The sequence below is a fragment of the Staurois parvus genome, unplaced genomic scaffold (genome assembly GCF_062004578.1).
Source record: "Staurois parvus isolate SC_StPar_1 unplaced genomic scaffold, SC_StPar_1.0 ptg000147l, whole genome shotgun sequence".
In the NCBI taxonomy this organism is placed as follows: Eukaryota; Metazoa; Chordata; class Amphibia; order Anura; family Ranidae; genus Staurois; species Staurois parvus.
In genome coordinates this window covers 23,339,162-23,483,340 of record NW_028317943.1, presented here as the reverse complement: position 1 = coordinate 23,483,340, position 144,179 = coordinate 23,339,162, and the positions used below count along the sequence as shown (strand labels likewise).

Sequence of the window (144,179 nt, the reverse complement as noted above, 5' to 3'; positions counted from 1 at the left end):
CACCCCCTCTCTCTCCTCATTGGCTAACTGGCTGTGATTGACAGCAGCGGGGGCCAATGGCTCCCGCTTGCTGCCTCAACCAATGAGGAGGCAGAGACCCAGGACAGCCGAGGCTGTTGTTCACATCACTGGATCATGATGAGGCTCAGGTAAGTATTGAGCACACAAAGTTTTTTACCTTCATGCATAGAATGCATGAAAGTAAAAAACCTTGAGCCTTCACAACCACTTTAACCACATGCTGCCCAGCCACTGTATAAATACGGCGGCACGGCTGGGCAAAAGCACATTTTAAAACGTGTGTTTTGTAAACAGGTAGGGGGCACGTGTGAGGCGTGCCGCCGCACTACCTGTCCCGCCGATCACAGCCGCGGATGCCAGTTCCTTGACAGCTCCAGGACAAGCTGATCGGGACACAAGAGTTTCTCCCAATCAGCGGTGTTCCCTGCAGTACACACCCCCGCCCCCTAGTAAAACACTCCCCCTCACACAGTTAACCCTTTCCCTGAAAAATAAACTTAACCCCTTCCTCCCCAGTGCCATTAGTACAGTGTCAGTGTTTTTTTTTTTTCCCCTGATCACTGTATTGCTGTCACTGGGGATGTCAGTGACCCCAAGTCAGTACCCCCCAATGTCAGAATGTCCGCCGCAGTCCCGCCATAAGTCACTGATTGGCGCCATAAATCACTGATCGCCGCCATTATTAGTATAAAAAAAACAAAAAACTAAAAATCCCAGTATCTTTCCCGCCATTTGTAAACGCTATAACTTTCACGTAAACCAATTAATTTACACGTATTGGGTTTTTTTTTAGCAAAGACATGTCGTAGAATGCATTTTGGCAGAAATTTATGACTAAATTTGATTTTAAAATTTTTTTTACTGGATATGTTTTATAGCAAAAAGTCCAAAATATTGTTTTTTTTCCTCAAAATTTTCAGCCTTTTTTTTTATAGCGCAAAAAATAAAAACCGCACAGGCGATCAAATACCACCGAAAGAAAGCTCAATTTATGGGGAAAAAAAGAATGTAAATTTCATTTATGTACCATATTGCATGACCGCGCAATTGTCCGTTAAACTAGCGCAGCGCTGTATAGCAAAAAAATGGCGTAAATTGCAGTATCTATACCATAGTTTGTAGGCGCTATAACTTTCACACAAAGCAATCAATATACACTTATTGGGATTTTTTTTACCAAAAACATGTAGCAGAATACATTTTGGCCTAAATTTATAACCAACTTTGAGTTTACTATATATTTTTTATAGCTGAAAATAAAAAATATTGTTTTTCTTCAAAATTTTTGGCCTTTTTTTGTTTATAGCGTGAAAAATAAAAAGCGCACAGGTGATCAAATACCACCGAAAGAAAGCTCTATTTGTGTGAAAAAAAGGACATTAATTTTGTTTGGGTGCAGCATTGCATGACCGCGCAATTATCAGTTGAATTAGTGCAGCACTGAGTAGCAAAAAGAGGCCTGGTCATTAACCTCCCTGGCGGTTTTCCCGAGTGTAGCTCGGGGTAAAATTTCTATAACACAAGCGGTAACCCCGAGCTACACTCGGGCTTACCATGCGGCGCTACTCTGGGGGTCCCTGCAGCACTTACCTTGTCCTTCGTTCCCACGATGTGTCCCCTGCAGCGTCCCCGGCCATCTCCTCCGGCCGATGCCGGCATCCGGCTTCTGTGTTCCGGTCCCCGTGACGTCGGGACGTACCGCCGCCGGCGGCGGGAAATTTAAAAAATTTAAAAAATGTCATTTTTTTTTTTTCAATTTTAAATAGTAAAACATTGCTGTTTCATCCCATTTCACATACATATTGTCCCTAGTGCTTTGTCCTGTGCCCTGCCTGCATTTTGTCTGTTCTTTCTGCCTGGAAACTTAGAAAAGTCCATGGCGTCCAAAAAGCGTCCCTTTACGTCAAAAGCGGTTTTAGACCGGCTAGAGAACAGCGATAGTAAATCAGAACCACTTGCAGAATTGAGTGATAATGATTTGTGGGGAAATTTTCCTAAAAATTACAGCCTACAATAAAAAACTATTTCCATGCGAAAAAATGGTACCGCTTTCAGCACAAAAAATCAGAAGGAATCATACCGCCAAGGAGGTTAAGGGGGGTAAATCCTCTGGAGGTCAAGTGGTTAAGGCTCTATTCACACTATGGCATTTCAAATTGCGGACAGAATAGCCTTACTATGAAAATGTGCATCTGAAAACGTGAGGAATTTTTGGTGCGATCGCAGTTGCTTAGTGGAGAACTTTGGAAGTGCAACAAACGCGCCACATTGCAAGGGAAGATTTTATTTGTTTTCCCTGGAGATAGGATTTAACAGTCTTGTCTCACAGCATTGGAATATTGGGTTTGGTTTCCACCAGAAACACTATTTACATGGAGTTTGTATCATCTGTATGTTTTGGTCTCAGGATTGTCACTTCCCAGTGTATTTCAATCTCTGTTTCAGTTACTAGTTTACTGATGCATACTTGCTATGCTATTACTGATTACATTAAAAAGGAGGGTTGGCCCATATTAACATATACATGACATATGGGAAAATGGCGGCCACACTGGATTATAGGCTCTCCACATTTTACAAGAGGGAGCCCTGCACTACACACTACTTGCGAGTAGACTTTGACAGTACCCTTCTTACTATCTAAGCCTGCTTGATGACGACCTCAAATCGAGAACTCATTGCAATGAACACTAGCTACCCATTCCCTCTCCTACCTCTTCCTATTCAGTTCCAGGATGAAATATCCTTGGAATTTTTATCTCTAGTGCACATTCCAAATGCTGTGACAGAATAACAACTTGCCTTGTGACTTCTATATGTAATATTACTTTGAGCACAACACAAATATTGCACATTTTTCTTGTTACAATGTTTTCTTATCTGTAAAATGCTGAAAATCCAATAAAAACTTATGAAACTGAAATATAGAGTTGGGGGAGCTAAAAAAAACCTTTAGTATTAAAATAGGATCACATATGACATTTGGAGGTTCTCATTTTCCTAGAATTCCCACACATATTTGTTGGTGAAAGGTCAACCACTGCTGCAACGTGTTTTTTTTCCTTAAATCAAACCAGTTGACCTAGAAGTGCCTGCATACATGGTCAGATATCCTGTGGAGCTTGTGCACCCTGCAATGTGGAAGTAAACTTCAAAGGACCACCTTCAGAGTTCAATGGCAAATTGGGTTGCTTAGTGGAGAACTTTGGAAGTCTGATGCATGAATCCAATTAGTTCAAGTTGCTACAAGTTCAGATGCCCAACACTAACCACAACATACCTCCCAACTTTTTGAGATGGGAACAAGGGACACTTATTAGCAAATCTATTTAGACATAGGACACCTTCCTATTGGTAATCCTGAGCCACACTCGTGATTACACTATAGTGCTTCTCCTGCGATCCCCCTATCCTCACCTTGTCCTGCGATGTCCTCTGGCCGATGCCAGCATCCGTCTTCTGGGTTCCTTTCCCTGTGAGCATCGGTACGCAGGTGGGCAGAACCGACGGGAGATTCAAAAAAGTAAAAATATGACATACACACAATACATTGTAATCTGTTAGTATTAAATTACTGTATCAAACCATTTCACCTAAATTTTGTCCCTAGTGCTTTGTCCTGTGCCCTGCCATTATTTCATTACCATTTATCATTCTTTCTGCCTGGAAACTTGAGAAAGTTCATGGCATCCAAAAAGCGTCCCTTTAGGTCAAAAGCGGTTTTAGACCAGCTAGAGAACAGCGATAGTGAATTAGAATCACTTGCAGAATTGAGTGATAATGATTCGTGGGGAAATTCGTCATCAGACACTGAAAATGACAACAGCGACGATTCTGCGACTGAGCTCAGTGATGTGCGAACTTGGTGCTCTATTTCAAATTTCAGTGTTATATTATTTGATTACATTATTGAATTAAATTTATTTTTAATATATTATTTTTTATAATTATTTATATTATAATTTATGATTTCAGGTTTTAAACTTTATCATACCTGGGATGTTTACTAGACTCTTGTTTGGATAGATTTAAGTGAGTTATTTCTAAGAATTACAGGCCTACAATATAAAACAATTTCCATGCAAAATAATGTACCGTTTTGACATTCAAAAATATTGATTAGTTAGACCGCCAGGGAGGTTAAAGGAGAATTATACAAGAAAAAAAAAATTAGTTAAATCCACAAGTGGTTTTTTTCTTAACAGTACAATTCTTTAATACTGGCTTTTGAAATTTACAAATGCAACAATTTTGAAATTGGATGAAAGGTTTAGCACTGTGAAACACTTTTTTAAAGATAAATAGTGCATTTTATATACAACTATATAGATCAGACCAAAATGAGAGACAAAAGGAGGAAAGAGGGACAGAAGGACTTTGTTCCAAATCAGGGATAGTCCCTCAAAATCAGGAACAGTTGGGAGGTATGCCGCAATGTTTACCTGAAACGAATTATGAAATACAATGGATTAAAATCTATAATTGCCTACTGTTCCATATGTATACTTTGTGATGGTATTTTATGTACACCCTCACAATGGAGGCTCTCTACAAATCAGACAAGATGATGATTGTTGGGATAACAGCTGGGAGAGTGGGAAACTTGTATTCATAGAAAGTCAAGCACAATCACTATGCAGGGCTTCCAAAAAGGAAGCAAATACTTCAATGTAATTTAGGAGTGCAAGCTTAAATACTGTACATTAAAGAAAAACAAATCTATAAAACCTCTGACTTGCTCCATTAACAGATTTAGATTGTTGGTACATATTTTAGTGCTGCGTAAAAAATAATCTGAAGGGCATGGAAGTCCCTGACACACAGGGGCGGACTGACAACTCATGGGGCCCCCGGGCAATAGGGGATCATGGGGCCCCTGTGTTCTTGCCCAAACTCAAAAAAGCCTATGAAAAAGGTACCAGGGGCATCTCATGGGGCCCCCTACTGACCCCGGGCCCTCCCCCAGTTTCCAAATGGTCAGTCCGCCCCTGCTGACACATTCCTGGATTGAAAAATGTGATATCCCAAACCATGTTCTTTGAGAAAATATTGGCTGTGCAAAATGATTCCATTGAAAAATTCTGTTCATTATAGAATTCATGAATTGTGAACCACCTTATGTTCACTTTTAGCTATCAGTGCTTAAGATTTTAACCACACCTGATTTACAAGCCCTCAGAAAATGCAGAGGCAAGCAGTGGCATATCCAGGGTATGACATGTACCTTTGGTACAGTTTGAAGGGGGGGCACCGTGCAAGCGGAGCACCAGGTGGGTTTCTGGGTGTGCTATAGCCCCTCAAAATTCTGCAAGCACTTCCCAAGCACCCTCATCATATTAGTAGATCAAAGCACCCTTATTTCATTGTGAAATCCAGGATTCCCATGAGTCCTTTATTTAATAGATCTGCACAGTATCATGTGTTTCCATGGTGCAGGCAACTCGGCCCACCCACACCAATCAAATGCATGATGCTGATTCAGGACAGGCAGCAACCAGCGTTGCGCTCAGCTTTCAGAACAGGATGAAGGTCCACCTCTGTCCAGACCTGCTCTGACTGCCATCCTCTGCAATGCAGCTACTGTACTAGGGGGCTCTGAGGACTCTGATGTGTGAGGGCTCTGGTGTGTGAGGGCTCTGGTGTGTGAGGGCTCTGGTGTGTGAGGGCTCTGGTGTGGGGGGGAGAATCTGAAGACACTGATGTGAAAGGGGGGAAATGTGCATACATCTATGCAGACGCATGTGGCGGGTGTGTGCTAGTGTGCATTGGTGCCATGTGGGCTATTTACCCGCTTCCCGACCACCCTATAGCAGAAGTACTGCTACAGGATAGCAAGATTGCACAAAATCACATATATACATATATATATATATATATATATATATATATATATATATATATATACACACGTGATTTTGTATTTCCGGGTAGGGGGCGCACGTGCCGCCCTACCTGACCCACCATTGGCAGCTACAACTGTCGATCACCAGGTCCCAGCCAGAGTCCTCGCCGGCACCCAGCGACCACCGAGGAACACTGACAGGGGATAGGTCTGTATGTAAACAATACAGATCTCTCCCTTGTCAGCACCAGCATACAGCTTTGTATTGCTCTGCATAGCAGAGCAATACAAAGCAGCATGCTTACACAGTAAAGCACACACAGACAAAATAGTAAAACAGCACACAGTTAACCCTTTGATCGCCCCAGACGTTAACCCCTTCCTGCCCAGTGTTATTAGTACAGTGCCAATGCTTTTTATTAGCACTGATCACTGTATTTGTGTCACTGGGGATGTCAGTGGCAGTTAATCAGTTCCCCCCTCAGTGTCAGAATGCCCACTGCAGTCCCGCTATAAGTCGCTGATCGCCGCCATTACTAGTATAAAAATTTTTTTTTCAATTCCAGTATACTGTATATACAGTGAAAGAAATAAGTATTTGATCCCCTGCTGATTTTGAATGTTTGCCCACTCACAAAGAAATGATCAGTCTAAAAATATAATAGTAGGTGTATTGTAACACTGATAGACAGAATAGCAACAAAAAATTCAAAAGAAATGCATGTCTAACAAATTATGCACTGATTTGCATGTTAATGAGGGAAATAAGTATTTGATCCCCTATCATTCAGCAGGATTTATGGCTACCAGGTGTCTTTCATACAGATAACAAGCTGAGATTAGAAGCAGTCTCTTAAAGGGAGTGCTGCTAATCTAATTTTGTTACCAGTATAAAAAGACACCTGTCCAAAGGAGCAATCAAACAATCAGATTCCAAACTCTCCATCATGGCAAAGACCAAAGAGCTGTCCAAGGATGTCAGGGACAAGATTGTAGACCTACACAAGGCTGGACTGGGTTACAAAACTATCACCAAGCAGCTTGGTGAGAAGGTGACAACAGTTGGTGCAATCATTCGCAAATGGAAGAAACACAAAACAACTGTCAGTCTCCCTAGGTCTGGTGCACCATGCAAGATCTCACCTTGTGGAGTGTCAATGATCATGAGCTAGCACCACAGCCACCAAGAAAACAATTGGTAACACACTACGCCAAAAAGGATTGAAATCCTGCAGTGCCCGCAAGGTCCCTCTGCTGAAGAAAGCACATGTCCAGGCCCATCTGAAGTTTGCCACTGAACATCTGACTGATGCAGAGGAGGACTGGTTGAAAGTGTTGTGGTCAGATGAGACCAAAATCGAGCTCTTTGGCATCAACTCAACTCGCCGTGTTTGGAGGAGGAGGAATGCTGGCTATGACACCAAGAACACCATCCTAACTGTCAAACATGGTGCTGGAAACATTCTGCTTTGGGGGTGTTTTTCTGCTAAGGGGACAGGAAAACTGCACCGCATCAAAAGGACGATGGACGGGCAATGTACCATCAAATCTTGGGTGAGAACCTTTTTCCCTCAGCCAGGGCATTGAAAATGGGTTGTGGATGGGTGTTCCAGCATGACAATGACCCAAAACACATGGCCAAGGAAACAAAGGAGTGGCTCAAGAAGAAGCACATTAAGGTCCTGGAGTGGCCTAGCCAGTCTCCAGACCTTTAATCTAATTGAAAATCTGTGGAGGGAGCTGAAAGTTAGAGTTGCCAAACATCAGTCACCAAACCTTAATGACTTGGAGAGGATCTGCCAAGAGGAGTGGGCCAAAATCCCTCCTGAGATGTGTGCAAACCTGGTGGCCAACTACAGGAAACTTCTGACCTCTGTGATTGCCAGCAAGGGATTTGCCACCAAGTACTAAGTCATGTTTTGTGAAGGGGATCAAATACTTATTTCCCTCATGAACAAGCAAATCAGTGCATAATTTGTTAGACATGCATTTCTTTTGAAATTCTGTCTCTCAGTGTTACAATACACCTACCATTCGATTTTTAGACCGTTCATTTCTTTGGGAGTGGGCAAACATTCAAAATCAGTAAGGGATCAAATACTTATTTCCTTCACTGTACCACCATTTGTAGATGCTATAACTTTCATGTAAACCAATTAATTTACATGTAATGGGATTTTTGTTTTTAGCAAAGACATGTAGCAAAATATATTTTGGCCTAAATTTATGACGAAAAATTTTTTTTTACTGGATATGTTTTATAGCAAAAAGTGAAAAATATTGTGTTTTTATTGCACAATTGTTGGTCTTTTTTTGTTTACAGCGCAAAAAATTAAAACCGCAGAGGCGATCAAATACCACCAAAAGCTCCATTTGTGAGAAAAAAAAAGGGCATACATTTAATTTGGGTGCAGCGTTGCATGACCGCGCGCAATTGTCAGTTAAAATAATGCAGCGCCGTATCACAAACAATGGCCTAGTCAGGAGGGGGGGGGGGGGGGGGGTAAATCCTCTGGAGGCCAAGTGGTTAAACTACACTAGTTCCCGGTGTCAGTGCCGTTTGGTCTACTATGTGCCTGAGCATCTGTGCATCCTTTCCTGTATTGATTTTCTATTGATGACCTCATCTGCTCCTGACTCTGCCTGAACACTGCCTGTACCAACCCCTGGCTTGCCTCTGCCTGATCATTCTGCTTAGCTGTCTTGCTGTTATTGACCCTGGCCTGACTCCCGATTACTCTTCTGCCTGCTGTCTGTAACTGATCTGCTGATAGTTGATGACCTGGACTGTCTGACCTTTCCTTGGTTCTTCTTCCTGCACCAGCTGACCAGTGCCAGTCACCAGCTCCTGTCCATCTGCTAGCGTGCATCCAGCCAGCTATTCCTGCATACCATAACGCACACCAGCATCTGTCAGCGAAAGACTCTGTGCTCTGGTGTTCTGTTACAATACCAGGGCTCCGGAACCAAAGCTGTAAGAGAGGCCTACCTCTGCGCTTCAGGCTCCATCACCAGGTACATTACAGGCTCTGTTGCTGCTGATGTGGGGAAGGCTCTGATGCGAAAGGGCTCAAAGGACTTCAATTTGAGAAAGCTGTGATGTGAAGAGGAGACTCTGATATAAAGGGGGGCTCATGTTGTGAAAGAGGAAACTCTGATGTGAAGGGGGCTTTTAATGTAAAGAAGGCTCCTGATGTGAAAGTTAACTGACTCATGGAGACTGAAGAGCCAGAGAGGAGCGCCACAGTGATACTCAACACAGCATGAGCCATACTAAGGCAACTGTCTGGAGCCTGGAGCGACTGCACTGTGATTTACACTGCCCTTACAGCAAGCTGGGTTACTGAATCAACCACTCTCTTTTATTGTTAAATAAAAGAGTCCAATTATCATTTTTTAGTTGATTATGTTAAAGTTATCTAAAATATCAGTGTCAGATGTTTGCACATTGGTGCAATTTCAGTGCTTGCCATAGACACTATTTTTCGTAGGGACGCCCCTGGAGCTGGGGTGTCTGCGCAGGTTGAATAAACACACCCTATATCTTTTTCTGTAAAATGTAAAAACTGTACAACCTGTTATATGTGGTTTCTTATTGTTTTACTGTTAAATTGTTTGGACTGCAACTGTTCTTTGTGATTGGAAAAAATGGATATAAATTTAACAAAATTAATTGAATGAAAAAAATGAAAAAGCAATAAATTTTGTAAAACAGTAATACAGATAGATAGATAGATAGATAGATAGATAGAAGTGGATTTTCCTTAAGAAATAAACAATAAACTAAGATGCTATTGCCACCTAGTGGTCATTAGCTATAATGCAGCTAGAGGTAGCTCTTTATCAATACAGGATAGTTGATTTAAAAATTAAAAATCTCCATTATTATTATTATACAGGATTTATATAGCGCCAACAATTTGCACAGCACTTTACAAAATGAAGGTAGACATTACAATTACAATACAATTTGGTACAAGAGGAAACAGAGGGCCCTGTTCATTAGAGCTTACAATCTAGGAGGAAGGGTTGAGTGACACAAAAGGTAATAGCTGTGGTGGATGAGCTGATGGAGGAAATCAAAGGCAGTTTACTAGTTAGAAGCAGGGTAGACTTCTTTAAAGAGAGGTTTTCAGGCATCATCTAAAGGTGGATAGATTAGGAGATAGCCAGACAGATTGGGGTAGGGAGTTCCATAGGATGGCTTGGGAGAAGTCCTGGAGGCGAGCATGGGAGGAGATGACACAGGAACTAGAGAGCAGAAGGTCTATGGAGGATCGAATAGAGCGGTTTGGTTGATATTTTGAGACCAGGTTGGTGATGTAGCTGGGGGCAGAGTTGTGGATGGCTTTGTAAGTTTTTGTTGGTATTTTGAATTTTATTTGTTGGGCGAATGGAAGCCAGTGGAGAGATTGGCAGCGAGGAGTAGCAGACACAGAATGGTTGGAAAGGTGGATGAGCCTGGCAGCAGTATCATGATGGACTGGAGGGGGGATAGCCTATGTAAAGGTAAGCCAATGAGGAGGGAGTTGCAGTAATCGAGGCGGGAGATAACCAGGGAGTGAATTAGGAGCTTTGTGGTATCATTGATTAAAAAGGGGTATATTCTGGAGATGTTGCAGAGGTTGAAGTGGCATGATTTGGCCAGGGATTGGATGTGGGCCTGAAAGGATAGTTCAGAATCCAGGTTACCCCTAGCACCTGGGCATGTGTTGATAGTGGTGCTATTTATCCTGACCAAGAAATCAAGGGAAGAGGTACGTGAGGGAGGAAATATTATGAGCTCAGTTTTGAATAGATTGAGTTTTAGGAAGTGGTGTGACATCCAGTCTGATATGGCTGTTAGTAAATTGGAGATACGTGAAGAAACTGATGGGGTGAGCTGAGGAGTAGAGAGCTAGATTTGTGTGTTATCACCATAGAAATGGTATTGGAAACTATTACAAGCTATCAGCTGACCCAAGGAAGAAGTGTAGATCGAGAATAGGAGAGGTCCAAGGACAGAACGTTGCGGGACCCCGACAGTAAGAGGAGTAGGAAAGAAGGAAGTAGAGTTGTAAGTGACACTGAAGGTGCAATGAGATAGGCAAGATTCAAACCAATGGAGAGTACAGTCACAGAGAGTAGAGTTTTGAGGAGGAGGGGGTGGTCAACTGTGTCAAAGGCAGCGGAGAGGCCCAAGAGTGAAAGTACACAATAGTGACCATTGGTTTTTGCGGTTAGTAAGTTGTTTGGGAGTTTTAGGAGAGCAGTTTCTGTGGAGTGTTGTGGGTGAAATTCAGACTGAAGGGGATCGAGAAGGTTATTCTCAATAAGGTGGCAGCTCATCCAGTTGTAGACTAGACGTTCAAGGAGTTTGGAAGCAAAAGGGAGTAAGGAGATGGGTCTTAGGTTGCCAAGATTGGTGGGGTTCAGTGAGACCATTTTAAGTATGGGGGTGACTAGCGCATGTTTTAGAGAGCTGGGGATGATTCCAGTAGAAAGGGAGAGATTGAAGATATGAGTTAAAGAGTGAAGGATAGAGCCAGAGGGTGACCGTAATATTTGCGAGGGAACAGGGTCCAGGGGACAGGTGGTTAGGTGGGCTTTAGAAAAAAGTTTACCCACCTCCTCTATAGTAGCTGGGTTAAACAAGGGAAGTATAGATTATGCAGGTGAATAAGGAGTGTAGGATGAGTCATACCATAAGTCAAGCCAAACGTATCCACCAAAGTCTAGGTCAGGGGTGTCCGACCTGCGGCCCAACACAAAGTCGTAAACTTACTTAAAAATGTTGCTTTTTTGCATTTACACTTAGCAAATACATGCGGCCTAAGAAAAATTTGACAGTGTCTCTATGCTGGACATATATTTATACCTATATTTCTAAGAAACTATTTTCAAGGATGAAACACACAAATGGCAAAATTAGAACCAAAATATCTGATGAGAACCTTGAGAATTCATTGAGAACTGCTACTACATCCATCAAACCAGATATTAATGCATTAGTTTATCAAAAATGGTGTCAAATATCGCACCAGTTTTATGTTGCCCTCTTTTATAATAAAAAAAATTACAAAAAAAGTTTTATTACTCAGGTACATTATCTATGTTAGAATTGTTAACTTGTGTTCTGCCTGACTTTTTCTGCTCATCAGCTGTCCTTACTGTTAATGTATTTTATGTGTGGCACAAAAAATTGCTCTTATTCCAATGTGGCCCAGGAACGTCACAAGGTTGGATACTTAAATAAAGGAATGCGCTAAAACCACAAACTATTCCTAATTTAGTGTAAAAACATTAGTGCAAAAGATATATATATCTATTCTCAATTAATATCAAAAAATATCAAAATTATGTGCAAAACTATTTTTTTTTTTTTTAGTGCATAAGTAATTTAAATAATTAAATTTGTGAATATAAAAATTGTCCAATTTTGAATTTCTTCAAATGTCCAAAAAAATCCTTTTCAAATTCAAGTGCTCTCAAAGAAATTGTGCCAAAATCCACCACCAAAGTAAAGTTGGGTAACTCACCAGAGCTCCATGCTGATCAATCTCTAGATCAGCAAAAAACGCTTTTTGCTCTGGGAGCAGATGCAATAAATCAACTTTTCAGGTGTGATGATCAATAGCTACACAATCATCCATAAGGTAGGTATCCACCACTCAATATAACAGTTCCAGGAGCATTATATCACTCTCTCTTTTTATATCTCTCCACCGAGGTCATGTTTGGGAATGAAAGAAGAAATCATGGTGCAGCCAGTTTTTTTTATAAAAGTATCCAACAATTTAATAAAGATTTACACTCAATAAAGATTTACAGCATAAAACAGCAAATGGTATAACAGTCTCCTGTTCCCGGTGAAGACACCCTTTTTGTGAGTGTAAATCTTTATTAAATTGTTGGATACTTTTATAAAAAAAACTGGCTGCACCATGATTTTTTCTTTCATTCCCAAACATGATCTCGGTGAAGAGATATAACAAGAGAGAGTGATATAATGCTCCTGGAACCATTATATTGAGTGGTGGATACCTACCTTATGGATGATTGTGTAGCTATTGATCACACCTGAGAAGTTGATTTATTGCATCTGCTCCCAGAGCAAAAAGCGTTTTTTGCTGATCTAGAGATTGATCAGCATGGAGCTCTGGTGAGTTACCCAACTTTACTTTGGTGGTGGATTTTGGCACAATTTCTTTGAGAGCACTTGAATTTGAAAAGGATTTGTTTGGACATTTGAAGAAATTCAAAATTGGACAATTTTTATATTCACAAATTTAATTATTTAAATTACTTATGCACATAATTTTGATATTTTTTTATATTAATTGAGAATAGATATATATATCTTTTGCACTAATGTTTTTACACTAAATTAGGAATAGTTTGTGGTTTTAGCGCATTCCTTTATTTAAGTTATAGCACAAAGAAATTTATTTGGTTTCTTTGAGGTGGAATTGCTGCTTTAAAGTATTAAGGGTGTGGCGCTTTTATTACAGTTGTGATATTACAAGGTTGGATACCCCTGGTCAAGGTTATCAGTTCTGGATATCCATATGGGTATTTAAATAAATCCACTTTTTTACATTTGAAATATCCTATGCATGGAAGACCTAAATTCTAAGTACATTAATATATTTCAGCCTCTCTCTACCTTTAACATGAGGGAACTTTTAAAATAACCTTTCGGTCTCAGGAACCCCTGAAATTAACTACTGTATCCAGGGGAAGACTGACAACTCATGAAGCCCCCGGGCAATAGAGGATCATGGGTCCTAGGTCCTCGCCCACACTTAAACCACACCCAAAAAAGTCCCACCTACATATTGCACTGCCTACATTACAAGTGTTCATGGCAACCATCCTCCACATACTGAAGCACAGCTGCACAGAAGTGCCCATTAGCAAACCAATGTGCAATTCTTGTCTGCAGATTAGGCTCATGGAGATAGATACCCATTGGCATTGCTGGGAAGCTACTGAACACCTTCAAATGTGGCGTGCGTGCCATCCGATAACCTGTCAGGTGTCTGACAGTTTCCTAACCATGCCTTCAGGAACCTTCTTGGGCCTGATCATTTGGTTATTGCAGCCCAGCTGACAAGAGGGGGCATTTAAATATCTTCCGCAGCATAGCTTGCATGGAAGTTCGTGACATCTTTAGAAACTACTGGGCATGAGAGAGAGGAGGGTGAGGGGGCAGAGAGAGTAAAAGAGAGGGTGGGTGAGAGAGAGGGAGTGGAGAGAGAGGAGGGGTGAGGCAAAGAGAGAAGGGGGGGTAAAAGACAGGATGGGTTAGAGAGAGGGAGGGGAGAGAAAGGGAAGGGTAAAAGAGTGGGGTGAGAGTGAGAGAGGTGAGGGGCGAGGTGGGGTGGGAAGTGAGATATAGAGGGTGGGGGTGAGAGAGGGGTGAAATAGAGGGGGGTAAGAGAGAGAGGGAAGGTAAGAGAGAGAGGGGGATGAAAGAAAGAGATGGGTGAAAGAGGGGAGTTGCGGTGGGGGTGAGAGGGAAAGGGGAGTGAAACAGAGGAGGGGAGGGAGGGGTGAGATAGAAAGGGGGGTTAAAAAAGAGAATGGGTGGGAGAGGGAGGCAGTGAGGATTTGAGAGAGAGAGAGGGGGGGAGGTGAAAAAAGGGTGTGAGAGAGAGGTGGGGGGAGAGAGGGGGGGAGTGAAAGAGGGCACTGGAGTGAGGGAGAGGTGGGGGTGAGAAAGAGGGTGAAAAAGTGGGGGTAGGGGTGGAGGTGAAAGAGAGGGGGATGAGAGAGAGGAGGGTGGAGAGAGGGGGTAAGAAAGAGGTGGGGATGAAAGAGAGGGGGGGTTCAGAGAGAGGGGGTGAGACCCTCCTTTCCCCTCCTCACTTTCCCCCAGCTCCTTGCCTGTCAGCTGCTTCCTGCATATCCTGTCTGGGCCCACGGCCAGCTCTGCCATCCTGAGACCGCACAGCTTGAGGAGATGGAAGTGGGGACATGACTGGGTTTCCGCTGGGCTTCCCAGCATGTGCTGTGTGTGTGTGCCCGGACCGAGCCGTGTACAGTTTTGGGTATCGCAAGGATGGAGGATTACTCACTCATCATTGGCTCCTCCTCTCTGGTCTCTTCCCTTATCCTGGGCTCCCAATCAGCTTCCTCCATGGTTGTCTGTCTATATTATGATGTGAGTGCCTATGAAAGGTACCAGGGGAATCTCATGGGGCCCTCTACTGATCCCGGGCCCTGGGGCAGTGCCCGAATGGTCAGTCTGCCCCTGCCTGTATCTACAGCTCTAAGTATATTAGAATGGTGGTCAGTGGGAAGATTTCCTTCAAGTAGATAGCCAAAAACATCAGTGTTGTCAATGGTTACTGAGAAGCAGAAAGTGCTCATAAAGGAACCCCTATCAACCTCTGGAGGAACCCTAGGCAGTGGCGGAACTACCAGGGTCTCAAAGGTCGCACTTGCAACCGAGCCCAGAAGTACTGTCACTGTGGGCAGGCTCCCAAGAACCCAGAGTGTGGCTCCAGGGTTTCTGGCTGCAGTTGTGAGCAGACAGTGTCTATTACACTCTCTGAAACTGCCCAGAGCCAGCACCGACAGCCCGCACCCCCTCCCTCCTCCCATAAACAGGAAGAGAGAAAGAGTAGGGTGAGCTCCTCCTCCTCCTGCTCCTCTTCTCTTGCATGTGCCCATAGCCCCACCCACATTGCAACCCCCACAGCACTGTGGTTCACAAAGGGGATGAGTGGGTGGAATTGAGAAAGCCAAGCAGCCGGCAACTAGGTTGTGGAGGAGTGAGTTGTGTAGTGAGATGACAAAACTGCCCCTGATTCAATTACATACTAAACAGTCAGCCCTGCCTGAGCTCTCTTTTGGACTACAGAACATCCCCCTCTTCTCATTTCCTTAACACAAATATGTTTTTTTTAGTCCAACAGAGAACTCAGGAAGGGCTGACAACACTGCTTGGGATTTAACTGCAGCAGAAGCAGAGTTGTCAGTTCACTACAGTAACTTAGAAAATCGTTGGGTTACTGGCAGTGTTTTTAGGTGTTGATCCTCAAATCAGAGTTTTTGATCTGTGCAGCTACCAAAAGGCTGGCCATACACAGGCTAGTTTTTTCTAGAAGGTTTATTGAAAAAGCAATGTCTTAAAATTCTTGCAACAATCATAAGTGGACAATCAATAGTTTTTTCATACGACATTTAATATTTTAGGCTGCACTGTGAGCAAGAGAGATAATGCTTGGACTGCAATTCCCTTCTATGTTGAATGATTATTTATATTGGTAACGAGTTCCAACAATCGTCGTCTTAAGAGAAAAAGGTTCCAAGAAGCTGGAAAATTATTTGATCAGTTTCATCATTTTGTCACATAGATTGATGAACATTTTCATATATTCTGGCTAACATTTAGCACTTTGTTGGACTATTATCTCTGCACCATAGCATCATATTGCTTATCTGATTAGATGGGAACTTGTACTCCTTATCTACAAATTCCTCAATAAAAGCAATATCTTTCTTCCATCTCTTGTTCTTCTTTCACTACAAAGAATGATCTTAGACTTGTAATTGATCTGCTCTGTCATCTCATCTTACCACCTCATACTCTCACTTTCAGCCCTGGTTCACACGGACGTGGTGTGGAATTCGCAGCATTTTCAGTGGGAATTCTGCACCGCATCAGAATCACACCCTGTTCATTCGAACTGCTGTGGGTGTGAATGTTAACAACACCCCGAAATCGGTCCGCAAAACGCAGTGCGATGTGCAGAATCTGAGCGCATAGGTGTGAATATCTATGTGATCCGATTCTAGTGCGGACCCAAAAAGGGTCCTGCACTTTTTTGGTGCGGGTGCGAATAGAGCCGTACAAAATGTATGGCTCCAATCGCACCGCACACAAATTGCATGTGATTTGCACAGGAATGCGGTGCGGTTCCTGTGCAAATCACATGCGATATACCGCACCGCACATATGTGAACCCAGGCTCAAGGTTTCTCTCATTACACCTTAAGGCTTGGTTCACACTGGATGCAATTTAAAATCGTGCATTTTGTTTGCGATTTCACCATGTTTTTTTATCATTTTTTTTCACACCAATAGAGCTCTTTTCGCCACTGGGGTTTTCTATTTTTTGCATTATGAATAAAAAAAAAATGAAGTTTTTCTTTGTTTCTATTATAAAATTTAGCAAACAGGTAATTTTTTTCCGTCACTGATATGCATTGATGAGGCTGCACTGATAGGCAGCACTGATGGGCATTGATGAGGAGGCATGGATAGGCAGCACTGTTGAGGTAGCACTGATAGGCATTGATGATGCTGTATCGATGATGCTGCACTGATATGCAGCAATGATGAGCATTGACTGGCAGCACTGATGGGTGCAACTGCTGGGCGGCACCGCTGGACACTGATGAACAGGGCCCTGATTATCAATGCAGATCTACTCTGTGACATTTTCCGGTTATCAGCAGTACTTTCCTCACGCTGTCACAGCATGAGGAAAGTGCTGCCGATAACTGGCAACTGTATTTACTTTGTGATCTGCTGTGTCATTGGACACAGCTGATCACATGGTAAAAGGCTGCTGTGATTGGCCTTTTACCTAGTCATGTGATCAGCTCTCCCCGTAGGACACAGCAATAACTAACAGCGCAGGGGGCGCGTTCTGGGAGGACGTCATATGAAGCCCTCCCAGAACTGGAAAACTGCGCTGTAGCCGTCATTCGGCTATAGCACAGTTGTAAAGTGGTTAACCAAAAGCCTCGCGACAGCTGCTGGCTGCCCCAAAATCTACATAAAACATTATGTAGGGAGGTGAAGGGAGGGATGGAGGAGCAGGTCCAGCACAGACCTGACGTGGGACTGTGGCTTATGCATACATTTGCAAATGTGTGCAAACAAAACCCTCTATTTTTAACACAAACTGTTACGCTTAGTACAGACGATTAGAAAAATCATACAAAAATACTGCTTTGAAGTCATTGGACGATAATCTGATTGTTAGTACACAGCTTTCGTCTGAAATCATTAGAAGGGACAAGAACAACATTTTTTTTGTATGATACCAGATCATATGATTTTCATTTAATTAGTACAGTTTATCTAAAAATACAATATAATACATTACATCACTTCCAATTTTTGTTTTGTGCTGTACAAGAATTTTCATAACTTTAGTAGCTCTTCACTTTTGATATGAGACTAGCATGCAAAAAAAAGAAAAAAAAAACAGACGATAATTCATCCAATATTTTTATTGTTTGTATGGGGCATTATACAGGGCCAAATTGGTTGTTTTGCAGGCTGGCTGATAAGTGTTGTTGGGAAATCCTTTTGTTTATTTGTGATGTGCATTGCTCTTCCATATGCATCTTACTGCTAAGGCTGGTTATAGGTTAGGACGGTTGCCATTTTTTTTTGTGGCGGTGGCTAATTTGGATGCAAAAAAAATTTCAACTTCAAAAAAAGTCATCGTGACACTTACTAAATACCCCAGACTGTCTACTTTAAAAAAAAAATTTGGGGGGGGTATTTGTACTGTCCTGGCATTTTATGTTCTCAAGAAGTGTAATAGTACATCAGGACTGGTGTGTGTGTGCGCATAATAAAAAATAAAAATACCCAGTGGTGATTAAATACCACCAAAAGAAAGCTCTATTTGTGTGAAAAAAATTATGTAAATGTCATTTGTGTACAGTGGTACATAACAGAGCAATTGCCAGTTAAATTAGCGCAGTAGTGAATACCAAAAAATGCCCTGGTCATGAAGAAGGTAAAACCACTGGAGCTCCAGTGGTTAAAAGAACTTCATTAAAATAATCAGGGGCTGCTTAGCAACTATTAAGACAATGAACAGTTTGGTAAGACATATGTAATGTACAATATAATGTATATAATTCACAGAGAGCAGGGCAAGAAGTATGAAATGCACAGTAGGGTTCAGGAGTACAAAAGAAAAAAGTGTAGTCAAGGTTTGTGTAACACAGTTTAGGGTGCAGGAGAGTGCAAAATGTCCCTTGCAAGCAACACTGTCCCCCACTTTACCCTTGCATGGAAAATCTCCACTCCCCGCTTCCAAAAAAAAAAAAAAAAAACCCTGCACACTCCCCCCCTCCCAGATCAAGTCTTTGTTCCCCACCCAAATCCCCCAGCACAAATCCTCTTTCTCCCCCTTCCAGGAAAAATCATATTCCACCCCCCAAATCCCCCTTCATGGACAAGTTCTCCTTCTCCTTAATCCCTGCTCCCCCCCTCCCAGCACAAATACTCCCTGCCCCTCAAATTCCACCACCCAGCATAAATCATCTTTCACTTCCCCAAATTCCCCCTCCCAGCACAACAGCCTCCCATCCTGGCATGAAACCTCACCCTACCCCCCTGTCTCCCCCACCAAATCCCCACAGTTCAACTCTCTTTCCCCAAATTTTCCATCCCAGCACTAATCCCCACTCCCACAATTTCTCCTTCCAGCACAGATTCTCTCCCCCATTTTTAGCACAAATTCCACTTTCCCAAATCTCCTTCCAGCACAAATCCTCTTCCTCTAGCACAATCCCCTTGTCCCCCAAATCTTCCTTCTAGTACAAATGTTATTCTCTCTCCAAATCCTCCCTCCCAGCACAAATCTCCCTCCCAACAGAAAGCCTGTCTCCCTTCTAACACAAATCCCCTTCCCCCCTAATCCTCCCCTTCTAGCACAAATCCTCCCAAATTGTCCCTCAGCACAAATCCTCCATTCCCACTCCCACCAAATCACTCCTCAAAGCACAAATATTTGATATCTGCCCTCCACAAGCAACTGTGTAATTCTCCATCACAGACAGATTGCAATCCCCCCCCCCCCCCCATTTAAATCTCTCACCTCCATTACAGACCTCAGATAAGCATGGCTCCATCCAAAGGGACGTCCCTCCTCCTGAGCTCCTCCCCCTGTTGTGGATGACAATGCCAGAGCCGAGGAGGAGCTTAAAGAAAGCTTCTCCTCAGCTCTAGCATGTATTAATATGACAGGCAGTTTGCATCTTTACATACCAGTTGCCTGTCACAATAATAGAGTGGGCAATTGACACTGGGGACTCAGGTCACCTTGCAGCGTGCCCCAGTAAGTTGAACTAATACAGCCATGTTTAACTTGTTCCAGCACCCAGTGCATCCAGCACTGGGTCTCTGGGACTACAGCCTGGATTTGCAGGACGCTGGGATTTAGTTGAAATTGGTCCCACAAAATCCTGGATGGCTGGGAGGTATGCATGTGCGTCATACATACTCATTTCCATTCTGCAGCATCTATGTGACGCTGCAGCTGTCCCACGCTGACTCTAATACCAAGAACTGAGCGTCCATGGGACGGTTGATCACTCAGCTGTTGGCTGCTCTGAGCAGAGAGCAGTGACTGTCAGCCACCACTCCCCACTCTGCTTCTTCAGTGCTCACTGGGGTGCGAAGCAGGGTAGGAGTAGGGCACAGCTGGTTATGGGCTCTCAGCTGAATGCTGACAGATGGAGCCAGTTGTCAGCTATGTGGGTGGATATCAAAAATATTGTCAAAATGCTTCCCGAGCCTGGCACACCTCTACCTTATCATCTGGTAGCAGGCAAAATCCTGCTATAAGCTGCCTCTAGGTAACAGGAGGACAAAAGTAAATGTACTTCTGTGACACACTTCTATAAGGGTAGGATTACTTCTGCTATCACTGCTTATGTACATACATCATCAGTATTTGTACTACACCCGCACAGAGATATAGGGTGGGCAGATCCACAAAGTTGATGTAGCTGCAAAGGTCCCAGTGCCCTAAGGTAGTAACAGGGTAACTTGGTGGGCAGAGCAGTGTCAAGGGTGGCTGTAACGGAACCGACCCAGACAGCGTTTGAGTACTTCCGTTAGAATACCGCTTCCCCTTCCGAACACCAATAACAGACACCACAGCCGACCATACAAGACTAGACGACGCCAGTCTTGAAGTAAACCCACCAAGTTACCCTGTTACTGCCCTAAGGTAGTAACAGGGTAACTTGGTGGGCAGAGCAGTGTCAAGGGTGGCTGTAACGGAACCGACCCAGACAGCGTTTGAGTACTTCCGTTAGAATACCGCTTCCCCTTCCGAACACCAATAACAGACACCACAGCCGACCATACAAGACTAGACGACGCCAGTCTTGAAGTAAACCAGGAGGTAGACTATTTGAACACAGATACAGGATATATACACTTAGGGGACAATCCCCCCTCCCTGCATAATGACACAGGGCGGGGCAATCAACATTTAGTAACAAGAGACACACACAGGTATTCAAACTTCACACCAGCAGACAGTCCCATCAGTAGGAAGGGCTGCTGGAGACCCCCCCCCCCACTAAGCTAATACACATAAACACATACATCCCATAATAGTTTGCTCCCAAGCAAGACACACAATAGAACAATGGGATGCAACCACATGACATGAAACAATCAACCCCACCCCAATATTAGGACAGATCACCCTGTACCCCTAACAGGCACAGGGTTATTTACACATAAGAGGGATATGGGGAGCTGAGAAAGGGGTCTCCCCACCTCTCCAAAGTGAGCTGGGTTCCATGGGCCCCCCAACCCAAAGTGACTCACGTCACAATGGTGCTTTGGCAGCCATATTTCCAGTTGCTCCCGAAAGACAATTTCTAGTACAATTACACTGTAAATATGTTGCCTGGAGTTTAGCTTTAAATCACTCAGCTCCCTAAGGATACAATTATCTGTGAAAAGCTCAGTCTTTAATATTAATACAAACATGTTCTCTCAGAAATGGTAACAACCAATGTTACAATGTAATTTTTAATGCTTCTTTAATATGCACTATTGACAGGATTATTCTACAGAGCTTACTAAAGCTGGTCATAGACACAAGATGACACATGCCTGATCTGGCTATTTTCAGACAAACATCTCATGTCAATGACAGGTGCCCACCTGCTGACAACTCCCAGTCTGAAAAAGAATATAGGAAACATAAAGCTATAGTATAAAAGTATAAAACAAGCCTCACTGCTAGGGAAATTAAACAAATTTGCTTCTACTCTGCTCTCATCTCTAGTCACTTACACCTCCATTATCTAGCATAGTGTTTCTCAATTGAAGAAAAAGGGCCAGAAACTGTCCCAACCCTATACAGTCCAATCTGAGTGATCCTGCGTTAGCTCCTGTATACAGAGAGGATAGATCACAGCCTTCATCTCCTCCTGGTTCTCTCCTCCTCCCTACTGTGATCTGTACTAAAGTCAGCAACCCAGAAAGCTGTGCAGACCACCTACTCACTTCCCACCAACCAATGACGTCATCAGTTGCTAAGGACGTTGCGCTGCCCGCACAGCTTTCTGTTTTGCCGGCAAGAGTACAGATAGGAGACAAGGAGAAAGCTGGGAGGAGATGTGGGCTGTGCTCTCTCCCTCCTCTTTGTATACAGGAGTTAACAAAAGATCACTCTTAGAACCAATCTACAGAGCTTGATTAACTCCCCCCATTTGCTCCCCACAGTGCTCCTGTTTCAGCAGCAGAAATTGCGGGTGGAGGGTGGTAATCAAATCCTGTATCTTGTCGGATCGGAGAACAATCCTATGTTAACTCCTGTATACAGACTGGGGGGGGGGGGGAAGGGGAGGAAAGAGCACAGCCCACCCCTCTTCCTGGCCCTCTCCTCCGCTCTACTCCTGTAATGAGGGACAGGATTTGTGGTAGGAGGGGGTTCTTGTGGGGGAAAAGAGCATTGTTCTAGCAGGCAGGATTGGGGGGGGGGGGGTGGATTTACAACCTACAGACCATCGAATTCTGCCTCACATACTACATTTTAGGGTTTGTTTACACCAGGTGCAGTGAGGCAACACAATCAATATTGCACTGTTTCCCGCACTGCACAATGCTGTTTGCAGATGCGTGTTGGTGCCATTAATTCTTCATAGCTCCCCCATGCATCTAGCAAATGAGCCTATGCTTTCACATATTAAAACGCATAGTACCATAGTAACATGCATTGTGATGCGGTGCAAATGTAAAAATCATGCCAGCACCTTTTTGTGCGTTTCACACGCATAGAGCTGCCCATTAAAAATTGCAAAGTGCTCGGACACACCTCCTGGGGTGAATGAGCCTGTAGACTGGTGTGCCCTGAGATTGTGCATAGTTCTGAAGGGTGCCTTGACTGAAAATATGGTTGAGAAACACGAATCTAGCAATGGACCACATGCGAACAATATACAGTTGTATGTTTGCATACCCTTGGAGAATTGGTAATAGTGTGTAACCTTTTTAAAGAAAACATGAGTGAGCAGGTAAAACACATTCATTTTACTTCTTATGGGATTCTTATTCAACTGTAGGTCATAACAGAATGGCACAATCATAAAACAAAACATTATTATTATTATACAGTATTTATAAAGCGCCAATAGCTGTACATTACAAAGGGGGACAGAACATGTGACAGAACAATACCAATACAATGCAAAACATGAGGGGATTGAGGGCCCTGCTCTTTCGAGCTTACAATCTAGGAGGGAGGGGATAGGGGCACAGGAGGAGATAGCTGTGGGGGATGGAGTGGTAGGAAGAGTGTAGGAGGTCGGCAAGTTAGCAGGGGGTGGGGTAGGCTACCCTGAAGAGATGGGTTTTCAGGGTGAGCCTAAAGGAGAGGAGAGTAGGTGATAATCTGATGGGTTGGGGCAGGGAGTTCCAGAGGATGGGTGACACCATGGAGAAGTCCTGGAGGCGGGCATGGGAGGAGGAGACCAGGGAACTAGAGAGAAGGAGGTCTTGTGAGGAGCGGAGTGTGCGTGCTGGGTGGTACTTGGATATTAGGTCGATGATGTAATTTGGGGCAGTATGGTGGACAGCTTTGTACATCAGTGTTAGGATTTTGAATTTGATCCGTTGTGCAATCGGAAGCCAGTGGAGGGTTTGGCAGAGGGGGGTGGTAGAGATGGAGTGGTTGGAAAGGTGACTGAGTCTGGCAGCCGTATTCAGGATCGACTGAAGCGGGGATAGCCAGCGGCAAAGCAGGCCAGTGAGGAGGGAGTTGCAGTAGTCGAGTCGTGATATGATGAGGGAGTGGATGAGCTGTTCAGTGGTTTCTGGGGTTAGGAACGTGCGGATTTTGGCGATGTTGCGGAGGTGGAGTCTGCACGAGTTTGTTAAAGATTGGACTTGGGGCTGGAAGGATAGGTTGGAGTCCAGAATGACACCAAGTACTCTGGCCTGCGGGGCGGGTTTGATGGTGGTGTTGTTCGATGTGATAGAGAAGTCAATGGAGGGTGGTGTCCGGGCTGGGGGGGAAGACAAGAAACTCGGTTTTGGAGAGGTTCAGTAACAAAGTAAGCAAATGAAATGACTCCTATTCAAAAGTCTGCATACCCTTAATTCTTAATACTGTGTATTGTCCCCTTTAGCATCAATGACAGTTTGGTAACACTCATAGTGGTTTGATCCAAGTTTAGGGTAATAAAGCCACTTTAACAGCAATTTAAGTTTTACTTTACTTAAAGTGACAGGGATGTTAATTTTTTTCTTGTTGTGGATTGGTTGTTAAAACTGTAATGACTTTGACTGTGCCTATTGCTGGCTCTCTCTTTGAGACCTTGATGTATTCTTGCATGCATATCCATTTACTAAATCTGCTATTTTATTCGTATGTCCAGAAAGCTCAAAGTGGTTGTAAAGACAGAAGGTTTGTTTTTACCTTAAAAGCTTTACTAAACCCCGGACCCTGCATTCAGTATATCTGGTCTCCCACAGTACTCAGAACATGAAAATGCAATTATTTTTGTGAATATAAACTGCCAAATACTTTTTCTAATCAGCAGTTAGAGCAGTCTTGCGACTTCTGTCAGTGTTCAGCAGAGCACTGGTTAAAGCTTGTAGGAGGAGTTTTCTTTCCGCTCTAGGAAGATGCAAAACCCCTGATCTCTGTCTGGACAGTGCTGATTGGCCCTGTGCTGATCTTATGAACTTTCCCAAGAAAAAAAAAAAAAAGCCTCTAGCAATACACACTAAACTGAGCATGTGCAGAATGGTTACGGTTCAGTCTGTCTTATCAGGAGATAAGACATGGACATTTGAACAAGAGGAGGAGCAGAGAAGTCAGGATCAAACTGCCTTTTTACACAATGCAGAGGATTAACCTTTTAGGTTCCACTGTGAGTATAACAATGCACTGCATATACAGACTGATTTTACTGCTTTGGGTTTAGTAACACTTTAATGCACTCTCTGTATCAAGATAAAAAAAATATTCAATCCAGCGATGTGCACTAGAGCAGTGGCTCTCTCAGCCATTGATTCCCACTGTTGTCAATCATAGCCAGTGAGGAGGGAGCAGGGGCTGGAGCGGAGACATGCTCTGCTTGTTAATGGACGCAGCCTGCACAAATGTCTCCATGGCAAGCAGCTTGTTACAGTGGGCACTTGGCAGAAGGGAGGAACCAGGAGCATCGGCGGGTGATCTATTTGGAAAGTTAAATCCCAATGTGGCTCTCCTGCTGGACCCATCCGAAGCCAGCGGGAGGGGAGAGAAGGAGAGGCTGGCAGCTGCAGGAAAGCCACAGGAGATCATTGGGAGTATTGGTGCTGCAGGGCATATAAGAACGGATGGGGGCATTTTAGAGGACAGGTGGAGGGGAGGCAGCTCCTCCATCTGTGCATTTTCTGTTAGAGCACAGTGGGCCCCCCAAGGGCCCATGTGCACCACAAATATTGCACACATGGATGGTACACCACTGTGCATGATTGAGTATGGTAGAAGGACTAGGCCCTGCTGTTGCAGCTAAAACATTGGTTAAACTGCCTTTATTCTATGCTAAAAAAAAATCATTATTCTAAATTGGAAAAAAGGAAACTGTAGGGCTATGGTTGGGCGTGAAGCTCCACCTTAAACTCAGCATCAACAAGGTGTATAATCATCACACCAGTGAAAGTAGAGGGCAGGAATGTGTTTACTGAAATCTTTTGGGTTAGAGTCGTCAACTTTTGTTCAGTATAATGAGAATTGTTACACCTGTTCAAGGTCAGGACCACCAAAAACTGCTAGACAAATTTAGGGGCTTATACTTATCTACATATGAAGCAAGGCAAAGCATAAACAATATTGTAACTAAAAGCTTTGCTGAGGGTCAAATCCCAGAGAAGGTAGTCTGACAAGAGCAGGGGTCTGAACCACGTGAACTGTATGAGCCTACCCAACTAATATACACAGAAACAGAGACTAGAGGTTGGAAACAAAGCATGAGAGAGGCACATGGCACTTTGGTAGCTGAAAGGACTGAGGCTTGAGTCAATGGGTGCAGAGGAGGTGTAGCTGATGCTTGAGGCTGCATGTGCAGAGATGGTGCGGTGGAGGTTCAGACATTGGATGCAGTGGCAGACTGCTGGTGCAGAGATGGTGCGGTGGTCACAAACAAGCAAAAAATTTCCCAGCACACTTACCAGCCAACCTGCAAAACAACCAAATTCACCCTAACAATTCACGTTAAGGGTTTTCTTTGCACACATTTGCAAATACATTATATTGCCAAAAGTTTTGTGACATCTGCCTTTACATGCTCATGAATTTTAATGACATCCCAGTTTTTGTCTGTATGCCTCTTTAAAGAAACTCCAGGCAGGAAAAATATTTTTGGGCAGCACAATGGCTAAGTGGTTAGCACTTCCTCCTTGCAGCACTTGGGTCATCGGTTTGAATCCCAACAATGGCAGCACCTGCTTGGACTTTGCATGTTCTCTTTGTGGGCTTCCTCCCACACTCCAAAGATATGCTGGCAGGTTAATTGGCTTCTTTCCAAACACTGGCTATAATATACACTATATTGCCAAAAGTATTGGGTCACCTGCCTTTACATGCACATGAACTTTAATGGCTTCCCAGTCTTAGTCTGTAGGGTGAATATTGAGTTGGCCCACCCTTTACAGCTATAACAGCTTCAGCTCTTCTGGGAAGGCTGTCCACAAGGTTTAGGAGTGTGTCTATGGGAATGTTTGACCATTTTTCCAGAAGTGCATTTGTGAGGTCAAGCTCTGATGTTGGACGAGAAGGCCTGGCTCTAAGTCTCCGCACTAATTCATTTCAAAAGGTATTCAATTAGGTTGATGTCAAGCAAGTCAAGTTCCTCCACCTCAAACTTGCTCATTCATGTCTTTATGGACCTTGCTTTGTGCACTGGTGTGCAGTCATGTTGGAACAGGAAGGGGCCATCCCCAAACTGTTCCCACAAAGTTGAGAGCATGAAATTGTCCAAAATGTCTTGGTATGTTGATGCCATAAGAGTTCCCTTCACTGGAACTAAGGGGCCAAGCTCAACCCCTGGTAAACAGCCCCACACCATAATCCCCCTCCACCAAACTTTACACGTGTCACAATGGCAACCGCCAAACTCAGACATGTCCATCGGATTGCCAGACAGAGAAATGTGATTCATCACTCCAGAGAACATGTCTCCACTGCTCTAGAGTCCAGTGGCGGTGTGCTTTACACCACTGCAGCCGACTTTTTGCATTGCACTTGGTGATGTAAGGCTTGGAAGCAGCTGCTCGGCCATGGAAATCCATTCCATGAAGCTCTCTACACACTGTTGTTGTGCTAATCTGAATGCCACACGAAGATTGAGGGTCTTTAGCTATTGACTTTGCAGACAGTTGGTGACTTCTGCGCACTGTGCGCTTCAGCAAGGGCTGACCCCGCGTTCTGACATTTTACGTGGCCTACCACTTCGTGGCTGAGTTGCTGTTCCCAATTTCTTCCACTTTGTTATAATACCATATAACAGTTGACCGTGGAATATTTAGTAGCAAGGAAATTTCACGGATGGACTTATTGCACAGGTGGCAACCTATCATGGTACCACACTTGAATTCAATTAGCTCCTGAGAGCGACCCATTCTTTCCCAAAATGTTGGTAGAAGTAGTCTGCATGCCTAGGTGCTTGATTTTATACATCTGTGGCCATGGAGGTGATTGGAACATCTGAATCCAATGATTTGGAGGGGTGTCGCAATACTTTTGACAATATAGTGTATAAATGTAAGCCACATCAAGGATCCTCTGTATACTGCGGTCCTAACCCTATAATTTTCACAGTCTTCCAAGTAGGAGCACATATAGCAGTGAATAGATTAAAGCGGAGTTCCACTCAACCTATCAAAAAATAAAAGTCAGCAGCTACAAAAACTATAGCTGCTGACTTTTAAAAAACAGCCACTTACCTGTCCCTCGCAGCTCGTTTCACCGGCTGTTCTGTATTCCAGGAGGTCGGCATCTTCAGTGTGGGCACCCGACTGTGATAGCTTGTGGCTTCACACTGCACATGCGCGAGTAGCGCTGCGCTTTGTGAATGGTCCTGTAGTCTTCTGGAACCTGTCACGCGTCCCAAAAGACTACAGGGAGTGAGGAAGGGAGGACACCTTCCGCTCCCGATCGCCTAGGCGATCGGACCGGAAGTGGGAGTGGGTACCTGTCAAATTCGGGTACCCACTCCCCCAAGGTTCCAATCTTTAATGGGGCTTGGGGGAGCTGTCCTTAAAGCAGAACTTCCCCTTTTGGGTGGAGCTCCGCTTTAAGGGCAGGTGTACCTGGAGGGAGCCCACGCCTCCTTACAAACACAGTGACACTCTTGATGCCCAGCAAAAGCACAATGGCAGCTGAAGGCACTCAGTGCGTCCCCGCACCCAATTCAACCAACCAACCAAATTTTTCAGCATGACCGATAAAAGAAATGAGGAGGAACCGTGAAAATCAGCCGATGCCATTGCTCCACTCACAGTGTAAAAATCAGCTGATTATTCTTTCGGACGAAAAATTGGCCGATAAACGAACCATCTATGGCCTGCATTAGGGCTTGTTCACACGACTTTATTGCTAACTCTTGCCAAACGCCCCTATAGCGTTTGACAGGCGTTAGACAGGCATCTGGGAAGTGTTTTTAATGTGCCTGAAACGCTCCCCAAACGCCCTAAGTGCGGTTTTGAAGCGTTTGATAGGCTTTTGCCAAGCGTTAAAACCGCACCACAAATGCCTATAATGAAGTTAAATGGTATTAACTCTCCGCAAACACCTTGCAACCGCATCGCAAATGCCTGCCAGGCATTTGAGGAGCGGCATCATAGGCTTGAATGGGAGGCTTCAACTACTCCTGACTCGACATGAGGCATCAGTTTTGCCACGAAGCTGACGCTTCAGTGTGAACAGCACGGTGTGCTGCCATGTGCAGAATTTTCAAAGGCGTTTAAAAAGTGTTAAAAAACACTTCCCAAACGCCTGTCTGACGCCTGCTGACAAAGCTAGTGCGAACGTAGCCTTAGGACCACAGTATACAGAGGAGCCTTCACTGCGGCTTACGTATATATTTGCAAATATGTTCAACAGATACCCTCTGCTTTTAATGTGGATGGTTAGACAAAGACAATTTGGATGTTTTACAGGCTAGATGGTAAATGTGCTGGTAAATCCTTGGTTTGTGATGTGCATTGCCCTTCCGTGTGCACCTTACTGCAAGGGCTAGTTATAGGTTGGGGTGGTTGCCTTTTTTTTTTTTTTTGCAGTGAAGTCTCACAACTGTGAATGCAGCAAATGCTGAAGCTGTGAAGATTGTGACTGTGGATACAGAGATAGCACAACAAAGGCTCAGAATTTGAATAAAGCAGAGGTTGAAGGTGCAGTGGAGGCTGGGGTTCTGGGTGCATCAGGTTCAGAGGTGCTGTGAAAAGTATGGATTTAGTTGAGGTGCAGCGGTGGCTGCAGGTACATTGCAGACTGTGGATGTTGCAAAGAGCAGCAGGGGCTAGGACTGTAGGGGCTACTGATGCTGCAGGTACAGCGGGGTCTGTGGATGCAGCTGAGACTGTGGTTGTAGCCAGGGACGGATTGACAACTCATGGGGCCCCCGAACAATAGGGAATCATGGGGCCCCTGTGTCCTTGCCGAAACTCAAAAAAGCCTATGAAAAAGGTACCAGGGGCATCTCATGGGACCCCTACTGACCCCGGGCCCTCAGGCAGTGCCTGAGTTTCCAAATGGTCAGTCTGCCCCTGCTTGTAGCAGAGGTTGCTATACTAGCTTCTATAGCCCAGTAGAGGATTTTGACTCCATGTAGTGACAGAGTATGCCGTTTGCGTTTAAATGGGAGATCCAATCATGTGACGTGTCGTGATATGGCTGTGACATTCTGAGAAAAATTCGGAAGTGCCTGGGCTGCGCAACAGTCAAGAGGAGTTGTCGGTGGATCGCAGGAGGTGGTAACCATTACACTGCATATAGTTGTGACAACGGATACCAAAAAAAGAATTGAGTGTTAAGTACCACTGTCATGAGAGAAGTATGTAGCCTGTGGTGTCTGACCTTTGCTTCTGAAAGCACTGGTTGCGCGGCACAGAGTACACGCCATAAAAAAAAAAATTTGGTGACAGGCAGGGAGAAGCATTTATAACAGGAGAGCCATACGCATTATCTTATGTCATAAAAGTCTACCTGTCAATGGTTTTACAAAATTTACTTTACTTCCCCTTTAATATCTGCCCTCAGTTCAGCTTTAGCCTTGTGCACAAGGTTGATTTTGCCCATCAGCATCAAAACCCAGCATTTTTGAGCACCTAGGAGGCACAGGTGTAGCGTCCAGCCGCCTGTCAAAATCTATACCAGGCTGTAATATGAGGGCTGTATGTGTTCAACTACGTATGTCCTGAAAACAGGATTCCTGAATTCAGTTATTACATCCCTGAACACAGAGTACCACTCAGTGCAGCAGCCAGCTGCCACATATTTCAGCCTGCCATAGATTCTGACAGGCTGCTGGCAGCAGAGTTGGATGCTGCACCTATATCTACTGGATGCTCCTTCATCCAGAGTGGAGACACCCTAAACCAGGGGTCTTCAAACTTTATATACAAAGGGCCAGTTTACTGTCCTTCAGACTTTAGGGGGGCCAGACTGTGGACATTGGGAGTAGAAAATGTCCCAGTATCAGTGGGAGCAAACAATGCCCCATTTTTGGTGCTAATGAGAGGAACTCTGCCCCATCGTTGTGTCACTGGGGAATCGTGCTCCATCATTGGGAGGAATTGTGCCCCATCATTGGTGTATTGGGCCCAATTGTTGGTGTCAATGAGTAGAACTATGCCCCATAGTTTGTGTCATTGGGTAGAACTGTGCCCCATCATTGGGAGGAATTGTGCCCCATCATTGGTGTCATTGGGAGGAATTGCGCCCCATCATAGGTGTTATTATGCCCAATGTCACGGTCACCCGATCGCCACCCTCAACATGCAACAATCGCACGACCGCAACCAACAATAATACGTCACGCCCGCGGCGTCAGACCCCAGACCTTCTCACCAAACTTGTGACCAAAGGACCGGCCGATCTAAAACCACGATGTGACGTGCGTAACAATGCCACACTCAGCTGTGCCCTGCACAATGATTATCCAGCTAATGGAACGCAATCGACGCACCGGGAGCAGCCTGAATGCGCTTGGTACCGGGTCGGGTTAATCACGCAACTAGCCCTTCACTGCCACCACCCCTTTTTGTACAGAGAAAGGGGAAACTCTCTTTATCCAATATACACTGTAATGGTTGAAAAGTCTCCTGTCCAATACGGTCACCGCAGGCCGATTGGGCAGAGGTTTAAACAAACACAGTAGTGTCTCTTCAAAAGGCAGGAATTCGTGAACTGCAAGTAAACGCTTAGAAACAGTTTGACTCTTTTAGTAATAAATCTTTCTTTCTGAAAGTGTTAAACAGGTGCAATAAAATATTTACAAAGAAAATGTAACTAAGGTATATATTTATATATACATAGAAAACAGCCAGCACAGCAAAGAGATAACAGGGAGAAGTTAAAAGGTTAAGTTACTTGCCATGTTCAGCCTTAAGGTAAGCAGATCCAAGTTGCAGAGGAAAGGGTCTTTGATCTCCTGCTGTTACGATGTTAAAATTAGGAGATGTCTTTTGCTTAGCTCTTTAGGCCTGTTACCTCAGTTTTTAAAAGTCCCTTAGCAGGGGGAATGGCGCTGAGTAACTGACCAATACGCTGTTTAGGGAGGGGTCAGTCGGGCGAACTCTGAATTAGAACCAACATCTGTCATAATCCAGGACATGAAACATAGGGGAAAACCTGACTTGAGGAATGTTCATTTCATTCTTTCACCTTTAACTGTTAGGTTTTATGAGGTTACAATCTCTTTCAATTCCTGGGAGAAGATGCCTTATCTGTTTTATGATGTGTGAGCCTACACAGGTTCTTGGGTCAGTGCTTCCCAATTCTCTGAGGAACACTGGCCTTATCATGATTTAGTGAGGAAGGCTACACTTTCGCAGACTGCTCGGCACCGAACTAAGGATGCCTTAACCTGCTGTTGAACCATAACCAGCCCACCATCTGTCACTGTGCCTCTCAGGAAGGGAGGGGGAAGGAGAATAAAGGATTGAGGCATACTCCTAATAAAAAAGGGGAACTCCGCGTCAAACTCTGATGAGCAAGTTTGCTACACCCAATTGTTGATATCATTGGGTCGGAACTGTGCCCCATCGTTGGTGTCATTGGGAGGAATTGTGCCCCATCATAGGTGTTATTGGGCACAATTGTTGGTGTCATTGGGCGGAACTGTGCCCCATCGTTGGTGTCATTGGGCGGAACTGTGCCCCATCGTTGGTGTCATTGGGCGGAACTGTGCCCCATCGTTGGTGTCATTGGGCGGAACTGTGCCCCATCGTTGGTGTCATTGGGCGGAACTGTGCCCCATCGTTGGTGTCATTGGGCGGAACTGTGCCCCATCGTTGGTGTCATTGGGCGGAACTGTGCCCCATCGTTGGGAGGAATTGCACCCCTTCACTGGTGTCATTGGGAGGAATTGTGCCCCTTCATTGGTGTCAGTTGGGGGGGAATTATGCCCCATTGTTGGTGTCAGTGCCCCAAGGGCCAGATAAAAGCAAGCCCTGGGCCACAGTTTGGAGACCATTGCCCTAAACAGTAAGCAGTTGATTTACTAAAATTGGAGAGTGCAAAATCTGGTGCAGCTCTGCATAGAAACCAATCAGATTCCACGTATTATTGCAAAACTTAACTGAACAAGGTGAAGTTAAAAGATGATTGATTACCACGCACAGATGCACCAGATTTTGCACTCTTCCAGTTTTTGGCCTGGTTCACACCAATGCATTTTTTAATGCTTTTTGCAGAAACACTACAGTCCATTTAACATGGTTTTCCTAGGGGACATGTTCACATCTATGCTTTTCTGTGAGCTGCTGCATTTTTGGAAAGGGTCAGGGACTTTTTTAAAATGCAAAAAGCAATTTTTTTGCTACAACAAAGTTCAATGGAAAAGCTGCTGAAACACATGTACTGTGTTTTGCTGCACTTTGCATTTTTTTTTCTGCCAGCAACAAAAAAAAATTCCACTTTAACCAAAAAAAAGCTGAAGAAAATGCAAAATGCGATAAAAATGCAGCAAAACCATGCAGGCAAAAAAACACTGCAAAAAGGACAAAAAGTACAAGGCATTGGTGTGAACCAGGCCTTAGTAAATCAACCCCTAAGTGTGTTACTGACCAGATCACCAGGTGAAAAGGCTAAAGTATGAAAATGAATACAGCCACATTTAAAGGTGAACTCCAGGAATCCTAAAAATTCACTTTGGGGCTGCGTCTGCACTGCAAGGGTTAACTGCTCATTTTTAGGGGATTTGGAAAAGCGCTTTTTACTTACCTTATCCTCTGCTCCTGCAGGCTCCTCTGTGCTGCTACGCCGGTCCCTGCAGCCGCCTCTTCCACATGCTCCAGAGGTCTAAGGTTCTCCGACATCATCGCTGATGTACAGCCCATAGCCAGGCACTGGATGTGAGGATGCTGAGGAACAGTCTACTGTCAAGCATGGGGGAGTGCTGTCTGTTGGGAGAGCAGGAGATCGGGTAACTAAAGCTGCTTTCACTCTCCCCTAGAATAAGCGAGCAGTGACATGACTGGCCTCAGGTGATACACAGAGCCAAAACGAAGCCTCCTATATACTGTAAGTTGTACCTGTTTATCTGTAGCCATGTCTACAACTATTCAAAGTCCAGAATTCACGCAGCATCTTAGTTCAGAAAAGCAAGGCGTTGGGATCTGAAGTCTCATGGTGCAGAGATCAGAGAGGAGAGCTCTGAGCCCTGACTGGTGGGAGGGGACACACATCCTCCTCACATTACACAGAGAACATGCAGAGCTGAGGAAATCAGTCAGTCACAGGCTGTGTGCTGTAGCTCTCCTCCTCTGTCACCTTTTTATCTCTTGGTGTGGGGAAAATCTGTCAGATTACAGATAACAGAGGAACAAGGCAGCAGAGAGAAATTACAATTTTGATAGAGCCAGGTACACAATATAGAAGGATGTGCTTTGTTCATATTTCATGTCTGAGGGTTACAACCACTTTAAGCTTTTCAGTACAGGTGCAGCCCCAAAGCAGGGGAGAATTACCAGATTTTCTGGAGTTTGGCATTAAAGCGGTGTTAACCTCCAAATTCCAAATGTAATATATTGCAGCTTACCAATCCTTAGACATGGTGTCTGTATTAGTTTTCTTTTCTTAGGCCTTTTTCCCGTTTTCACCTGATGATCTGGCCAGAAACACACTGCCTGTATTAGAGTATCCCAGCTCTGGATAAAGGAGCAAAAGAGACACTTTTGGACAGCAGCACAGCCAGTCTGGGGGGAGTTGAGCATTAGATGGACTAGCAGATTTAGATACACTAACAAATTGAAGCCAAACTCCAACTGACAATTTAAACTGATTTTTTATGTTATTAAAATGATAAACAAGTCATACTTACTTGCTCTGTGCAATGGTTTTACATAGAGCAGCCTCGATCCTACTCTTCTCCGGTGTCTGCACAGCATTCCTGCCAAGCGCCTTTAGAGCAAGCTGCTTGCTCTGGGGGTACTCATGCATTTTATCTCCATAAGACACATGGAGCGGAGCTTGGCCCCACCGTCCTTGTCACTGGCTCTGATTGACAGAAGCGGGAGCCAATAAGGAGCAAGAGACCCAAGAGAGCCTAAGCTCTCAATCACATTGCTGGATTGAGATCAGACTCAGGTATTCCGGGGGGGGGGGCTGTGGGGTAAGCTGCATGAGGAAGTTTTTTTTTTTTTTTTTTTTTTTAATGCTGCAGGGTAAAAAAAACCTTCTGTCTGTACAACCATTTTAAAATCAGTTACAGCTGTTTTTTTTTTCTTTTAGGGTTAAAAGTTTTACATGATCATTGTAAGCACCCCTGTGCCTGGTAAATGGTTTGTCTCAACCCTCTAACAGCTACATCTGCAGGACAGCTTGTACTCCTGGATGGTCAGAAACACAAAACAACTGAGGATGGGAGAAGGGAGGGGCTTTTTAATCTCTTTCCTGCGGTTTGTGTTCCCTGTTAAAGGCAGGGCAAATTGTAGCCACGCAGTGGATCCTTTTACCCCCCCCCCCCCCCCCCCGTGTAACTCCATCAGTGACACCTGTCAGTGCCCATCAATGCCACATACCAGTGAACATCAGAGTTGCCATTCAGTTCCAGTCAATCCTGCCTATCAGTGCCATATACATGTTCTGCCTTTCAGTGCCCATCAGTGCAGCCTATCAGTGCCCATTAGTGCAGCCTCATTAACACACATCAGTGAAGGAGAAAAATTACTTATTTACAAAATTTTAACAGAAACTAAGAATTTTTTTTTAATTTCAGTCTTTTTTAGTTTGCTTAGCAAAAAACCCAGTGGTGATTAAATACCACCAAAAGAAAGCTCTATTTGTCTAAAAAAATGATTAAAATGTTGTTTTGGGTACAGTATTGCATGATCACGCAATTGTCATTCAAAGTGCGACAGCACTGACAGCTGAAAATTGGTCTGGGCAGGAAGGGGGGAAAAGTGGTTAAGGATTGTAAGAGAAATGTGCAGCCCATGAAGGTGAAGGAACAGAAGCACAGGTAGGTAGGTGGGTGCACACTAGGATGTTCCTGTCCCTGCCAGAACCTGGTGGTGGAGGTCAGGGAGAAGCCATGATTGTACACACGGCACTATAATACACAGGGCACTTCTCCTGTCAGGACACAGGACTGGGATAAGACATGGCAGTGTATGGCCCTGGGCTTCGAGCTAAATTGACTGATCTAGTAGTCTGGCAAGAAACAGAACACACCTGCCAACCAATCAGAAACCGGCAAGGACAGCCAGTGCAGGTATGTGATTGGTTGCTAGGGAAATACCTCCATTTTGTGCCAGTGCTCAGCACTGAGCCCCATTGTCTGTGGCAGGCATTTAGCTGCGGACGTCTCGCACACCAATATCGTCAGGACTAAGCTAGAGCCGTCTGGCGGATTGCTAGATTTGCTTTCGTAGTAAACCTATCATGACGACAGCGCAGCATATGGAAGACTTTCCTCCTTAAACCTAATTTTTTTTTTAATTCTTTTATTTAAAATGTCATAAAAATATTTACAAACATAAATGAAAGTAATTCTTTCCATCAGAAGTATAATTTTTTCAAATAACAAAAAATTCCATAGCAAAAACACACATTATATTACAAAGAAATCACACACAAACCCCCCTCCCTCAATCACATAAACAAAACTCTCCCTCAATTCCTTTCCCTTCTTCTAAACAAGTTTTCATCCTGTTCTTTCCCTTCACCGCTGTCCCTTTCACCATTCCGGTCTGAAAAATAAAGAAAAACAAATCAAAATCATGCACAATCACATCTATCCTTATAGTACTATCCCTCCCACCTCCCCCACAACCCACAAAAACCAAAAGGTTTTTACCACCCTCCTCCCTTCAAACACAGCAAGCCCAATTCAAAAACCTCCCAATCCTACTCATAGCAACCATTTTACCACCATCAAACCAGTTAAACCTCCCACCTCCCACTATTATAACAAAACAGACATCATCACAAAATATTTTAGCCGCCCACCACCCTTCATCAAAGAAACAAAACCTCCCTCCTCCCCATTTAGCCAAAAAGGCCCCAAAAAACCACAATTCCCCAACCACCACCACTTCCACTTAATATACATATTCCCTCCCCTTCATTATATATGCATCCCATCACCCACTCCATTCCCTCCACTTACTTAATTTCCAAATCTTCTGTGCCTCCTCCAAACCAAAAGTTTTACAATCGCAATATGCGTACAGGTAAAGCCTTCCACGGATCATGGACACACACTCCCTCACACTCAACTCTTCCTTCCTAAAAATTAATATATTCCGTACATCCCATAAACTCTCTTTCACGCAATTTACCAACATCCATAGCACTCGTTCCTCCACTTTTCCCACATTACACAACCCAAACTTCACAATCTCGACCGACATTCTACCCACCCCAGACAAACCCTCCACCATTTTCAACAAAGACTTCCACACTTCCTTTGCGTACCCACACTCCCAAAACACATGCTCCACATTCTCAACACATCTACACCCTTCCCTCGGACATATCTCACTATCAACCATCCTTCTTCTCCTCTGAAATTCTCTCGTCGGCATACATCTATGAACCACCATCCACGCCACATCCTTCTGCCTATTAACAAGTTCCTTACAACTCACATTCTTCCATACCTTCCTACTTTGCGTTTCAGTCAATCCCCCTATCCACTCCAACTCCTCTCTCTCTTCCAACACTTTCATAACTTTCTTACTTTCACACCATACTTCTTTCACCACCTCTTGCAATTCATACCTCCTCATACACCTTTCAATCCTCACGTAGAACCACGGGGCTCCAAAACTTACAGGCTTCCTCAGATCAATCTCACACAACTTATACTTTCTCAACACACTCCCACTTGCATATCTCAACATACAACCTGCCAAACTCTCTTTCCCACTTATCCTTACACACATACTTACGTATTTTACAACCAAAAATCTTTCAATATTTACCACACCTTTCCCTCCATTCGCTTTTACTTTCATCACCTTCTCTCTCTTCAGCTTCTCCATTCTCGACGACCATACAAAAGAAAAACACTCTTTTATTATCTTTTTTAGAATTCTATCGGGAGCAGGAAACACCGCATACAAGTACAGTAACATTGGTAATATCACTGCCTTTATGATCAAGGACTTCCCCTCCATTGTCAGGCTCCTTAACGACCAGAACCCAATTTTTTGCCTTACTTTCCCATACACATCTTCCCAACTTTCTCTACCATACAATTCCCCATCAAATTTTACACCCAAAACCTTCACACTCCCCCTACATATCTTCCATCCACACTCCTCCTTATCACTCCACTCCCCAAAAAACTTACACTCACTCTTCTGCACGTTAATTCCAAATCCACTCACCGAACAAAAAATACCCATCAACAACTTCACCCTTCTTAACCCAGCTATACTTCTACACACCACCGTAACATCATCCATATAACCTATCACATTTAAACTCCTTCCACCACTCCCAGGTATCTCCACCCCCCTCACAAACTTATCCTTCATCAGCATTCGCAACAGTGGTTCAATCACACACACAAACAGGACAGGGGACAGAGGGCACCCCTGCCGCACACCAGCTTTTATATCTACCTCCTCCGTCAACCAACCATTCACCTGTACTCTACTTACCATATCCTTATACAAACACTTCAGCCAACCTATCATCCCTTCAGGCACCCCCATTCTACTCAAAACGTTAAACATAAACTCATGCGATACCCTGTCATACGCTTTCTCAAAATCCACAGCCAACACAGCCACCGCCTGCTTTCTCTCTTTACAATACCACAACCCATCTCTCAGACCAATCAAACTCTCAGCAATCGTTCTACCAGGCACAGCACATGCTTGCTCATCACCCACCATCTTTGCCACCACTTCCTTCAATCTATCCGCAATCAACCTAGCAATCAACTTATAGTCAACATTCAACAGTGAAATAGGAAATTTTTTTTTTTTAATGCTGCAGGGTAAAAAAAACCTTCTGTCTGTACAACCATTTTAAAATCAGTTACAGCTGTTTTTTTTTTTCTTTTAGGGTTAAAAGTTTTACATGATCATTGTAAGCACCCCTGTGCCTGGTAAATGGTTTGTCTCAACCCTCTAACAGCTACATCTGCAGGACAGCTTGTACTCCTGGATGGTCAGAAACACAAAACAACTGAGGATGGGAGAAGGGAGGGGCTTTTTAATCTCTTTCCTGCGGTTTGTGTTCCCTGTTAAAGGCAGGGCAAATTGTAGCCACGCAGTGGATCCTTTTACCCCCCCCCCCCCCCCCGTGTAACTCCATCAGTGACACCTGTCAGTGCCCATCAATGCCACATACCAGTGAACATCAGAGTTGCCATTCAGTTCCAGTCAATCCTGCCTATCAGTGCCATATACATGTTCTGCCTTTCAGTGCCCATCAGTGCAGCCTATCAGTGCCCATTAGTGCAGCCTCATTAACACACATCAGTGAAGGAGAAAAATTACTTATTTACAAAATTTTAACAGAAACTAAGAATTTTTTTTTAATTTCAGTCTTTTTTAGTTTGCTTAGCAAAAAACCCAGTGGTGATTAAATACCACCAAAAGAAAGCTCTATTTGTCTAAAAAAATGATTAAAATGTTGTTTTGGGTACAGTATTGCATGATCACGCAATTGTCATTCAAAGTGCGACAGCACTGACAGCTGAAAATTGGTCTGGGCAGGAAGGGGGGAAAAGTGGTTAAGGATTGTAAGAGAAATGTGCAGCCCATGAAGGTGAAGGAACAGAAGCACAGGTAGGTAGGTGGGTGCACACTAGGATGTTCCTGTCCCTGCCAGAACCTGGTGGTGGAGGTCAGGGAGAAGCCATGATTGTACACACGGCACTATAATACACAGGGCACTTCTCCTGTCAGGACACAGGACTGGGATAAGACATGGCAGTGTATGGCCCTGGGCTTCGAGCTAAATTGACTGATCTAGTAGTCTGGCAAGAAACAGAACACACCTGCCAACCAATCAGAAACCGGCAAGGACAGCCAGTGCAGGTATGTGATTGGTTGCTAGGGAAATACCTCCATTTTGTGCCAGTGCTCAGCACTGAGCCCCATTGTCTGTGGCAGGCATTTAGCTGCGGACGTCTCGCACACCAATATCGTCAGGACTAAGCTAGAGCCGTCTGGCGGATTGCTAGATTTGCTTTCGTAGTAAACCTATCATGACGACAGCGCAGCATATGGAAGACTTTCCTCCTTAAACCTAATTGACCCGTACGCCGCCTCCTCCTCCTCGCCCAGCTCGTACGTGTGTGGACTGGGTGTCACACATACTAATCAGCTAAAGCGTTCTGTGGCAGCACATGGAATCCCTTACCCACAGCTAACATGGCGGCCGCTCTCTCTGCACGCCGCGCCCCTCCTGGCTCCGTGCTCCAATCAGGGACAGCAGCTGTTGTGCTCAGCGGCAGACCCCGCCCACCCCCGGAGGCAGAGCTGCTGTGTGCCCGGATTCCCCCTCCTCCCTCCCCCCTCTCCTTAGCCGTCCCCAGACGTCATCCTCTTCGTCACCGTCGTGAGAGAGAGCCGAGCGGCGGGCTGAGTGAAAAAGCCCACTTTGTTATTGTTGGCCCCGCTCCGCTTCTCCCTCCCCGGGGAGCAGCAACACGTTCGCACGGTGAGTGCCTGCTTGTGGTCGGACAATAGGGGAGACGTCTGCTCGCTGTGTGAGGGAGGGAGGCCGGGCTGTGTGTGCCGCCTGCTCTGTGCACATGTCACCCCGCTACCGGCCCAGCCTGGAGGGGGCGCTCTGGTGTCTGGGCTTCTTACCGGCCTGAACACCCCCATGTCAGGGAGAGCTGGGGGGGCTACACAATGGGGAGCCCCAGTCTGCTATACACGGGACACTCTACACTGACCTCACAAGCAACTTCACTACTGACAACACCCCGTATGTCCCTCCGACAGGCAGGAGTCCGCCCGCATCCCTCACCGCCTAGGACAAGGCTCTGTGTATCTATATCCATCTATATCATACACACAGGGATAGGGAGCGCGGCACAGCTGGACACTGATGGGACACATGCTGAGGCTTTGATTTCCTTACTCCTGTGTGCTATCACAATGTTTGTATTCATTACAGAGTAGTTTTCTGAATTGCTGTTTACAGGACTGATAGTGGATCCGAGGGCTGACACTAGCGACAGTGGATCCGAGGTCTGACGCTGGCGACAGTGGATCCGAGGGCTGACACTAGCGACAGTGGATCCGAGGTCTGACGCTGGCGACAGTGGATCCGAGGTCTGCCGCGGGCGACAGTGGATCCGAGGTCTGCCGCGGGCGACAGTGGATCCGAGGTCTGCCGCGGGCGACAGTGGATCCGAGGTCTGCCGCGGGCGACAGTGGATCCGAGGTCTGCCGCGGGCGACAGTGGATCCGAGGTCTGCCGCGGGCGACAGTGGATCCGAGGTCTGCCGCGGGCGACAGTGGATCCGAGGTCTGCCGCGGGCGACAGTGGATCCGAGGTCTGCCGCGGGCGACAGTGGATCCGAGGTCTGCCGCGGGCGACAGTGGATCCGAGGTCTGCCGCGGGCGACAGTGGATCCGAGGTCTGCCGCGGGCGACAGTGGATCCGAGGTCTGCCGCGGGCGACAGTGGATCCGAGGTCTGCCGCGGGCGACAGTGGATCCGAGGTCTGCCGCGGGCGACAGTGGATCCGAGGTCTGCCGGTGGCGACAGTGGATCCGAGGTCTGCCGGTGGCGACAGTGGATCCGAGGTCTGCCGGTGGCGGCCGTGGACCCGAGGTCTGCCGGTGGCGGCCGTGGACCCGAGGTCTGCCGGTGGCGGCCGTGGACCCGAGGTCTGCCGGTGGCGGCCGTGGACCCGAGGTCTGCCGGTGGCGGCCGTGGACCCGAGGTCTGCCGGTGGCGGCCGTGGACCCGAGGTCTGCCGGTGGCGGCCGTGGACCCGAGGTCTGCCGGTGGCGGCCGTGGACCCGAGGTCTGCCGGTGGCGGCCGTGGACCCGAGGTCTGCCGGTGGCGGCCGTGGACCCAGTTCCTGATGCTATTCATAGTGGATCCCATCTCTGACGCTAGTGATAGTGGGTCTGACTGCTGACGCTAGTGATAGTGGGTCTGACTGCTGACACTAGTGATAGGTAACCTAATTCTTGACACTATTGATAGTGGATCTAACCTCCCACACTAGTGGTAGTGGGTCTCATCCCTGACACTAGTGAAAATGGATCCAATTCCTGACACTGTATATAGTGGATCCGACCGCCGACACTGGCGTTGATGGATCTGACCCCTGGCACTAGTAATGGCAGATCTGTTCACTGACACTAGAGAGAGTGGGTCAGACCCTCAATGCTAGTGACAGTGGATTGGACCCCCAGCACTTTTTTTTCTTTTCTTCCTGTTTAGCGCATAGAGGCATCTAAGCACATGTGCAGACACATGAGTTTCTGCCAGATCCCATAGACCTCTGAGCCTCATAGCATGTCCGCACGTGTGCAGCATCTCTGTGCGCATGTACAGACTTGCTTTGTTGCTTAGACTCTACAAGCGTTGGATCCAGTACACAGCCTCCTGAGATGTGCGACATAGACATCCCAGGAGGCAGCAGTCCCCCTATACCTAATTGCCTAGACAAGGATTAAGGAAGCAACACTGAAAACATAAATTATTTACAGTTTAACATTTTAGTGGGTAAGTGGGTGGGGGAGGCAGGTTAGAACATGTTTTGGGGATGGCTGGAGGTCTGCTTTAATACATGGCTGTCATGTAAAAAATACATCTGAATTTGCAGACTACCTATATAATTGTTATAGTTTTTATATGTTCATCCTCTTCATAATAATTGAAAGGTAATCAGTCCTCCTTTTTCAGAATATTTTAAGGACATCTGTAGTTCAGGAATGGTTTTGCTAGGTGTCCTCATTTTTTTTTCCACTTTCTGTCTTGTGCTCTAAAATACCCCACTACTGTATGTCTAATTAACATGAAGATGCATTTTGTTTGCATGTCACCCAAATGAATGTTGGGACTGGTGCCTGTATTGTAGATGTCAAGCTCTTAGCAGGTCCTGTAGTTCAGTATAGTGTGGCATGTTTTTACATCTTTTTGATGGTATTATATTGAGGTTGTAGTGTGTCAATTGTGTGAGATTTCACTGAGAGTAGGGAGAGCTGATTAAATTCACCTAGTATTAGTGCTGTACTTTGAAGGGTTAAAGCAGTATTAAGCCCAAAAGCAAACATTTTATTATATTGCAGCTTACCAGTTTTTAGATGTGATGGCTGCTTTAATTCTCTTAGGCAATTCATCTATTTTCATCTTTTATTCAGCCGGCAACTCTTCTGTTTTTCAGAAGTTCACTATCTCCAGCAGAATGTATCAGCTTACATGGATGAGACAATCCATTTACCACTGAGAGGGGTGATTAAAATGATCATCTTTTATCCAAAAATGATTATAAAGTGTGCTGGAGTCTGGCTTCAGTTTGTTATTGCATTCAAATCTGCTAATGCATTTAACACTCCCCTCCTCCTCCCCAGGCTGACAATGCTGCTGTCAACTGTGCTCATTTCTCCAAAGCGGTGTCTCACTAATACAGGAGGTGTGTTACTGGCCAGATAACCAGGTGAAAACAGAAAGAACAGGCCGCACATTGGCTAAGTGGTTAGCACTTCCGCCTAGCAGCACTAGGGTCGTTAGTTGGAATCCCAGCCACGGCACTACTTGCACAGAGTTTGCATGTTCTCCCTGTGCCTGCATGGGTTTCCTACAGGTACTCCCGTTTCCTCCCATACTCCAGAGACATGCTGATAGGCTGATTTCCTCTTTTTTTGTATTGGCCCTAGTATCTATATGTAAGAATGCGAGTTAGGGACCTTAGATTGCAAGCTCCTTGAGGGCAGGGACTGATGTGAGTGTACAATATACTTTTATATGAAGCGCTGCATAAATTGACAGTGCTATATAAGTACCTGTAATAAATAAATTGAAAAAAAAGTCTAAAAAAGAAAACTGATGTACCCTCCGCATCTAGGGATTAGAAGGCTGCAATATAATAAATTTTTTGTTTTGGACTTAATACTGCTTTAACCACTTCAAGTCCGGACACTTTCACCCCCTTCCTGTCCAGGCCAATTTTCAGCTTTCAGTGCTATCACACTTTGAATGACAATTGTGCGGTCATGCAACACTACCCATATGAATTTTTTAGCATTTTTTTGAGACAGATAAAACTTTATTTTGGTGGTATTTATTCACCACTGGGATTTTATTTTCTTTGCTATATAAATGAAAAAGTCCAAAAATTTTGAAAAGTTTTTTCCTTATAACATTTTGCAAATAATGTTTCTTCATAAATCTTGGCCAACATTTATTCAGTTGTTATCTTTTTAGTAAAAAAAAAAAAACACAAATTGGTTTATAACCAACAATTATAATTTTTCTAAATTTTTATTTTTTAACATACTGTCACCCTAGCAGTACAGTGTCACCATAGTGACACTGTACTACTTGTGGGGGGTGACGAAGACTTTTTTTTTTTTACACCCAAGGCTGTAAAAGCAATCATTCTCCTTCTCTCTGGCTGCATTCTTGCAGCCATTGAGAAATACTGTGTGAGCTGTAATTGGTTACAGCTTGTCACATGGTACAAGGCTGTTGTGAATAGCCTTGCACCATGTGATCTCTGTGATCATTCACAGATTTCACACGTAGTAAGCAATGATGTCAGAAGTCACATCTTGCTTACTGCTCTTCATGTGAGCACTGATTGGCCAATCAGTGATGACATGATCGGACCTCACACAGAGGTCCCGTACAACGATTGGTGTTGGACACAGCGGGCACCGGATTGCGGTGCTGCTCACTCCTAGGGAGCACGCATAAGTGGGGAGGACGTTTATAAACGGCCACCTGCCCCTGCACTGCTCCCGTCCAGCCGTTTATGTACATGGGTCGGACGGGAAGTGGTTAAGCTGGCCATACACTGATGGTTTTATTTATTTATTTTTTTCAGCCTGTGGGCATGAGCAACAGAAATCTGACATATTTCTCCATTAACACTATACAGCATGTATGGATGAACCTCCCACTGTGGGAATTGTATTTTGACAGCTGACACCATGGACTGTCAGAATACCCGGACACTGCCTGTATGTGATTGGATGTAGGTGCTGTTCAGCCAAAATGTGCTCAGTGTATGGCAAGCTTTGGCACAATTGTGAGAAAAAAATTAGTTTTTTTTGTGTTTTTATCTGTGTTCTAGTAGCTTGTCCATTGTTGTGAAAGATTTGGTTTTTGTATTTGCAGAGATTCATAATTTAAAGGCTATGTAAACCCAAGAACAATAATGTACAATATTGCAGCTTAGCCATCATTAGATGTCACAGCTGCATTGTTTTTTTTTTTTTTCAGCTGAAGAATGTTTTCACCATGTACAGCAAATTACCTGTTGATCTTGTCAGACTTCCAGTGTCCTTGTTGCTTACCTGACCTGCACGGACCTGCCATCTCAAACAATATTTTCAGTTTTTCCAGCTATAATATGTGACTTGTGGAACAGCTTTCCCCTTAGTAATGAAGATGAGGCAAGAAATTAGTCAAAATCAAAGGAGCAACCTAGGGTGACAGCACTGCCCTTTCATAGATACTATACCGTGACTGTTGTCATACTAGCACAGAAAGTGTGTTACTGTTGGATGACCATTGAATTTTTTTTGATGTGGTGAGACAAATAGAAGCATTTCTCAGTTCTTGTGTGTCTGACTGAAACTGCATAAAAAGCCAAAACCTTTGTTTTAGTTTTGAATAGTCTTGCCTGTCATTTTTTTTTTATTTTTGTTTTGGATAGTCTTGCCTGTCATTTTTTTTTTATTTTTGTTTGTGCCTCTACTGGGGAGATTCACCCTCCCATCTGTCCAGGTGACCAATGTCTCTGTACAGCAAGTAATGAGAAATTCAACATTTTTGGCCCCGATCACACCTATGCAGTATAGGTGTAGTACCTTGTTGTACCCTGTTTGCTACGTCTTTGGCCAGTGAAACGTCCCTCTCCTGAACGCAGAAGAATCACGTTCAGGAGAGGAATGCTAAACACAGCAAAAACGATTGTAAACATGACTAAACTCGCCTAAGCGCTGCCCACGCACTTGGGCGTTTATTAATTGGTACTTTGGCCAATAGAATGAATAAACGTCTAAGCACTAAACACTAACACATGTACAGTCAGGTCCATAAATATTGGGACATGGACACAATTCTAACATTTTTGGCTCTATACACCACCACAATAGATTTGAAATTAAACGAACAAGATGTGCTTTAACTGCAGACTGTCAGCTTTAATTTGAGGGTATTTACATCCAAATCAGGTGAACGGTGTAGGAATTACAACAATTTGCATATGTGCCTCCCACTTGTTAAGGGACCAAAAGTAATGGGACAGAATAATAATCATAAATCAAACTTTCACTTTTTAATACTTGGATGCAAATCCTTTGCAGTCAATTACAGCGTGAAGTCTGGAACGCATAGACATCACCAGACGCTGGGTTTCATCCCTGGTGATGCTCTGCCAGGCCTCTACTGCAACTGTCTTCAGTTCCTGCTTGTTCTTGGGGCATTTTCCCTTCAGTTTTGTCTTCAGCAAGTGAAATGCATGCTCAATCGGATTCAGGTCAGGTGATTGACTTGGCCATTGCATAACATTCCACTTCTCTCCCTTAAAAAAACTCTTTGGTTGCTTTTGCAGTATGCTTTGGGTCATTGTCCATCTGCACTGTGAAGTGGCGTCCAATGAGTTCTGAAGCATTTGGCTGAATATGAGCAGATAATATTGCCCGAAACACTTCAGAATTCACCCTGCTGCTTTTGTCAGCAGTCACATCATCAATAAATACAAGAGAACCAGTTCCATTGGCAGCCATACATGCCCACGCCATGACACTACCACCACCATGCTTCACTGATGAGGTGGTATGCTTAGGATCATAAGCAGTTCCTTTCCTTCTCCATACTCTTCTCTTCCCATCACTCTGGTACAAGTTGATCTTGGTCTCATCTGTCCATAGGATGTTGTTCCAGAACTGTGAAGGCTTTTTTAGATGTCGTTTGGCAAACTCTAATCTGGCGTTCCTGTTTTTAAGGCTCACCAATGGTTTCCATCTTGTGGTGAACCCTCTGTATTCACTCTGGTGAAGTCTTCTCTTGATTGTTGACTTTGACAAACATACACCTACCTCCTGGAGAGTGTTCTTGATCTGGCCAACTGTTGTGAAGGGTGTTTTCTTCACCAGGGAAAGAATTCTTCGGTCATCCACCACAGTTGTTTTCCGTGGTCTTCCGGGTCTTTCGGTGTTGCTGAGCTCACTGGTGCGTTCCTTCTTTTTAAGAATGTTCCAAACAGTTGTTTTGGCCACGCCTAATGTTTTTGCTATCTCTCTGATGGGTTTGTTTTGTTTTTTCAGCCTAATGATGGCTTGCTTCACTGATAGTGACAGCTCTTTGGATCTCATCTTGAGAGTTGACAGCAACAGATTCCAAATGCAAATAGCACACTTGAAATGAACTCTGGACCTTTTATCTGCTCGTTGTAATTGGGATAATGAGGGAATAACACACACCTGGCCATGGAACAGCTGAGAAGCCAATTGTCCCATTACTTTTGGTCCCTTAACAAGTGGGCGGCACATATGCAAACTGTTGTAATTCCTACACCGTTCACCTTATTTGGATGTAAACACCCTCAAATTAAAGCTGACAGTCTGCAGTTAAAGCACATCTTGTTCGTTTCATTTCAAATCCATTGTGGTGGTGTATAGAGCCAAAAATGTTAGAATTGTGTCCATGTCCCAATATTTGTGGACCTGACTGTACATGCGTTTTTGCTGTGTTTACGTTTTATGCTGCCAGCAGAAAAACTTTTCAGTGTGTATGAGGCCTTTAGCTGATATGTTTATATGCGGAGCTGCACCTGATTTAGCACTCTCCAGTTTTAGTAAATCAATCCAAAAGTGTATACTTAGCTTTAACCATTCCCTACTCTATCCAAACTGTAGAGAAAAAAAAGGTTTGCCTATACATGGCACAAGGGTCATTCCACCCAAACGTGGCATTGCAGCAGCAGCTTGAGCCTGGTGGGCAGTAATTTTCTGGCCTTATTATTCTTTAAATGTACTAAGAGGGGTTTTTTCTTTTTTTTTGGGGACTTTTTTGTTTTGTTCCCACCTACTTTGGGGTGTTTCCACTCTTGCTAAATTCTCCATAATATAAAATAAATGAGTTCAACAGAGAGAAAAAAACATGACCATGTATGATGGCTTGGGCAGCTGTGCGTACACCTCACCACCAGAGTTCTTTAGGAGATTGGGTGATTTAAAGCGGAGTTTCAGCTGTTTTTGTGTTTTGTAGCTGCTGACTTTTAGTAAACACACTTACCTGTCCCAGAGTCCAGCGATGTTCACACCAGTGCCGTTCCTTCTCTTCTCTCCTTCTTGGCACTGGCATCTGTGGGCACCAGACTGTGACAGTTCGCGCTGTCCAGAAAGTCCAGTTTGCGATGGGTCCTGGTGGCGGGTGACCTCACATCAGGAAGAGGCGGGATTCTTGGTGAGGCGCAAGTGGCATTAGGTTCTGGCCAAGGAGGCTAGGACACTTAAAAATAGCCTTTGGATTACCGCTGTACCCTCTGCATCATGAAGCCGGTGGAACCACAAGCACTAGCCAAGCCCAGTAGGCAGGAGCAAGGGTTCCTGGTGGTTTTTTTTTTTTTTTTTTTCATGTAGGTGGCAGTTTATAATGGGGCTAATACACCGCAAGCCAAGCTTTTTGACTCATGGTTGTGGTGTGGCCCTATTGACTTTAGGGGCTGAGTTTGACAGAGGCAGTGCCTGCTGCCTACCTGATCAGTTATTTTAACCCTTTCTCACCCAGCCTATCACCTGACCACTGTGACAGCCAATCACAGTTGTCACATGGACGCCAATCCTTTCTGCCACCTGGGTGTTCAGAAATTTGTAAGGGGGCGGATGAAAAGGGGTTAACATATTTCTTTGCCAGTCCTCAGCTATTTTTTCATGTAGAAAATAAAGTTCTAAATATAAGGCTAGGCTCACACTACTGTGTGTTGTTGCGGGTGCAGGAATCGCAACTGTTCCTCCACCCGCAGTTAAAATGTGCAAAGCTGACATTCATTCTCAATGGCACCCCACGCATCTAAAAAAGCAGCATGTTTGCAGGTGCAGGAACCGCAGGGAAATCACATGGTACAAAAGCACCATGTGATTTCCTAGCCACTGCGTTTTCAAAATGCTAGCGGAACCCTTTTCATGTGTGAAACGCAGGTACAGCAGCTTGTTCAAATGAAAGGGCTGCCGTGGCTGTGCAAACAAGGCCCGCAAAGCTGCAATAGTTTGAACCTAGCCTTAACCACAAAATGATTGCTGTTATCTAGTGATTGTTTTACATACACAAGTGTTAAGCTCCATACACATGGGGAATGTCAGTAGAAATCAGATTGTACAGTAGATAGCAGCCAACATTTGGCCTATGTGTTCAGGTCCTTGTTTTAGAGAAGCTGAGCTCATGGACGGCTTCTGTCGGTCAAGCTTGCTGGAAAGCCAGCAGCCAATTAGCATTCTATCAGTGCTCTCAGCCAATGACTGCGGGCACTGACCGGACCCCTTGTCAGAACACAATAGCTCCGTTGCATCTTTAGTTCAGAGACCTCCTTGCAAACTTCTGTTAATTTTTTCTTTCTTGCCGTGTGTACCAGGCTTTAGTGTGATGCCTCTCATACATTCATCAAGTCCCCTGCTATTGGTAATGCACAATAATAGTAGTACACATTTTACAAAATGTTGGAGTATTTGCAGAGAGAAATCCTAGTGTATTCCACATTACATCACTGCCATAATTGCCAGAAGGCAATCCAATTTTAAATAATCCTTTTTCAGCCAAGGCATGTGCGCCCCAATCTGTGCATGCTGGGTAGTAGCTGTGGTTGATGTATGGGCTTTTCCCAGAATAGTACTCCCTGTGTTGAATTGGCTAGTTTTAGTATAGCTTACCAATATTTCATGTCTTTTGGTTCAGCATATATCTGTCTCCCTAAGGTTTGCTGAATGTGATTAAAGCTTTGCATTATCTATTTAGTTTAAATGATGGTAATCAATGAGAAACTTCAACCACTGAAATATCTTTTCTGTACACAGACATACATTTTCAGGAAATTTTATATGATCAGATTGTAAAAGCTGGTCTATTTATTCCTAATGGAGCAGTTTTTGAAAATATACAGCCTGGTTAATCGACTTTTTTGTAGTCCACGGTATAACTGATGTTTATACCATATATACATATACAGTGGATATAAAAAGTCTACACACCCCTGTTAAAATATCAGGTTTCTGTGATGTAAAAAAACGCGACAAAGATAAATCGTTTCAGAACTTTTTCCACCTTTAATGTGACTTATAAACTGTACAACTCAATTGAAAAACAAACTGAAATCTTTTAGAGGGGGGAGTAAACATAAAAAACTAAAATAATGCGGTTGCATAAGTTTGCACACCCGCTTATAACTGGAGGTGTAGCTGTGTTCAGAATGAAGCAGTCATTCAAAATCATGTTAAATAGGAGTCAGTACACACCTGCCATCATTTAATGTGCCTCTGATTAACCCCAAATAAAGATGAGCTGTTCTAGTAGGTCTTTCCTGACATTTTCTTAGTCGCATCCTAAAGCCATGGTCCGCAGAGAGCTTCCAAAGCATCAGAGGGATCTCATTGCTAAAAGGTATCAGTCAGGAGAAGGGTACAAAAGAATTTCCAAGGCATTAGATATACCATGGAACACAGTGAAGACAGTCATCATCAAGTGATGGCGCAACAGTGACATTACCAAGAACTGGACGTCCCTCCAAAATTGATGAAAAGACGAGAAGAAAACTGGTCTGGGAGGCTGCCAAGAGGCCTACAGCAACAATAAAGAAGCTGCAGGAAAATCTGGCAAGTATTGGCTGTGTGGTACATGTGACAACAATCTCCCGTATTCTTCATGTCTAGAAGATGGGGTAGAGTGGCAAGACAGAAGCCTTTTCTTACGGAGAAAAGCATCCAAGCCTGACTAAATTTTACAAAAACACATCTGACGTTTCCCAAAAGCATGTGGGAAAATGTGTTCTGGTCTGATGAAACCAAGGTTGAACTTTTTGGCCATAATTCCAAAAGATATGTTTTGCGCAAAAACAACACTGCACATCACCAAAAGAACACCATACCCACAGTGAAGCATGGTGGAGGCAGCATCATGCTTTGGGGCTGTTTTCCTTCAGCTGGAACTGGGGCCTTAGTCAAGGTAGAGGGAATTATGAACCATACCAGTCAATATTGGCAGAAAACCTTCAGGCTTCTGCTAGAAAGCGCAACATAAAGAGGAACTTCATATTTCAGCATGTCAATGTCCCAAAGCAAACATCCAAATTAACAAAGGAATGGCTTCACCAGAAGAAGATTAAAGTTTTGGAATGGCCAGGCCAGAGCCCAGACTTGAAAATCTGTGGGGTGATCTGAAGAGGGCTGTGCACAGGAGATTTGGAGTGTTTTTGCAAGGAAGAGTTGGCAAATATTGCCAAGTCCAGATGTGTCATACGTCACTCTACTTAAAAGATTTCAGTTTGTTGTTCAACTGAGTTGTGCAGTTTATAGGTCACATTAAAGGTGGAAAAAGTTTTGAAATTATTTATCTTTGTCTTTTTTTTTTTTTTTTTACATCACAGAAACCTGACATTTTAACAGGGGTGTTTAGACTTTTTATATCCACTGTATATGTGGTCAGCTGACAAAACAAAATCCCTAGTAGAATAGCTGTCTTTTGATGACACGTCATCTAATGCACTCGATCTTTCCACTGTAATAATTGTAAAATTGACTAGGAGCATTCTGGCCTGGGGAGTATCCATTCACCTTTTTTTTTGTTTTTACATACAAAGGTGCCTGGAAATTAAAGTGGAAGTAAAGGCTTGTATAAGTTCAGTTAAAAATATTGCCTCCCCCTCCTCATACCTATGCTGCATACCATTTGTAAAATTGGTCAGTGGACATGCTATTATTTTATTTTTTTAACTAGCTTTGGTGCAGAATATGATCAAAAAGTTGTGCCTAGCATGTCATTAAACTGCTGTAATGGTGGGAGGGAGTGCCAATGAGGGATGGCGGGTGACGTCATGGCTATAAATTCAGCCCTGTTGAGCGCTCACAGACACTGAGGAGTGGAAAGCGTTTCAATCCAGTGAAGAGAGGAAATGGAGGGCAATGTTTTTAACCAGATTTAAATTTGACTTTACTTCCACTTTACAGTTTTTTAAAACTTTAATTTCATGTTTATATCTGTATTTGTGAATCTTTCAGATTTATATTTAAATTGGTATTAAGTGGTTTTGCCCATGCTATAAGAATGGTCATATTCTTGTATATTAAATGTCTATTTTACAATAATTGCAAGTGATAGGTTTGGTACAACCATTCACACACTTCTCCACTACAGTTCTATTTATCGTAATTATTGTATTTTCAGGTCAGAATGTATGTGCAAAAAGGAACAGATGAGGTACACCACAGCTGACCTCAGAGTCCAAATATTGAAGATGGATAAGTGTCGACATGTGGGACGACTACGTCTTGCCCAAGACCATTCGATTTTGAACCCTCAAAAGTGGCATTGTGTGGACTGTAACACTACAGAGTCAGTATGGGCTTGCCTGAGCTGTTCGCATGTGGCATGCGGTCGATACATTGAAGAACATGCACTGCAACACTTTCAGGAAAGTAAACATCCTATAGCATTGGAGGTGAATGAACTCTATGTTTTCTGTTACCTTTGTGATGATTATGTTCTCAATGACAATGCCACTGGTGACCTTAAACTTTTACGGAGCACATTAAGTGCAATCAAAAGTCAAAACTATGACTGCACAACACGCAGTGGTCGGACACTACGGTCTATGGTAGCTGTGGATGACACTTTTACATCTCATCAAGGTGCAAAAGCACTGCTCCAGAATGAAGACCTCACATTTACTGCTCTTTGGCATAGAAGACATGCGTTATTGGGGAAAGTGTTTAGGTCTTGGTTTGCGTTGACTCCCAAAGGTAAACGGCGGTTGGAGGACGAGCGCCTCAGGGAAAAGGCTGAACAAAGGAGAGAGGAAGCAAGAAAAAAGCGTCAGATGCTAAAGCACAAATTAAAGCAGGAGATGGAAAGTACTCCCCCACGCAAGAGCTCCCGCTTGCAAGAGCAGCTGCAAAAGGTGATCATGCCACCACTGCAGAAAAAGCATCAAAAACCAACCCCCGCCACAAAGCAAAAACCTTCAGGATCTACCTCGGAAAACACATGTAGACAAAAATTAAATGATTCCCCAGTTAAAAAAAAAACTACTGTGACCCCTGGGGTGACAGGACTAAGGAACTTGGGGAACACTTGCTATATGAACTCTATTCTACAGATTTTGAGTCATTTGCATGTTTTCCGGGAATGTTTCCTGCAGCTCGACCTAAATCAAACTCAGGAGCTATTGGCAGCTGCAGCCAATGGAAAAACAAGATCATCCAGCCAAATCCCCCCTGCCACAGACTTTGCTAAAATAACACAAAAGCACAGTAAAGTAGAAAGGCCTTTGGTAAAGCGCCAAAGCTCCTCATCTGGCCTCAGTGGTGGGGCATCAAAAGGTAGAAATATGGAACTCATTCAACCTAAACCCAGCTCAACGCACATTTCCCTATGCCACGAGTTGCATACTCTCTTCCAAGTTATGTGGTCTGGTAAGTGGGCATTAGTCTCCCCATTTGCCATGCTTCATTCAGTGTGGAGGCTAATTCCAGCCTTTCGTGGTTATGCACAGCAAGATGCTCAGGAATTTTTATGTGAACTTTTGGATAAAGTACAACAGGAACTGGAGACAACCGGGACTGGGTACCCAACCCTGATTCCCAGCTCTCAGAGGAAACTCATCAAACAGGTCCTGAATGTAGTCAACACAATTTTTCATGGTCAGCTTCTCAGTCAGGTATGTAATCTAATTATAGCATGCCATTAACAGTTCTGAGGTTGCACAACCTGCCAGCCTTACATTTATTTATTTGTTTTCATCTATATACTGCTTTGTGAAAACTATACTTTGTTTCCTCTCATTATGTGATAGAGCGCATTTACCAGGTTAGAAACATTTTTGATTGTGGATCTAAGGGCAACTGTGCTAAACTTTGCATTTATTATAGTGCTGACAAATAGGAATGTCAAGCATTTTTATTTATCCACAGGTGAGTTTTGTGTTGTTAGTGGTGAGACACAAGGATCTGATGTATTATTCAGTGCCATTTGTTTTCTTTCTTTTGTTATTTTATAGATGTGTAGGGTTTTTAACAGAGAAGTAGGGCCAAAGCTCTTTTGGCCCTACTTCTGTGGGTCACAGGAGTGCACTTAGTTCTAAAGTCCGCTGTTGGTTGATGTTACTGATCTGGACCAGGCTGTGACGATATCCAGACTTTAAAGTCTCCAAAGAATCCACCACGGTTCCTGACTGGCCAGTTTTTTTTTGTTTTTTTTTAAGCAAAACAAACGCTGGTAATAGCATTTTTAGTAGCCTTTAGGAGTGTTCACGTTTTATTGTTTCGTTTTTACAGTACATGTAGGAAAAACAAAAATACTGTTAGTAGCATATTAGGAGCGTTCAGAAGTTTTTTGGGTTTTTTTTGTTTTTTTTCATCCTGGAAAAACGCTCCCAAAAAGTTTACAAAAACAATTTTTTTTTTTCTGCTCCTAATGCTGTAGCTTGAAAAATACTAATATAAAATAGTGTGCATGGACACATAGGATAACACTAATTAGCTGCTAGAAGCAGAAAAAAATGCTGATAGCTTCCAGGAGCTTGAAAAACGCTAGTGTGCATGGAGCCTAAATGAAAATCCCATAATTTTGGATTGACGTCAGAACACTGCTAGAGGGGAAGTCTTCCAATGGGGATGCTAGTTCTGGTGACGCAACAGGATTCCCTCACTTGGAGAGATTTCCTCTCACTTCCTTTTTTGACTATGAGTCGGGAAGTGAAGAGAAATCTCCCCAATGTGATGGCAAAAAAATTGTTAGGGGGTTACTCTGTCCAAAATGGGTGGAAACATTTTTTTTTTTTTTTTTGCCATTTTAGTTACTCTAAATTAGTGTGTGTGTGTGTGTGTGTGTGTGTGTGTGTGTGTGCGCGCGCACTAGTTTAAGATGATACAGAAATAGCATTCAGCTGCATTGACATGAGAAGTGGATGTGGCAATTGTTATGCATACTGGACTCTTAGGACTTTTCTTTTCCTTTTGTGTGTTACATATGCAGAAGGGCTGTCTTTTCACTCTTAACAGGCATAGATTTTAATTGTTTAACCTTTTCCCTGATAAAAAGACTTTGTGCACCCCTTTCTTTTGTGAAAGAGTGGACACTGGGAAGAAATCTTTTTAAATGCACTGAAGCATAACAGTCAAATCCCATCAAGGGCAAACAGAATCAATGCAAGCTTTCCGATCTCCCACATCTCCTTACTACTTCTTGGCATGATGCTGAAGTCCTGCTGGAGGGATCTTTCATTTGTGCGCCTTCTTTATTTTCCCTTGCACTAACTTCTACAGCAGGTATGCTCTAACCAGAGCCTGCCTGTAGTTCTAGCAGCAGAGTAGGCTTCATTATGTAAAATCTGCTATAAAGCCAGACCTTTTTTCTGCGACTCAGATAGATGTGGCTTTATTTAGAGACCCTGTTTACACTTTTTTTTTATTTTTTTTATTTCAACCAAATATTTCCTTAAGATTTAGAACTGCAATTCAATAGACTCTATAGTTTTCCCCTTTGCTCGTCCAGCAGGTACATATTAGTTTATGTAGTGAGGTGAAGGGAGAGGTGGAGGAGCTTGACCAACACAGAGTAATTAGACACTGCCAGAAGGGGAAAGAGCTATGATGTGCAAGGAGGGAGGGGGTCTGGGCTAGGGGACTTGCATTTTTAACCGCTTGTCCGCCATCCTATAGTCTAACTGCTGCTACAGGGTGACAGGGCTGCGCAAAATCACGTGTCTGTATGTATACGTGATTTGCATTTCCAGTAGGGGGCGCGCGCAAGCCATCCTACCCACGCCGCCATTGGCAGCTAGAGATGTCAATCACCGGGTCCCAGTCAGGGATTCCTCACCGGCACCCGGCGATCGCCAAGTAAAGCTGACGGGAGAGATCTGTGTGTAAACAACACGGGTCTCTCGCCTGCCAGCAAGGACATGCTGCTTTTTATTTCTCTGCACAGCAGAGAAATACATAGCAGCATGTCTCCACTGTAAAACACACAGCACAAACAGTAAAACACACACATCACACAGTTAACCGTTTGATCACTCAAAAGTTAACCCCTTCCTGTCCAGTGTCATTAGTTCGGTGTCAATGCTTTTTATTAGCACTGATCACTGTATTAGTGTCACTGGGGATGTCCGTTCTCACCCAGTGTCAGAATGCCCATCACAGTTCCGCTATAAGTCACTGACTGCCGCCATTACTAGTATTAGAAGAAAAAAAAATTCCAGTGTATATATAGTGCCATATGTAGACACTATAACTTTCACATAAACCAATTCACACATGTTGGGATTTTTTTTTGTTCGCAAAGACATGTAGCAGAATACATTTTGGCCTAAATTTATATTTGATTTTGTAATTTTGTTTTTTTTTTTTCTTTAATTGGCTGTTTTATAGAAAAAAAGTCAAATCCTTTTTTTTTTTTTTTTTTTTTTTTTTTTTTTTCTTCTTCTTAAATTGGCGGTATTTTGTTTTTGTTTTATAGCGCAAAAAAATAAAAACCGCAGCGGTGAACAAATACCAAACCATCTATTTATGAGAAAAAAATTACAAATTTCATTTATGTACAGCGTTGCATGACTGTGCAATTGTCAGTTAAAGTAATGCAGCGCCGTATCACAAAAAAATGGTCTGTCAGGAAGGGGTAAATCCTCTGGAGGGCAAGTGGTTAAAGACACATTTGTAAATAATAATTGTGGAAGTTGCAAATAAGTTTGCCTCTTTAAAGACAAACACCAGGCAGGAAAACTATTTTTGGGCAGCACAGTGGCCAAGTGGTTAGCACTTCCTCCTTGCAGCACTTGAGTCATCGGTTTGAATCCCAACCATGGCAGCAACTGCATGGAGTTTGCATGTTTTCTTTGTGCTTTTGTGGGCTTCCTTCCACACTCCAAAGACATGCTGGCAGGTTAATTGTCTTCTGTCCAACACTGGCTGTAGTGTACACTATATTGTCAAAAGTATTGGGGCTCCTGCCTTTACATGCACATGAACTTTAATGGCTTCCCAGTCTTAGTCTGTAGGGTCAGTACTGAGTTGGCCCACCTTTTGCAGCTATAAACGCTTCAGCTCTTCTGGGAAGGCTGTCCACAATGTTTAGGATTGTCTATTGGAATGTTTGACCATTCTCCCAGAAGTGCGCTTGTGAGGTCAGGCACTGATGTCGGATGAGAAGGCCTGTCTTGCAGTCTCCACTCTAATTCATTCCAAAGATGTTCTATCGGGTTGATGTCAGGACTCTGTGCAGGCCAGTTAAGTTCCTCCGCCTGAAACTTGCTCATCCATGTCTTTATGGACCTTGCTTTGTGCACTGGTGCGCAGTCATGTTGGAACAGGAAGGGGCCATCCCCAAACTGTTCCCACAATGCTAGGAGCATGAAATTGTCCAAAATGTCTTGGTATGCTGACACCTTAAGAGTTCCCGTCACTGGAACTAAGGGGCCAAGCCCAACCCCTGAAAAACAACCCCACAACATAATCCCCCTCCACCAAACTTTACACTTGGCACAATGCAGTCAGGCAACTACCGTTCTCCTGGCAACCACCGAAACCAGACACATGCATGGGATTGCCAAACAGCGAAGCGTAATTGGTTACTTCAGAGAACATGTTTCTACTGCTCTAGAGTGCACTGGCGGTGTGCTTTACACCTCTGCATCTGACGCTTTGTATTGCACTTGGTGATGGATGTAAGGCTTGGATGCAGCTGCTCGGCCATGGAAACCCATTCCATGAAGCTCTCTACGCACTGTTGTACTAATCTGAAGGCCACATGAAGTTTGAGGGTCTTTAGCTATTTACTCTGTAGACAGTTGGCGACTTCTGCACACTGTGCGCTTCAGCATGACCCCGCTCTGTCTTTTTACGTGGCCTACCACTTCGTGGGGCGGCACAGTGGCTTAGTGGTTAGCACGTTTGCCGTGCAGTAAATGGGTCATGGGTTCGATTCCCAACCATGGCGCCTCCTGCATGGATTTTGCATATTCTCCCTGTGCTTACGTGGGTTTCCTCCGAGTACTCCGGTTCCTATCACACTCCAAAGACATGCTGGTAGGTTAATTGGCTCCTTTCTAAATTGTCCTAGTTTCATCCCTGGCCATGCAGGATCTCCTGCATGGTAGGGGTTGGGGAAAGACCTGGCAACCTACCCTGTAAAATAATTGCTAAGAGAGTTCATGGAAAAAGTTGCTTACGAGTGACGGTCCATGCAATTACCAAGGGTCGGATACGACTGAATGGATAGACCACTTCGTGGCTGAGTTGCTGTTGTTCCCAGTTGCTTCCATGTTGTTATACCACTAACAGTTGACCGTGGAATATTTAGTAGCAAGGAAATTTCATGGATGGACTTATTGCACAGGTGGCAATCTATCTCGGTACCACGCTTGAATTCACTGAGCTCCTGAGAGTGACCCATTCTTTCACAAATGTTTGTAGATGCAGTCTGCATGCCTAGGTGCTTGATTTTATACACTTTGGCCATGGAGGTGATTGGAACACCTGAATCCAATGATTTGGAGGGGTGTCCCAATACTTTTGGCAATATAGTGTATATATGAATTAATGTGATTTAGTGACCCAAAATTGTACGTTTAAGGGCAGGGACTCATGTGGATGTACAATATATTTGTAAAGTGCTGTGTAAATTGTTGGCACCTATATAAATAAAGGTAGTGAGTTAAATGTGAGAAACCCAGTGGGGGTTCTGGTGATGAGCTGTGGGAGGCAGCCCTATTGAAAGCAATGGAAGCCTACCAGCTCCTGCAGCTGATTGTGGCCACTTGCATGTTTGCAGAAGATCAATGGGAAGGTGCTGCAAAATAATGGCACAGACTTTTTTGTCATTTTCCACACATTTGTGTCTTGTCTACTTAGACAGCCTAGCTTCTGAATTCAATGTTTATTTATAAAGTGGTTTAAAGCAGATGGCTTTTTTTTTTTTTTTTTAGGCCTGAAAATCCCCTTTATTTTCTACTAATCTTTAAAAATGTGTTGCTCATAGACGCCATTAATATGTGTTTTCTTCTGCATTAACTGTTTGTAGTTCTGTTTTAGTGGGTTTAGTATAGAAATACTGGAAGAGATGACCGAAAGATGTGGATGATGTTACATTTACAACAGAGAGAGACTCGTTATCTGTGAAATACCCAGATGCCTAACCACAAAACTAGAGTAAATCTGATACCTCTACATGCCAGTGACCCTGATATGAAGTGTAGCATGGCTTGCTGTGAAGGGTGATTTGCGCTAAACAGAGTTTACTGGAAATCTTTGAACCAGTGAATGGAGATACGTCATTAACATTGACTGATGTTTATCTTCACTGTGCTCATTTTTGCATGTTTTTCCTTTTTGTTGTTAAATACTTGCAGTAATGCTTTAGCTAAGGGTTTTGGATTTTTAAAAATATTGCATTACTAACATTCACACTTAAAGTAGTTGTAAAGGCTGAAGGTTTGTTACTTTCATGCATTCTAAACCTTCAGTATGCAGCTCCCCCTAATACTTACCTGAATCAGATTTCGATCAAGCGATGTACACGAGTGGCTGCTGTCCTGGCTCTCTGCCTCCTCATTGGCTCAGAGACAGCAGTAGGAATCATTATCTCCTGCAGCTGTCAGTCACAGCCAGTAAGGAGGTTGGCGGGGCTGATCCCTATTCTGTGTGCTTTATGGACACACAGAGCAGGCCTTGGTAGCAAGCATGCACAAGTGCCCCCAGAGCAAGCGGCTTGTAATGTAAAGCCTGGTACACACTACTAGTTTTTTTTTTTTTCGTTCAACCCAGCAGGCTGCTAAGACCGCTTAGGAGGAGACTCTTTGCTAACTATCTGATGTTAGATCACAATAGCACAGCAGGGGAGACTGCTGCACTGACAGTGGGGGGGTGCTCCCCTCTTTCCCCCCCCTCTTTTTCCCCCCCTTTCTTTCCCCCCCCCCTCTCTTTCCCCCCCCCCCCTCTCTTTCCCCCCCCCTCTCTTTCCCCCCCCCTCTCTTTCCCCCCCCCCTCTCTTTCCCCCCCCCCTCTCTTTCCCCCCCCCTCTCTTTCCCCCCCTCTCTCCCCCCCCCCTCTCTTTCCCCCCCCTCTTTCCCCCTCCCCTCTCTTCCCCCCCCCCCCCTCTCTTCCCCCCCCCCTCTCTTTCCCCCCCTCTCTTTCCCCCCCTCTCTTTCCCCCCCTCTCTTTCCCCCCCTCTCTTTCCCCCCCTCTCTTTCCCCCCCTCTCTTTCCCCCCCTCTCTTTCCCCCCCGCTGCACAAACACACTGCCTGAACAGCCATTGGCTGAGAGCACTGATCAGGAGCCGCTCGACCAGGGGCGGACTGACAGCTCATGGGGCCCCCAGGCAATAGGGATCATGGGGCCCGTGTCCTTGCCCACACTCAAAGCACACCCAAACAAAGCCTATAAAAGGTACTAGGGGCATTTCATGGGGCCCCCTACTGACCCCGGGCCTTCGGGCAGTGCCCGAGTGCTCGAATGATCCGTCCGCCCCTGCGCTCGACAGACCTTTATCGATCATGCCCCTTCGACAAGTCGGCCGAACCGGCTGCTGTAGAAATCGGCCAAACGTCGACCAATTTCTATTGAACCAGCCGATGCCGCCAAACATTTGGCCCACGTGTACTGGGCTTAAGGGTCTGGCAATTGGACAAATATTGATTTAATTGTATAGGTTTGTCCTCAATGTAATGCACTGCAACTGTGATGAGTGCATTATGGATGAAGTTGCAGGCTTCTCCAGGCTATTGGCTCCATTGGGATGTACAGACGTTCAGTTATGAGACTGGGAGAAGTAAACAATGAACTACAAGGGATTTTACATTTTAGTTAATTGGGATGGAGAGCAGAGGGTGGTAGGGAGGAACAAGACCATGTTTCCAAAAGCTGGTCGAAATCCGGTACTAAAAAGTGTAATACCACATAGCTATTAAAAATGTAAAGCAGTTGAATATACTTTTTTTTTTTTTTTTTTTTTTTTTTCTGCTAACAATGTTAACAGCGCAAATTTTTCATGGCCCTGTTACTAGTTCAGAAGACGTAAACAGTCAATGAAATTGGTAAACTCCTGATCTGCATGTCTGGTCCAGGTCAGTGATTCAAAGTATTGATGGCAGAGACACGGCTAAGAACTGTCATGTTACAATAGAGATTTCAGGAGACTAGTTGCACATTTTGAAGAGCATATCTAGCTGGAAGGACACTCTAAACAAAGAATATTTGTGTGGGCTGACATAATAAAGACCATAGGTAATCCAAGCATTGGCTAACAAACAGATTTCCAGCTTTAGGTTTTTTCCCTGCTGTACTGTTGGGCAAGGTTTGTGGGCTTTGCCAATAATTCTTCGTTGTTGTGTAACCATCACTAGGAGATTCCTGTACTGTTTTGAGATGTGACAGCTGTTCAGAACTAAGATTTTCTTTCAGTGTAAGATGTTTGGTGCTTAACCACTCGCCCTCTCACCCTGGACAACCCCTATAGAGCACAGCCGTTTTTACATTTCTGGTATAGACCTGTTTATTAGGCAATACTTTGCCATTACTTAAAGTGGTATTAAACCCAAACCAAAAATATTGCAGCTTACAAATCCTTAGGCATGGGGGTGGTGGTTGCGTTAGTTTTCTTTTTTTTCTTTTTCTCCTTTGTCACCTGGTGATCTGGCCAATAACACATCTGCTGTAGTGCAGAATGCCTACACCCTGGATGAAAGGGCTTTAGAGACAACTTTGGACAGCAGCACTCTGTCTGGGGTAAGGGAGTGTTAGATGTACTCGTAGGTTTAGATACACTAACAAATCGAAGTCAAACTCCAGCACGTTTTATGCTGTTATGCAGCAACAGTTTTTTGTTTCTTTTGGGATAAAGGTTTTGCATAAATAAAAGCAGACCATTGTAAGTGCCCCTGTCTGTGTTAAATGGTTTGTCTCAAGACTTTAACTTCTACTGTTGAAAAATACCAAAAGACTTTACTGACCAGATCACCAGGTAATAAGAGAGAGCACCCAAAAAGCAATCATATCTAAGAACTGGAAAGCTGCAATTTCATCAATGTTTTTTAAAGACAAACAAAACTTCTGTTTCATGATATTGTCTTACAAAAAATGAACTTTTTATGCAATTCTTAGAACTAAATAACATTTTTTTTTTGTGACCAACATTTGTTGTTGATGTGTTTTTTTTGTTTTTTGCTTTTTTTTTCTAAGTGTTACTGTATAATAAAAGTATACGTTTTTATTATAAAATGATACTATGATTCTGGTCAGCGGTTCAGGTCAGGTTTACATCAGGTTCAGGATTTTATCCTGATCACAACAGATGACGTGCGGTTTAGAAGCAGTTCCGATAGAAGTCAATAGCCTGTAATTTGCACCTGAACCGGATCGCACTGCTCAGAAATCGGACATGACTCTTTTTCAGTCCACACTGAATCCGCTCTGTTAGTGCACTGAACACACACTGCCAGAACAGGCACCATAGGAAGCAATGTTTTTTCACATGTCATGTGGATTGCAAGCAGTTCAAATTGCATCCAATCCACATATATGTAAATTTGCATTTGACCATTCTTTTGACAGCTACAACCCCTGGAGCTGTATGTTTGTAAACAGTAGTACCTGGCTTCATTTTCAAAGCTGAGAATTGCCAGCAGTTTGGAGAGGAGATGAAGCAGAGGGATGGGGTAGCATGTTTCCTGTGAGCTATGTTTTTTTGGATGTGTGTAGCACGTCTAATGTACTCAACTGGTTACGTGACTTGGGAAAGATTTTGTGTGCTGCTAAAGACACTTCTGTAAAACTGGGTCTGCAGGAATTGCTACTATTAGCTGTACTCATTTGTCAGGCTTTTGGCAAGGCCATGTAGATTAAAGAAATAGCTGTTCCATGCATTTGTTACAAAAAATCTCAGCAAGCAACAGTGATAACTGAATTTCATACTAAGCAGATATTTTGCCTGTAGCAACCAAATAACATCTTGATTTATGTTAGAAGATTAAAATGAATTGGCTGCTGTGACAATATCATCACTACTGTTTCAAGTTTCATCAATTAGCACTGCACTTTTAGTGAAGTTGTGCTTTAAAACTCATTCCCCTTTACCCTGTATCAGTGCCCACTGTATACTGCATACATCTCTTCTTGTCAGTGCTATACAGCCTTTGCCCAAAGTCCTAGCCAGCCCTGGCGCCTATGATGCAGATGTGTCATAGCATCCTTTTATTCCTAGCTGGTCTGTGCTTATGGTGGACAAACTCATTCAGAAGTTTTTGGCTTTTTAATATACTGAGGTGGGTGGGGGAAGCTTTAAAGGAACCTGTCATGTCAAATAAACTTTCTACCTAACTTTACAACCCAATATCAGGCACCACAAGGTGGCAGCAAGCACTTTTTATTTTGTATCAAATTGTGTGTACCCGGGAACCCCTTCAAGCCTAAGCAACTCTATATAGAAACCTCAAGGTTTCACCAAACGTCAGTGAGGAAGTTTCTGTTGCCTAGTGATGCTTGCCATTGTTTTGTAGGTTGACAGGGATATGGCAGAGTTAGAAGTCAGAAGTGAAAGCTTCAGCATGTGTCAAGGACTATGGGAGGGGCTTTATTAGCAGATATGAAAGGTTTTGATGAACAATAAAGTTACTACTAGCACCTTGTAGCTCCCGCTCGTATGCTCATTTTCAACTCTTTCTTTTTATATTGGTTTCAAAGAAGCTGTAGAGAAAACTGCAGATAAATTGGTACATCTTATGTAGGAAGATTTTTCATCTGTGTATGTGAGGCCAGTCACTTCACTGGGTATACGTAAGGGTTTACAACCATTTTAACAATATTGTGACATTTGTCTGTGTGTTAGACTTAGCCTAAAACTACTGGTTTAATCCACCATTTACTATGTACAAAAAAATCCAACCATTTGTAAGGTGGAATATCTATAAAATTTTCTTGTTGGGTCCGATTTTCTGTCCTTGTGATTAATGCTATTTGGAACAGTGAGGCAAAATCTTTGGAAACACCCTAGATACATGATAGACACTAATCATTTTTTGGATAGAAGAAAGAAATTGGTTTAAACCTTGATAGACTTGGGCCAGGTATAAAAAAGTGGAATTCTGGCTACTCTCTGACATTTGCCAAATGCTTGTACAAGGCTTGTGATTTAAAAATGTTGTTATCCTGTGCATCCGGGTAACTAGCATTTTCTATTAAAAAAAAAAAAGGGGGGGGGCAGCTTTGGCAACTCGCATATTAAACACTTACCAACAGCCCTACAGCCGACTTACTGCTACAGGGTGGCACGGCTGTGCAAAATCACGTATTTATAGATGTGATTCGCACTTCCGGTAGGGGGCGCGCACTGCTATAGGCGGCTGGGGATGTCAATCACTGGATCCCAGCCAGTGATCTCCCGGCTGGCACTCGGTGATCGTTGGCAAAGCTGACAGAGGAGAGACCTGTGTGTAAAGAACACAGGTCTCTCTGCCATGCCGTCAGCATGGGCATGCACAGCAAAGAGATACAAAGCAGCATTTCTCCCAAGTAAAACCACACACAATGTAAAATGCACACAGTTAACCCTTTGATTGCCCCCAGATGTTAACCTCGTCTTGCCCAGTGTCATTTGTATAGTGTCAGTGCTTTTTATTCGCACTGATCACTGTATTCGTGTCACAGGGGGTGTCAGTGGCAGTTAGTTCCCACCCAGTGTCAGAATGCCCACTGCAGTCCCGCTATAAGTCACTGATTGCCGTCATTACTAGTATCAAAAAAAAGAAAAGAATAAAAAAAATTCCAGTATGTATACTTTTAAGCAAAGACATGTAGCAGAATAAATTTTGGCCTAAATGTTTGATTTTTTTAAAAATTTTTATTGGATGTTTTATAGCAAAAAGTATGCGTGTGTGTGTGTGTATATATGTGTGTGTGTGTGTGTGTGTGTGTGTGTGTGTGTATGTATAATATAATTTGTTTTCTAAAATTTTCGATCTTTTTTTGTTTATAGTGCAAAAAAAACCGCATAGGTGATCAAATACCACTGAAACAAAGCTCTATTTGTGGGGAGAAAATTTCATAAATCTCCTTTATGTACAGTATTGCATGACCACGCAATTGTCAGTTAACGTAACGCAGTGCCGTATTGCAAAAAATGGCCTGGTCTGGAAGGGGGGGGGGGGGTAAATACTTTGGAGGACAAGTGGTTAATAGCCATGGCCAAAAATATTGGCACCCCTGCATTTCTGTCAGATACTATACCCCTTTGCCCAGGAAATTGTTGCAATTACAAATGTTTAGGTATTCATGTGTTATTTCCTTTGTTTTTTGTGTTGGTATGGCACAAAAAAGTAGAGAAACAAAAAGCCAAATCTGACACATTCCATGCAAAACCTCAAAAATGGACTGGATAAAATTATCTGCACCCTTAATTTAATATTTGTTAGGAAAAAATAACTGAAATCAGTTGCTTCCTGTAACCATCAATGATTTTCTTACACCTTTCTACTGGAATTTTGGACCATTCTTCTTATGCCAACTGCTCCAGGTTTCTAATTGGAAGGGTTCTTTTTACCAACTGCTGTTTTGAGACTCATTGCTGGCCACTACTCTCCAGCGCTTTGTCTGAAACCATTTCTGGGTGCTTTTTGACGTGTGCTTTTGTCATTGTCCTGCTGTAAGACCCATGACCTCTGATGGACACCCAACTTTCTGACACTGGGCCCTACATTGCACCCCAGAATTCTTTGGTAGTCTTCAGATTCCTTAATGTCATGCAGACGGTCAAGACATCCAGTGCCTGAAGCAGCAAAGCAACCCCAAAACATCAGTGAACCTCCACCATGTTTGACTGTAGGGACTGTATTCTTTTCTTTAAAGGCCTCATTGCTTTTTCTGAAAACAGTAGAATGATGGGCTTTACCAAAAAGCTGTTTTGTTTTGTCTGTCCACAGCGTATTCTCCCTAAAGGATTTTGGTTTTCTCAGGCACATTTTGGCAAACTCCAATCAGGCATTTTTATGTTTGTGTCTTCAGTGGGGTCCTCCTTTTTCCCTCTTCCATAGCGTCCCTTTTCATTCAGAGTGCGACATATAGTGTGAGCTGACACAGTTGTACCCTATGCCTGAAGGTCAGCTTAAGTTTGTCTGGAAGTTGATCGAGGTTCTTTACCCACCATTCGAACAATCCTTTGTTGCAATCTTTGATCAAATTTTTCTCTTTCGTCCATGTTCAAGGAGATTAGCTACAGTGCCATGGGCTGTAAACTTCTTGACAGTGTTGTGCACAGTGGACACAGGAACATTAAGATCTGTTCATTGATACAGGTGAGTTTAATTTAAAATTACAGGAGAATCACAAACTTGGAATGCAATATTTCTTACCATTTTGAGTAGGTGCCACTAATTTTCTCTAGTCTTTTTTGGGGTTTTGCATGGAATATGTCAGATTTGGCTTTATTTTTTCTTCACTTTTTTGTGTCATACCTATACAAACAAAAGAAATAAACATGAGAATGCCTAAACATTTGTAATTGCATCAATTTTCTGGGCAAAATGGTGCATTATCTGTCAGAAATGCAGGGGTACCCATATTTTTGGCCATGACTGTATCTTAAATAGGTGTGCTTTATTAATGAACTTGGGGAAAATTCCAAAATTACCTTTGGAGTGGGGCTCCCACACACTGTAAAGAATAAATGCTTGTTTTTGTCTAGGATACCATTTAAAAAGCAGTTTTAATTGCCTTACTCGTCGCTCCAGCCGGCAGCCAGCTCTCTCCATTTCCCTCTGACACTATGGCTCCGTGAGGACGTCGAATGACGAAACGCGTAGGGCGGGGCTTGAGTGGTGTGATGTCAGCGCGTTCCTAGTATCGTTACAGTGCATATGTATTGGCATCTGACTTGGCTGTTTATGCTGGTGTCGGTTGGACACCATTTTTTGTAAGTGTGTTTTAGTTTTAATAAAGCAACATTTTTAAGAGGTACTGCACCATGAGCTTCTGTTTTTATATATTCCGAGTGGCCATTCCAGTACCCCTTGGATAGGATGGGATATGTATGAAGTGGATCTACAGAGTCTCCTGCAGAGTATTGCTCCAGGATTAGAGGAAATCGTTTTGTCCAAGCTGTGTTTCAACTGTCTACAGATCGTTGCTCCCAGAGCAAAAAAGCGTTTATGCTGGCTTATAATATAATCAGCATATTGTTCTGGTGAGTTTATTCAGTCTATTTGGTGGTGGATTCACTTGGTGGATTTCGTTTTATTTTGTTCATCTTCACAACAATAATAATTTTTTGGGACTTTTTATGATTGTTTCAACTGTGTTATATGTTTTGGGATTAGTATGATTTAGTTATATTTATATGTATATTCTTTTCTCGGACATTTTTATTTTATGTATTTATATTTTATTTTATTTTTATATTTGTTACTAGTGCAGTCTGGTATTTTTATACTATGGAGTGTGGGCCAGCCCTCAGTGATCTCACTTACAATTAGGGGTGAGCTCAGACATGTTCCTATCCTAGTCTGTGTGCAGATATGCTGTAGGGCTCTGTTGGGTCCAAAAGACCTGTGGTTTATCTGCCAAAATCATGTATGTGCAGTAAAACTGCCTCCTGCGATGTATGACACGAAAATCCCTGGAGGGCAGCAGAGGGCCTTATGTCATTCTTTTCTAGGCAAAAAAAAGAGGAAAAGAGAGTCAGAAAACATTGTCAGAAACATGTCGTAAGCTTATCCAGTTGTGGAAGGAGGAACAAGAATCAAAAAAGCTGTTGCAAGGGGTAAAGGTCCACTTTAAGTAGTTAGAACTTAAAATCAGAGCCAAAAATGATCTTGGGGGAACTTTTCTGGTGACAGTTACCTTATGAACTACTTGTACCTATTTCAGGCAAGCATTTGTGCCAGTGTCCGTAATATTACTGACGTGGCAAATGCAGGTACTTCTTACAGCTTTATTCTTAAAGAATTATTACCAGTTCTCGCCTTGCCTGTGCTGGGGGGAAGCTGTCATGTATTTCTACAACACCTTTAATGAATTCCCCCCCACTGTGTTGTCATGTCAAAAATAGAGGTATGAGAGGTATAGAGAGGTATAGAGAGGTATACCATATTTCAGGCATATCCGCTGCATTTATAAGTACGTTTAAAAAGATAAAATGTGAGGAAATGTGCATGTATGCCAGAGATGTTCTATCTTTCTATCTATACATCCATCCGTCCATACACACACCGCACTTCACCTATATGCACAACCTAATAAACCAACAACCAAAAGTGACATAAACATCTATTGGTAAATAGAAATAGTTCTAAATTGTTGTGTATCTTCACAGATGTTTAATGCCATAGTGCTTTTTAAAACACCCCATGCTTCTATATACTGCAAACCAATGACCATGTGTATCCACCTCCACTAGATCTCCACTTCCTTAGCTCTCCTCCTCCATCAATTGCACCAAAAAGAGATGACCAAAACATAGTGCTTTATCCTTAAACATGTATTGATAAAATAATTCCAGTTTTCCACTCACATGTATGATGTAATAAAGCACGTCACATAAAATAACTCCAATTGGATTCTATAGGTACAGATCTTCCAACCGCTTCCTTGCAGCCAGCTGTATCACTCTCCTATCTTACGAGTGTTGTGACGTCAGAGCCCCTCCCCTACGCGTTACGCCACCGGGTCACATGGCTTTATCAGGGAAAATGAACAATTATTTGATCCCCTGCAAATTTTGTACGTTTGCCCACTTACAAAGAAATGAAGGATCTATAAATTTTATCATAGGTGTATTTTAAATGTTAGACAGAATATCAACTAAAAGTCCAGAAAATACACGATACAAATGTTCTAAATTGAGTTGCAGTTCAGTGAGTAAAATACGTATTTGATCCCCCAAGCAAAACATGACTTAGTATTTGGTGGAGAAACCCTTGCTGGCAAGCACAGAGGTAAGATGCTTCTTGTAGTTGGATACCAGGTTTGCACACATCTCAGGAGGAATTTTGGTCCGCTCTTTTTTACAGATCTTCTCTAAATCCTTAAGGTTTCTTGGCTGTTGCTTCGCAATTTGAAATTTCAGCTTCCTCTATAAATTTTCTATAGGATTAAAGTCTGGAGACTTTCTAGGCCACTCCATGATCTTAATGTGCTTCTTCTTGAGCCACTCCTTTGTTTTGGATCATTGTCATGCTGGAAGACCCATCCATCTTCAGTGTTCTGGCTGAGGGTTGACGGTTCTCGTCCAAGATTTTACAATACATGGCCTCGTCCATTGGCCCCCCAGTGCTGCAAAGTCAGCATGTAACTTTAGCGAGTCGAGTTAATGCTAAAGAGCTCAATTTTGGTCTCATCTGACCACAGCACTTTCTCTCAGTCCTTCTCTGAATCATTTAGATGTTCATTGGCACACTGCAAACGGGCCTGTACTGTAAATGTTTTACCTTTTTTAAAGCATCCATGTGTCAAGGTAAAAATGTCCCATGACCCATTCCTTTTCCCAGCACTTATCTCTGCCCTCTCTCGATCCAGTGCTCTGACCATTTGCATCAGCACTGGTCTCTCTCGAACTCTTTTCTTAGGCCATATTGAGAGCAGCGTGAGCCATTGGCTCCTGCTGCTGTCAATCAAATCTTGTGCAGAGGGGTGGGCCGCACCACGCTGTGTATGTCTGTAGACGCACACAGAACAGCTTGGAAACATGACTGCATAGCAAGTGGATTGCTATGGAGGCATATGCAGAAGAGGAGTGGACAGCTCTTGTGGGGGACCCCAGAAGAGCAGATAAGGGGCAACTCCGTGCCAGACTATTGCACCAAGCAGGTAAGTATAAACGTTTTATTTTAGGAAAAAAAAGCCTTTACAACAACTTTAACTGATCATTGGTTATTTTACAATTGAAAAGTTAAATTCTAGTTAGAACTAGACAGGTGTTGTAATAAGCAGATTTAATTTTTTTTAACTTTGCAAAAAAAGCTTCTAGGCTGTTGCCTGCTGCTGCAGCAACTCCACTGGTTTTGTTAACTGTGATCCATTGTATATGGTGTAATTGTGGGCAAAGTGTTCTCAGCTACCCATAACTGTGAAGTCCAGTTTTTCTGCACATATCTCTTTTAAAGAGGGTGTCATTTCATGTGCACGCACCTGTTTCTACCACTTTCATCTTGACTGACAGGATGTTGGGTCCCCTCTCCTTCCCATTTTATGTGTTGTCATCAGAGGTGTCCATTTTCCTTCAAGTCATTTGTGGTAATCTGCTCAGAGAGCAGCAGCTGGTGTTATGCAAGTCAGATAAGAGCAGTGTGCTTCAGTCTGACAGAGCTGTAGGTCAGCTGTTTTCATGTGGCATAGATTGCACCCATAAGCAACACTATAGTCCCAGCCAGCTTGTGTTTTTACGAAAAGGTGAAATTGAGCTGCTGAATGTTTAAAACCATTTTTAATGAAATAATGTTGGTGGGTTTTTTTTCCCCTCAGAATCCATTCTGGTAAGAGGCAGGCTGTGAAGATGAACTTTGTATGTTAAAGTGTTGCTAAACCCAGGACCCTGCATTCACTAAATCTGGTCTCCCACAGTACACAGAATATGGAAATGCAATTATTTTAGTAAATACTGTATAAACTGATAAATACCTTTTCTCATCAGCAGTTAGAGCAGTTTTGTGACTTCTACAGTGTTCAGCAGAGCACTGGTTAAAGCTTGCAGGAGGAGTTTTCATTCTGCTATTAGAGGTTGCAGAAACCCTGACCTCTGTCTGGACAATGCTGATTGGCTCTGTGCTGATCATGTGCAATCGCCCACGAAAAATAATACCTCTAAGTTATACACACCAAACTGAGCATATGCAGGGTGACTCCACACGATATGTCTTATCAGGAGATAAGGGGGCACTGGAAGAATGGTGGGATCAGAGAAGTCGGGATCAAACAGCATTTTTACACAGTGCAAAAGATTAACCCCTTAGGTTCCACAGTGAGTATGATAAGCATGCTTTACTGCATATACAGACTGATTTTACTGTTATGGGTTTAGTAACACTTTAAAGTGATATCAGAGCTTTTCTTTTTCTATTAAAATAATAAACATGTTATACTTACCTGCTCTGTGCAATGATTTTGCACAGCGCAGCCCTGATCCTTCTGTTCTCGGATACCCTGTTAGCATTCCTTGCTCCTCTTCAGCGCACGCCCCCATAGTAAGCTTCCTATGGGGGCACTTGTGCTGGCTTGCCTCCTATCCCCCCTTTCTGCATCTATTGACATAGACAAGATGGCTCGTCCCCACTCCATCGTCACAAGACTCTGTCCTATTACTACTTATCTACTCTACCTGCCACATCTACATACAGAATTGTACTTTATTGCTGAATTTAGGGGTAATCAGAGGTGGCATGCCACCTCGGACCCTCCCCGCGCCGGGCACGCCACCTCGGACCCTCCCCGCGCCGGGCACGCCACCTCGGACCCTCCCCGCGCCGGGCACGCCACCTCGGACCCTCCCCGCGCCGGGCACGCCACCTCGGACCCTCCCCGCGCCGGGCACGCCACCTCGGACCCTCCCCGCGCCGGGCACGCCACCTCGGACCCTCCCCGCGCCGGGCACGCCACCTCGGACCCTCCCCGCGCCGGGCACGCCAGCACGGACCCTCCCCGCGCCGGGCACGCCAGCACGGACCCTCCCCGCGCCGGGCACGCCAGCACGGACCCTCCCCGCGCCGGGCACGCCAGCACGGACCCTCCCCGCAGGACATCTCTGTAGGGATGGTCAGAGGTGGGATTGCTGAGTGAAGGGATAGTCCGCCTTAATTAAATACGGTTTTGGTAAAAAAAAAAAAAAAAAAAATTTGTCATGAGGGACAAGTAGATTGGTACCCCAATTTAGTCCCTTGGACAAGTAGTTTTTTACAAAATTTCCACACCCTTGTACACAGAAGCTTTATTACCTTAAGGTAAAAAACCTTTAGGCTTTAGAACCACTTTCTTATTCAACTCCTACGTTACTGATTATTTTAAGTAAAAAGTCACTGGATCAAAGCAAAAAAAACAAAACAAAAGAATGTATATATTGGTGATGGGTGTTGCAATTTTTTATATTACGTGGTTTTTGCACAGCTGTTTTTCAAATGCAAATTTTTGGGGAAAAAATACAATTTAATGAATTTTAATGCACACAAGCCCAATATAATGCCCATTTTTTTCGTAAAACATCAAAGATAATGTTATGCCAGGTAAATAGTTACCAAACATGTCATGCTTTAAAATTGCGCCTGTGGAATAGCGATAAACTACTGTATGCTAATGTATCCATTGGCAAGGCTTTAAAAGCCTTTACAGCATACCACTTTAGATTTACCCAGGAGGTTTGGTGCTTGAATTATTTCTATCGCTCTGATGCTTGCAGTGATGCTTCACATATGTGGTGCGATCGCTGTTTATGTATGCGCGCGTGCGTGCGTGTGCGCGCGACGCAAGCATGGGGGCACTTTACAACTTTTTTTTTTATTTAATTTATTTTTTTATTTTTACACTGTACATTTATATATTTTTTAATTACTTTTATTGCCATCACAAGTGATGAACAACATCTCTTGGGATGGCATAGACAATGGCAGGTCCTCTTTTCTCCCTGATCACTTGGGAGGGCCTGGTAAAAGTGGCGGTAGGGGGTGGGACCCACTTCTGTTGCCTGTAAAAGTAATCCAGCGGCTTCCTAGCAGCTAGGATTACTTTTATATTCAAGGAATCGCTGCCCAACAAAAAAATATCTCGGTCATTGTTGCAATCCAAACCTGCTGAGATTGAATTGGCATTCAGAATGACACTGCATTGCATTGTTGCTGTAATTCAGTGTCATTTATTCTGAACGGCATCACAAAAATGTTTGGTGCACAATTTTTGGTACTGCCTAAATGAATATATAATACAGTTCCACACTATCATTAAAACAACTTGGAACTTTTTCATTTTATTTATGTTACACAATTTTTGGTGCATTTTGGTGCACTGGGCAGCCTATTTTATATGAACCTTTAACACACACAGCAGAATGGGCTGGTTTGATATCCTAGAGCAGTACTTGCTGGTCACCACAGGGCTATGGAGATTAGTGTCACAAGGTTTTTACTGCTTCCCAAGCGCCTCGGACAATTCTGCACATTGCAGCACATGGTGCTGTTCTAACGGGAACGTTCGCGGCGCAGCAAAATGGATGCCTCTGGTCGAGTCAGGAGGCATTGAAGCCTCCTATTCTAGTTTATGGTGCCGCTCCGCAAACGGCCGGTGGTTGCGGGGCATTTGCGGAGCGGTAACACCATTCAAACTTCATTATAGGCGTTTGTAGGGCATTTTTAACGCTCGGCAAACGCCTAGCAACTGCCGCTGAACCGCGCATGCGGCATTTGCGTAGCGTTAAAAAACGCTCCGCAAACGCCGGACCAACGCTTGCCAAACGCTATAGGGGCATTTGGCAAGAGTTGGTAAAACAGTCAAGTGTGAACGAGCCCTAAACATTATTAAGCAGAGCACCATTTTCAAGCAATATGGGGAAGAAAAAGGATCTCTCTGCTGCTGAAAAGAGTGAAATAGTTCAATGCCTTGGACGAGGTATGAAAACATTAGATATTTCACGAATACTTAAGCGTGATCATCGCACTATTAAGAGATTTGTGGCTGATTCAGAGCACAGACTGGTTCGTGCAGATAAAGGCACATTGAGGAAGATTTCTGCCAGATCCATGCATCGGATCAAGAGAGCAGCTGCTAAAATACCATTACATAGCAGCAAACAGATATTTGAAGCTGCTGGTGCCTCTGGAGTCCCACGGACATCAAGATGTAGAGTCCTTCAGAGTCTTGCAACTGTGCATAAACCTTCTATTCGGCCACCACTAACCAATGCTCACAAGCAGAAACTGCTGCATTGGGCAGAAAAATACATGAAGACTAATTTTCAAACAGTCCTGTTCACTGATGAGTGCCGTGCAACCCTGGATGGTCCAGATGGATAGAGTAGTGGATGGTTGGTGGACGGCCATCCTGTTCCAAAACTGCTGTGACATCAGCAAGGCGGTGGTGGAGTCATGTTTTGGTCCGGAATCATGGGAACAGAGCTGGTTGGCCCCTTTAGGGTCCCCCAAGGTGTAAAGATGACCTCTGCAAAGTATGTGGAAATTATGACTGACCACTTTCTTCCCTGGTACAGAAGGAAGAACTATACTTTCCGTAATAAAATCATCTTCATGTATGACAATGCACCATCTCATGCTGCAAAGAATACCTCTGCATCAATGGCTGCTATGGGGATAAAAGGAGAGAAAGTCATGGTGTGGCCTCCATCCTCCCCTGACCTCAATCCTATTGAGAACCTTTGGAGCATCCTCAAGCAAAAGATCTATGAGGGTGGGAGGCAGTTTACATCCAAACAGCAGCTCTGGTAGGCTATTCTGACATCTTGCAAACAAATTCAAGCAGAAACTGTCCAAAAACTCACAAGTTCAATGGATGCAAGACTTGTGAAGCTGCTATCAAATAAGGGGTCCTATGTTAAAATGGAACGTGACCTGTTAAAATGTCAGAATTTTGATTGAAATAGCTTTTGATTTCAGTAAATATGCTGCAAACACAACAAATGACAATTTTCAGTTCTTTACAACCTATAAAGTGTTTTGAAACTTACTGTGCGTAATAATTTGGAAGAGTGCATTGTAAGTTTTTTGTTTAAAAAAAATACTGTTATCATTAGGAGGTTTGTTCAATAAAATGTGAATTGTACTCTTAATAGTTGATAACATGAGAATTATGCTGACTGTTATTTACATCAATTATTTAGGTAAATGAGAAAAATATCATTTGCATAATAATTTGGAACAGGGTGTAGATGTATTATAAGTATATGCATTTTTCTTAACATCAAAATACATATACTGTATCTCTTCTGTTTTGGAGATTCCTGTCATTAGTAAATTTGTAATGTATTTCTGAGAAACTAGTGAAATATCTCTAAGTCATTATATTGGAGGCAGTATTCCGTTTTAATCCGGAGGTGATTTTAGGCATACTCTTCAGGCACATCCGTGCATCTTCTACAGAGAAGCATGTTTTGGCTTTAGGTTCTGGAGTGTATAAGAATTACAGGGATTCCCACACCTTCAGTAGTGTGAACCTAAGCTTAGAGCTGGGTGAATGACCAGGGTACTGTCTCTACCCCCCATGGTTGTCTGAACATGCAGCTAGCAAGGAGATGGCTTCTTTGCCAGTACTGTTTTACAAGTCCAAGCACTTGCCCACTTTGCCTGGAACATTTTACCATTTTAATGGACTCATCATCCCCTTTCCCATAAGTAGTCCAAAGGACTTCACACCATCTGCGTTGAGAAGTGAGTAAATATCCATGAAGCCTTTTTGTGTCCACCAATTATGCCCAAATCTGTCAAACTGCTATGGAGTATATTGGTCACAATGAGTTGCTAAGGGCTTGTTCACACCAGTCCAAATGCATTTTTGAGGGGTGGTGGGATGCATTGCTGCAATGCATAACACTGTTTACCTTTTTTCTTTTTTTAGAACTACTGAATTGTCACAAAATAACATTTCAGTCAACTATTCTCCGCAATGCATTGAGGTGCAGTGAGGTGTATAAAAATGTAGACATGCTGCATTTATGTGTACAACACTGCATTTTTGTGTACCACAACACAGCTTTATGTTGTAAACAGGGCACATAGAAATATTTGTTTTCTGTTTGCCTTTCATTGAGCCTGCGTTTGATCTATTCAGATTGATATAGCAAGACCAAGCCCCAGCTCATAGATTTGCATTATGAAGTGCAGCAGTAAAACACAACTGTTTTGTAGTCCTGCCATGCAAGAAGCAGAACCTGCATATGTAATGAGCAAATACAATTTCCCGTAGGTGTGTATGTACATCTGTTAAAGTAAGAATTAAAAAATATTTAGAAACTTTCACAAAATCCCTACTCCAATTTCCTCTTTCACTGGGTTATGCAAAGAAAGCATATTCCAAAGTGGAAGCAATTGGAAACAACAGCAACTAGGCCACGTAAAATGACAGAGTGCGGGGTCAGCGTATGCTGAAGTGCACAGTGTGCAGAAGTCGAAAACTGTCTGCAGAGTCAATGGCTAAAGATCTCCAAACTTTGTGTGGCCTTCAGATTAGCACATCCAGATTAGCACATCTAAGCCTTAAATCACCGAGTGCAATTCAAAGTGTCGAATGCAGCAATGTAAAGCACGCCGCCACTGGACTATAGAGCAGTGGAGACATATTCTCTGGAGCAGTGGTTCTTAACCTTTTTGGAGGTACTGAACCCCACCAGTTTCATATGCGCATTCAACGAACCCTTCTTAATTGGAAAAATAAAATATGATTTTTAAAATTCAAAACATAGGTATATATTTATACATAGGTGCACAAAATGAACAAAACCATTAAGAACAAAGAACAAAACCATTAAAACATGATTTTCACACAAAAACAAAATAATGAATATTTACCGCAAATCAGTGTGACTTCTGCTGTTGTCTTTCAGAGGCCAGTTCAGAAATGCGCGGCATTACCTTGGCAAGTGCCACTCTCATGTCATTTTCGCAACAAAGTCTGTTCCTTTTCTTCGTCTTTATGTCCAGCATCCTCGAAGGATTGCTCGCAAAGATATGTTGTAACAAACGGTATGAAAATTCATCCCCCATAGTAATTAATCCCCCATATAGTAATTCATCCCCCATAGTAATTAATCCCCCATATAGTAATTCATCCCCCATATAGTAATTCATCCCCCATATAGTAATTCATCCCCCATATAGTAATTCATCCCCCATAGTAATTCATCCCCGCTATAGTAATTCATCCCCATATAGTAATTCATCCCCCATATAGTAATTCATCCCCCATATAGTAATTCATCCCCCATATAGTAATTCATCCCCCATATAGTAATTCATCCCCCATATGGTAATTCATCCCCCATATGGTAATTCATCCCCCATATGGTAATTCATCCCCCATATGGTAATACATCCCCCATATGGTAATACATCCCCCATATGGTAATACATCCCCCATATGGTAATTCATCCCCCATATGGTAATTCATCCCCCATATAGTAATTCATCCCCCATATAGTAATTCATCCCCCATATAGTAATTCATCCCCCATATAGTAATTCATCCCCCATATAGTAATTCATCCCCCATATAGTAATTCATCCCCCCTATAGTAATTTATCCCCCCTATAGTAATTCATTCCCCATATTAATTCATCCCCCATATTAAGTCCCCAAGTCCCCCCTGTGTCAATTCACTTACCTTTGCTCCGCGCGTTCCTCTCGCTGTATTCCCGCGCCGTTCCGGTCTTCAGGGCGGACTGTGAGAGGAGCCTAGCTCCTCTCACGTTCGTCACGCTGCCCCGCCTCCACACATCCTGACAGCCAATCACTGGCTATCAGGATGTGAGTGGCAGCGAGACTGGCCAATCATTGCATTTGAGTCCCTGCCGCCCGAGAGGAGGGAGGGGAGCGGGCGCCCGACACACAAGAGCTGCGGCTTGCCGACCACTGGGCTAAGCAATGTTGCGTGACCACCTGCAGCCAATGATGGACAAGCGGGGCATGTCATCACAAATCATATGAGTCGGGTGTGGGTCACCTCCGCCGAACCCCCGAGACTGACTCACCGAACCCCTGGGGTTCGATCGAACCCAGGTTAAGAACCACTGCTCTGGAGTGACCAGTCACGCTTCTGTCTGGCAATCCGATGGACATGTCTTGGCTTGGCGGTTGCCAGGAGAACAGTACTTGCCTGACTGCATTGTGTCAAGTGTAACATTTGGTGGAGTGGGGATTATGGTGTGGGGTTGTTTTTCAGGGGTTGAGCTTGGCCCCTTAGTTCCAGTGAAGGGAACTCCTAAGGTGTCAGCATACCAAGACATTTTGGACAATTTCATGCTCCCAACTTTGTGGGAACAGTTTGGGGATGGCCCCTTCCTGTTCCAACATGACTACGCACCAGTGCACAAAGCGAGGTCCAAAAAGACATGGATGAGCAAGTTTGGGGTGGAGGAACTTGGCTGGCCTGCACAGAATCCTGACCTCAACCCAATAGAACACTTTTGGGATGAATTAGAGTGGAGACTGTGAGCCAGGTCTTCTTGTCTGACATCAGTGCCTGACCTCACAAACGCACTTCTGGAAGAATGGTCAAACATTCCCATAGACACTCCTAAACCTTGTGGACAGCCTTCCCAGAAGAGGTGAAGCTGTTATAGCTGCAAAGGGTGGGCCAACTCAATATTGAACCTTACCGACTAAGACTGGTATGCCATTCAAGTCCATGTGCGTGTAAGGCAGGCGTCCCAGTGCTTTTGACAATATAGTGTATGTGAACCGGCACTGATGCAATTTACAGCACACACTAATTTTGGTAGCATAATTATTATTGTCGAATGTATGTTCCTTGCTAAAGAACATTGTCATGGTTAATGTTCCGCTTTAAGTGTTGGTCTGCAGAGTCCGCATGCAAAAATGCTTGTTCTGCTTGAACCTAGAGGGATGTTTCTGCTGGGCCGCTCTGAATGCATTTATTAACCACTTCCAGTCCGGACACTTTAACCCCTTTCCTGTCCAGGGCAATTTTCAGCTTTCAGTGCTATCACACTTTGAATGACAATTGCGCGGTCATGCAACACTGTAGCCATATGAATTTTTTAGCATTTTTTTGAAACGGATAAAGCTTTATTTTGGTGGTATTTATTCACCGCTGGGATTTTTATTTTTTCTGCTATGTAAATTAAGTCCAAAAATTTTGAAAAAGTGTTTCTTATAAAATTTAGCAAATATTATTTCATCATAAATCTTGGCCAAAATTTATTCCGTTATTTTTAGTAAAAAAAAAAAAAACCAAATTAGTTTATAACCAAAAATTATTATTTTTAACTTTTTTTTTTTTACTTTTATATGTTGTTTTTTACATACTGTCACCCTAGCAGTACAGTGTCACCATGGTGACACTGTACTACTTGGGGGTGATGAAGATTTTTTTTTTTTCTTACGCTGATTGCTTTTATACCCATAAAGGATGTAAAAGCAATTATTTCTCCTCTCTAGCTGCATTATTGCAGCCATTGAGAACTACTGAGTGAGCTGTGATTGGTCACAGCTTGTCACATGGTACAAGGCTGTTGTGAATGGTCTTGTATCATGTGACCTCTGTGATCAATTACAGATTTCACACGTAGTAAGCAATGATGTCACAAGTGACATCTTGCTTACTACTCTGCATGTGATCACTGATTGGCTAATCAGCGATCACATGATCGGGACCTCGCACGGAGGTCCCGTCCGATCGGTGTTTCACTGTGTCCCAGGGAGCGCGCACAAGCAGGGGGCTGGGAAAGCCGTTTATAAATGGCCACCCGACCCTGCACTGCCACCGTTTGGCCGTTTATATACAACGGCCAAGCGGGAGGTGGTTAAGCATGTTACCGGTGGCGCAATCATCTTCCTCAGCAAAAGAAGCTTAGGGTTCAGTCTGAAAGGTACACTCCTCAACAGAAGCCAAGGAGAATCCAAGTATTGTCCCTTTAGATATACTAGAGGACATATGAGTTTGTCCAAAGGGCAGGAAGTAGTTAAACATTTTATATATTTTCTGTTTTCTATTTTGACTAAAATATGGTTTTATGAGATTTGCAAATCACTGCATTCTGTTATGTAGATTCTACATGCATCCCAACTTTTTGGGAATTGGGATTGTAAGAGTGGAATGGGGAATATAGCTGATTAGGTTGAAAAGGTGGTTTTTAAAGTTCCAATACTTTTGGAAATATAGTGTACTTGCACACCCAGAGATCCAATGGTGTTTTTTGTAGGGCAGGGATCTGGAGATGTACACCTGGACCCACTGGGGTTGATTTACTAAAGGCAAGTAGACTGTGCACTTTGCAAAGTGCAGCTGCACTCTGCAAGGGCAGTTGCTCCAGAGCTTAGTAAATGAGCAGAAGCTCTGCTAACTTCCATCATCCAATCACCTGCAAGTAAAAATGCTGACCCTCAACCCCCCCCCCCGCACGTGATTGGGTATTCTTTGCAAAGTGAAAGTTTCCCTCTTTTTTACTAAGCTCGGGATCAACTGCAGTTTGCAAAGTCTACAGTCTATTTGCCTTTAGTAAATCAACCGCACTGTCTCCTCCAAGTTCTTGCAGCTGGCCCGCTTGCCCCATGGCTCATCATCAGGGGACCAGCTGCTAGAACCAGGAATAGATAGCCAGTTATCTGATGAAAGAGTTCCTCAGGATGTTTGACCTGTGTCCCAAGAGGCTACTGGCAAGGAATACTTCATTATCACTTAGGCGAGAATCCAAGATATGCAAGAAGGGATCTCCAAAAAAGGTTTAAAAAAAAAAAAATACTTATACGATTAGTCAATGAGAAGTAGGGTAGGAGTGGAATGACAGAAAGTGTATGAGGAGGGCAAATGTCTGCTTTAACCACTTCCCAGTCTGGGCCAATTCTGACATTCTTCTCCCACTTGTAAAAAAAAAAAAATTTTTTTCGCTAGAAAACTATTCAGATCCCCCAAACATTACATATATTTTTAAGCAGAGGCCCTAGAAAATAAAATTGTGGGTGCTGGATTTTTTTTTTTTTCACAAAATCTTTGGACAGTGGTTTTTCAAACACAAATTTATTGGAAAAAATACCCAATATATTTTAATGCACAAAAACACAATATAACAATCGTTTGGTAAAATATAGAAGATGATGTTACACTGAGTAAATAGGTGCCAAATACAGGGGTTAGTCCTGTGAAGACTGAGACTTTTGCAGCAGTTGTTTTCTTATTCCGGGTCACAATCCTACGCGATGTCCTTTTTGTCTCTTTCAGTCAGTTGACCACGCTTATGCTTATCAAACGTCATTTTCCCAGAAGCTGTATATGCCATCATAACCTTTGATACTGTACCTGACGACACAGCAAATAAATTGGCAACTTAAGTCACAGAGGCACCAGCTAAGCAAGCACCAACAGTTTGCCCTCTTTGAAGCTCAGTAAGCTCTGACATGACTCTGTATTACTGGCAGTACACACAGTGAATGACTAAAGTGAGGCCTCCTACCTATTAGCTAGGTGTCTCATCACACAGCGGAAGCAAAAAATTGTTAAATCCCTTTCGCTTTCAGCATGAAACATGTTGTCACTTTCACACCTGCAAATAATGTACTTTCCATTTTTTTTGTCCAGCCCCTGTATGTCACACTTTAAAATTGCATCTGCCTGTGGAATGGTGCCAAACTTACAATACCACAAAAAAAAAAAAAAATCTCCACAGACGCTTTAAAAGCCTTTACCAATTTAGAGTTTGAGGAGGATTTGAGCTGTAATTCTTTCCCTCTCTCTAAAGTTCGTGGAGATACCTAACGTGTGGTGCAATATCCATTTACATAGAGTTGTGTTCAAAATAATAGCAGTAAGACATCACTAACCTAATCAATCACTGTTTTTGGTAGAAATGATATTTCTACATGGCAAATAATTTACTAGCAGGTGTAGTAGAGTAATAGAAATCCAACAGACCCAACAGTCATGACATGCATGCTGCTGATTCTGTGTAATTGAATCACTCATTGAAAGGGGCATGTTCAAAATAATAGCAGTGTGGAGTTCTATTAGTGAGGTCATTCATTCTTTGAAAAACAGGTGGAAATTATTGCCCTTATTTAAGGAAGGAAGGCAGCAAATGTTGTACATGCTGGTTACAGTGCATTTCTCTCTGAAATTCTGAGGAAAATGGGTCGTTCCAGACATTATTCAGAAGAACAGCGTACCTTGATTAAAAAGTTGATTGAAGAGGGGAAAACATATTAAGAAGTGCAGAAAATAATAGGCTGCTCAGCTAAAATGATTGCAAATGCTTTAAAATGGCAACCAAAGCCTGAAAGATGTGGAAGAAAGCGAAAAACTACCATTCGAATGGATAGAAGAATAGCCAAAATGGCAAGGACTCGGCCAACAATCAGTTCCAGGAAGATCAAAGAAGGTCTAAAGTTCCCTGTGAGTACTGTTACAATTAGAAGACGCCTATGTGAAGCCAAGCTATCTGCAAGAAGCCCCCGCAAAGTCCCACTGTTGGAAAAAAAAGACGTGCTGAAGAGGTTACAATGTACCAAAGAGCACATTGACTGGCCTAAAGAGAAATGGCGCAACATTTTGTGGACTGATGAAAGTAAGATTGTTCTTTTTGGGTCTAGTGGCCGGAGACAGTTTGTCAGACAACCCGCAAACTCTGAATTCAAGCCACAGTACACTGTGAAGACAGTGAAGCATGGTTGCGGAAGCATCATGATATGGGGATGTTTCTCATACTACGGTGTTGGGCCTATTTATCGCATACCAGGGATCATGGATCAGTTTGAATACATCAGAATACTTGAAGAGGTCATGCTGCCTTATGCTGAAGAGGAAATGCCCTTGAAATGGGTGTTCCAACAAGACAACGACCCCAAACACACCAGTAAACGTGCAACATCTTGGTTCCAGACCAACAAGATTGACGTTATGGAGTGGCCAGCCCAATCCCTGGATCTTAATCCAATAGAAAACTTGTGGGGTGACATCAAAAATGCAGTTTCTGAGGCAAAACCAAGAAATAGAGAAGAACTGTGGAATGTAGTCCAATCATCCTGGGCTGGAATACCTGTTCACAGGTGCCAGAAGTTGGTTGACTCCATGCAACACAGATGTACAGCAGTTCTCAGAAACAGTGCTTATACAACTAAATATTAATAAAGTGATTCAAAGGAAAGCAAAATCTTCAAACATTTTTCAGTTTATATAGTGAATCTTTGCGTTTGTAAAGAAGAATACAAACACTGCTATTTTTTTTGAACAGTCTAATCACTTTTCTTCAATTGTTTTAGAGGAACAACACATATTTGATATATTTTTCTTCATGTTTTGATTTGGAATAGAATGTGTATGTATTTGTGTGTATGGAAATAAAAGCTATTAGAAGGACTTTGAGCTTTATTCACTTTTTTCAACACACTGCTATTATTTTGAACACAACTGTATGTGTGCTTGTTCACATTTGCACATGAGCACGGGAGACTGGGGACACTTATATATTTTTTTTTTAATAAAATTACACTATCTTTTGAGTTTTTTTTTTTTTTTTTTTTATTGCCATCAGAAGGGATGGACAGCATCCCTTGTAATGGTATAAGCTATGACGGGTCCTCTACATAGAGAGATCTGGGGTCTGTTAGCCTCTAAAAGCATCTGATCAAATCGATCTTGTTCAAGTCGGTGTGGCTTATCTACAAGAGACCAAAACCAGAAGTGACAAAATCCTCATCACTTCCAGTTTGACGGTACACAGTGGAACAACATCAGTTCCTCTCACTGCTTTCCAGGAACCGGATGCTGCAAGTCGCATCCTTACCACACTCCCCAGTTACATGGGAGAGCCCAGTAAAGGCAGTGGTGGGAGGGGGGGTGCGATCCCTTTCCACCACCTGTAAAAGTAACTGGGTGGCTTCTTAGTCACTAGGATTACTTTTACTTTGTGAAGAATCACTAGGGATAAAAAAATTATATCTTGATCATTGCTGCAGCGATGACTGAGATCACCCTTCTAATCCAGCGACGTACTGGTATGGGAAGCTGGAAGAAGGGTAACTCCACTTTGTTCAAAAAAATTGTATATATGATTGCTACACAAGCCATATTGTAATTGAAGGTTTTTACATAAATACCTTTCCTTTTTAATCTGCAGTTGTAAATTTAAGTAAAATTCAATACATTATGGCATTCTGGAGGTGTTACACCCCCAGAAATGTCATTTCCTGCTTGTGTGATTGGCTCACTGATTTTCCAAGAAGTCTGTACAAAGATACACGTCAGATTTTAGGCATACTCTGTTACAAAAATTTAATTTTTTTGAGCTATTCCAAAAGGGTTAGTCACTTCTAAAGGGGTGTGGACACTGCAAGTGCATTAACTGATAATAAAAAAGTCACTCCCATTCAGTTTCACTCTGAAGGCAACAAATTGCTTTTTCTTTAGAGCAAAAACAGGTAGGACTCTGCTGTAAAGTTTAAAATCCTTGCACTGTATATTGATCACCCAAAAGGTATTGTTTTTTTTTCTCATCAACAAAAATCTGCATCAAGGTGTCCAGTCCACCAGAGTTTAGCATGTGGTCTTGACTCGTCTGGAGGGATGCCGTGCAAGCATAGGAGCCACTGCGGCTGACAAACAAGCCCAGTCCATGCACACCTCTAGGAATGCTGGGGATGCCATGAAAGCACAGCAGCCGTGGAACCCTACATTGACAAACCAGGCAAATGCACGCCTGAAGGGATGCCAGGGCTGCCATATTTGCAAAAGCAATTGGCAGCAGGGAATGCAGGGGCGCCAAGTAAGTAAATGTTGCATGGCTGGATCTACAAGGGTGCTGGGGTGGGCTGCGCTCCCCCAGATTTCAGTTGCACCTCCCCCCCACCTACAACCCCTCCCCACATAGCACATACGTAGGCTACCTTAACATCGGTGATTAGTGTCGGTGCGGATTGTAGCTGCAGTTCCTCCTGGGCTCTCATGCATAGGTGCGGCAGCCGGTCCCATTCACTATAATGACAGTTTGCTGACGGCCGCTCTACACAGCTAGCGATTTACCTGCAGTCTTAAGTGCATTCAGCACCAATCACCACAGGTAATCACTGGCCTTGCAGAGAGTTGCAAATAGGCGCGGCTGCCGGCGACTTGTCATTCTAATGAACGGGCCTGGCGGCCACACCTACCTGCTGAGAGCCGCAAGAGGAACTGCTCATCATCTGTTCTTATTGTTAGTGTATTTTATGTGTGGCCCAAGACAATTGCTCTTCTTCCAGTGTGGCCCAGGAAGGTCAAAAGGTTGGTCACCCCTGGCCTACATCAAGATAATGTTTATTACAAGTGGACATTGAAAAGCTGAAAGTAGTAAAAAACGGAGAAAAAAAAAGTAGAAAATACATACATGCATATATTTTAAAGTGTTACTAAACACACAACAGTAATATCACTCTGTATATGCAGTAAAGCATGCTTGTTATACTCACTGTGGAACCTAAAGGGTTAATCCTCTGCATTGTGTAAAAAGGCTGTTTGATCATGACTTCTCCAATCCACCCGTTCTTCCAGTGTCCCCCTCTTATCTCCTGATAAGATGTCCTATGGAGTCACACTGCACATGCTTAGTTTGGTGTGTATTGCTCAAAAGTTTTCTGTTTTTTTTTCTTGGGAGAGTGCATATGATCAGCACAGGGCCAATCAGCACTGTCCAGACAGAGGTCAGGGGTTCTGCATCTTCCTAGAGCAAAATGAAAACTCCTCCTACAAGCTTTAACATGTGTTTAGCTAGATACTGAGAGAAGTCCCAAGACTTCCCTAACTGCTGATGAGAAAAGGTATTTAGCATTTTATAATTACTAAAATAATTGCACTTCCATGTTCTGTGTACTGTGGGAGAGCAGGTATAGTGAATGCAGGGTCCTGGGTTTAGTAACACTTTAACCATCTACCACCCACCATATAAGGTAATGATGGGTGGGTGGCGGTTCTCTCGTTCTGGGAGGACGTCCTCCCACTCTAACTGCGCATGCGCGCCATCTTGGACGTTGGAGGATTATTGATCACTGTAAAGAGCCAATGACATTGATTGTCATGTGATCAGCTGTGTCTAATCACAGCTGATCACATGTAAATACGAAATGCTGGTTATCGGCAGTCCTCTCCTCCCGCTGACAGCGTGTGATAAAAGGAGAGCCAGTAATCGGCATTCCTCAAAGGAGACATCTACACTGATGATCAGTGTAGCCCCATCAGTGCCACCTGTCAGTGTCCATCAATGCCACATATCAGTGCCTACCAATGCACATCAATGCCACATATCAGTGTCCGTTAGAGCTGCCTTTCAGTGTCACCTATCAGTGCTGCCTAATAGTTCCAATCAGTGCTGCCTAACCGTTCCTATCATTGTCATGTATGAGTGCTGCTTTTCAGTGCCCATCAGTGATGCCTGTCAATGCCCATCAGTGCCACCCATCAGTCTTGTTTAATTTGTTTAGCAAAAAATAAAAACCCCAGTGGTGATTAAATACCGCCAAAAGAAAGCTCTATCTGTCTAAAAAAAAATGATAAAAATTTTGTTTGGGTACAGTGTTGCATGACTGCGCAATTGTCATTCAAAAGTGCACTGAAAGCTGAAAATTGGTAGGCAAGTGGTTACAACACTTTAAAGGGTTGTACAGTTCACTTCTAAAGACGTTAGAATGATTAAAGCAGTACTAAACCCAAAACCAAAAATTTAATATATTGCAGCTTATCAATCATTAGATGTGGTGTGTTTGTTTTTTTGTTTTTTTAGGCTTTTTCCCTCTGTTTTCACTTGGTGATCTGGCCAGCAACACATCTTCTGTGTTACAGTGCTCATACTTTGGCTGAAAGAGCATAGGGGCACCATTAGGAAGAAAGAGGCAGTGCTCTCTAAGTGCAGTATGAAAGATTTTTAATGGATAAAAAGTGTAGTAATACAGACCACTCACAAAGCATAAGTAGGTTTGCACTTGTAAATTAATAAGCATCCGCTGTAGTGAAGGAGTGTGAAGCCACTGGATGGATGGTGGTCACCGGCATCTAACGGTGGTGCTGGTGGCTTCCAGCACGTCGTCCTAGTCCTGGGTTTCCCTCAGTTGAGACGACAATTCCAGTCACGTCATATATATTTTCAATATTTCTTGCACTCCGTATAACGCTATAAACCCTTACTGTAGTTTTCATATAGTTACGCTAGGTTCACACATACGTGTTTTCTGTTGCGTTTTGCAGAAAGGCACAGCAGTCCATTTACCTTGATTTACCATGGGACAGGTTCACATCTTTGCGTTTTTTAGAAAGGGTCAGGGACTTTTTTAAATGCAAAAAGTTGCATTTTGCGTTCAATAGATTTCAATGGAAAAGCATCAAAACTGCAAGTGCTGCATTTTTTACGTATTTTCCGCTGCGTTTTGCGTTTTTAATCTGCATGCCAATAAACCCCTCCCTTACAGATTTCTCATGCCCAGAAAACCAGGAAACTGAGCAGGGAGGAACAGGGCTATGGAGTCGGTAGATAAATGTCCCGACTCCGACTCCTCAGTTTTGTGTACCTCCGACTCCCCGACTCAGACTCCTCTGTATTAATATGCGAATGTATTTTATACATTCCTTGAAGGAAAGAAAGGCCACATACATGTCATTACCACAGGACTACTGGCTGGGAAGCCAACAGTCTACTGTATTGAACAGTTTAAGCAAAAGACAAACACAATGAAAACAACAAAGTTTTATTAATTTTTTTTTATTAATTAATCAAGTGGCTGGATAGTAGCAGCAGGCATAAACATCAGGAACAGGAACTTTACCAGTCCAAAAATACAAACCACGTTATTTGGTTGTTTTAGAACAAAAACAAAGCTTATCTATATGAACCAAAAACAAAATCTGTAAAACCTAGAAATGGTTTATATTAATCTTGAAATGTAGTTATAGGCTTAGCAAATGCAAATCAATTTAATGTAGAGTTCTAAGGAAGAGAATTGCCTCTGCCAGATCCTCTTTCATAGAGGCTCTTAAGTCAGACTTTATTATTTTTAGGGCTGAAAATAATCTTTCGATACTGACTTGGGTGGGTGGCATTGCAGTAACTATTCTGGCCACATCACTAACGATAGAGAGAAGTCATTAATTATAACTTTTTGTGAATTGGGACATTTAAACTTGCTTTTTTTTTTAATTCCAATCTAAATTTAGTCGGACTCGGAGCATTGTTTGCCAACTCCGACTCCAGGTACCCAAAATTTCCTCCGACTCCACGACTCCGACTCCACAGCCCTGGGGAGGAAGTTGATCAGGGAGGCAGCATGGTCAAGACGGAGGAGCTAATCAGGCTCGTGAGGCCAAGAAGCTATCTGTACAATAGCGTAGACCCAGCACAAGGACCGTTTGAAACGGGATAAGGGATGGATAGAGATCGTTCAGGAAATATATCCTAGTTGGGATTCATTTTCCAAAAGACAAAAAAAATTATACAAGTATTCCTATGCTAGTACACATATTAAATGCATTATGTTTTTGACACTTTCCTGTGCAATGATAGGACAATATTCCTGCCAGTGACACCAATGATGGGCCACTATTCCTTTCAGTGACACCAATGATTTATTTATTATCATTTCAGGTACTTATATAGCGCTGTAAATTTGCGCTTTACATATATATTGTACATTCACATCAGTCCCTAACCCTCAAGGGGCGTACAATCTAAGGTCCCTAACTCACATTCATACATACACATACTAGGGCCAATTTAGACCGGAGCCAATTCACCTACCAGCATGTCTTTGGAGTGTGGGAGGAAACCGGGGTACCCAGAGGAAACCCCCGCAGGCACTAAGAGAACATGCAATCTCCAGGCAGGTGGTGCCGTGGTGGGGATTCGACCCAACGACCCTAGTACTGCCAGGCGGAAGTGCTAACCATTTATCCACTGTGCTGCCCAATGATGGCTTGCTATTCCTGCCACTGACAATAATGATGGGCCACTATTCCTGCCACTGACAATGAAGGGCCACTATTCCTGCTACTGACAATGATGGGCCACTATTTCCGCCACTGACAATAACTATGGGTCACTATTTCCGCCACTGACACCAATGAAGGGCCACTATTTCCGCCACTGACACCAATGAAGGGCCACTTATTTCTGCCACTGACAACAATGATTGGCCACTATTTTGGCCAATGACACCAATGATGGGCCACTATTCCTGCCACTGACACCAATGAAGGTCCACTATTCCTGCCACTGACGCCAATGATTGATTAGCATAAGGTGTTCAGTGAGAAAAAGATTCCCCCCCCCCCCCAAACACACGCAAACACACTTAACTTAATGTTATGTTATTATTAGCCTTTGAACTGGTGGAATGCTATTCCTGAAGAACGTATTCTGTCGCTTCATCCTGGTGCTGAGTAATCCCATCAACTCATCAAAATTATGTGTAATGAAATACAAAAATAGTTGTTAAAACAACAACGTGACCTGTACATGCGCACTTGCCATTAAAATGACTCACCTTTTAACAGACATCTGAATATTCTTGAAAAACTTATCCTCATGTGCTTTGAGGTCATCATACATCACCCAGAATTGGCCTCTGTTCCCTATTGGCAATCATTGGATGCACCCAATATCTTCGCTGACTCCTCCTGCTTTTTCTTCTATCAAGACTGCAGTAACAGTAGCAGCAGCAGCGAGGAATGATAGTCTCAAATACCACCACACAAACAGGGAGGAAACTGGAAGTAAAAATTTAATCATCACATCCTGTGATATCAAAGTTGTCATTATTCCAATTAGTCCAAAAATAAAACCGCAAAACGCGTCAAACACGTACAAAAACGCACTGCAGAAATGGATCAATTGCAAACTGCATAGGTGTGAACCTAGCCTTAGTGAGGCTTAAACAAAGACAAAAGTCTGTCCAGTTCAACCATTTAAAAAAAAGAGTTCTAATCCTACATCCACAGTTGATCCAGAGGAAGGCAAAAATACCCAGCAAAGCATGATGTAATTTGCTCCTGCAGGGGAAAAAATTCAAGTTGATTCAGGCAATCGGATATTCCCTGAATCAACTTTACCTATAAATGTTATATCTAATTATATTCTGTGTATCCAAGAAAGAATCCAGGCCTTTTTTTAACCACTAGCCTACAGGGCCCTTATACCCCCTTCCTGCCCAGGCCAATTTCCAGCTTTCAGCGCTGTCACACTTTGAATGACGATTGTACGGTCATGCAACACTGTACCCATATGACATTTTTATCATTTTTTTTTAAGACAGAGCTTTATTTTGGTGGTATTTAATCACCTCTGGGTTTTTTTTTTTTTTTCTTAAATCAAAAACCACTGAAATTTTTTTTAAAAAAAATGTTTTTCTTAGTTTTTGTTATAAAATTTTGTAAATAAGTGATTTTTCTCCTTCACTGATGTGGCTAATGAGGCTGTAGTGATCGGTACTGATAGGCTACACTGATAGGTGGCACTGATGGGCACTGATGAGGAGGCACTGATGAACATTGACAGGCATCACTAATGGGCACTGAAAGGGAGCACTCCTATATGGCACTGATAGGCGGCACTGACTGGCACTGATGGGTGACACTGAAAGGCAGCTCAGATGAGCACTGATGTGGCATCGATGTTCACTGGTAGGCACTGATATATGGCATTGATGTGGCACTGATGGGCACTGGCAGGTGGCATGGATGAGCACTGACAGCTAGCACTGATGGACACTGACAGGTGGCACTGCTGGTCTGATGATCTGTGTACATGTCCCCTCTGAGGAAAGCCGATTACCGGCTCTCCTCACGAGCTGACAGCTTGTGGGGAGAGAAATGCCGATAACCAGCATTACCCTGTTTACATGTGATCAGCTGTGATTGGACACAGCTGATCACATCACTGAGCCGACATCTTCAGCTCTTTCTGTTGATCGGTGATCCGCTGTGTCCGAGGGACACAGCGCACCGACGATCACCACGCTGCGTGCTCACGGAGCCGCGCATGCACGGTTAGAATGGGAGGACGTCATATGACGTCCTCCCAGAACGAGAGAACCGCCTTGCGCCCATCCTATTACTATATGGCGGGCAGGAGGCGGTTAAAGAAATCCACTGAGCTGGCCAGAACCAACTCTTGAGGGAGTCTATTCCACATTTTTACAGCTCTTACTGTGAAAAAACCTTTCCGTGTTTGGAGATTACATTTCTTTTCCTTTAGATGTAAAGAGTGCCCCCTTGTCCTCTGTGATGACCTCAAGGTGAATAGCTCTACACAGAGTTCACTATATGAACCACTGATGTATTTATACATGTTGATCATATCCCCCCCTTAATCTCCTCTTCTCAAGAGAGAATAAATTCAGTTCCTTTAATCTTTGCTCATAGCTGAACTCCTCCATGCCTCTTATCAGTTTGGTTGTTCTTCTCTGTACTTTCTCCAGTTCCCCAATGTTCTTTTTGTGAATTGGTCCCCAAAGCTGAACTGCATATTCCAGATGAGGTCTTACTAATGATTTGTACCGGGGTAATATGATATCTCTCTCTCTGGAGTCTATACCTCTTTTAATACAAAAGAGGATTTTGCTCGCTTTAGAAACCGCAGCTTGGCATTGCATGCCATTATTAAGCTTGTGATCTACCAGAACTCCCAGATCCTTCTCCACCATTGATTCCCCCAGTTGTACCCCCCCAGTATGTATAATGCATATTCTTAGCCCCCAAGTGCATAACCTTACATTTATCAGCATTAAACTCATTTGCCACATAGTTGCCCAATTAAACAGTGCATTGAGTTTGGCTTGTAAGTTCGAGACATCCTGTAAGGACGTTATTCCACTGCACAGCATGGTGTCATCTGCAAAGACCGAAATGGGATTGTTAATCCCAGACCCTATATCGTTTATAAATATATAAAAAAAGTAGGGGTCCCAACACTGAACCTTGGGGTACACCACTGACAACCCTAGACCATTCAGAGTATGAATCATTAACCACTACTCTCTGAATACGATCTTTTAGCCAGTTTTCTACCCATTTACATATGGATTTTTACAAGCCTGTAGACTTTACCTTACACATTAGCCGTGTGTGGGGAACTGTCTCAAACATTTTTGCAAAATCCAAGTATACCACGTCCACCGCCACCCCTCTGTTTAAGGTTTTGCTCACCTCCTCATAAAAAGAAATCAGATTTGTTTGACAACATTGGTCTTTCATGAATCCATGCTGTCTGTTGCTTAAAATATTTTTTTCCAGCAAGAACTCATCTTGTGGTCTTTTATTAAACTCTCCAGTATCTTCCCAACTATTGAAGTTTAACTAACAGGTCTATAATTACTTGGTAAAGATTTTGACCCCTTTTTAAATATTGGCACCACATTGGCCTTATGCCAATCCAGTGGTACTATGCCAGTCATTAAAGAGTCCCTAAAAATGAGAAACAATGGCTTTGAAATGACAGAGCTCAATTCTTTAATGACCCGTGGGTGTATGCCATCCATTTCAGGTGCTTTATTCACCTTTATTCTGTCTAAATATTTTTGGATCATGTCAGTTGTGAGCCAATGTGGATCATCTGGGGCTGTGTCAATACCATACCCTTTATGGACAAGAGCTCCTCCATGCTCCTTTGTATACACAGAGCTGAAGAAGGTATTAAATAAATTTGCCTTCTCTTTGTCCCCAGTCACCCACTCTAGATTATTTTGTAAAGTGCCTACATGCTCGGACCGAACCCTTTTACTATTAATATATTTGAAGAATTTTTTGGGGTTGGTCCTGCTATTTTTTTTGCAGTCTGTCGTTCGTTTTCAATTTTTGCAGCCTTTATTTACTTTTTGCATATTCTATTATATTCTTTGTAATGTTGAAACGATGATAGTGTTCCTTTATATTTTATGTAATAAAAGCTCTTTTCTTCTTATCTATAGCTTTTTTTTTTTTTTTTTTTTATATCTATAGCTAACTTTGGCCGTAAGCAACATAGGTTTTATTTTTAGCCTTTTAACCTCCCTAGCGGTATGATTATGTCAGTATTTCTGTGCTCAAAGTGGTACATTGTTTTCAATGGAAATATGTTGTTCTTTTATTGTAGGCCTGTAATTCTTAGGAATAACTCACTGAAATCTGTTTAAACAAGAGTCTAGTAGACATCCTTGGTGCAATAAAGTTTAATAAATCAAATCATAAATTATAATATAATTTAAATACTGTAATCAAATCAAACACACGGAACTCTGTCCAAATAATATTATATAGACACTGCATTTTGTTTTAGAAAACATCATGGGGTGTGGTAAATTTTGAAACACGGGACTGCACAAAATCCGACATCGCAATCAGGACAGTGGAACCTAGTTTCCTTGCGGATTTTTTTTACACTCCTCTTACTGAGAGCAACATACCACGCACATCCGTGTAGGTGCTGCCTTTTTTTTGGGTTGGTGGGATGTGGTCCATAAAATGATGTCCAGTCAGACGTTCTGGGTTGACAACTCCCACAGCACGTCGTCTGGATCTACCCACAGACACTGATGGTGTTTGATGCTTGAGGAAAATGGATTCCGACACTTTCCAGATAGTCCGCATGAACCACAGGCTTGTCACTGTTTTTGCAGAACAGAATATAGGCATTCCACAAGCACTGTTCCAGAAGATGCCAGAAAATCTTTTTATAGTATTTCCTCATCGCCGGATAGAAAGTCATAGCTTGGTCAGCTCTGTCGACACCTCCCATGGTGCTGTTGTAGTCAATGACAACCTGAGGCTCCTGGATGTTTTTCCCACCTTTTGTTTGTACCATCACTGTGGAGGCATTGTGAACGGTACTCATTAGGCACACATCCTTCTTGTCCCGCCATCTAAGTGCAATCATTTTGCCTTTCTGCCAGGCAACTAATTCTCCCGACTTCAGTTTGTTTTTTGCAAAAACATGAATGGCAGGTTGCGCCGGTTAGCCCGAACGGTTCAAGAAGAACCTCGTAAAGTTCTGGAGAGGTGTAAAAATTGTCCGTTGTTACACAGTAGCCTTGGTTTTAGCAGAGGCTCAATCAGTGACAGGACGGAAGATGTTGCCATTCCGTAGTTGCTGTACTTGGGATAAAATTTTGTGCCTTTGCCAGTGTATATGACTGTGTTCCAGATGTAGCCGGTAGAGGATTCGCACAGCAGGTAGGATTTGACGCCAAATCGTGCTGTCTTGGACGCGATATACTGTATCCAGCTGAGCCTTCCTTTGTAGGCCATTAGACTTTCGTCTATGCTGATGTCTCTCTCTGGTACATAGCTCTGCTGGAAATTTCTTACAATTATCTGGGAGATGTCCCAAATTTTTTTTAGCTTGGGAGCCGGATGAGTCGATTCATCAAATTCCTCATTATTTGCGAAGTGCAAAAATTTCATAATGAGGGAAAAGCTGTACTCCGACATGACGGTGCCAAAGAACGGCATTGCGAGCATTTTGTTTGTGGTCCAGTACCACTTCTGCAGCGGTTTCCCCACCACTCCTTGCAGAATAATTAGGCCAAGAAACAGCCAAATGTCCTCTATGGTGACAGGCTCCCACTTTGTGCTTCGTGAAAATCGGCTGTGTGGAGCAGCTAGTTGTTGCGCTGCGTACCTATTTGTCTCCGTCACGATAATTTCAATAACCTCATCGGTCAGAAACAATTCCAAGTACGCCAAGGGGTTGTCACCTTCAACTTGCATTTTCATAGCAGGTGCGCCGGTAAACTGAAATCTTGGCGGCGCTGGCGTATCGCAATCAATAATGTACCACGTGCACAGATCACTCACGTCAATCTCAGATTTGCCGCTGTCTTCACTTTCGTTGTCTGAAGACAAATCGGCACGAGTCGCTATCGCTCAATTCAAGTAGCTCCTCACTGTCGCTGTTCGCTAGCTCATCATAAACCGAAAAACTGCACTATGGAAATATCTGAGGTAAAGTTACAATGTATGCACTAGAGTAACACTTTATTTTGACACTGATCTGTTTTTATAACTCCCTCTTCCCACAAGCCCCGCTCAACGACGGTACAGCACGGCAGGCTCACGCTGATCACATTCATCAGCGTGAGATACCAGGGAAGCAGGGAAGGAGATTGGGGACGGACGGAGGGGATGGCTGCATGCGGCTCAGGACTCGGGACACGGATCGGCGCCAGGTAATTAGTTTACGGTGAGCCCGAATCTGGCTCGGGGTTACTGCTTTTGACAGCTAGATTTAACCCCCGAGCCAGACTCGGGGAAAACCGCTAGGGAGGTTAAACTTGTTGCACATGGGAATATATTTTGCAGTGTGTTTACATGCAGTCTTTTTAAAGAACTCCCATTTCTATGTTATGTTCATTGATGCCAATATTCCCTCCCAGTCTAAGTTTTGGAGAGCAGCTCTCAGCCTTGGAAACTTAGCTCTCTTAAAATTTAACATTTTTATTTTCCCCGTATGTGCTTGCTGTTTACAGCTAACAATAAATGAAATCATGTTATGGTCACTGCTACCCAAATGTTCTGTTATATGGACATTTGTAATAAGCTCTGCATGGTTTGAGATTACCAGGTCCATCAGAGCATCATTCCTAGTTGAGGCTTCTATGAACTGTACTGTAAAAATTTGTCCTGTAGTAGGTTTAAAAATGTTTGCCCTTTAACTGTTCCTGCAGGATCATTACTCCAGTCAATTTCCGGGTAGTTAAAATCCCCCATTATTATTTCTGTCCCAGCCCTTGCGATCTGTGCAAGGAGCTGAGTCTCCACCTCCTCATTAACTCTGGGAGGCCTAGTTTAACCACCGATCCTAGTTTAACCACCTCCCGCCCGACATATAGTATATGATGGACGCAAGGTAGTTCTCCCAGAACGAGAGGACGTCATATTACGTCCTCCCTTTCTCACTGGGCATGCGTGGCTCCCGGAGCACGCGGCGATCGGCGGTGCGCCGTGTCCCTCAGACACGGCGGATCACCGATCCACGGAAAGAGCCGAAGATTTTGGCTCGGTCATGTGATCAGCTGTGTCCAATCACAGCTGATCACATGTAAACAGGGAAATGCCGGTTATCGGCATTTCTCTCTCCACGAGCAGTCACGCTGACAGCTTGTGAGGAGAGGAGAGCGGGTAATCGGCATTCCTCGGAGAGGACATGTATACAGATCATCACAGCACCCATGATCAGTGTGCCCTGATGATCTGTGTAGCCCCAGCAGTACCACCTGTCAGTGTCCATCAGTGCCAGCTCTCAGTGCTCATCCATGCCAGCTCTCAGTGCTCATCCATGCCATCTGCCAGTGCCACATATCAGTGCCCATCTGAGCTGCCTTTCAGTGTCACCCATCAGTGCCAGTCTGTGCCGCCTATCAGTGTGCATCAGTGCTGCCTTTCAGTGATGCCTGTCAATGCCCATCATTGCCACCTATCAGTGCCCATCACTGCAGCCTCATTAGCGCACATCAGTGAATTAGAAAAATCACTTATTTACAAAATTTTATAACAAAAACTAAGAAAAAAAACTTTTTTTTTTTCCTCAAACTTTTCAGTGGTTTTTGGTTTGTTTAAGCAAAAATAACCCAGAGATGATTAAATACCACCAAAATAAAGCTCTGTCACAAAAAAATGATAAAAATGTATTATGGGTACCATGTTGCATGACCGCGCAATTGTCATTCAAAGTGCAACAGCGCTGAAAGCTGGAAATTGGCCTGGGCAGGAAGGGGGTATAAGTGCCCTGTAGGCTAGTGGTTAAATACTCCTCCAGCCTTCCCATAAACCACTCCCCCAGCACAGCAGACCCCCTTCCATTTAGGTACAAACCATCTCTAGCATATAGATTGCACCCCAATGAAAAGTCAGCCCAGTGCTCTAGAAACCAGAATCCTTCCCTCTTACACCAGGTCTTTAGCCATGCATTCCGTTCTCTAATCTCCCCGTCTTTGCTGAGTTTCGCATGGCACAGGTAATATTTCAGAGAATATCACCTTGGAGGTCCATCCCTTCAACTTGCAGCCTAGTTCTTAATATTGAGTCTTAAGGAGCCTCCACCTTCCACGTATTCTGTCATTGGTTCCAACATGGACCAAGACAGCTGGGTCATGCTCAGCCCCTCCCAGTAATTTATCAGCCCAGTCCACCATATACCGAACCCTGGCACCAGGGAGACAGCAAACCATTCGGTTGAGGCAAGTCTTGCGGCATATTATTCTATCAGTCCTTCTGATTATGGAATCCCCTACTACCACCAGCTGTCTAGGCCTTCCTGCAATACCCTCACCACCCCTCCCAGATGGTCTGCCCTCCCGGCTCTTAGGGATAGCAGTGACATCCAGGGCTGCCACCCCCACATATTCACCCAACTTGGTAAATCTGGGTGCACAAACCCAGGGCCAGCGTTCATTTTCTGTGAGCCCCTTCCACTCCCTCTCATTACAGTAACCCATCTTCCTACCTCATAATCCTGATTAGCCCCTCTGTCCTCCACATCAATCCCATTAGCTAGCTGCTCAGAGTGCAGAAGACCCCTTTTCAAGGTTGTCAGTTCTGCCCAGTGTTGCAACTCGCTCCTCCAGATCTTTAACGTGAGTTTCCAGAAAGGCAACCCGCTCACGTCTGTCGCAGCGTTAATCATCCTGGAGCTGTTGCTCCATTCTTGCATAAATGCGGCACACTGTGCACTACACAAAACCTTCAACCCTGCTAGCACTCATATCCCAATTACAATATTACCAGGAAAGATCAGTTGTCACTTACAGGTTAGTAGACTCCTGTTATAATCTCCTGTTTTCAACTCCGGTTTTTTTAACTCCACTTATCAAAATGTCCACTTAGTGAAAGGTCCAGCAAGCAAAATACAGGCAAGCTCAGAGTGAGCTCTACAGCAGGTTTAATAGTACCTGTATCACCTGTGACCAATTAACCCCTCGTTTTAATTAGCAGACTGAATGAAGTCAAGGAAAGGAAGAAAATAAAAGAAAAAGTGATTTAAAAAAAGTAAAAGCTTTTAGCAAGACCAAAGAAGAAAATAAAACCACTACAAGCACCAGTAGTCTAAAGTAAAACTTACTTTTCTCACATTTCTCACTCTTTTTAGCTATCAGCCATGAAAAAATGCCAGACGTACATATGTATAGTTCTCACATATGGACATAATGCTAAAGGTAATTTCTGCGTATTAACATTGGCAATATACATCTTTTCTCTTAGTTTTATTGCATTTTATCACTTTTTTTATCCCTTAATTGTCCACTCCTACACTTAATGATAGCCCTCTTGCTGTGAGTCGTTTACTCCTCAAGCTGTGTCTGCCTGTAGGAGTTCTCTTACTTCTCTCCTTGCTGGGAATTCAAATGCCCCACATCAAGATGGCGTTCTTACGACCTGATCAGGGAGCACGCATGCTCCGAAAGCGCGCCAACCCCCCCCCCCCATCACGTGACCGGAAGTGCCGTCTCAACTGAGAGAATCCCGGAACTAGGAGGACATGCTTTTACAAGTGCAAACCTACTTATGCTTTGTGAGTGGTCTGTATTACTACACTTTTTATCCATTAACAAGCTTTCATACTGCACTTAGAGGGCTCCGCCTCTTTCTTCCTGATCTTCCACAGGGCCTCTCTAGCTCGTTACTGGCCGGCTGCCTCCACTCCATGGTGCATCAGAATTACCTATAGGACTCTTTCTAAGGACATTTTATTTGTATATTTATCACAGTATATTGTTCATGATTTATTTTCCCTAATTCCATCACCATACAGTGGGGATCGAAAGTTTGGGCACCCCAGCTAAAAATTTGTATTAATGTGCATAAAGAAGCCAAGGAAAGATGGAAAAATCTCCAAAAGGCATCACATTACAGATTAGACATTCTTATAATATGTCAACAAAAGTTAGATTTTATTTCCATCATTTACACTTTCAAAATAACAGAAAACAAAAAAATGGCATCTGCAAATGTTTGGGTACCCTGCAGAGTTAATATCTTGTACTGCCCCCTTTGGCAAGTATCACAGCTTGTAAACGCTTTTTGTAGCCAGCCAAGAGTCTTTCAATTCTTGTTTGAGGTATCTTTGCCCATTCTTCCTTACAAACGTCTTCCAGTTCTTTGAGATTTCTGGGCTGTCTGTCACGCACTGCTCTTTTAAGGTCTATCCATAGATTTTCAATTATGTTGAGGTCAGGAGATTGTGAAGGCCATGGCAAAACCTTCAGTGTACGCCTCTTGATGTAATCCCCCGTGGATTTCGAGGTGTGTTTAGGATCATTATCCATTTGTACAAGCCATCCTCTCTTTAACTTCAGCTTTTTCACAGATGGCATCAAGTTACCATCCAAAATTTGCTGAAATTTTATTGAATCCATTTTCCTTCTACTCGTGAGATGTTCCCTGTGCCACTGGCTGCAACACAACCCCAAAGCATGATTGATCCAACCCCATGCTTAACAGTTGGACAGAGGTTCTTTTCATTAAATTCTGTGCCCCTTCTTCTCCAAACGTACCTTTGCTCATTCCGGCCAAAAAGTTCAATTTTAACCTCATCGGTCCACAGAACTTGTTTCCAAAATGCATCAGGCTTGTCTATATGTTCATTTGCAAAGTTCAAACGATGATTTTTGTGGTGAGGACGTAGAAGAGGTTTTCTTCTGATGACTCTTCCATGAAGACCATACTTGTACAAGTATCTCTTTATAGTGGAATAGTGTGCCACAACTCCAGTGTCTGCCAGATCTTTCTGGAGGGATCGTGCAGTCAAACGTGGGTTTTGAATTGTTTTTCTTACAATCCTGCGAGCTGTTCTGTCTGATATTTTTCTTTGGTCTTCCAGATCTTGCTTTAACTTCCACTGTTCCTGATGACTGCCATTTCTTAATTACATTCCGAACAGAGGATATTGACATCTGAAAACGCTTTGCTATCTTCTTATAGCCTTCTCCAGCTTTGTGAGCGTCAACTATTTTCAATTTCAGTTTTCTAGACAACTGCTTAGAAGAACCTATGGTGCTGATTGTTGGGGCAAGGTCAGATGAGTCTGGGCATTTAAAACCTTTGAGATTGACATCACCTGGTCTTCCCAGATGATGATTGAGAACAATCCATGACACTGGCAGGTCTCAGCTTGGCAAAGGGGGCAGTGCATGCTATAAATTCTGCAGGGTGCCCAAACTTTTGCAGACGCCATTTTTTTGTTTTCTGTTATTTTGAAAGTGTAAATGATGGAAATAAAATCTAACTTTTGTTGACATATTATAAGAATGTCTAATCTGTAATTTGATGCCTTTTGGAGATTTTTCCATCTTTCCTTGGTGTCTTTATGCACATTAATACAAATTTTTAGCTGGGGTGCCCAAACTTTCGATCCCCACTGTGTATGCCTATACATACTATTGTATGCCACATCTACCTCCTTACTCCTTTTCAAATATCCTACTTGCTTTTTTTTTTTTTTTTTTTCTGTTTAGGGGCACCTTTAGACTTTGTTAATCTGGGGAGTGTACTAACAGATTTAAGTACACTAACAAATTAAAGCCAAACTCCAGCAAACACACTGTAAACGGTTACATCAAACATGTTTTTTTTCCTTTTGGGGTAAAGGATTTAAATAAAGGTAGGTGATATATTGGCGCTGGAGAGATGGGGTTAAATATAACAGTCCCATAGGTAGTAGGGAGGTATTCAGCTATTAGGATAGCACAGTCATGAGGCAGCACCCTATAGAGTTAAGCTGGACACTGTAGTGGAGATAAGAGGAGAGAGGCGCCAGACTAAGTGCAGTATTATACAATCTGGTCTGACGAAGCAACTAGCTTTGAAACATGTTACCGCTCCTTCCTACGGCATCACGTTCCCGTAGTGACGTCACTTCCGCCCGGCGGCCATCTTGCGTTCCAGCCTGGTTCCATATACGAGAAACTTGAGGGGAGTCAGCTTTCACCACAGCCATGGCCCCCAGATGTCCATCTACCCTCTTCTGCCTCTGGAACCTCTTTTGGATGACGTCTCTATGTACCCATGCTGGCTAACTACTTACCTCTTGTGAGTTACATACCATTGTGTGCAATAAATTATTGTATAATACTGCATTTAGTCTGGCGCCCCTTTCTCTCCTCTTAAATAAAGGTGACCATTGTGAACGCCTTGTCAGTGTTAATTGATTTGTCTCATCCCTGTAACTGATACATATGCAGAGCTTGGTCTTTTGAAAAACAGACTACCTGGCTGGATCACCACATGAAAATAGAAGAGAGCCTAAAAAAAAAACTAATGTAGCCACCACATCTAAGAACTGGTAATCTGCAGTATAATAAATGTTTGCTTTTGGGTTTAATACCACTTTAAGGAATGCCTATTATGTGGTCAGCATGGCAGTTTCTGTTTAGTATCTGTTTCTGTTTAAAGTGTTACTAAACCCAAAACCCTGCATTCAGTCTATCTGGTCTCCCACAGTACACAGAACATGGAAGTGCAATTACTTTAATAAATATGAACTGCTAAATACCTTTTCTCATCAGCAGTTAGAGCAGTATTGTGACTTCAACTGAGCACTGGTTAAAGCTTGTAGCAGGAGTTTTCTTTCTGCTCTAAGAGGATTTAGAACCTCTGACCTCTGTCTGGAGAGTGCTGATTGGCCCTGTGGCCCTGATCACATGCACTCTCCCAAGAAAAAAAAAAAACCTCTAGCAATACACACTAAACTGAGCATGTGCAGAAGGGCTACGGGTTCAATCTGTCTCATCAGTGTGGACATTTTGAAAGAGGAGGGGCAGAGAAGACAGGATCAAACAGTCTTTTTACACTATGCAGAAGATTAACCCTTTAGGTTCCACAGTGAGTTTATCAAGAATGTTTTACTGCATATACAGACTGATATTACTGTTGTGGGTTTAGTAACACTTTAATATTGCCAGTGACCTACAGGGTCTGATTGAGGTTTGAGCTTTGTTTTGCTGGAATCTCCTGTTTGCATTGCCAGATACCTAGAACATGGTTTTTGCATTGTATGCCACTTATCTGGTTGTCTGCAGTATTTTCAAATTGGAAAAAGTAGGACACTCAATCGTTGTTATAGCAGTAACAGTATAAGTGATCATAATCACTTGTTAAAATTACCATATCCAGTATGTTATGAGCGGTCCATATAAATATATAAAACATTTTACTGCCTTCGGAATTATGAAAGAATTTCAGAAATCATGTCAGAAGTTTTCGTGGACCCAGATGGTTATTTTAGTGTGCCGGTGACATGATAAACAGCATTTGAGTCCTAAAAAACTTGGACTGCATCAGTTCTGCAACTTTAATTGCAATTCTCGGAGGCAGCCAGGAGAAGTAACTGCTTGTGGATGATCTTTGCCTAAGACGGAGAGGAAGAGCCACTCTGCACATTCCTTGCAAGTTACTCAAGTAGACAGGATCAGGTTTGAAACCTATCAGACAGAAGAACTTCTCTACTAAGGATAGGCTGACCAAATATAAAAAGACATTGGCATGCTGAACACACTACAAATCCACTTTGGAATTCCTGAATGTAATATCATGTAACCAAATCCCAATGCTGAAGCTCACAAACCACACCCTGAGTAGCCATCCAAACCCCGGCTGACCCTGGAGACCCAAGAAGGAATGAGACTCCTGGAGATAGCCACTTTATACAGGCTTTCCCTGGAGCCCCTTCGTTGCAGTTTTGTTTGTGTTTTTCGTTTTGTTCTGTACCCCCTCCTTTTTTTTTTTTTTTTCTCTTGAACAGAAACCCCATTTTGTGTACTTATCCCTTTTCTCTACTCCCTCCTCTCCTTCCTCCATCATGGGTACATATACATCAGCCTTAAAGACGGACAACTAAAGCGGAAAAAGGGTAAAGTGATTTGGTTCTGAATGAAGGACCATTGGAATCTATGTCATGCCCAATACACTAGAGATCAGCAAACTGGGCAGTTATGTTTGTTCCATCATATCTTAATTTCCACTAGATTCAGTAATAGCCGTGCAAAATAACTAACATGCAGTGCTGAACAACGGGTGTGTAAAATATGAAGTAGGTGAGTATAAAGTTCCGCAATCTTAAAGTGGAACTTTAGTCAGAAAATGAATTCCTGCTAGATCACTTTAGGCTGGCTCCTTTTGCAGGTATAGCTGTTCAAAACATTTAGAATAAGTGTCTATACTGTTTAAAATCCAGAAATACTGTCTCGCACTGCACTTTCTCAGTTGCTTTCCATTTTTAGGCATTTTAAGGCACAACTGAATCTGTAGAAGCCGATCTGCTTACAGCCTTAAAGCAGAATTAAACCTTTTCAGCCAAGGAAGCTGCTTCTGTTTGATCTGAAACTGCCATGATGCTGCACATGGTACCAGTTACTGTATGATACCAGCCATTTGATGGTTTGACAATTTAATTGAGGACACAAGCAAATGTGACAGTTAGCAATCCCAGTATTCCAGGAATGTAACTGTTTTTCTGAAACTGTTAAATTGCTGGGTTTAGTTTCACTTTGATCTACTGCTGTTCAGGGACTCTGAGCTTCAGCAAAATGGAAGCCTCAGGCAAGAAGAAACGGGAACAATGCTGCAGGCAATTTACAGCACACGCTAATTTTGGTAGCATATTTAATGTGGAATGTCTCTTCCTTTGTAAAGAACATTATTTTTTATCACATTATGGGTAAAGTTGCGCCTTAAAGTGGTAATAAATACAAAAACAATAATTATATTGCAATTACCAATTCTTGGCTGCATTCGTTTTCTTTTTTAGGCTTTCTTTCTTTTCACCTGGTGGTGTGGCCAGTAAGTCAACCCTCTAACTGCCACATCTGTCCTGCACATTTGGCAGTTAGAGGGATGAGACAAACCATTTTCCACTGACAGGTGTGCTTACAATGATGAGTTTTTTTATTTATGTAAAACATCCCAAATAGAACAAAAATGTTGGTGTAACTGCTTGTAAAGTATTAGCTGGAGTTTGGCTTCAGCTTGTTAGTTTATTTAAATCTGATAGTACATCTAACACTCCCTTCCCCCCAGACTGGCAATGCTGCTGTCCAAAGGTGCCCTCTGTGTGCCTTCATCCAGAGTGGGGGCACTGTAATACAGGAGATGTGTTGCTGGCCAGATCACCAGGTGAAAACAGAAGGGAAAAGCTTAAACAAAAAATGAATGCAGTCACATCTAACGATTTGGTAAGCTGCTATACAGTGGGTATAGAAAAGAATCACCCCCTTTAAAATAATCCCATTTTGTTGCAGCTGGAAATGAAGTCACAGTTTTTGTTTTATCCAGCTGTATTTATCCATCTGTGCAACGTATAACATCCAAGTGAAGGACATAACACCAACTTGTTAGAAAAAATAATCAAAAACAGAATCGCTGAGTTGGAAAAAGGACCCCCCCTCCTAAAAATGACTTGTAAACTCACTCAGGTGTATCTAATCACCTTTTCAATGGCACAAAATGCCATTTGACTTTCAACTGCAAAAATGACTACACAGTAGTTGAGGGGAGAAAAGGTGGATGGCCCAGTCAGAGCCCAGACTTAAACCCCATTGAAAATCTGTGGAATGACTTGAAGACTGCAGCCCACAAACGGTCACCATCAAATTTACTGAACTTGAGCAGTTCTGCAAAGAAGAGTTGGCGAATATTGCAAAGTCTAGATGGGCAAAGTTAGTAGAAACATATCTCATCAGACTAAAGGCTGTAATTAAAGCAAAAGGTGGTTCAACAAAATACTGACACAAGGGGGTGATCGTTTTTCCAAACTCGGTGATTCTGTTTTTTAATTACAAAAAAAAAACCAATTCTGACATGTTGTTATATCTTTCACTTGGATGTTGTAAGCTGCACTGAGTAAAAACAGCTGGATAAAACAAAAACTGTCTGCTTTTCTATACCCACTGTATATTTGGTTTTGTGTTTAATACCGCTTTAAATTTGTAATGCAGTTTCTTTTCTTTTTTTTTTCTCCAGAAGTCACATGCCTGCAGTAATTACCTTTCTTTCATACTGGTGAAGGCAGTAAAAATAGTGTAGATGAAGGTTTCTTAAAAAAGAAGTATGGCCAAATGTTTTTGGACAAAGTTCTCTTATGGGTCAAAGGATTGTGCTTAAGTTTGCTCTTCTGGGACCCAGATTTGGCTGATAGCAGGCTATCGTCAGCTGGAGTGGCACAGCTGCTCAAGCCCCTGGAAAGATCCCTACTATTTTTTTGTGATCCATCCAGCTACCTGATGGATGACTGGCTGGCTACTCCTCACAGTGCACAGCTGAGAGCCAGAGCCAGCTGCAGCCGCCCCTCTCCTGCCCAGTGCTCCAGTGAGTGCTGCAGGAGCAGAGCAGAAAGTGCTGATCAACAGTCACCGCTCTCTGCGCCAAACAGACTGAAAACTGAGCGATAAGCAGTCATCTCGATCCTAAAGCTGATAAGGGACAGCATAGAAGTATGTGTGTTTTGCAACCCTAAGCTTCTGTAACGCTTATCAAGGCTAGAAGAGGGCACACTGGGTTGTCTATCATTTACTCAGGTAAAAGCAGATACCCCATAGACTAGATTTGATTATAGTGATATTAACAGCTTCCCGTCTCCCCTATAGCAGAAATACTGCTGCAGGGCAGCACGGGTGCGCAAAATTACGTGCGTTTGTATATATACGTGATTTTGCATTTCCGTGCTGCGTCTATCACCGGTCATCACCGACAAGGAGGAGGACTGTTTTGTTCACTAACTAGTTCTCCTCCCTGTCAGCTCGGGCACACTGCTTTGGATGGCACACTGACACGGCCCCCTAGTAAAACACTTCCTGAAGACAGTTAACCCGTTAATCGCCCCTCATGTTAATAGCTTCCTGCCCAGTGCCATTAGTACAGTGTCGGTGCTTTTTTTTTTTTGCTTTTTTTTTTTTTTTTATAGCACTGATCACTGTGTTGGTGTCACTGGGGATGTCAGTGACACCAAGTCAGTTCCCTCAGTGTCAGAATGTCCGCCGCAGTCCTTCTATAATGCGCTGATCACCGCCATTAACTTTCACGTAAACCAATTAATTTGGGATTTTTTTATTTATTTTTTTTAGCAAAGACATGTAGCAGAATACATTTTGGCCTAAATTTATGACAAAATTTGATTTTGTTTTAGTTTTTTTTGGACTTGTTTAATTGCAAAAAGTAAAAAAAAATAGTTTTTTCTCAAAATTGTCAGTCTTTTTTTATAGAGCAAAAAATTAAAAACCGCACAGGCGATCAAATACCACCGCCAGAAAGCTCAATTCGTGGGAAATAAAGGATGTAATTTTCATTTGGGTACAGCGTTGCATGAGTGCACATTTATCAGTTAAAGTAATGCAGCGCCATAACGCAAATGGCCTGGTCAGGAAGAGGGGTAAATCCTCAGGAGGGCAAGTGGTTAACCTGCGCTCAGGACAATAAACTATTATGTGACTGCAACTGCCTGAGATACCTATACCTCAGTGTGAATATACTCTTACTATAAACCACAATGACATAATCCAGTAACAACATACAGCAAAAATATACATTGCCAATACAAAATTAGTTAAAAAAAAAAAGCTGCAGCTCCTGTTGGGGGTACTGACCCCCACAAAATGTACAATTAGAAAATATGCCTCCTTGCAATAACAAACAAACAAACCTAAATAGTCCCTTGTGACTTGTTTACTGGTGAAGGTTATTGCTTCCAAATATTAAAGTTGAAATAGATGATAGATTGAAACAGGCCAGTGCAGCTGCATATAGACTACAAGTCACAGCAGAATCATAAATTATCCTCCACCAAAGTGAGTCTGACGCTTGTTTGATTATAAGAGTCCACTGTATCTGGTGAGTGAGTGGGACCACTGGTGGGGAGCACAGAGCACGGATTGCATGGTTATATCAAGAGCACTTTAACATTTGGAAGCAATAAACTTCATCAGTAAACCAGTCACAAGGGACTATATGTTATTGCAAGGGAGCAGAGCTCTTATATTTTCTAATTGTATATTTGATTATAGCACATGTATTTTTGACCATTTATTGAACTTTTTTGGTATACATCAGATTTTTTTTCCCCTTGTTTACAGTACTTTGTCATTGATTATATTTCTAAAGTTGAAGGATAATAAATCATATCTTTTGTTCAGGTCACCTGTCTTGCCTGTGACAACAAGTCGAATACAATCGAGCCATTTTGGGACTTATCCTTGGAGTTTCCTGAAAGATATCACTGCAATGGAAAAGAGAGTGTGTCTCAGCGACCTTGCCTGCTGACCGAGATGCTGGCTAAGTTCACAGAGACTGAGGCTTTGGAGGGGAAGATCTACGCCTGTGATCAGTGCAACAGTGAGTAGATGCAGTATGTATTCTCAAGGGTATTCTGTTTTACCAATGTTATGTTTTTCCAGTTCTACTAGCTTAGTGTTAACACAGCATGCACTGTAGGTGTGTCTACAATTATTTAAAATGTTAAAATATATGTAAAAATAAGTGCACTTTTAGTAAATTTACTCTTCAGGGCCATCCTTCTTGTCATTTTCCTTGCTGGTTACACTTGCCTAATCCACGGGTTACAGTAATGGTCGCTGTGGTTTCCTGGTGCCATCATTTTGTGACTCTTCAGTGAAGCTAAAAGAAAAACCAATATGATACACTGAAACAACACATAACAGCGCCCATCTCACCACTGGCACGCAACAGACACCAGACCGCACAGAGAACCGCTGCAGGCTGGATTACTTGATCACTAAAAGTTCACTAATCCCTTCATGCATACAATACATTCACTTCTTCTTTCTTTTCACCCATAGTACATTTATGTGATCTCAGAACGTGTAACACCCCGGTCACATCGGTTGCGAATTGGCATGCGATTTGTATGCACTGCGACTTGAATATTGTATGCCAAGTCACACCCTATAGTCCGCTATTAGAGCGGTCATATGAGTTCGGTTCCGACTTGGTCAGAGCCGCACTGATTTCTAAAGTAGTGCATATACTACTTCTGCTACGTTTTGCATAGACATCTGTGTCAGATGTCTTGCAAATCTCAACTGAAATCGGCAGGTGATCCGATTTTGAAATCCTGCGACTTCATTGTAAGTCACAAGAGTTTAAAATCGACTTTGATGTGACCGGGCGGCTAAGGCTAGGTTTACATCTGTGTGGGTGATTACCGCTGTGGGAATGCCCCTGTTCTTTCAGCCACAACCACCTGCACAGAAAAACGTAGGAGCTGTGTGTGGGTGCCATTAAAGTGGTTCTACAGGCTCAAGGTTTTTTACCTTCATGCATTAATAGACGTCTAACATGTCATGCTTTACAATTCTGTATGCCTGTAGAACGGCGCCAAATGACGATACCTAAAAATCTCCAGAGGCAACGCTGTAATAGCCTTTATAGGTTACCAGTTTAGAGTTACACAAGAGGTCTCCCGCCACTTGTAAAAGCAATTAGCTGCTACGATTGCTTTTACATTGGAGCATCACTGGCTGAAAGGAAAAAAAAAAAGATGCCTACGGGCAGGAACGCCATTCAGCCACTGTGCTGATATTTACCATATTCCATACCCTTTGAAATCTACTAGAGCACCTCAATGGCATCTTTCTTCAGTTAATTTTACAGTGAATTTCTTTGTACATTGAACTTCTGTTTAGCACTTTGTGGTTTTACATTAATTTTTATAGTTTGGCTTGACACACATATATGTGTATTTTTTGTTATCTAGTTAGCCTTTTTAGAGCTGCACCAATTCACAGTGGCATCAGTGTCCTCCATGAGACGATCTTGGGCATGTGTTTCTTTCTCACCAATTTTCTGCTTTTGTTATATTATTAATGCAGTAAATCCTCACTTTTCAGGAAGGTCTAGTGAAATATAAACTTAGCACAGGAGTGCTGTATAATTATCTTTTAGAATAACATAGTATCAGTGGCATCTTCATCAAATACATTCAGATACTGTTATAAAACAGATAATGGGAGCCTCCAGTTGGTATTTTTTCCTATAAAGTGAACATGCCTTTAATTGTTTGTCATTTATTATTTTTTATATGTTTATAATAAAGCATACCTGTAGGTAAAATTATTCTCTCCTGAACGTGCACCGTTTAGGAGACATTTGCTCCCTTTGACAGCCGTTGCATGCGCTCTGAAGGAATGGCATAGCCGTGCTGTTCCTTAAGAACACTGCTGTGGCCTGGGACTCGCATGCGCGGAAGTAATGTTACTGCAGCTCGGCCAGTCAGACGGCCGTAGCTCGCAAGCCCGAAAGGAAGACCGGGTGAAGATGGAAGCCTCTGCAGCGGTGACAGCGAGCTACTAGAGGGCTATGTTTTAAGGCAAGTCCTTCATAATGTGCTAGTATGTGATGCATATTAGCACATTATGACCTTACCTTGCAGGGGAAAAGGGGGAGCTCATAGTTGTACCCTGCACTGCAACCATTACTAAAGAAAGGAAGTGACAGTTGCTTCTTCTATGAAACTATATACATGGAGACGCTCCAGTGGTGGGAGTGAAACTCCTATCATAATTGTTTTGTGATTAAGCAAAAATTTAAACTCTGATGCAGACCTATTATGAATCTGGGAGATTTTAAAATCTGGTTTTCACTCTGACCTGCCATTATTCATGCAAAACTACTGTAAAGTATACGTTTTGTAGCAGCTCAGCCCTGAGACAACAGGAAATGCCACTTTTGATTTGGCACGTTCTGCTTCCATGTCGCAGTACAATGCTATGTCTGGTGTCTTGGCCATCTTTCAGCAGGTATGGTCATTGCCAGTCGGGAAGACAGTATTGACACATTTGCTTTGGGATGGTTGTGCTGGAGGGACCTATTGTTGCAACAAAAGGGATAAGATGACAACCTATGTCAGTCATCTGTACAGCAGGTAAATGGTACCTCCAAGGCTTATTTTTAACCTTTTGATAGTGTAAAAGTGTTTAAAGATTTCACTACTATCTGGTACTCCCATTGAGGAGATTTCATTCACTGTCTTTTTAACCATTCCCTGTTCTTTCCGAAACTTAAAGGAGAAGTACAGTCAAAGCTCATTTGGCTGTATTTATTCTGTGGATTTCTTCTGTGGATCTCAGAAGTGCAGTTTGCTCTGTGACTCGTTTTCAGCCGTCACTTGGCCAGTCCAGGCTAGGGAAAGATTGCGACCATATGGACAGGATACACTCGGGAACCTAGACCAGCACCTGGCTCAGCCTCGCAATGATCCTCTGCAAGCCTAAGCCAGCCGCTTCTGCCTCCTCCACAGCCCAGCGCTCCAGTGAGCACTGGGGGAGTTGCAGAGCAGACATTGGTGACTGACAGTCACCGCTCTCTGCTCAGAGCAGCGGGGAAAACTGTTTACTCAGTTCTCAGCCTTAGAGCCGGCGGGGGACAGATGCAGTATCGGATCAATGCTGCATACACCTAGGTAAGTATGATTTAAAAAAAAAAAAAAAAATCCCCAAACTTCTCTTTTATAAACCGTTTTGGCTTTAGATATTTGTTTTTGTCTTCAAATGTTCACTTTGTGTCAGGAAGATAAAAGTAGCAGTTACAAAAGGCAAGGCTATAAACTTGGCTTAGAAATTAATGATCAGGGCTTGAAAAATTTGCTTTGAATGTAGGACCCAGTTTTTTTGTTTTTTTTTAAGCATAGCATAGGTTGTCAGTGCCCGGTACAAGGCAACTTTTGGACGATCAGCTTCACACGATGCGATTTCCCGTGCAACAGTGATGGCAGAACCGCACCACGTTATAGGGGTCTTTAAAAATAATCGCACCTGAACCTGCATTTTGCAATCATAGCAATTCTGAATCCAAAACACCCAGCTGTGAATGGAGCCACCCTAGTTCACACACAAGCAATTCTGGATGTGTTTTCAAACTCTCAGATTCGTATGACAGGCTGGGTATTTTGAGTTCCTACTGAGGTGGTTCACACTTGTCATCCACACGCATTGTGTTTTGAGAGCCAGTACAAAAAGGGTCCTGTGCGAGTTTGTAGTGGTGCGTTCCAGACTTGCAAGTGATAAGTAGAGTGGCATACAGAGAAAAGTGTTCACATAGGATTGTTAGTGACTGGTGTTTTTGCATTGAAGTCGATGGGAGGTGTTTTTGCATTGAAGTTGATGGGAGGCAGTGTGTGAATCCAGACACCAGGACACAATTTCTAGTAGCCATGGGCAACCTGGGATTTGTCCAACACTGTGTATGATTTTATTTTTTATTTTCTTATTTTTTTTTTTCTGTGCGCTTACAATTCCACTACCCATTTCTTTCTTGTTATATGCAGCCAAGCGTAGGAAGTTCTCATCCAAACCAGTCATCCTTACAGAAGCTCAGAAACAGCTAATGGTGTGTCGACTACCTCAAGTCCTGCGACTCCATCTCAAGAGATTCAGGTAATGGTACATGCATGTTCTAAAATATTCCTGAACTCTGAGCCCTTGAGTGGAGTATGTTTTCTGATATTTGGGAAAAACTTGTATGGGGTTACCTTGTAATGTGTATTCACATTTAAAAGAGACCTTCATATTTGAGGCCAAATTTCTAATTGAGGTGGAGGATGTATTGAAAGGAATTGCAATGTATGTAATGGCTATTTTATTGTGCAGTATGCACAGAAACAATGTTTTCTCAGTTGTAATTTACATCCGCAGGCTAAAGAAACATGGAACATGTTTTTTTTTTTAAATACAACATTCAAAAATACAGACACAAGTGAAGGACTTTAAAGTTTCAAAATTAATTGCTGAATATTTTGCTGTGCCTGCAGTTTTCACATATATATGCAGAAATAGATTTTTCATGTTACTTTGTAAGGCATTCTTTATAGGGATAAATTATTTATTTCAATAGATTTTTTTAGTTTTAAATGTATTGCCCAGGGATAGGCAACTTTGACATTCCAACTGTGCTGAACCTACAAGTCCCATTATGCCCGTGACCGACAGTCTTGCAAAACCTCATGGGATTTGTAGTTACAAAACTGGAGTTCCGAGGTTGCCTACTGCTGGTAGAGCAAGTAGCTGTGTTTTTAAAAGGTTTCTGTTCTGGTATGTTGGTTTTCTGCTCTGGGTGTTGAGTTCTTTTGGGGCTTTTAGTAATTAAACAAGATTACTAAACGTTCTCTAACCGTGTTCTTGTGACCTATCCCTAAACCTGAACACCTAGCTTCCTAAAATATTTCTAAGGTGACAGAATCTGTATTGGTCTTTGAAGCAACCCTGTATCCTGTGGAGCTCCTTGGGATCTGATCCTAGAGTGAACATGAAATTTCAGCTCTTGCCTAAGTTGAGGTCAACTACCACCCCTTACTGATGATAAGCCTTCCCCTCTGGGCAAATGTTAAAGCCCTAGGTCTAGATTCCAAAGTAGTCCACAAGGTTTGATTTGAAGATTGATTCGGGTACTGACCACAACATGTCTGCACTTAGCTTTATTACCTTAGAAATATTTCAGGCCAGGTACACTTTCATACTTTAACCTGAAGCTAATAACCTTTGACCGTAACCATAAAGTTTAACCGGAACACTTAAAATTAACTTTAACACTTATACTAATATTAAAATACACTCAACCCCAAATTTACCTTTTCAAGTGCACACTAACCTTATCCGAACCAGACCTATTCACACTAAAACATAACCGTTGATGGCTTTCATTTTCAGGTGGTCTGGTCGCAATCATCGTGAGAAAATTGGAGTACATGTGCAGTTTGATCAAATGCTAAATATGAAGCCGTATTGCTGTAGAGAATCTACTGCAGCCCTGAAATCGGACCACTTTATCTATGACCTGTCTGCTGTGGTGATGCATCATGGAAAAGGATTTGGTTCTGGACATTATACAGCTTTCTGCTACAACCCAGAAGGAGGTAGTTGATGTGGTCAATATGATTGTAAAAGCTTGCAAGGCTGTATAAGTAAATAAAAAAGCACTGCACATTTTAGAATGCTTTCAGTTGCATTTAATATTTTTCCTCAGCTTTTTGCTAGTGTCCTAAGGTGATAGACCTTCTCCCTTATGGAGAAACCCTCTTAGTTTTATTCTTTATCTTCAGATTTTTCAGTCATCCCTTCACTGTTTTCTAATATAATAGTAGAAGCAGTGTATCTGGGTGCACCTCAATAAAGTGGGGATGGCCTGTAATATTGCTTCAGGCACTGAATCCTGCTGCAGAGTGCTGTACAAGTGCAGGGTTGTGATCCATCCCCATAGAACCCAGATCCTGCAGCTCCCTTTGAGGATATGCCCACTGTGATGGTCAAATTCTGGACTCTATCCACTTGCGTACCGCCTACTGCAGTTTTACTATGGCAGAGTGCCAACACTGCACCAGATTGCATACATGTACATGATCTGGCATTTCTGGGTAGAGGGCATGCGCGCGCTACCCCTTCTGTGCTGTCATTTGCTGCAGCACAAGCCGATCAGCAGGTCCCGGCCAATAATTTATGACTGGGACCTGCTGATCGACTTAGCGAATGACAGTTCAGAACCCTGTGGTGTTAAAGAACACGGCTCTGAATGGAGAGCAATGATGTGGCTGTTTTTTGTTTTTCTTCTCCCTGCAAAGCAGGGGGACACATCTAGTAGTAAAAGTGGCACTTTTATTACACATTATTAGGCACACAGTTACCCTTTGATTGCCCCTGGATATTAACCCCTTCCCAGCCAGTGTCATTAGTACAATGACCGTGTATAGTATTGGCACTGATCACAGTATTTGTGTTATTGGAAATGTCAGTGTCATTTTAGTCAGTTCCCACCCAGCGTCAGTGTCAGATTGCCTGCCACACTATCGCAGTCCCACAATAAGTTGCTGATCACCGCCATTACTAGTATAAATAAATCCAGAAAGTGATATATAGAAATGCGCTTGCTCAACATATATGATACATTATAATTATAAACCAGATAATGAAAAGTCCAATTAAGTGCATTTCCCAACACCACAAAGAAAGTCTGAGTCCTTTGGGAGGATGCTGGATTAATGGCAATATTCCAAAAAATATATTAGTCACTCTTTGTATATAATTGGCTTCTTTAGCCGTCACCATATTGGTGTAGCCACTCAATGAAAACATTCTTGCCCCTATGAATAATGTCTAGAAATGGCGGCTTGTCACTTCCTGAAGACGCCGATGAGTGAAATGTACATAGAAACTTGGACCAGCACTTCCGGCCTGCCAGATCGGGGCTTGGAATGCACGCTGGCCATTGTGGGAGATGCGGTGACATCTTTACATGTACAGGCTGTATAAACTGGTGCCAGGATTGTAGGCACTTTACCACGTGATTGTGATTTTAATCTATTTTATCTGGAACTATGGTTCTTAATAAATACTACACTTAGATGCTTTTTCATGGGTATGTGCTGTTTTTTTTTAGTCCATTTGAAAGATACTATTGAACAAAGTGGAGGCTGGAGATCCACCTATGAGAGAACATGCTTGGGGGACCTAGCACTGTTTGACCATCCTAAAAGGGGGTCAAAACCTTCTGGTGAGTGTGGAATTTAATTATCAAATGCGAGTGGTGAAGAAAAATCTTTTGGAATATTGGCATGAGTCAGCATCCTCCCAAAGGACTCTTCGTTTTTGTTTGTGGTGTTGGGAAATGCACTTAATTGGACTTCTCATTATTTTGTTTATAATTATAATTTATCATATGTTGAGCAAACGCCTTTCTGTATATCGCTTTCTGGACGTATTTAGTGTGTATACATTCGGTAGAGGCAGCTGCTATTATTGCTATTGCAATCATTTGGTTGTTTGGAGTTACCACAGTCACTATATACGGTATAAGTAGGTGCCACGATATTGGATATTTGTAATATGTTAGTATAAATGAATAAAAATTCCTGTATATATACCATTGATTGTAGATGCTATAACTTTCACACTAACCAATTAATATACACATATTGGGATTTTTGCTTTTACCAAAGACATAGCAGAATACATTTTGGCCTAAATTTATGTAGAAATTTGATTTTTTTTTTTTTTTTTTTAATCATCAGATGTTTTTTAACAGAAAATAGAAATATTTTTTTTTTTCAAAATGTCTTTTTTCATTTACATAATATAGAAGTACCTATAATAAAAAAAAAAAAAAAAAAATGAAGTGATGATCAAATGCCACCAAAAGAAAGCTCTATGTGAAAAAAGTACGCAAATTTGATGTGGGTACAGTGTTGCATGACTGCGCAGTTGCTAAAGTAGCAAACTGCCAAATAAAAAATGGCCTGGTCATGAAGGATTTAAAATCTTCCAGAACTGAAATGGATAAAAGGACCAGTGCCATGTCCAGTAAGCCAGGGTCACCCTGTGTCTTTGACCATTATTGTAAAAACCAGGGTTATGTTTGCACTTTTCAAACTTGCAGCTAAAAATCAGCCACTTGGAGTTTAGCCTCATGTTTATGACCAGGTGGTACATCACAGTTGAACTGTCTCTACTGGAGTCTGGCATTGTCTTATCTGAATAATCTCCTTCTTGCCATGCCACATTTCTGTATCTAGACCAGTGTTTCTCAACCTTTTTCCAGTCAAGGCGCCCTTGAAAAGTATTTTTGGTCTCAAGGCACTCCAGTCTACGGCTTGGTTCACGTTACCTTGTTTCGTGGAACATGCACAAAATGGCGTGCTTTTCTGACACCCAAGCAAATGTACTGCTTTTTAGCAGATACGCAGGAGTGTCTTTTAATGTTTATTGGTATATCATACATTGGCAAATACAATGTGTTTTTTGTGTGGCACAAAAAAGAAAAAGGAAAATGGTCGGGGACTTCTTTCCCTGTGTTTCTGGGGGTAGGGCAGCCCATTGAAATGAATGGGCTGCCCTACACGCAGCAGCACAGATGTGAACCAAAGCCTCATTCACATGTGAGTTTGGGGGGCAGTAAAACCACATAGCTGATTGTACAGGAATAGGGGTCAGGATTTTAAAGATACATACATATACTTAAAAACACGCATACACACACATACCCATTAAAACACACACATATAAACATACACCCACACATAAACATGTGACTTCTACAGATGACGTAATGTGTATCGGGGGACGGATGTCATCCCTTGGTATAAGAAACACAAAACCCTTGGTTAAGATGGCCGAGTGCTTATCCCAGCACTGTTAAGTACCTATCTCTGTAAGTGGCATTTATTATTATTAGCAGCAATAAATATTTAACCACTTCAATACCGGGCACTTTTACCCCAATTTTCAGCGCTCTTACACTTTGAATGAAAATTGCGCGGTCATGCAACGCTGTACCCTAACTAAATTCGTATAATTTTGTTCACACAAATAGAGCTTTCTTTTGGTGGTATTTTATCACCACTGGGGTTTTTAATGCTTTCTAAATTAACGAAAAAAGACTGAGAATTTTGAAAAAAAAAGAACCACTATTTTCTTTGTTATAAACTTTTGCAAATAATTGTTCTTCATTAATTTAGGTGAAGATGTACATTTCTGCTACATTTCTTTGGTGAAAATAGTCCAAATTAGTATTTATTTAGTCTGTAAGAAAGTTAGAGTTCACAAACTATGGTATATATCTGAAAATGTATCAATCCTGAAGTACTGACAGCCAATCTAATTTTTTGAGGCCCAAAAATGTCAGAACAGTACAGATATTCCCCAAATGACCCCTTTTTGCAAAGTAGACAGTCCAAGGCATGGGGAGTTTTTTGAAGTTGTAATTTTTTTGTCATCAATTTTTTTGAAAAATTAAGAAATTTAAAGAGAATTTTCACAAAATATTTTTTTTTTTCCACATACTGTCACCAGTGCAGTACAGCATCATCATATAACTGGTGTGGCAGTGATCAGGGACACTGGAAACAGCGCAGATAAAAAAAAATAATTAACAAAAATATATATAAATTTTATTTAAAGATTTTTTTTTTTTTTTTTTCATAATACACGGTGACAAGAGTAGTATGGTACCATAGTAACATTGTACTACTTTGGGGAATTGATCAGTATTTTTTTTAATGTTTCTTTGTTGTGATTAGCTGTGATTGGCCATGGCTAATCACATGACACAGATGGGCTGTGATTGACCCAGTCTGTACATGTGATCATTGTGACCAATCATGGCTAGTGACTCAATTATATACAATGGATGGCATCAAAGGAAGCCATCCATTGTTTACAATTGTCATTGATTAGTCACAGCAGGTCACATGGTACTGGCAACGAGTTGGTACACAGATCGGTCATCAGCTGTGTCTGAGGTACACAGCCAGTGACAGATCTCGCCATGGCGTGATCCGGGAAGGACGTCATATGACGCCCACCCGGATCGACGAGAGTCCTGCTCAGCTGTCATTCTGCTATTGGCCGGGTGGCAACAGGTTAAATAGAGAGCACTATTGATGCTTTCTTTTATCTTCCATGGTTTTCCCTGTATCTTTAAGCTTCTGAGCAGAGAACAGCATACTGTATGGAGATTAACCTTTGAAAAGGTAAAGCGTATTTGACATACTATCAGCTCAGTGATCTTATTCTGGAGAGGAATACAGCGTACTATGTGGAAATTAACCCTTGAGAGGGTAAAACGCATTTGACCTGTTGGCTCAATGGTCTTATTTTGGAGGTGAGGTTGCTACTCACTATTTTGGTGGAGACTACTGGCCGATAGGGTGTTGATTTTATAAAGGACATTGAATCACTTGATGCACATTAGGGATTGGACTTTTACTAAGGACCTTATTTTTGGATTTTTGGATGCTTATTTAAATGAATAGGTTGCACTGCACTTTTTTTTATATATATAATATACACACAAACATATAAATACACACATGCACATACAGTATATACAGCCTTTTAAACAAAATTGCAGTACCTTCATGCACACAGCTGGGTACTGCATTGTAGGAGCAGGCAGAGCACAGCACACACTCAAGAAGGCACCTCCTTTTCCTTGCTTTCACTTTGCTGACTTCTGCATTCAGTGCCTTACTGAGCTGCCGATGTAGCGTTCGGGTGGAGATTGGGAGTCTGCTCTCATCCGACAGTCTTTCTCTACCAGGATGCTGCATCACCCCTGATTAACTCAGGTGGCGCCCCAGGCTCCCTAGTTGAGAGGCTGATCTGGACATCTTCAATCTGATATGTCAGAGATTGGTAATCCCCGGATGTGGATATCCTTGTCTCCAGATTTAACAACACGCTACCTCTGTGGCCAGGACCATGGAACTTCTGGCACTGGATGCCTTGATAATCCCCTGGTCTCCGTTCAATCTAATCTGTGTCTCCCCTCTAGTGCACATTTTACTTCACCTGCTCGTCAAAATAGAACAAGAGAAAAAAAACAGTGATTCTTTTTGCACTAACTGGCCCATAAGAACCTGGTACACAGACATACCCAGACTACTAAGAGATGACCCCTAACCTCCCGCCAACAGGCCAGCCCTGCTGTCTAAGGGCCCTCTATTCCATCCTGTTTCTCAGTCTCAAGTTTTAACAGTGTAGCTGTTGAAGCCCAGGTCTTAAGGTTCAGAGGATTATCTGAGTCTGTCATTCCCACCTTGCTGACAGCAAGACAATCCACTTCTATAAAGATATGTTAACAGTTAACATACCTGGAAATCCATCTTTGCCTGGTGTGAACACAGGCACTTAAATCCCAGAGATTACCTTATACCTCATATTCTGACTTTTCTGCAATCAGGACTTGACCAGAACGTGTTCTTAACACACTGAAAGAACAGCTTTCAGCCTTGTCCATTCTTTTTGAACAACCTCTGATCTCGCTGTCTCTTGTCCAAACATTTTATCCAAAGTATCTTGGATCTAACCCCTTTTTTGGAGCACCCAATGTTTCCTTGGGGCCTAAACGTTGTCTCTCTCTGCCCTGCAGAAACCATATTTTGAATCCATCAGATGAGCTGTTCTGCAAATTGGCATTCCTGTCAAGATGTGCCTTTGGGCTGGTGGCTAAGGAGCCATTCCTTATTCTTCACAAAGACAAGGTAGTCTTCCACCTAAGACCATTTTTTCTTCCTAAGGTGGCATCAGTATTCCACCTCAATGAAGACATAACCCTTCCATCTTTTGCCCTATTTCAAAAACTCAGTGGATGCAGTCGAAGCCATCAACATTGAGTTTACCTCAAAGCAACAGCTTCTGTCAGAAAAATTGACTTTTTTATTCTTCCATCAGATCCTTGTAGGGGACATCCTGTTTCAAAGTCCACCATCACTAGATGGATAAGGCAACTCAGCAGAGCTTACACGCTTAAGGATGAAAAATTTATCTGCAATTTTACGCACCCGCTCTGCCAGGCCATTGGGTGTTTCTCGGTATTTCAGCTCCAAACCTCTGTAGCCCAGGCTTTGAAGGATGGCCACCTGTTCCCCTGTTCGTTCCTTTTTGGATTTCCACCAGGTGGACAACCGAACTTCTGCGAACGTAGCTTTTGGCTGCTAGATACTTGCGGCATCACTCTGAAGTTGGGTCTGTTTATGTGTTAGACGTTTTGGCACAATTCTGTGTTGCCTAGTTGTTGCCCACCCCTCTCATTTATTGCTTGGAGACATCCCGGTGTATATGAATACTTAGCCTGTGTCCTGTACGAATAAGAGAAGCTTTGACACTAAACATTTTGATGAGTAAATTACTTATCTGGGAGTATAGTATAGCACACAGGCCACCCTCCCTTCTATTGCTGGGTTACTCTGCAATGCATAGTACAAAACTGAGGACTTATGGAGGGGGTTAGGGTTATAGGGAAGGCACCCAGGGGGCGCATCCTCCAAAAGCTTTGCTAGTGTCCAGTTACAGAAGAACACAGCATTTCTACTCTCAAAGCCTCGAAGTGTATGATGGCTATCGTGCAGAAGCACCATTAAACCATCAGATCTAAATGAACCATTTGTTGCCCAGCGTCCATGTGTATATACACAGCCTGAGCAGCAAGCGGTTATACCTGGATCCTGGGCTCTCCTGTTCCACCGAGGAGCCTGGGGCCACTGTAAATTGTTGGGTCAGCTGCCCACAGAAAAGATGGAGGAACATGTGACGAATGAAGCTGAAAGCAAAGAGAAATGTGTCACTTCCAGTTTCAGTGCTGTCATTCACCGGCCAGTACAGCCACAATCTGTGTTTTATCAGATGCTTTGAAGGGCAGGGGAGACATCAGGGATAGACCCCTGATGTCTCAGTGAAATGTACCTGTCACTGCCCCAAGCTAATGGGGCTTGTTAGAAATACTCCGTTACTTATGATTTAATATTTTGTATTTTACAAAAAACTAGGATTTATATTGTGTTTGCGTGCACTAAAAGTCATTTAAGATTATTTTTTCGAGAAAATTTGCGCTTGATAAACGACTGCGCAAATATTGTTAGACATAAAAAAAATTGCAACCATTTTATTCACTGGCGCCTCTTTCAGAAAATATAGAATGCTTGGGGGTTCAATGTAATTTTCTAGCAAATAATATGCTGTTTTTTTTTTTTTTTTTTTTTCTTTACAAGCATGTGAAAAATTTTAAAAATTGCCCTGGTAGCCAAGCAGTTAGAGATAATTACACAAGGTAGCATTTATCAAAGTGCCTGAATTCCTGGAGTGAAGCTTTAAGCGAATATCAAAAAGATTAAAAATATTATTCATTTTATATTTGTAAAATCGGTGTTGCGCTACCCAGTGAATCAAAATTGCTATAAGTAAATAATAAAATAATACATTCATGAACAGAATAGTGAGTTGTTGAAAAAGACACTTAAAATGTTCCCACACTAAATAAATAAATTTAAATCGGTGTTGCGCTACTCCGTGAATCATAAACACATAAATATACATGATATAAATCAAAAAACATAAAAATTATTAAAGTACAAAATAGTGCAAACAGTCTCTCAAATATTCTGTGCTTCCACTTGTATATAGTGCTCCACTGCAAACTGCCCCTCTACCTGGACACAGGGTGGCCGCTCACCTGAAGTCTTGGATATTATAGATATATATATATATATATATATATATATATATATATATATATATATATATATATATATATATATATATAGCATGGTACATCTAAAATCGACCTCAAGATGGTAACAGTGGGCTGTTGATCGATAATGGTGATGGCAATAACCACACTCAAGGACCTCTTCTCCACTCAGCATATAAAGGAAGAGAGAACAGCCTCCTATTGTGTAATATAATTTAATAAAAGTTAAAAACCACCAAATATGCACTTAGATGGCTGCATAGTAAAAACTGTGTCAGCATAAACATCCAAACTTCTGTTCCGACTCCGTAACTGGAAGTGACGTCACTAGGCTCTGCCCCACATGTTACGCCACCAACCCACGTGGCTTCATCAGGGATAGGGCGCCGAGTGATGCACAACCCTTATATCCAGATAAATAACCGTAGTGACCAGACCGGTCTCGGATAAACCAAATCTTATCATAAATTATTAAATGTAACACTGCCCCTCCAGTTTGGTGTGGAGCGTTATATACAAGTGGAAGCACAGAATATTTGGCTTTTGCATTTATGAAAGACTGTTTGCACTTTTGCACTATTATGCACTTTGGACTTTAATAATTTTTACATGTTTTTTGATTTATATCATGTATATTTATGTGTTTGATTCACTGAGTAGTGCAACACTGGTTTATTTTTCATTTATTTATTTGGCGTGGAAACATTTTAAGTGTCTTTTTCAGCAACTCGGTATTCTATTCATGAGTTTATTATTTATTATCTACTTATTGCAGTTATGGTAGCACACATTAATTATTATATTGTTTTTATATTATTTGGTACTGGATACAGGATATTGGGAAATCATCCCTATTTTAATCTGTGAGTTTTGACCGAACACTTTGATGTAAATTGTCTCTGGCAACTAGGGTACATACAGTACCAAGAATTAATAAGAAATATAGAGTGACAGAAGCAGAACATTGTTCTTATTGGCTCCTCGGCAGCATGGTTTGGAAAAATGTTCTCATAGACAGCACCTTGCTCACACCAAATGAACAGGCAGCATGTAGTCAGATCATATATTATTACCTACTACTAGTGGGCCTTAGCAACACTCATCGTCAGAGAATGCATTGTCTTTCTGTACCTACCTTTTTCTCTCATCTTTGATCGTTTACATTGTATCCTTTTCAGTAGCAAAAATTTGAGTGCGATACTATTGGATAACTGTGTAAACACTGAAAAACTTGCCAGTAGTATCTAAAGTGCATATCTGTAGCCGTAACATTATGAGGTTGCCTTTACACAACTACTTGAACATTTTCATTGTTCACATAAATACTTGGAAGTATTTTTTTTTATATTGAAAAGATCCACCTCTGGATTTCTGCAGTACTGCCCCAGATTATTGTAAAAGATTTGTATATGTGTGTATCCGTTTTGTGTTAATCTTTACAAACATTCTAGACTGCCAGTGAACAAAAGGTAAATCCTCCCATGTTAACTGTTTTATTCTGTTTTTCCCTTATCTTTCCTATAGGGTTTTGGGTGCACTGCAATGACTCTAAGCTGCACACATGCACAGTGGAAGAAGTCTGCAAGGCACAAGCTTACATCCTGTTCTACACACAACGGGTCATTCAGGAGAATGGACACTTATCTAACAAGCTTTCAGGCCATGGCACTCCTTCTACTAGTCCACTAGCCACACCTCACTGAGTGAATGTACACCCATACAAAATTGAAACCATGATGGCAGCTTCTAATCTCAGTTCTTGGAGCCATTGGCGTGTCTACTTGTGTACAGTAAACATTCTTTTCAACCCAACCAGCACAGACTTATAGTAGTGACTGCTCAAGATATTTAACATAGCTGTATAAATGTAAGTAAAAACCTGGTCAATGCAGGCTCGTAAAAATGACCATCTTCAGCAGGATCCAACAAATAAACTACCATGTTCCTGACCTCAAATGTTGACTCCAGGTCTGTTGAGGAAATCCATAGGTCATGTAAGAAGATAGTATGTTCCCACATGTCAAAGGCAGCTAGTGTTCCTCAGCCATTGTGGAACACAGCCACTAATTTACATTCAGGGTGTGCTGCCGTGGACAGGAAGATCGGATACTGGCAAAAAAAAAAAAAGACTGTAGGCCAGCCCAGGATAACCCATCCTACTACCAGAATGACTCAGTCTTATGCTAGTGACCTGTGAGAATGAATGTCTTTTAGTCATAACTGTTGTGAAAAATAAATACCAAATATCAATCTGTACAATTATCACAATCGCACCAAGGAGCAAGATGGCATTTGGAAGTGATAGCTTTCCACCTCAGTGTGTACCAGTAATGAAATATGTAGTGCAGTGCTACCCTCACTAAACTCAATTCACAGAAAAAGCGTTCAATAACCAAGCAATGTGAAAAAACTGTAAATATTGCTAACAAAACAGCACAATGTATCAAAACTAAGACAAGAACATAACAAATCAAACAAGTGTGTTAATATTCAAAACTATCCCAAAGTTCACAAATTAAGTGGTAAATAACCTAACATACTGTGCACAGTCCACAAATCTATGTGCACAACCAAATAAGTCCCAATCCAGGTCAATCAGCAAGGTGTAATGACTCCTTTAAATTACAGTGATGTACAACCCGATCACCAGCTTGTTTTTTTTACCAACCTGCTGACCTTCATAATATGACCTCTACAAGAAAATGAGGTCTAACAGGCCTGCATCATCACAGGGTTGAAATCCTGCTTAGTCATCCAGATCAAGAGTTTTTTTTTTTGGTCTTCCAGAACCTAGATTCCTCTGCATAGTACTCCTCACCACATATCCATCCATATGAAAGAGGAAAAAACTCTCATAGTGCCTTCTGAATGCTTTATTCTGCAATAATAAGAATTAAAAACACAAGCAGCGTAGTAAAACCACGTTAATCCAACATATGTGAACCAAACGGATGGCACCAATTCCACAGCTTACCACTTCTCTCGTGCATCTGGAGCACCCATTAGTATGATGGCATCATAAAATTGCAGACCCTTTACACGCACTGTCCTGCAGCGGGAATTTAGAAAGCACGGTGAGAGTTTTTTTCTTTCATAGGGATGCATATGTGGTAATGAGTATTATGCAAAGGAAGCTGTTCTGGAAGACCTAAAAACAAAGGAGTACACACACTTTGTGGATTGACCTGGACTGGAACTTTTATTACTTTGAACAATCCACAAATATATGGATACAACAAAGTATTTTGTTTATTTAACACATCATATGTGAACTTTGAGATATGTTTTACATATTAACACACTTGTTGGATTTGTTATGATTTTGCCATTGTTTTCACACAATGCTTTTTTTCACCATTTTTTTTATCACTTGATTGTTGAAAGCTTTTATATGAATTGCGTTTAGTGATGGTACGCTGTACTATATATTTTGTAGTTGTGAAAAAGACTAACTTATTTTTACCAGCAACATTTTTTGGTTAATCACACTCTTAGCTACATCGCTCCTTGAGCTGGTCTCTTCTGTTGGCAGCCATACTCAGCCTATGTTTTTTACTGCCACCTCAGTCCTGCTGGACTGGACATTGCTGGGATATTCTGAAAGTTGCCTTTGAGCACTGGTTTCAGTGTAAGGAGCTTTTCCAACTCCGTTCTGGTAACAATTTAGTTGCAGGGCGCTTTCCAAGTCCAAAACCACTGGCACTGCCTCACTGCTTGCCCTGTCTCTAAAAATTCATTAAATGAGTAGGCTGGTCAGGCAGAAGCACCAGGAGCTACCCCATTTACACTGGTCACAGGGTGCCTTTTAAAATTCCCATTTCTGTCGCTGGGTGGGTGTGTTGAGTGCTGCACCCTCTGTCCTGCAATTCACCATTGAGGAAGCATCTCCCTGCTGATATGTGGAACTCTGATCTTTGGTTCATTCTTTCTCCTGACCTACAGTAGCTGTAGCTGTCTCCAGCCATCCAGTCCTCATCTACTACCAACTGTTTGAATTTTATACATACCTAAGGCATAGCCCAATCCCTGAACTTTACATTACCTTATTGCCAGATTCTAGACACAGAGAGAATAGTCCCACTGTACTGGGTGCCCTTATCGCTTGGAGTATCTAGGTCCAGTTCTGGACATGGCTCAGGCCAGAAATTTTCTCCCACAGGACAAACTTCAGATTCTCCAGTGCCAGATTCAAGCTCTACAGTTCAGGAGTTGTCTTATTCTCCACTTTTGCATAGGAATATTGGGTGTGATGGTAGCCTCCTTCAAGGAAGTCCTGTTTGCACAGTGTAACTTCAAACATCTACAGCGCAACATTCTGTCATGTGACAGGTCAGCCCTAGACAGACCAATTCCCTTAGTTCCCTTCGTGGCTCACAAATCTAGCTCTGCAAATGAGGAAAGCACCTCCTTTTCCGTCTTTGGGAAGACCCTATCAACAAATGACAGCCTGATAGGCTTTGGTCTCTTGAGTACCCTGTTGGCGCAGGGGACCTGGTCATTGTCAGAGTCTCATCTTCCAAACAACATTCTAGAGCTTTGGGCAATTTGACTTTCTTTACAGCATTTTACCATTCTGGTGGAGGGTCATCTGATCTGGATTCAGTCAGACATGCCACACTGGTTTCATACATCTTCTATTAGGAAGGAATCAAAAGTCTCATAGTGGCAAGAGAGAGAGTGGAGCCTTGTCTGCCGAGTACATTCCAGGAGCCGCCAATTAGCAAGCAGACTTCCTCTGTTGGTGTCTGGAATTTATAGAGGCTCTGTGGGATCAGCACACTTAATACTTTTTCCTCTGAAAATGCTTCCTTGTCTGCTTCATAGGATCTAGATGGAGGGCATTGATCCTTTTAGTCCTGGGTTGGCCCAGGTGGATATAGTATGCCAGCCTGGTAAGACTCCTAATATACGCTCCATAGGTTCTACCAGATTGTTCAGGTCTTTCTCAAGGACTAACTTGCCATCTTGTTCACAGTTGCAGGCCTAAACAGCATGATTGTTGGAGCCCAGGTTCTGAGAGACAGTGGCATCTTTGAATCTGTGATTCCTGTGATGTTAAAAGCTAGGAAGATTACCGTATTTTTCGCTCCATAAGACGCACCTGACCATAAGACGCACCTAGGTTTTAGAGGCGAAAAACAAGAAAAAAAAATATTCTGAACCAATGGACTGCAGACATAGTACAGGAGATGACCAGAGACTGCGGACACAATACAGGAGATGACCAGAGACTGCGGACACAGTACAGGAGATGACCAGAGACTGCGGACACAGTACAGGAGATGACCAGAGACTGCGGACACAGTACAGTAGATGACCAGGGACTGCGGACACAGTACAGTAGATGACCAGGGACTGCGGACACCGTACAGGAGATGACCAGGGACTGCGGACACCGTACAGGAGATGACCAGGGACTGCGGACACAGTACAGGAGATGACCAGGGACTGCGGACACAGTACAGGAGATGACCAGGGACTGCGGACACAGTACAGGAGATGACCAGGGACTGCGGACACAGTACAGGAGATGACCAGGGACTGCGGACACAGTACAGGAGATGACCAGGGACTGCGGACACAGTACAGGAGATGACCAGGGACTGCGGACACAGTACAGGAGATGACCAGGGACTGCGGACACAGTACAGGAGATGACCAGGGACTGCGGACACAGTGCAGGAGATGACCAGGGACTGCGGACACAGTGCAGGAGATGACCAGGGACTGCGGACACAGTGCAGGAGATGACCAGGGACTGCGGACACAGTGCAGGAGATGACCAGGGACTGCGGACACAGTGCAGGAGATGACCAGGGACTGCGGACACAGTGCAGGAGATGACCAGGGACTGCGGACACAGTGCAGGAGATGACCAGGGACTGCGGACACAGTGCAGGAGATGACCAGGGACTGCGGACACAGTGCAGGAGATGACCAGGGACTGCGGACACAGTGCAGGAGATGACCAGGGACTGCGGACACAGTGCAGGAGATGACCAGGGACTGCGGACACAGTGCAGGAGATGACCAGGGACTGCGGACACAGTGCAGGAGATGACCAGGGACTGCGGACACAGTGCAGGAGATGACCAGGGACTGCGGACACAGTGCAGGAGATGACCAGGGACTGCGGACACAGTGCAGGAGATGACCAGGGACTGCGGACACAGTGCAGGAGATGACCAGGGACTGCGGACACAGTGCAGGAGATGACCAGGGACTGCGGACACAGTGCAGGAGATGACCAGGGACTGCGGACACAGTGCAGGAGATGACCAGGGACTGCGGACACAGTGCAGGAGATGACCAGGGACTGCGGACACAGTGCAGGAGATGACCAGGGACTGCGGACACAGTGCAGGAGATGACCAGGGACTGCGGACACAGTGCAGGAGATGACCAGGGACTGCGGACACAGTGCAGGAGATGACCAGGGACTGCAGGCAGTGCAGGGGATGACCAGAGACTGCAGACAGTGCAGGGGATGACCAGAGACTGCTGACCTTTGGGGAGGGAGGGGGAGCGGGTACCTGAATTTGACGAGTACCCGCTCCCACTTCCGCGGAGCTGTCCTTCCCTCTTCTTCCCGGGCCGGCTTCTGTGACAGCCGGGTGCCCACTGCGCATGCGCGAGAAGCGCTGCGCTTTTTGAATGGCCCGGCGCCTTCTGGGACCTGTCATGTGTCCCAGAAGACACTGGATCATTCACAAAGTGCAGCACATGCGCAGTGGGCACCCGGCTGTCACAGAAGCCAGCGCGGGAAGACTGTGCAGCGCTGGAGCGAGGAACAGGTAAGGCCCTGCAGGAGAGAACAGCTGAGCGGCCGGCCCGGTATTCTGACATGGTGGCGGCAGAAATACCGGACCAGCCGCTTTATATTCGCTCCATAAGACGCACTGACATTTTCCCCCCTTTTTTGGGGGGAAAAAGGTGCGTCTTATGCAGCGAAAAATACGGTAGTTCCCAAAATGTCTGTCATGGGAAGTGGAGGACATACTTCACTTGGCGCAACAAGTCTCTAGGCCTCCATCCTAGATTTCTCTTTAGGACGAATCCACTACTTCCTACAGCTGGGCCTGAATCTGCCCTTTCCTCTCAGCACTATAAAAAAAATCATGTTTCTGCATTTCCCATCTTGTTTCAGAGGCTGATGACATCACATTCCTTGATTTTGACATTTGGACAAGTTAGTGTCAATGTACAGTAGCTCCCCCTGTTCATTTTCCTGTGACTCTGTGACATCTAAATGTGGTTCTCTGTGCTTCAAAAACCACAGTTTGAGCTCATTAGATGCATCCCTTACTCCCCCTCATTCACAAGGTGGTATTCATTTTACCCATCATCTCTGCAAGGAGAGCATCCAAATTTGCCTTATCCTGTAAGGATCACTTTTTGGTTTTGCATAGAGACAAAGTAACATGGAAGCCCAGGACTTTCTTCCTGTCTCTGGTAGTTTCTGCACTTCACCCCAACCAGGACAACATTCTTCCATCCCTCGTCCAGCTCTACTTCACCAAAAGGTGACATTTCATCTAAATTTCTCTCGATTGGCCGAATGTGGTTTGGGCTGTGAGTCCAGCGGTGAGAATCTTTCTAAGATTCCCTTTTTTTATCATCCCAGGTGGTCTTCCATTTCTAGGTGGCTCGCACAGTCTACTATTCAAACTTATAGTATCATGCTCTTGGTACTGCTTTGCTACAAAACTGAGACATGCTGGTAATAGGAGGGGCTATTCTACAGTTTTTGCTAGTCTCCAGTACTGTAGGTGGTGTTATAAACCAAAGGTTTATTAGTTTGTGTACTTCAATGGACTGCAAGAAAAGCATTTTACAGCGAGTTCTATTTTAGTTTAAAAATGCAGAACATGTAATTGGAAGGCAAGAAACCTAACCACCATTACATGGACAATGAACTGTATGCTTTTCATATATAAAATGATGTGGACTGTCAGTAAAGGAAGCCTGTACTATGAGAAATATGAAGGCTTCTATTGCCAACCTACTGAAAATGCTTTCCTCTTGGTTGTCTCTGCAATGACAGTCTCTGTATTTCTTTTAATAGAGGTTTCCTTTTAAATTGTCTGCATGCCATTATAGGTATGAAACAGTTCAGTGTTGATCCAGAGTTTTCAGATTTCATGCCTTTTTTCTGGTAGTGGGGGTCCACTGTGTTGCTTGGTCATTTGGAGGGGTTACACTTTGTGGACAGTATAGCATTTTGGACCTATGTATTGTTGTAGGCATGTCATTTGGCATGTACCCTGAATAAACCTGGAAGCATCATTTGATCAAACGGTGTCTGTGGGTTTTGCTACCCAACCACTTAGAAGAGCCAGAAGGAAACAAATGAATAACACTTGCCTGTCTGATCAGGCAGAAACTATCTTTATACCTTGCTGCCCTAGGGGTAGACTGTAGCAGACTTGTCATCCCAAATGCTTGTATAAGCACCATGATTGAAAGAATGTGACGTTTCTCAATTTTTGTGTACAATATGTTTATACATTTTTATGGAATTAAGCACTCAAAATAGAATAAAATGATGGTAACATTTTGTATATTTGCAATGTATAACTTTAAAACATTTTTTTATCAAACTATATTTTTGCTGTTCCCATGTAAATTGTATAGTTCTGACCTCAGGCTGATTTTTGACTTTGTGATTTCTTGATGTCATTTTATGGTTTTAGTTTTTTTTTTTTCCATTTTAATACATCATGCATTGTATTTTTACAGTAACTTCTCTTGCTTTATTTTGTCTTCTACATTTCAACCTGGTTATTTAGAACCCTTTGAGTATCAGGTCACGCAGTGACCTATTTGTATGCTGACACTGGTTACAAAAAAATAAAAAGGTCAGTCCATGCAAAATACATAGCTTACGGTATCTAACGAAAATTCTCTGTCAGGATTATCAGCTTTGCCTCCAGTATGAAGACTTACTCTTACTGCTGCATTCCCTTTCTTTTAAATATAGCAGGAAGGTTGAGGTTTATGGTACAGGTGGACAGACTTATGAATGAAGGTGTACATATTTTGGCACTGGAGTACCTAAAGCAGCCCATAGATGATTGTTCATTTTATTTTTTCGTTCAGCAAACATTTAACATATGAGGTGGATGAGGGAATCGCTCCTTCTGAGCCATTGTGTTCTGGCAGCGGGGAGACTTTCCTGCTATCAGAATACACTGATAAGTGCTGCCGCCTAAAGCTGGCGGCTTTGATCAAGCTGCATTTTTCCTACAGGCTGACTGTACAGAAGTCTATTGGTAGATCAACTTCTGTAGAACCACTGGCCCCATACATGGAGCAGAAATATGCCCATCCAAATTTCAATCCATGTATGGCCAGCTTAAGAGTTTAAAGCAGAACTCTGGGTAAAAACATGCATTTTCCCATGCAGTGGGGCTGTGCCTGCACTGCATGAGTTAAGTGCTTGTTTTGTCTAGGGGCTGAAGGAAAAGCCGTACCTACCCATTCCTCCAGAAAACGGCGCTCACATCCAGCTGTAGACTGTCCGAAGATGGCCTATGGGCGTGATGACGTAAGGAAGAACCCATTCATGTGGGGGAGGAGCTGCGGGACCAATCTTGCACTCAGAGGATCAGCGGATTAGGTAAGTATATCTTTGCTTTCTGAGCCCCTAGACAAAACTGAGCCCGGATTTCAGCTTTAAATCGGTGTGTGGATTGGTTTGTCTGCTGGCAAATATCTAAAGCAGAGATGTACTAGATTTGTTCAGACTGACTTTTTTTTTTTTTTTAAGTGCTTGATGTTAATTTATATTATAATGTAATTTGATGTAAAATCAATTGCAAACCACCTTTTTGTTACAGAACAATTATTTTAGGTATGATTCCCATGAATAACCAGACACTCAATAAGGCTGACCTTTTCTATCGCTGTAATAAAGCAATCTTGACACAGGGTTTTTTTTTTTTTTTGCTTCTGTCCCCCAAGTGACAAAGTCCATGATGCTTGTTGTCCCAGTTTCCTAGATGGTCCTGTTCCTGAGGTAGCATGGTGGACAGCTGTGCTTACATTCCAGGGATCACTGTGATCAGGCTCATAGGTAGCTGTAGTTTATTGCAGAAGAGACATTGCATGTCTCTTCTGTAATCAAAGGCCTTGGCCGCTCAGTGAGTTACCACAAAATTTTAGTTACACTTTAAACTTGGGGGTTCGTTTGGGTTTTAAATATTTATGGTCAAACTGAATGTAATCACTGATGCAGGAATGAAGCAACCAAGAGGTAGTAGTAAACAAAACAGCCTGAAAGTGCCATAATTCCTAAAGGTCAGAAGGGGCATTCTAAGTACTGGTACATAAAGGATTAGTATAATGTGAAAGTGGAACTAAACTCTTCTATCCTTTACAGCCAAGGGAGCTGCCATCTTAGCCTCTGTTTGATCTGTAGTTGCCATGGTTGAATGCACAAGCAAAATGTGACCATTCTCTTCCAGGGCATGCTTTGAATGTAACTATATTGGGAATCTGTTCAAACGTTGGTTTTAATCCTGCTTTAAGAAGAAGAAAAAAAAAATACTTATTGCTTAATACGCTTCGCCCTTTTAATCAAACTAAAAATAGACTATTCAATCACATATGAACTCCCTAGATACTGTGCACCTCAGTATACAGAAAAAACAATGACTGCTGCAACTCTCCACTGTTCCAGCTTTCACGCACAATGTGCAAAATTAGTTATCATACACAGTCCGGTCACTAGATACCACTTCAAATTTTGTGACCTGGAAGACTGAAACAAACTTTGAGTACTGTCCAACAATAAGGTGTATAATACCTTAGGTTCTTTTGGAGCTGCAAGCATAATCATATACCCATCTGGACAAATGTCATTTATCAGTTCAGGATTGGCATTGCTCCTTTATCCCACTAGTAGTACAATCCATAATTTCTTTCCTGCAAGCTTAAGCTAAGGCTGCACATGTCACATACTTTAAATGACAATTATGCAGTCATGCAACATTGTACCCACATGAAATTTTTATTTTTATAATTTTTTTTGCAAATAGAGCTTTCTTTTGGTGGTATTTAATCGCCGCTGGGTGTTTTATTTTTTGCGCTATAAACAAAAAAAAGAGCAAAAAATTTGAAAAAAAAAAAAAGGTTTTCCTTGTTTCTATTATAAAATTTTGCAAACAGGTAATTTTTCTCCTTAACCGATGTGCGTTGATGAGGCTGCACTGATGGGCACTGACTGGCGGCACTGGTGGGTGGCACTGCTGGATGCCAGTCAGGGCACTGATCATCAGTGCCCTGATGATTGGTGCCGATCCCGCCTCTGACAACTGTGTGAGGAAAGTGCAGCTGATAACCGGCATTTGCATTTCCCGGTGATCATTGGACACGGCTGATCACGTGGTAAAAGGCCGCTGTGATTGGCCTTTGACCACATCATGTGATCAGCTGTATCCGTAGGACACTGATCACGGAGATCGCCGGGTGTGCACCCCCAGAGGCATGCAGGAGAGTGCGTTTTGGAAGGACGTCATATGACGCCCTCCCAGAACTGGCCAGCCGCAGTGAAGCCCTCATTCAGCTATCTGCGGTCAGCAAGTGGTTAATCCAGCTGTATTTACTCAGTGCAATGTATTACTTCCAAGTGAAAGATATAATGCCAACATGTCAGAAAAAAATTAACTTCATAAACAGAATCACTGAATTGGAAAAAAGGATCACCCCCTTGTAAAAAATTACTTATAAACTCGATCAAGTGTAGCTAATCATCTTCTCAATGGCACCCAAAGCTATTTTCAACTGTGATCATTTTGATTAGCTCAGCATGAACTTTCCTGGATCATTTCAGTCCCTGGTAGTGCAACTGAAGCAAACAATCTCAGGTTCAGATTTTTTACCACCAAATTTAGTAGAGTGTTGCATGACTGAGCTACTGCAAGTTAAAGTAGCGCAGTGCCAAATAGCAAAAAAATGGCCTGGTCATGAAGGGGGTAAAACCTGTAGCTCAAGTGGTTAATCAGCAGGAAACCTAATTCTGACTACAGGGATGCAAATAAGGGAACAAAACCTTGCAATAATAAACAAAAGCTTTGACCAGGGCATGAGAGGCAAGTGTTCTTTGGAACTTTGCAAGAGCCAAGGTTTGCCTCTTCATAGTACTTATGGCCAAATTTTGGCCTAGGGCAGACTGCAGAAAGGTCAGAATCATTCCCACAGAGTCTTTTCTTAGATGAGATTTTCCTGTCTTACAGCAGGAAAGTATGCTTTCCATGTGGGATGGTAGATCTTGCATGACATGGACTTCCTAGCTTCTAATAGTGTAGGAATTGCAGATTCAGTAAGGACCCCCATCTCTTAGGATCTGTGCTTCAAAACCAAGCCGTCAAATCCAGCAACTGTGAAGCAGGGCAGTAAAGCAGTCCCTGGGACAGAACATCTGGAAGAGCTTAAGTGGTGTCTGCCAAGAGTCTAAGATTGGTGCACCACATCCTCCTGGGCCAGTTTGGTATGATGAGAACCACTGGAATGTCCTCCATTTTGATATTGCAGAGAAGACAAGGCAGGAGTTTTAGAGAAGGAAAAGCGTAGATCGTGTTTTACTGATTCCAGGGCCATCAGAACATCTACTACCAATGGATCTTTGCTGCTGGAGACAGATCAAGAGGGCCCCACAGAATACAGATTCTGTCAGCCAAGGAAGTCTGCTTCTCAATTTGTCCATTCATGGAATGTGAATACTCTGGATGGAGCAGTATCTAAAGAGAGACCCAGATACTCTAAGTGTTAAGCCAGTTCCAGTGCTAACTTCTGAAGGTTCAAGATCCAACTGAACCTTGTTAACCATCGGAATAGTCCACTGGACCTTGACAAGAGTCTGTGCCTCCTGTTCTCTCAGTAGGAGTTTGTCTAGATATCCCACTAGAGGAATGCCCTGGGAGCGTAGGGGGGTATGCACTGGGACTAGTACCTTGGTAAAGTCTTGGGGTGTGGAGGACAGATCACAAGGAAGCACTCCAAACGTTAGTGTTGTGTACCACAGAAAAATGCAGGAACTGTTGGTAAGCTGGAAAGATGGGGACATGCAAGTATACAGCCTTAATTTCTAGAGTGGTTAGAAAGTCTCCCTGATGAATTGAAGCAATACTAGACCTAGTGAATTCCATGCAAAATAATTGAACTCAAATTAAGAAATTGCCTTTAGATCTACGATGAGGCAAATTATCCTTTTGGGAACAATGAGTAGGTTTGAGCTTCCTCCTCTGGAACCAAGGCACTGACTTCATGACCTCGGGGATTTGTCAGAGCAGCATAGAGGTCTGTTAGCCTGGGCAGAGACAAAGGCAGGTTGAAGGACATGAAGCAGGGTGGAGGCAGAGTGAAACTCTAGCCTTTACACCCTGGACACCACTTCTCTTAACCAGGCATCTGAGATGTTTTCAGTTCAGTTATCGACAAGACATCCCCTCCACTTTGAAAAGTGGAAACATCCCCTCAGGACTTGTCTGTAGGCTTGAGAGTATAAAATTTGTGATTAAACTGGGTCCTGAACTAAGGACTAGATTTGGAGGCCTTGAAAACACAAATAGTACTCTTCTTGACTTCAGAGACATGAGGAGTTGCCAGTTTGAGACTTTGGTTTCTTTGTGCACACTGCTGGATCAGGCTCAGGTGAGTATGGGGGGGCTGAGGGGGGTAGCTGCACATGGAAGATTTTTTTTTACCACTTTAAAGCAGTATTAAACAAAACCAAAAAAAAGAATATATTGCAGCTTACCAATCATTAGATGTGGTGGCTCCATTAGTTTTTTCCAGGGTTTTTTCCCCTCTTTTATCTTTCTCTTTATTTTTATTGAAAAAGGAATGAAAATGGTACACTGGCAATGTACAGGATGACGCATGAAAAAAGCACCCGCAGTGTATCTGATCCATACAAAAAGAAGAGAATAAATACAGAACAGTGTGAAACACTCACTGACTTGGTGAACTGAAAGCATATCGAACAGGCATCCCTGAGTAGGCAATAATAATAAAACAAGATAAAATGCTGGAACAATGAGCTATAGAAATATTCTAAAAAAAAAAAAAAAAAAGATCCAATGAAGAATAATCACATTTTCCTTCTGTTTTCATAGGCTGATCTGGTCAGTAACATACCTGCTGTATTAGAATTCCCACACTATAGATGAATGAGCACAGGGGGCACAGCAGACAGCCGCATTGTCAGTCTGAGGGGCAGTGTGGTGTTAAATGTTCTAGCAGATTTACCCACACTAATACATTGAAGCCAAACGGCAGCTCACACTTAAAAATCAGTTACCGCAAACTTTTTTTTTGATCTTGCAGGATAAAGGTTTTACATAAAAGCTGACCATTGTAAGCACCCCTGCCAGTATTAAATAGTTTGTCTCATCCCTGTAAACTGATACATCTCGGAGAGCGTTCATTTAAGGCTTGTTTTAGCTTCAGGCATTAAAGCGGAACTTCACTCTCTCAATCAACATTGACTATTTTTAGTCCTAGCTAGCTGATAGCATTAGTAAATAGGTAAGTAAGTTATTTTTACATTTCTTCTTACTTCCTGGTTTCTGGCCTAGGCAAATTATACAACCAAAGGAGACTTTCTCAGCTTAGCACACACCCCTGCTTGCATGCCTGAGTGAAGGGCAGAGGAATTCCAGGAGGTAAATGTTACATAAATCATCTGCTCTTACTCAATATGGCCACAGCCTGGTATGCTAGGGGGTTGTTTTTCACTGTGACTTCTCAGAAAAATAAAGCTTGGAGACATGGATGGTTGGGTGAGTTTACTTTGAATAATAAAAATGAATTCAATTGTGTTTATGGTGGGTGCTCAGATGTAGTGTAGTTCTGCTTTAAGAGTAGTTTCAGTCAGCGGTTCCTCAAGTTATAAATATGCATACTGTATCAATAAGAACCAGTTGATATGCAATGCAGGACCAGTAATCAATCACACATTACAGAAATGTTTTCAACCCTGTCCAAGAGTCAGATTACGACCTCTGAGGGTACAACAACAATTAGCCAATAGCCGAAAACCGGTCTGAAGCAGAACAGTAAATACTTCATTGAGGCAAATGATCTTGGCAATTGTCTAGTAACGTTTTCTCCAAAGAGAAAAAAAAACAACCATTTGCGTAGGGCACTAGCAAAAAAAAATATCTAAAGCATCATAGGAGTGGGAGAGATTATACCTGGCAAGCCAATGGCTTTTTGGTTGGTAGTATCCAGTTTCCTCCTGAAAAGAGACAAAAAGATGAGGTCCATACAAGTGGGTCCAAATATGAAAACTGTATTGCCATAAATGCTCACTTATCCACCTAACCAATTCACAGAAGTGTGTATCATGGTAAACATGCTTGAATATTAGTCCTTCTTTACAGCATATGGACTACACATGTCGTCGATACATTTTTCACATTTGGACCCTCTGGTACCCTTAGATGCACCTCATTTTTTATTTCTTTTCACTGTATATTCCTTTTAGGGGTCATTGTGTAACTGCTTGAAGAGTGTCAAGTGAACAGAGGACTCTACGTTAGCTTTCCAGGCTTCCACTATCTATAGGGATTTTGTACTGTCAAATCCTTCAGAAGGCAGTAATATAACCCAATTGTGTCTGAATTACTTTTGAGCCTATGTCCTTTACTAAAAAAAAAAGAAGATGGCTTTGTTAGCCAACTGGATAAGAAAACGTAGATCAACAAAATGCATACTACATCCTCCATGAACTTATCTATAGAATAAATGGCTGAATGACGTACAGGTTTCTCTTAGCCACAATACCTATTCATATAGTATTTTCCATATTGTCCCATAACTAGTTAGGTTGATTGGCAACATGTCAGTAACATGACTGGGTATAAAAAGAGCATCTTTGTCTCCAAAGTAAAGATGGGCAGAAGTTCACCAATCTTTGTCTCCAAAGTAAAGATGGTCAGAGGTTCCCCAAGCTTTGTGTCTAAAAGTTGTTGAACAATTTCAGAATAATGCTCCTCAATGTAAAATTGCAAATACCTTAAATATATCTTCATCTGCAGTACATAATCTCATCAAAAAATTCAAAGAATCTGGAGAAATCTCAGGATGCCTATGGTCTTCGGGCCAAAGACACTGTATTAAAAAACAAACACGATTCTATGATGGACATCACAGCATAGGCTCAGGAATACTTCCAAAAATTGCTGTGAACACATGCTGAACCTGGAAGTGCCACCACAGTGTGCGCTCCACAGGCCGGATGTAACGTCATTGGTTAATTCCGCCCAATGAATTTCACTCCAAGTGAAACGCGGTTGGAAGAGTTAACCTGTGACGTCACATCTGGTCTGTGATTCTGAGTTTGGAGCTTCTCATCTGTTACATACATCAGTGACTGTTATCCAGTTTGTGTGCTTTTATAAAAAAAATGGAGTTTGGCTTTGGAGGGTCCCTCTTGCTCGTCCTTTGCATGGTGAGAGTTGTATCTGGTGAGGAGTGGTATTGAGTCCAATTACTACATTACAGCACTGGAGGAGCGGTGAGAGACAGAAAGGAATAAGATGTCCACAACTGAGAGTACCTACATGCCAATGAAGCCTTCAGAGCAAACACATGACTCTTAATGCTTTAGCATAAAGTTCATATATTCTGGTAAGTGTGGAAGTACTTGAGGGGGGCACAGCCAAGAGTTTGAGCTGATTCACTCCACTGCTTTACATGCATCAAAGTATATGGAAGATTGCACAATATTTTTATTTCATGCACCAGCACTTAATTGCAGAGACTGTAATTTGGACACTAAGCACTGTTGTTAGATCAAAAGCAGTTTAGGGTTATTTCACACCAGAGTGTTGATGTGTGTTTTAGCACAGCTATAAAACGCAGATCGACACAAGGACATCTGAAAACCAGTCATTTCTAATGTGTCCTATTCACACAAAAATGCTAAATTGTGCTAAAATGTAGCATGTATGCATTTTAGCGCAACGGATGCAAGCGGATGTCAGCACAATGCACAGGATAGCCTGTGAAAATGCAGTACACCTTAACGCACGCTAAAATGCATGTCAATGGACGTGAATGTACACTGCTCAGAAAAATTAAAGGAACAGTTTTTAATCAGAGTATAGCATCAAGTCAATTAAACTCCTGGGATATTGATCTGGTCAGTAAGTAGCAGAGGGGGTTGTTAATCAGTTTCAGCTGCTTTAGTGTTAATGAAATTAACAACAGGTGCACTAGATGAGAAATAATGAGATGACCCCCCAAATCAGGAATGGTTTTACAGGTGGAGGCCACTGACATTTTTTTACCTACTCCTCTTTTCTGACTCTTTTTCACTAGTTTTGAATTTGGCTAGAGTCAGTGTCACTACTGGTAGCATGAGGAGATACCTGGACCCTACAGAGGTTGCACAGGCAATCCAACTCCTCCAGGATGGCACATCAATATGTGCCATTGCAAGGTTTGCTGTGTCTCCCAGCACAGTCTCAAGAACATGAAGGAGATTCTAGAAGACAGGCAGTTACTCCAGCAGAGCTGGACAGGGCCCATCAGCCAGACCAGTATCTGCTCCTTTGTGCAAGGAGGTACAAGATGAGCACTGCCAGAGCCCCACAAAATGACCTCCAGCAGGCCACTGGTGTGAATGTCTCTGACCAATTAGAAACAGACATAATGACGGGGGCCTGATGTCCTCTAATGGGCCCTGTGCTCACTGCCCCAGCACCATAGAGCTCGATTGGCATTTGCCATTGAAAACCAAAATTGGCAGGTCCACCACTGGCACCCTGTGCTTTTTCACAGATGAGAGCAGATTCACCCTGAGCACGTGACAGATGTGAAAGGGTCTTGAGAAGCCGTGGAGAACATTATGCTGCCTGTAACATCGTTCAGCATGACCGTTTTGGTGGTGGGTCAGTGATGGTCTGGGGAGGCATATCCATAGAGGGATACTCAGACTTCTACAGGCTAGACAATGTCACCCTGACTGCCATTAGGTATCGGGATGAAATCCTTGGGCCAACTGTCAGACCCTACACTGGCGCAGTGGGTCCTGGGTTCCTCCTGGTGCACGGCCATGCCTGGTCTCGTGGAGAGAGTATGGAAATGAAAATTATCAACCTATAGAGGACTGAATTCAAAGACACACCCCGAAAATCAAAGGGCAATAATGATGCAGCAGGCTAGTCCATTTTGCTGAAATTTCATTGCAGCAACTCAAAATGATACTCAGTAGTTTGTATGGCCCCCATATGCTTGTATTGCATGCCTGACAACATCGGGGCATGCTCCTAATGAGACAATGGATGGTGTTCTGGAGTATTTCCTCCCAGATCTGAACCAGGGCAACACTGAGTTCCTGAACAGTCTGAGGTGCAATCTGGCGGCGTCGGATGGACCAAAACATGATATCCCAGAGGTGTTTTATTCGATTTAGGTCAGACGAGTGTGGGGGCCATTCATTGGTATGAATTCCTTCATCCTCCAGAAACTGCCAGGGTGATTTTCAGGGTGTCTTTGAATTCAGTCCTCTGTAGGTTGATCATTTTCATTTCCATCAAGCGATGGGGCATCCTTACATTCCTGACACATTACTCAGTCGATATCAGTATAGATATCCAGCATGATATTTTTCCCCTTTGAGATCTCATGTTTTCAAAGTATTCCTTTCATTTTTTGAGCAGTGCATGTCCACGGCTGTCACCACACAACTAAAATGGATGGAAATGAACATCCATTTTCTATATATTTTAGCGCAAGTCGGTGTAAATTGGCCCTTAATGATTTGGATGATGTTTGTGTAAAAAATGTATTCGTAGCGTTTTGAGATGCTCTTTTTATACCCAGCCATGTTACTGACCTGTTACCAATTAACCTAATTAGTTGCAAAATGATCTTCCAGCTCTCATTAGATCCACTTTGCCGGCTTTTTGTTACTCTGTCCCAACTCCTTTGAGACTTGTTGCTGCCATCAATTTCAAAATTACTTCTTTTCTTCTTAAAATAGTATATTTTCTCAGTTTAAACATTTGATATGTTTCATATTGTGAATAAGTATGGGTTTATGAGATTTGCAATTTTCAGTCTTCCTTAAGCTAGCCATACTCGTATAGAATTTCGTTCAAGAATTTTAGCTTGATTTTCTAATCGTTAGTGGGGTCAAAACGATGTTTGTTTTTGACAGCAGTGAGGGGAAAATTTGAAGGGGCAAGAAAGAAAACTTTTCTTGATCAAAAAAATATTTGGCCAGTGTATGTGTTTATCATTCAGAAATAACATTCATTTTAAAATGAAATGTTAAAAGCAAAAGACAATTTTTGAATGACATTTGTCCATTCATTGAATGTACAAAGAATTTTCATACGACTTTTCTTATGAGTATTCTCGTTCAAAAATCTACATGGACTGCACTAGGTCAAGCAAGCGTAGACACGCCACTCTAACCCAGGAAGACTTTATTGCAGACATGCAGGACTTTATGGGACAAATAGCATTACTAACTGCTAAAGCCTAAATTACGCTTACTTTCACTTTAAATAGTGAACTAATTCCTTTACTAATACATGCATCCACAGTCAGTGCTGTTCCTGTATGCAGTATCCGCTACATTTAGTTCTGCTAGATCACTTCAGGCTGACCCCTTTTTCAAGCACTGTATAGCTAAGTATAACATTATAAAAAAAATTGTCTATACTGTTTAAAATCTAGTAGTACACTGTCCCACCCTGCTCTGCACATGTTCAGTTGCTATTTTTAGGCACTGCCGAATTTGTAGAGACCAATCTGGTAACCACCTTAAAGTAGAATTAAATCCTATTCTTTACAGCCAAGGAAGCTGCTTCTGTTTGATCTGCCATTGTGCTGCACTTGTTATTATCAGTTATGACACCAGCCATTTGATGGTTTGATTAAGGACACAGGCAAAATGTGAGTTATCAATCCCAGCATTCCTGTAATGTTATTTATTTTTTATTTTTTTTCAAACTCAAATCGATGGGTTTTGTTCCTCTTTATGACCTACTAATTGTTCCAAGTCTATGACCACCAATAATAATAGGTACCACATCACAAAATACTATATAAAGAATATAGAGAGGAAAGGTGATGTTGATGTGATATTTATCCATATGCGCTTCTGTTTTAGACTATTTCTTTTCCTGATGAAGGCTTGCTACGAGCTGAAACACGTTGAGGTGTCAAGGTCTCCGAGCTCCATCTGAAGATACCTTCCCAGATGGAATTCAATCAACTTATCTGTCATGTAAAAGCAGAGACTGGTCCATTATGTATAATATATATATATAATTTTAACTTTGTCCAATAAAATATCGTATTTTTTTTTTTTTAACTTTAAAGGTGTTGACTGGTACCTAAACAGCCCCACGCTTCTCTATATTCTTCTTTATATATTATATGATTTACTACTGTCCAGGGGCTCTAGGCATCAGCAAAACAGCAGCCTCCAGCAAGAAGACACAGGAACAATGCAGGAGAGCTGAATCACACATGTGCAGTGCGGACTGTAGCTCAGGTTTCACAGCCATCTGACACAGTAGTTGTTCAGCAGTTCCTGTCAGGTTTACATCCGGTTCAGGACAGGATTAGGTCAGCATTTTATGCTGTTCACACATATGTAAGTTTAGAAACGGCTCCCATAGAAGTCAATAGCTTGTAATCCACACCTGAACCTGCAGGCACTGCTCAGAAATCGTACATGACTCTTTTTCAAACCACACTGACTCCGTACTACCAGCGCCCATGAACATATATGAATAGACACCATAGGAAGCAATGTTATTTGACATGCGGATTGGATGCGGTTCAAACCACATACAATCCGCATATACACCATACTGTCAAAAGTATTGACACACCCCTCCAAATCATTGGATATAGGTTTTCCAAACACCTCCATGGCCACAGGTGTATAATCAAACACATAAGCATGCAGACTGCTTCTACAAACATTTGTGAAATAATGGGTTGCTCTCAGGAGCTCAGTGAATTCAAGTGTGGTACCGTGATAGGTTGTCACCTCTGCAATAAGTCCATTTGTGAAATCTGCTTGCTACTAAATATTCCACAATCAACTGTTAGTGGTATTATAATAAAATGGAAGCAAATGGGAACAACAGCAATTCAGACATGAAGTGGTAGGCCAGGTAAAATGAGAGCAAGGGTCAGCACAGGTACGCAGAAGTCACCAACTGTCTGCAGAGTCAATAGCTCAGGACCTCCAAACTTCGTGTGGCCTTCAGATTAGTACAACAGCATGTAGATAGCTTTATGGAATGGGTTCCAAGCCTTACATCACCAAGTGCAATGCAAAGCATCGAATACAGTGGTGTAAACCACGCCGCCACTGGACTTAAGAGCAGTGGAGACGTTCTCTGCAGAGATGAATCATGCTTCTCTGTCTGGCACTCTGATGGACATATCTGGGTTGGTCAGTTGCCAGGAAACTGGTACTTGCCTGACTGCATTGTGCCAAGTGCAATTGGTGGAGGGAATTATGGGGTGGGGTTGTTTTCAGGGGTTGGGCTTGGACTTTTAATTCCACTGAAGAAAAATCTTAAGGTGTCAGCATACCAAGACATTTTTGACAATTTCATGCTCCCAACTTTGTGGGAACAGTTTGGGATGACCCCTTCCTGTTCTAACAGGACTGCACCCCAGTGCACAAAGCAAGGTCCATAAAGACATGGATGAGCGCATTTAAGGTGTAGGAACTTGATTGAGAGTCCTGACATCAACCCAAAAGAACACCTTTGGGATGAATTAGAGCGGAGACTTCAAGCCAGGTCTTCTCGTCTGACATCAGTGCCTGACCTCACACAATGCACTTCTGGAAGAAGTGTCAAACATTCCCATAGACACACTCCTAAACCTCATGTACAGCCTTCCCAGAAGAGTTAAAACTATTATTGCGGCAAAGGGTGGGCCAACTCAATATTGAACCCTACGAACTAAGACTGGTATGTCATTAAAGTTCATGTGCATGTAAAGGCAGACGTCCCAATACTTTTGGCAATATAGTGTATGTGAACCGCCATGGAGGCAATTTACAGCACGCACTAATTTTGGTAGCATCATTTTTATTGTCGAATGAATGTTCCTTGCTAAAGAACAGTGTCATGGGTAATGGTCCACTTCAAGTGTTGGTTTACAGAGTCCGCATGCAAAAATGATTGTTCTGCTGGAATCTAGAAGGATGTTTCTGCTGAGCCGCCCTGACTGCATTTATTACACGTTACCAGGCACTGGAGCACTCATCTTCCTCAGCAAAAGAAGCTTAGGGTTCAGTCTGAAAGGTACACTCCTCAACAGAAGCCAAGAAGAGTCCAAGTATCCACCTTTAGATATACCAGAGGAAATATGGCTATGTCCAAAGGGCAGGCAGTAGTTAAACATTTAATATATTTTCTGTTTTCTATTGTGAATAAAATATGGTTTTATGAGATTTGCAAATCACTGCATTCTGTTATGTAGATTCTACATGCATCCCAACATTTTGGGAATTGGGACTGTAAAAGGGGAATAACCCTGATTGATGTAAAAGGTGTTTTTTAAAGTTCCAAGGAAAGAAACAAACCGAAATTCACAGAGTCAAAAGGGAACTTGTGGGAAACAAGTTAATTTACAACTGTCTGTTGCAAAGTGGAAACCCATTTTGTGGTCAGGTGAATCAAACATTCATTCTTTTTGACAAATATGGGCGCCATTTCTCTACCCCTCTGCTCCACCCCACAACCTGTACATCTCCCCCTCACTGCTATCATCTCCCTACTACTGCTCTCTTCACCTCCCCAAAATGTCTCTTCCACTCCTCCTTCTCATTTTCCTCTCCTCCGTTCCCAAATTCCATTCACTATATCCCTCTGCCCCTCCCAAACATTTGTAGATCGTGTCCTCACTGCTTCCCTCACCCCTCTATGGCACCCACCACCTCCTCCTATTACTCCACTCTCCCACTGACCCCAACACCTCCACTAGGAGTTTCTCACGCTCCTGCACATCCCGCTCCCATGCCACCTTTCTCACCCTTCTCCTCCTCCTAGCCGCGGGGGACATCTCCCCGAATCCTGGCCCTCCACCTCCCTCACCCGCTCAACACCCTCCCACTTCCACGTCCTACTGCAACCCCCGCAACTTAGTATCTGTCTCCCTGCTCCCTAAAATCTCCCCCCCCGTTTTCATGTGCACTCCTGAACGCCCGTTCGGTGTGCAACAAGCTTACCGCCATCCACGACCTCTTTGTTTCCCGCTCCCTCAACCTCCTGGCGATCACGGAAACCTGGATCCAGCCCACTGACTCTACCTCCCCTGCTGCACTCTCCTATGGAGGTCTCACCTGGACCCACTCACCCAGGCCTAACGGTCGTAAAGGTGGTGGGGTTGGTCTGC

At 42.8% G+C, this 144,179-nt stretch overlaps 1 protein-coding gene across 1 annotated transcript; it reads left to right on the top strand.

Annotated features, from left to right (window-relative positions):
• The first annotated feature begins 39,928 nt into the window (after positions 1 to 39,928).
• On the top strand, positions 39,929 to 130,719 carry USP44 (ubiquitin specific peptidase 44). Its single transcript, XM_089674129.1, has 6 exons — positions 39,929 to 40,467; positions 52,381 to 53,872; positions 106,955 to 107,153; positions 111,103 to 111,211; positions 112,481 to 112,686; positions 122,313 to 130,719. The coding sequence occupies exons 2-6, from the start codon at positions 52,391 to 52,393 to the stop codon at positions 122,489 to 122,491; spliced, it is 2,175 nt and encodes a 724-aa protein (XP_089530255.1). The 5' UTR covers positions 39,929 to 40,467; positions 52,381 to 52,390; the 3' UTR covers positions 122,492 to 130,719.
• Positions 130,720 to 144,179: the final 13,460 nt, after the last annotated feature.

Coding starts and splice junctions, on each gene's coding strand:
- USP44 (XM_089674129.1), top strand. CDS start 52,391: ATGTGCAAAAAGGAACAGATGAGGTACACCACAGCTGACCTCAGAGTC. Junction 53,873..106,954: donor ATGGTCAGCTTCTCAGTCAG/GTATGTAATCTA, acceptor TCTTTTGTTCAG/GTCACCTGTCTTGCCTGTGA. Junction 111,212..112,480: donor CTCCATCTCAAGAGATTCAG/GTAATGGTACAT, acceptor TTTCATTTTCAG/GTGGTCTGGTCGCAATCATC.